This window comes from Tenrec ecaudatus, chromosome 7 (assembly GCF_050624435.1).
Source record: "Tenrec ecaudatus isolate mTenEca1 chromosome 7, mTenEca1.hap1, whole genome shotgun sequence".
In the NCBI taxonomy this organism is placed as follows: domain Eukaryota; kingdom Metazoa; phylum Chordata; class Mammalia; order Afrosoricida; family Tenrecidae; genus Tenrec; species Tenrec ecaudatus.
Window position 1 is genome coordinate 146,639,127 of NC_134536.1, and position 143,712 is coordinate 146,782,838.

General features: G+C 48.9%; 1 protein-coding gene and 1 pseudogene across 1 annotated transcript; both read right to left on the bottom strand.

Moving 5' to 3' along the window:
* Positions 1-10,614: 10,614 nt before the first annotated feature.
* Positions 10,615-43,084, bottom strand: LOC142452540 (cytosolic phospholipase A2 beta-like; annotated as a pseudogene).
* A 2,312-nt stretch (positions 43,085-45,396) lies between these two features.
* LOC142452541 (mitogen-activated protein kinase-binding protein 1-like) lies at positions 45,397-62,560 on the bottom strand. The gene is given in 21 exon segments (XM_075553815.1): positions 45,397-45,624; positions 46,119-46,204; positions 46,711-47,307; positions 47,491-47,619; positions 47,622-47,764; positions 47,947-48,031; positions 48,202-48,399; positions 48,488-48,633; positions 48,858-49,030; positions 49,365-49,597; positions 59,033-59,089; positions 59,251-59,387; positions 59,571-59,705; positions 59,952-60,015; positions 60,177-60,288; positions 60,403-60,478; positions 60,703-60,824; positions 60,915-60,985; positions 61,286-61,411; positions 61,686-61,777; positions 62,541-62,560. Coding segments are annotated over 21 exon segments (3,030 nt in total).
* Between the last annotated feature and the right edge of the window lie 81,152 nt (positions 62,561-143,712).

Genomic DNA, 143,712 nt, shown 5'->3' on the forward strand with positions numbered 1-143,712 from the left:
CGGGGAAAGGAAAAAAAATAATAATAACCCGTATATCTCCGATCTGCCTGCCTCTGTGCCTTTGCCTGTGCTCACCCTTTCTCTACTTGGCTCGGTCCTACACCTGTTCTTTTGTGTCTGGCTTATGTCATTACCAGCAGCCCTGCTGGCGTAGTGGTTACAAATTGGACTGTGATCTGCAAGACCGGCAGTTCAAATCCACCAGCTGCGCCTTGTGAGAAAGATGAAGCTTTCTACGTCTGTAAAAGAGTTACCATCCCCGGAACCCGTGGGGGCAGTTCCACTCTGCCCTTTAGGGTCACCATGTGTCAGAGTTGACTGGATGGCAGTGAGTTGGGAATTTTATTTATTTCATTCCCAGCATGTCTTTTCAAGTTTCATTTGTGACCTGACATTTATCCCCCTATTTTAATGAAAGGACACTATTCCGTTCTAGAACTCGAACTCACTGACTTGGTCCATCCATCTGTCCACGGACTCAAAGGCGGCTTCCACCTTTGGCTGTCGTAACTATAATGAAGTAATGTCCATAATTTAAAAGAAAACGTTTTGACATGATGTTTTTAGGGGACACAGTGAGACCAGAGCATTTGTCCCTGCCGGAGAAGGGACTGGAGGTCAATCCTTTTTTTTTTTCCTTCTTTTTTAAGTGTCTCTATTCCCATCTACAAAAGATGGGCCCCACTCAGGACTGTATATGGTTTCTCTCCTTGAAACAAAAGAATCCATTGTTGTGCCCATTAACATAGAGGGGGGAACGAAGCTTACAAGCTAGTGCCCAGAACCTACAGCCACAAGGCTGGTGGCTGGAGGAGGTCTGTGTGCCCACTGTGGCTGCAGGAGGGACAGAGGGGCCTGCAGGGGGGGGGGGGGCACTGGGCCTCAGAGACCGTCCAGGCGAGGCTACAGGAACTGCAGCAGCTCTGGGGCAAGCTGAGGGCCAACTGTAGGAGGAAGGAGGCCATGCTCCAGGAGGCCTGCAAGGTGGGGCTGTGCACGCCCTGGGCCAGGTTGGATGGGACCTCAGGTTGCCCAGTGCCCACTGCTCACCCCACGTCCTGCCCCAGGCCCTGCGTACGGGGGAGCATCTGGGAGCTGGAGAGCTGGCTGCATTCTGTGGAGGGGGAGCTGCGAATCCCTGGCAGTGGATAGGACCGTCCTGGGGTGGATGAGCTCCTGGGGGCACAGGCAGACGTGGAGGCAGCAGTGGCTGAGCATGCTCAAAGGGCACGGAGCCTGCTGGCCCGGGCCTGGGCCTTCATTCCTGAAGGGCTCAGCCTCAACGTGGAGGAGCCTGCCCGGCTGCTGCTTCAGAAGTAGATCTGCCTGTGCCCCCTCCTCCTTCCCTGCAGGAATCCCACCCCTGTCCCCAGCACACCCCCTCCCAGCGCTCCTGTGACCAGCATGAGGAGCTCACCTTAAGACTGTCAACCCTGCACCACCACCACCACCACACCCCGTATCCCCCCACCCCCACCCCTCACCCCCACCCCCCGCACTGACAGCAGGCTAGAGAGCCTGCGGGAGCCCTGAGGCCCGGAGCCTCCTTTCCCAGTTCTGTAGGGACACTGATGAGGAACTGGCCTGGGTGCAGGAAAAACTGGCCCTGGCCACAGCCCAGGACAACGGCCAGAGTCTGAGCGAGGTGCAGCACCTGCAGCAGCAGCACCAGGTGCCAGCCCACCCCAGGATCAGAGGGGAGGGTGTCTGCCCCAGCAGGGAGCGAGCACAGGGCCCTGTGTGACCACTGGAGACTACGAGAAGACACAATGTGGGGCCCAAGGAGGAGCTTCTGCCTCAGCATGGTTTGGGACATCCTGGGCTCTTTGCTGACCATGGAGACAGGGTCCATGTCTATGGGGCCCCATAAGGCTTCAAGGGAGTCCCCAAGGAATGGCCTGTTCACATAGCAGCCCTGGAGACCTTGCATACTCCACAGAACTTGGAGCAAGAGCTGCGCAGCTGGTCCTGGCCCGGGTGGTGGAGGACACAGGGCACAAGCAGCAGGCCGGCCCTTTGCCACCCAAGAGGTGGCAGCCGAGGTGCAGCAGCTGGAGAGCGCTATGCGCTGCCTGTGCGCAGAGGCAGAGCAGAGGAGGCTGAGGCTACAGCAGGCTCAGGAGGCCCAGCAGCTGCAGATAGATAGAGGTGAGGGGCACGAAAAGTGGGGGTCTGCCCGGTGTCCAGGGCTCAAGGGGACTCCTATGGGGGACCCAGACTCTCGATGTGCCTAGCAACTCCTCTAAGCGCTCTCTTGTTCCAAGGCCTCTCTTCCACACGTGTTCAGAGATGAGACCCACTGGGTCCTTTAGCTTTGCTTTCCTACTGTGGCAGAATGGACCCAATGGCAGTGGGTGTGGGGGTGTCTTCTAAGCCGGTGGCTCTTCTCAGTCGGTTATTGCATTCGAATGTCCTGGAACTTTGAAAAGATACAGACATGCAGCCTCCAATCCAGAAAAAATCTGAATCTACAGGGGTGGGGCCTAGGCAGAAGCACCTTTTAAAGCTCTCCTGCCAACCCCGCGGGGAGGAGGCAGCACACCCAGGTCCAGTGGGGAAACAGATAAGCCACTCTGGACAACCGTCTCGCCGGAACCACCGTGTTCTTGTGACATGGGAGAACTTCGTGGGAAAGGGAAAAGAAAAGGCCACAGGGCTGCAGGGGACCTCGGGGAAGGAGCTGTCTTGCTTCCTGAGAACCAAGACTGCCTTCACAGTAAAATGTGGGAAATAAAAAAGAAACAGGGGGCGGGCTTCTAAAGAGCAGCCAGGTGGGCCGGTGCACTCCTTCTAAAGGCTACAAACCCAGGCGGGAGGCCATGGCCCGCCCGGCTGTCACCCCAGCTCCTGGAGGCAGAATCCTGGCTGGCAGAGCAGGGCTGTGCCCTGGACGGCATGAACACGGGCCTCGTGCACTCTGATGCCATGGTTGGAGGCCACCCAGAGTGAGCTGAAAGGGTTCTGCGGACACCTGGAGGACTTGCAGAAATCAGACAGGTTGGCAGGGGGTGGGAAACCTAGGGAGCAGGGGGTGGGCAGACAGAGAGGAGAGGGCAGCAATCCCCTGTGACTTTCCTGATGCAGCCCCACAGTGCTGTCCAGTTGTGGGTGGTGAGGGAGGCCCACGCAGTACGACTATGGGCAGCGGAGACCCAGGGGTAGTGCCAACTGGAGGGAGAAGCCCTGCTCCTCCACGCCTGACTGTACAGCAAGGTGGCCACTGCCGAGTCCCAGGACTGTGGGCAGGACCTGGAGGGTGTGGAAGGGAGTCGTGCCGGGAAAGTGGATGGAGGAACGGAGGGTAGGGTAGATGCTGGGTGGGCTGAGGGGGCAGGAGATGCCCTGAGGAGTTCTAGAACCAGGGCTGAGGGATGTGGGAGCTGTTGGGGCCAGGTGGCCCTTTCGTGAGTTTTAGGAGCTGCCTGAACCCCATCCACATTGACCCTCTCCAGCCCCACCTTTGGCAGATGCTGGAAGAGAAGTTCAAGGTCTTCTGGGAGAAAGGGCAGAGTGTGGGGCTGCCAGGGTGCAAGCCCTGAGGGAGCTGGCAGGTGCCCTGGAACTCGCCTCCCCCAGCTCCATGGCCCAGAGTCAAGTCCACAGGAGCTGCGTTGATGCCACATGGGTGAGGCTGGACAAGGCAATGAAAGCCCGCACAGAGGTGGGTGCCCAGAGGGAAAGGCCAGCGACAGCCAAGGGGCTCGGGACACAGGGGCCTACCCAGATGTGTGTGCGTGTGTGTGTGTGCTCATGTGTAGGGGTGGGCATGTGGGTGTGTGCATGCGTACTTCTGTGTGTATTCTTGTGTGCGCATGTGTGTATTAAGGGGCATGGCAGCTCCCAGCACCCATCAGCCTTCCCCGTCCAACCACGCTCCTTCCTGCCCCCAGTTTGGAGTCCTTCAGCGCAGGTCACCCCTTGTGGCAGGAACACGAAGTGGACTCTCCCAATGCTCCCAGAGCACGGGCCGCAGTTTCGTTGGGGGCACAGGCCTTGTTGGTCTTCTTGCTGACCGCCACTCTTAGAGCTCCCTGCCTCCCCTCCCCACACCCTCCTTTCTCAGGATCTGGTGTCTCAGTGCACTGAGCACCTGACAGGTCCTGCAACCGAAATCCTGGGGCTGGGTGGCCCCGAGGCCAGCCCTCTCCTCACTGACTGTTGGAGGTGCTACAGGCAGACCTCCTGACAGGCAGCCCACTCGCTCCCTGAGCCGCCGTCCTCATGTGCTCAGGGCTCCCCATCGTTTTGCCTTCCTCCCAACATGCGTGTCAAGACCCTTTCCTCCCTCGGGCCCTGCCTGTGGCCCCCGGGCCTCATCAGGAACCTGCTGTGATCAGAGGAAACCATCCATCTTCTAACCACCGAAGGGCCAGAAGGCGCGAATGTACAGCGATGATAATAGGTAAAGGTCACGGTAAAGTCACAGAGGACAGGAAAGACAGGGGCGAGAGAAAACAATACAGAGTCAGACATGTTTTATTAGGCATGCTCACTTCAGCTCCTCTTGATGGACCACGTGGAACTGGGAGAAGTGGAACCTTTGCTATCTTGGGACGTGTATAGGGAGCCTGGAGACACACCTCTTCAGTAGTGACATGGGTCACAAGGTGGGCGGTATCTATCGTAAGGCCCCTGTACTTGAGCTCACCAAGGTGAGGAAAGCTAATACCTGCATTGCGGGAAGCTACAAGGGGGGCTGGGTGTCACGGTGGGAAGAGAGGGCAAAAGGATCATATCTGCTTCTACACAGAGATACAATCAGCCATGTGCTGACATTAAGGCAGCATAGCTGTTAGCCGAGAATACGTGGGAATGATTTTTAAAGCAGGATAATGTACTTGGACTTTACCTCTAACTTACCAAAGTAGAGGCTTTCCTACCGTGGAATACCAGCTTTCCAGATTCTCCCTGTTATAAGTTAGGGAATAGAGTCTTCGTCCTATTTCCCTCCGTGTTAAAGCCCCACAAATCCCCAAGCCACAGTCATTGCTCAAAAGGAGGTGGCCCTGTTCTCAGGGAGAAAGTTGCTGTCCCTCCTTCCCGCTGTGCCTCCACCTCCACAAGGCGGCGCTCGAGCTGTGGGGCCACATGCAGAAGGTGGTCCTGGAGGAGGGTGCTGTCCTTGGCCATGACCTGGCGTCTGTGGAGGGCCTCCAGCGCCAGCACCGCCTCCTGCAGGGGAGGGCCCCAGTCCCTCCCCCCCGCAAGAACGCCTCTTTTTAGGCAATGGATGGATGAGGAGCCCTCACCCCTAGGGGACCTCAGGCCGGACTGCAGCCTGCCCCTGCCCCCTCTGGGCTGGGGGGTGACGGGCCTGGGCTTGACCTAGGCTGGGGTACAGCCAGGATGGCCTGCAGAGTCCTGGGTGGAGGAGCATTCCGCCTGCTCTCTGCCAACTGCAGAGGGAGCTGGTGGCTGTGGACGAGGTGGTGGTTCAGATGGGGATGGAGGCCATCCAGGTACACCCTGCGGTCCAGGAGGGCCTTCCCGGGCAGCTGGCTGAGGTGCAGGAGGCCTGGGCCACCTGGACATGAAGGCCTGGGAGCAGGGCCAGCAGCTGGAGTGGGTAGCCCATGGCCACGCCTTCCTCAGGCACTGCCAGGAACTGCTGTATGTGCCATCTCACCTGGATGGGGGCTCGCTCTGTTCCATGCGGGTGGGGGCACCCAGCTCTTCCCTGCCTCCTCCCTGTTCTGCCCTCTGGCCCTGAGACCTGTTCCCATGCCCTGTCCCCCAACCAGCACTCGGGCTCAAGAGAAGCAGGCGCTAGTCTATATCCTCAGAAGGGCCAGCTGGGGCCAAGGAGACACTGGGGCAGGAGCTCTGCCTGAGAGCCCAGGCAGTGCGGCCGGCGGGGTAGCAGCTGCTGGACACCAGACACGTCATGGCCCCAAAGATGTGCACGCTGAGGGCTAGGGCCAGAGTGGTGCTTGGCCAGAGCTCCCTTTCCTGCTTCTCCCTGCTCCACGGTAACCCAGTCCTGCCCCACACAGGCGACACCCTGTGCCCCTCCCAACAGCCCTCTGCCCCCCAGGTCACAGTGTCTCCGGGAGCTGGACAGGCAGCTGCAGGAGCTCCGGACGGTCTGGGCCCTTCACCAGGAGCACTGCCTGGTGAGCCAGGACCAGGAGGAGCTGCGGGGAATGCTGGGTCAGGCCGAGGTCTGGCTGGCCTCCTGAGAGGACCTCCTGCTAGACCCTGACTGTGGGGTGAGCAGGGATCCGTCCCTTAGAGGGCCACATGCCTGGCACGAGGACTTGGAAAAGCAGCTGGCAGCCCAGGAGGAGAAGCTCACCCAGCTCCAAATGTAGGTGAGGGTGTGGAGGGCGGGACTGAGGAGGGGTTGATGGGCCTCCACCTGCGGTGGGGTCTCCAGAGCATTGATCTGCCCTGAGGGGCACCCCTTCGGGGAAACAACCGCAGGGTCCTGTCCTCCATGGGCAGTCTGGCTCTGTGGGGTCCATCACAGCTTCTTCTGCCCAACTGCTCCCTCCACTCCTCCTCCTGGTTTCCCCCTCTGAGAGCGCTGCCCCCAGAGCAAGCCCTGTGGGACACAGAGGGTCACTATGGGTGGAAACCAATCAATAATCTCATGGGTGCAGAGCACACTCTGAGGAACACAGGGGAGGTGACACTAGCTACAGAGAATCTGAGTGGAGCGAGGGTTTGTAATCCTTGTGTAGGCTGGGGGGGGGGGGGCTGATAGCGGGGGATTGATACCACAGGATCCTGTGGGACTGAAAGTGAGAACCTGAGGGTGGACGGGCAGAGGGAGTGCCCCATCCTCTGAGGCAGGAAGGTGGTCAGCTAGGGTGAGCACGGAGGCAGATGAGCAGGGGCTGCTGCAGTCACGCAAATGTCACGTAAGAATCTCACTTTAGTATAAAATGTTTGTCTCCATTGCAAAGCCACGTCTAGCAACTAGGATCCCCTCTCACCCCATCTGGAGCAGACGAGTGAAGAAAATCAAAAACTGAAGCAAAGCAGTCCAAAGGACTAACGGACCACCAACACCACAGCCCTCCATCCTTGTCCTGGAGACCAGGAGAGTTAGATGGTGCCCAGCCACCGCCTCAAACTGCTCTGGTTGAGCTCAAACTGGCAACTTGTGCACACCTTGAAAGCCAATGGAAGTTGACTTCATGAAGAGAGGGCATTACAAGTTTGACATGGACTGCTGGAACCCTGAGACCAGGGCCCTTCAAATCCAAAACAGAGCCCAGCTCCGGGAATCACCCCTGCCCAAGCAACAGTCGAGCTGATAAAGTGAACGCATGGCACCTGTGAGGCAAGTGCTTCCCAGAGCAAAGGGGAGCATTTGCCCTCAAAGTTCAGGAGGGAGGGAGGGGCCAGGGAGGAGGCAAGAAGAGTGCTGTGTTATATTATGAGTGCTGCAAACAAAATGTGTAGAAATTGTTAAACTGCTCTGCATGTTTCCACTTAAAACAAAAACCCTCTATATTAAAATTCATATATATGTGCATTATATGTGTGTATATATTTATATATTAGTCAAACCCAAGGTCAGAAAGGCATGCCCCGGGCTGCTGCTCGTGGCAAGGTCAGTGGTCTGAAACACATCAGAAAGACGCGACTCGGCTGTCTGCTCCTGTAGTGACAGCCTCAGAGAGCCGCAGGGGCCGTCCTGTGCTGTCCTACAGGGCCTCGATGATAGAAATCGACTCGATGCCAATGATTTGAGTGCTTGGAAGGTCAGAAACTGTAGACAGTGATCTATAAACGTCCTTCTCTCCTGTAAGGTGTCTGTAACACAATCAAAGGAAAACAATCGGTCTACTCTCCAGATCTTCAATGGGACCATTTCCAGGGAGCCTGGCCACACACTGCCAGGCTGTGCCTTCTCAGATCCGCTGGCACTGCTAGGAAGGTTGTGGGCCCTGCAGGGGTTGGGGACTCTCCAGCCTGCTCCCCAGCAATAGAGGCACTAGGCCAAGACTGGAAGAGCCCCGGCGGGGGGAGAGTGGGGAAGTTGAGGCAGTCACTGTGCCCTGCTTCTGACACTCTTCATGTGGCTGCTATGGTCACCCTTGACCTCAGGGAAGGCCAAGGGTCACCAGGGCAGAAAACACTTCCTTTTTACGGTGAGGGCCATATTGGGTCTCAACTCTACTGCTAATTAGCTGTGGTCTCTAGCAAGTAACCCAGCCTCTCGGTGCACCCAGTTTCCCCAGTGCTATCTGGAGTCCCCAGAAGGGCCAGGTACAGCCAGGCTGCTTGCAGCTGGGCCAGAACCAGCAGCTGCCCTCAACGTGCCCTGAAGCCAGAAGCCCAGAACTCAAAGGCTGAGCTTTGCTGAAGGTCGTCCGACATGGCCTCTCAGCTTAAGTAAGGGGTCCCAAGCTCCAGGCTGCACAAGTTGCTCCCTGGAACACATGGCCCGGGCCCCCAATATGGGCACACAGAAATCCAGTTCACCTCTCAGGACAGTGGTGGTGTGACTGGATATAGACATGCCCGCACCGCCCGCTCAGGGCTCCTGGAGCAGGGTCCCCATCTGCTCTGCACCTCCCCCACCAGACGCCCACTGCCCTGGGACCAAGAGAAGCCTCATCCCCACCCGCCAGGGCAACCCATGGTCCCCGGGCAGCTTCTGGACCACGTCACTCCCTTCCCCAGACTTGACGGCTGTCCCACCCACGGGCTCAGCCCTCTGCATTCATGCCTGTCCATGTATGCATGTGTGTGTGCGGGCGCACCTGTGATAGGTGTTCACGTGTTTTTGGTAGATGCGTATCCATCGATGTGGTGTGTGTTCATCCAGGTGTGTTTATGGTATACGTGCCTGTGGTATGTCCATCCATGTGTGTGTGTGTGTGTGTGGTGTGCGTCCATGGGCACACACACACATCTGCAGACCCGTGCGATCCTTCAGCTTCCTGCTGCTGGCTGGTCTGCGGAGAAGAGCAGGCCCTCTCGGAACGCCTTGCCTACTGGAGCAGCACGGGGTTAGGGCAGCCTCTCTTGGCATAGTCCCAGCAAGCTTGCCTGGACTTGGCCTCCTGCAACTGTGCCCTTTGGCCTGCCTTCTCCTCTTCCCTCTCCCAACCAACCTCGGCTCATGGGCAGCCTGCTGCCTCCCCGTCCCTTACTGTCACAGTCCCCTGCAGCTCTCCCAAGGCACAGGCCCTGTCGCCCTCCAAGGGGAGAAGAGAATCTAGTCAAGGGTCAGAAGGTGGAGGCAGAGAAAGCCAGGGCAGGCCAAGGCTCTCTCTCTCTCTCTCACATGTGCAAGCAGGAGCCCCTGTTCCCCTCTACTCCCACCCCCCAGAATGTGCAGCACCCCTGAGCCCACCACCCTCCACCAGTGGAGACATCCTGGGGCACCACCTCCACTGTAATTGCCCACCTCCACGCACTCTCCCATGGGGTCCAGTTCATGCATAGGATGAATGGCTGGGGTGAAGCCTCATCCTGGACACAGGGGTACTGAGCAGTCACTCCTGCCCTGATTCTCACTCTGTGCCCAACCTGGGAGTCACTCAGCCATGCATTGGGGGCAAGGGGGAGGGGGAGTGTCATGGGAATACACGTGGTTACCAATGCTAGAGGAACGTGGGGTATTGTCAGGGAGGTGGTGGTGGGGCAGGTGTGGCCCAGGGACCCAACATTCATTCAATGGGCCTCGCTGCTCCTCCACAGGGGTGGGTGGGGCCAGAAGTGACCCTGGGGTTGTAGGTGAGTGGGTGGGCCCAGAAGTGACCCTAGGGCTGTAGGTGAGGACGTGCTCCATCCAGGTCACCACACGGAACCAGCCACAGACTGCCCATGCAGGCTCGCCACAGTCTAGCCAGGCCACCACGCAGCACCCTGGGAATGGGCAGCTCCTGGTAAGAGGCAGCCCTTCCAAGGTCACACCTTCCTAGGCTCTTCCTCAAGGTGCTCTGACCCCCGCCCGGCAAAGAGGACAGCTACTGGCTGGAAGGGTGGGGCAGGGGTGCCCGAAGCAGACACCTCCTACGGGGCTTCCTGCTGGGAAAGGGTGGCACAGCACCAAGGCTGGCAACTCTTTGCGGGGCCAGGGAGATGTGTCCTTGTCTTGTTTCCTAAACCGGTCTTTGATGGTGGTACCAAAGGTCTCCCCACTCATAGCAGCAATGACATCCTCAGACCGTTGGTGGGACGAGTCCTATAATGTGTGCAGCCCCCGAGTCCCTGCGTACAGCATTCAGAGCAGCAGGGCGGGGGAGCCTGGGACCCTCCCCCCCAGTGCCAGCACTCTACACCGGGCCCAGCCACCCCGAACCCCAACCCCACCCCATTTGCACCCCGGCTGCCACAGCACCTCTGCACCCCACCTCTCCCGGTGCTTGGAGAAGAGGCCTACTGTGGCCTGCTCCAGAGGCCCTGGGCCCAGGACCAGAGCAGCTGCTGAGCTGTGGCAAGCCCTCAGTCACAGCTTCGGTTCACAGTGCAGATGACCCTCTGTGAGGTGCTGGCAGCTCCTGCCCCGTCTGGGGTACCAGGGCATACACCCAAGGCTAGGAGGGGTGCCGCTGGGGCCAACCAGGCCCTCCGAGGCCCCAGAACACTGGGGATGGCTCTCTGAGGCCGAGGCATGGCTGGGCAGAGCTGCAGCGCTGTCCCTCCATGGCATTACTCGGGGCCGGGCTGTCGGCGCTGCCTCCTCCTCCGCACGGCCTTGCGCAGGGCAGCCAGCAGCGGCTCCTGGTTGTTGCAGATGTTGTAGTGGGCCAGGCCCAGAAGCTTGTCCAAGTCCTCCTGGCTATAGGTCACTTTCGAGTAGTGGTAGGGGGAGTCAGACGGAGACAAGTTCACCCGGCCGGCCTCCTGCTCCTCGGGCGTCCTAGGGACCCCTGTGCAGAGAGAGCACATCATGGGCATGGAGGGGCAGGGTGCTGGGATGGAGGGCGGGTCTGCTGGGTCGGGGAGGCTGGAACACCAGGAAGGGGGTGGCGGAGAGCTGACTCACCAGGGGCCGAGTGGTCCCAAAAGGAGTCGTTGATCAGGGGGAAGTGCAGAATGACCGGGGCCTCAGGCCGGCCGGGGTCAGAGAACTTGTGGCACTCCCGAGGCTGGCGCTCCTCCTTGGGGCTGGGAGAGATGGGCGGGAACGGGATGCCCTGCTCTTGGCACATGCGGCCCACCAGCTGCAGCTGCTGCAGGGGCACAGAGGGCAGGAGAGGGCTAGCCTCAGGCTCCCTTGGTCCTGGACACTGACGTCACACAGGACCAAGCATCAGTCGGAGTGGACAGCCGTGCTGCAGCCCCTCAGAGCTCCACCAAACGGACTGTAGCCATCGCTGAGGCCAGCCATGAGAGGCACACACCTCTCATTAAATTAACACAGAAACTAAACGCTGGGGTGTCGACGGCCTGCAACCAGCCGGGGTGCAGGTGCAGCCAACCAGATTCACCATCACATCCTCTCCCCATTGCGGAGAAAGCCCCCTGAAGGAGCGTGAATGGAACCCCAGTTCTTTTCACAGGGAGCGCTGGTGGTGAAGCAGTTATGTGCTGGGCGAGGTTCTGCAGGGTCAGCACTGGGAAACCACCCGCTGCTCCGTGGAGAGAGGGCCGAGCACCACGTTCCTGAACTTGTGCCTCCACGTTGGTAGCCACAGACTCTCCCTTAACAGCCATGCTGCCTTCAAGTGAGCACATGGCTGGTCTGATCTCCCTACAGAGGCAGACATCCTCTGGCTCTCTCTTCCTGCTGTCGCCCAGCCCCCCTCTCAGCTTTCCCCAATGTAGCTGTTAGATTTCCTCACTTGTGAGCTCAGGACGTTACTGTCGATCCCACCCACCTTGTGGCGTATGTAACTACTGAATATGCATGTCTTAAGGCTACCTGTAACTACCCCAAGACAACACAGATGCTCTCTCTTCCCCCACTTCCACGTGGTCCATCAAGAGGAGCTGAGGTGAGCATGCTATCATAAAACGTGCCTGACTTCTTTATTGTACTCTCGCTCCCCTATCTCTCCTAGCCTCTATGACTTTACTAGACCTTTACTATTTTATCGTCATACAATTGTGCCTACTGACCCATTGGTTGTTAGAGGCTGGTTTCCTGTGACAAACTGCTCCGTGGGCATTTTTACTCCCGTAAGCAGTTCGATCTCGGAAACACACCAAGGGGGACCCGGTGAGTCAGCGTGGACTCCATGGTGGGGATCCTGGTTTGGTTCTTTTGACATGGTGTGGTGGTTAGATATTATGTCCACTTGGACCTGCGTGAAAGTGCAGGGGTGGAGTCCCACCTGTCACTCAGGTGGAAGCCTGGTGATCCCTCCTTGGAAGGAAGGGGAGATGCTATGAGCTTCTTCCTCCTCGCTGGGATTCTGTCTCCAGGGACGGCCCCATGGGGCCACCAGCCTGGAGAGCCGCCGGCTCGGCCATGTTCACGCCAGCCTGGGCATTATCTGCCTGCAGCTACACAGAGGCTGAGGAAGGTTCTGACTAGCATGGTCTTGAATCGCACTGGGCTGGGATGCCTTGCTGATCTAAAATGACTTCTTGATCTAAAGCTCTTTCTTTCTACACAGAGGAGTGTTGCTGCTTTTGTTTCTCTGGACAGCTCAGCCCATAGCATGTGGGTCCCTGTCTCGTAGGATTGGGAGGAAGCCAGCAAGGCACACACTGTGAAGCCGCCCTAGCATCCTCGGGTGCCACTCATCAGCTCCCCCACCTGAAAGGCGGCATTTATGTTGTAGTCCAGCGACAAGATGAGGTCCACGTCCCGGGTGGGCTGCAGGAGGGGCGGGCAGCTGGTGTTGACAAAGTAGCCCACGTCCAGCAGGCACAGGCTGGGCTCCCCAGGGGTCAGCTGGTTAGGGAGTCCATCCAGTTTGGTATCTGGAGAGGTGGGCGGGGTGGGAGGGCAGCCTTGAGCACGGGTGCTGAGGACACCACGCTTGCTCCCCTGGTCAGTGGCAGTCACTGGCTACTCCTGGAAAAAGACTCCGCCCTCAGGCCCCACCCACCTGGCCCCAGCCCTGAAGCAACCTCCAACCCCAGCTGAAGGAGAAGGCAGGAAACTCTACTTCCCACATCCTGTGGGGCCACACTTGGAAGGCCTGGAGCCAAGGGGTGGGGTGAGGGGCCCAGGAGGGGCCTGGAGCCAAGGCCCACAGCTCTGGGAAGACTTCAGGGGGCTGGGCCCCGGTGGGAGAAGCTACCTTTCCAGGAGGAGAAGTGAGGGTGCTGGAAATAGTCTTTGTGGAACTGGAGACCACGCAGAAGGTTGTGGGTGGCCTGGGCAAGCGGGCACCGCGTCAGGAGGCCAGAGAACAACTCCCTGATCCTCCCAGCCAGGCTGGGTGGCTCTTCCATCTTCAGCACAGGGACCTGCTCCTTGTCTGCACAGCCAGGGAGTGGGGCGTGGGTGCTAGCCCAGTCCGAGGGCAGTGACCCTGGAGAGGGAAAGAGCTGAGACCAGTGCCCCCACCACCACACACACACAGAGCTAGGAGTCACATGCCCACCCCCAGCACCAGCCCCGGAGCCTGGGCACCTACCCAAACTGGTCAGGGTCTGAGCCCAGCGATCCCAGAACGGACTGGGCTCCGAGGACCAGTATAAGCTGTCTTGGAGGCTGGCTGCATATAGATTGGTCCAGATACCTGGGAGCGCAGACACAAGGGGACGAGAGCCCCCATCCCTGTCACAGCCTGACCCTTCCCTGCTGCCCGCCTCAGTGATGGGGCTCCCCCAGAAACATCCTCCCCTCCACCATTCTCTCTCCAAGACCCCCTCACCTTCCAGGAAGCAGATGCGGGACTCAGGCATCCTCTTCATCAGCCGCCCCATGAAGAACTCGGAGCCGAAGGGCTCGGAGGGGATGAAGGCGCCTTACTTGGGGAAACCGACCTCATAGGGGGAGAACTCACACCACTCTGCGGTGGGAAGGGACCGCTGTTGGTCACCACCCTCCTGCCCACCCGAACCCATGCAGGGCAGCCACAAAGGACGGGGCGACTCCCCTCCAGTCCAAGTGACTCTGGGGTCATGGATGTCTGGATTCACTAGGGTCCCGGACCAGAGTGTAAGGAGGCGGGCATGAAAAACTGCCTCCCCACACCATCCCAACCACCCCTTCCCCGACCCCTGGCCGCCCGGGGCCTCAAACAGCTGCCTCGACCTGCCTCCAAATTCGTAGGTGGACAGGCCGTGCCCCTTAGTGTTGAGGGCACAGTACATGGGGAGAGGATTCTGGCCGTGTCTCAGGGCCTGTCGTTGCTCCAAGAGGTTGTGGTCATCAGGCTGTAGGGAGATACCTCCGTGTAAACCCATTGCTGCCTGGTCTCTGGAGATCTCCCCTCGCCCTGCTACCCAGCAGGGCTGCCTCCAGGTCAGGCCCATCCCCCATGCCCGTGGGCCGCCCTTCTGTACCCCATCATGTCCCATGGGGTGAAGCAGGCAGGGTGTCCCAGGCGAGCGCGTTCCTCCAGCTCCTGGTAGTACCATAGCAGCTGGCTGGGAGCCAACACACCCAGCTTGTTCTTGGTCACCTGCGACTTCAGCAGTACGATGGCGCCCCCCAGGTCCTTCTGCGACCACTCTGCATCCTTGTAGAGGTTTGCTAAGGTCCTAGGCAAAGCCAGAGGTCGGGGGCAGACAGGTTCCTCTATGAGTCCCCCGAGACCTCACACCCCTTCGGACCTTCTCTCCCAGGGCAGCAGCCCGCAGGTGCCTTCCAGCTCCATGGAGACAGCAGAAGCCCATGGGGCACCTTGGGCATATCGCACCTGCCACCTGCCTCCTCGCAGACCTTCCAATCTAGTCAGGGAGGCCAAGGGGGCACTGGAGAAGCCTTACCACAGGCACGCCTGCCTCTGCCCACTCACCCCCAGATCCCACACTCAGCCTGCTCACCAAGTGGAGCCCGAGGCCCCTGTGATGTAGGATACACAGTCCAAGAGGCCCAGCTCCCTGAGGCCGGTCAGCTGCCCATACAGGGAAGTCATTTCCCGGACCCCTCCACCAGTAGCCATGATTGCCACCACTGGGACCTGGAAGGGCAGAGTACAGCTGGGCTCAAGGGAGGCCCTGCGGGGACTTCCAGTTGGTGGAGGGGAGGTCAGGGAGCGTCGGGCAGTAAAAACCACAGGAGGAGAACACAGCAAGTCAAGTGGCCACTCAGTCCCCTGCCCCTGGCCCCACCACCAAGTTAGCGTAGGTCAGAGTCTGGTGGGGACCCAAGGAGCGGGTCTGAGAGCAGCTGAGGAGAGTCATGTCAGGATAACCTCCTTCAGCAGGGTGGGTCCTTTCGGGTTTTGAAAACTCCAGGGAGAGTACAGGCCACAGGCCTTATCTCCCCATCCCCAGCCTGGGGAGTATGGCGGTCACTTCTTAAAAGACGCAGGCTCACCTCAAACCCCCCCAAATCAGCGTCCCTCTCCCTTTGCAAGGAGCTCATTTCCTTAGGAGCCAGCCCAGCCAGCAGAGAGGCCTGGCCAGATGTCCACCAAGTTGTCTGAGAGGCCCAGTCTTAAAAGCAGCTCCAGGCCAAGGGCCAACGCCCAGAGAAGGGTAGCTACCCCTGGTGGGACCCGTGGTTCTGACACTGCTCGGCCGCATCGGGCCCAAGATAACATCAAGAGAGCTCCAGGAAGTACAAGGGGGGTAGGTGGGCAGACGAGAGGCAAACACAAGTCCGCCTTACAACCAACCCTGGTCGGGCAATGGAAGCGTGGAGGCCCACTCAGCTCAGCCCTCGGCCTGAGACCCCCACATTCCTGCCCAGCCCGACAGACCTCGTCCTCCTGCAGGTCTCCCTCCAGCTGCAGGACCTGCTGCAGGCCCTTGGCCACCACCTGCTTCCTCCTGCTCAGGAAGGCCTGCTCCTCAGCACACAGCTCGAAGCCCAGGCGCACGGCCAGCTCCCCTGGTCTGGGGGTGGGGTGGGGGGATGGACGGACAGTGAGGCAGTGCTCAACCTCGTCAGAAAAGAGGACACTGGGCCCATCTCCCTGCAAGATCCACGTCCATCTCTTCTCTCCCTTCAGCCTGCGTGCTGAAGCTTGGAGAGTGAGGGGGAGATGGTGGGCCCAGAGCCACACCAACACGCCCGGGATGACAGCAAGGCCAGCCGGCAGATGAGGGTGTCCCTGTGGCCAAAGGCTGCCCTGAGTCTCAGCTTCTCCCTCCCCTGCAACGCTGGACCAGGGTTACACTGGGGAGGGGGCACGGGGGCTGAGAAGGAACAAAGGTCTTTAAGTTGGGGCTGCTTATGCTCCTAGACACCGAGGGCCAGCAAAAGTTCTTGAAGGCCCAGCCACGTTGCTTCCACCCAAAAGGTTGCTTCCTTCTGGTCTTTGTGCTCCTCAAACCAGGCGTGTTACTCTCCTCAGCCCCCACCTCTCTCCCACCCGGTGAGGCCACACGCAGACTACAAGGCTGAGGAAGGACCCTCTTTGCTCTGAGCACCTTCCCAAGACTGGGAGCTCCCTGCTGCAGCCACCCACTTCCTTCCGGTCCTCCAGGCCACCCAGCTGCACGTAGCGCCCTCACTCCCCCGGCTTCTCTCCCCCAGCCCAGCCTCTCACCTGTCTTCTTTTCTCAGCTCCACCTTCATCAGAGGCTCCTGAAAACCAGCAACACACCACGCAGAAAGGCTGGCACCTCCACCCCAACTCCGGCCCTGGGATGCCCCAGCCATCTCCACAGGGATGCACCCCCACAGCCCAGCCCAGGGGCTTGGCCCAAAAGAAAAGGGAGAGAAGGGGTCATCCCCCGCCCCCACCCCCGCACTGGCCTGAGGCCCTGTCCCACCCCCACATCAAGGTCTCTTCCTCTGAGTAAAGAGTACCTGGGATGTAGGGAAGAACAGCCTCACGAGCTGGTCTGATGGCAGGGCCCTGAGTGGCACCTTCAGTTGCTCCTGGGGGGCGTTCTGCAAGGGGACCAAAACTGTACACTTACCCGAGTCTCAGAGCAGGGGTACCACCTGGCCCTGTGGACCTGAATTCCAGGGGGTCAGTGGGGGGGGGGGCACCCTACCTGCAGGTAGATACTCAGCTCCTGCTCCCAGCAGGTGGGGAAGTGGAAACGGAAGGAGTTGCTGCCTACGGAGGCCTCCTGAGGTCCTCCGTAGGACCCGGGGACCACAAGCTGAACTTTTCCCTGTGACTCTGGAGACAGGAACCGAGGTAGGGGTGGGAGGGGGTTCCATGCCCGTGAGGTGTCTCCCGCCCCTGTGGCCAGCAGGGGCTGGGAGGAGTTACCCCAGCCCAGCCCCCTCGGAGCAGGGTCATGGGAAAAGACCAAGTCCTGGTAAGCCCGGGCAGTTTCACCCCCAGCCCCTAGCCTTTGGAGGCTAAAGGTGGCTGGCAGCTTCTTCCATGATGGGCAGCTGAGGAAGGGGGAAGACATAGGCTGAGGGCCAGGGCTGTCCTGGTGACCTGGGAGATTCACCCTTCTGGTCCCCGGCCTCCTCCAGCTGCACATGCAAGCGGGAAAGCTCACAGGCCTGTGTTGGGAAGAGAAGATTCATATGCCGCCCCTCCCACGCAAGGATACCTCACCACTACCCTTTCCTCTGCAGCCCGCGGTTCCTGCTCCTCAGTCCCATGTCCTCTGGAAATCATAGCCCCTCCCACTTTGCTCTTTCCTGGTCCAGACAGACTTGCAGCCAGGAGGGCAGGTGAGCAGATGGCCTGAGGGAGGTTGTGTCACTCACCACTACAATCCCAAAACACTACTATGATCCCAAATCACTACTATGATCCTAAATCACTACTATGATCACAAAGCACTACTATGATCCCAAAGCACTACTATGATCCCAAAGCACTACTATGATCCTGAATCACTACCATGATCTCGAATTAGTACCATGATCCTAAGTCACCATTACCATCCCAAATCACCACTATGATCCCGAATCACTACTATGATCCTGAATCAATCACTACAATGATCTGACTCACCACTAGGACACCGTTGCTGGTGAGCTTCTCTGCACAGTCTGTCCTGGGAAAAGCCATGAGCGGGGGTCAGGTTCTTGCCCCCAAGGAAGCCTAGGCAGTCCTTCCAACCACAGAGGGTCCCCGGGGAAGGACACCAGCCCTGAGCGCACGAGGCTCTCTCCTTACAGAAGGGAGAGATTTGACCCAGAGCCCCTCTCCCTACCTCGCAACCCCCAACTCCCCTGACCCCCGCAACCCCCAACTCACACACTCTGCAGGCGGAATTCAACGTTGAACCGCTCCCCACCCTGAAGAAGCAAGTTATAAAGGTAAGACGTGTGCATGTATGTGGGCATGCATGTGAGTGGTTGTGTGCACATGTGAGTGCGTGTGCATGTGGATCCACATGGCTGTGCATGTATGAGTGTGACAGTGGTTGAGTGCGTGTGCTTGCGTGTGAGTGTACCTGTGTATGTGTGTGAGGATGCGTGTGGGTGTGAATGTGAGTGTGAGTGTGTGTGTCACTGTGGGTATGTGCAGATTCCAACCCAGATGCAAGCTAGGGGTGCCAATGCGGAGAGGGCTGCTGTCCATAACGTGGCCCCGAGGAGGGGGCCGCTCCTCGGGAAGCAGGTCCTGGTTGACAAGGGCCTCGGGCACCAGGGAAACCTGACCTCATGGTCTGTAAACAAGTTCTTTGAAGAGGGGCATTTAAGCAGCATCCCGTTGGTGGTACCGAGGGTGGCCGCCCATGTGGAGTCTTGCCTGCGGGCTCAGCAAGAAGCTCTGGCGCCGGAACTCCCCAGGCAGCAGAGTGCCCACGTCAAACAGCACGGGGTCGTCGCTGGTCAGCAGGTCCTGGTCAAAGACTTTCAGCTCCACCATGTTCTGGAAGGGGAGCAGCGGGACAGGGCCATAGGGTGGGGGGTGGGGTGGGGGTGGCGCTGGGGGTACGCATGGCTGGGCTGAGGCTGGCCCACCTTGATCTGGCTGTGCACCCCGAAGCGGAAGCTCTGGTTCCAGACAGGGTTTCTGCAGTTGTTGACCGTGCGCGTCTGGAGCCGGTGGTTGCAGGCCGTGGGCAGCCACAGGGTCACATAGAAGTCAGGGTGGGTCACTGGGAAGAGAAGAAATGAGGGCCAATTCTCCCCCAACCCAGCCACACAGAGTCCACCACCAGAGGGATCCCTGGGGACATACCGAGCCCCACCCTCCATCACCAGCCCTTGCCTGTCCCTCTTTGCAGCCCCTCCTCCCAGGACCTTGCAGGCCCAGCCCTCCTGCCACCTCCCACCGTCCCTGCTCTGCTCCAACTGCAACCTCAGTTCCCTTCTCCTCTCTCGGTCAACTCACCCAGGTCCCTGGCAGGCAGGCTGTGGGCCTGCAGCACATGAATGGTGAGCAGGCAGGTCCCGGGCAACTCGGCATGCAGAGCAGCGGGGAGGGGACAAGTTTGCTGTGGGGTGACATGACCAAAGGCCGCAGGCGATGGAAGGGAGGTTGGGGCACCTGTGAGGGCTCACCCTGCACCAACAGGGCCAAGGCCACCCAGAACCCTGAGTCTAGAAGAGACAGAGCACGTCCATAGGAACTTACACAATGCCCATGACAGGTCTGTCCCAAGGGCTATCCATACATTAACTCAGCCGACTACTACGCTGCCTCACGAGGAGGCGGAGGCACGGAGAGGTGACCCAGCAACTGGCCGGAGACCCAGAGGCAGGATCGCTGTGCTCTCCGCTTCCCTCTCCTGGAACCAGCAGGCTCCCATCTTGCCACCTGTCTGCCCCAGCCCATGCCCTCGCTTACAAAGCTCTGGGTGAGCACACAGAAGGGCATGGAGGGAGCGGCCTGCTAGGACTAAGCTCCTGCTTGCTCACTGGCTCCTCCCTGTGCATCCCACCCCTGGTCAGGGGGCAGTTCTGGAAGCCACCTCTGTGCTGGGGCAGGTGGGAGGTTACCAGGCCAGGCAGCCCATGGGCGCCAAGCTCTGTGCCCTCCAGGTTCTCCGAGGGTAGAGAAACAAGGGACCCCAGGACTCCATCCCAAACCACCCCGGGCTCTGGGCTGAAGCCCTGCCAGGTGTGCTGGGGCCAGGGAGCGTGTGTCAGCACACCCTTTCACTGGCCTACCAGATGCCGTTGGAAGTCCCAGCTGCATGCGCCCAGGGGTTCCTGGCAGAGGAAGAACCCGGGAAAGTCACCCATCTCATCAGTCTCAGGCCCCGACAGCCCAGGCAACTGACTCAGAGGGAGCAGGGGAGCAGCCAGGAGCCTCTCCCTGCCTAGAAGCTCTGTGGATCCCCAGCCCAACCATGCCCCTACCCAAAGCTGGCAAACACGCCCCCTACACCTGAAGACCACCGCAGCCACAGCCCTCCAGAGAAAGCATTAGCCAGGACTCAGGTGGGGAGCAAGGGTCAGAGTGGGCTTCAGCGCCACACCAGTCTTACCAGAGCCATGAGGCTGGGGGTCCCAGGCGGGGCTAGCAAAGGCACCAGTAGCCACTGGGCCGAGGACTGTTGGGTTTTAAGCCAAGATCCAAGTGTGTCCCAACTGGCCTCCCTAGCCCCTCCCACCTGCATCTTCTGCTCCACCCAAGCCCCACACCCTGCCCAAGAAATGAGGCACCTCAGCCTATACTGGGGCTACTGACACCCTCCCATGGGCTCAAGGTCCCCCACCCCTGCCGGGTTCTTGGAAAACCCACTTCCCCCAGCAGACACCACCTGGGCCTACCCAGCTGGGTCCTGCTTCCAGGACAGCTCACCAACCACCCGTGTGAGCAGGACAGGAAGGGGTGGCTTGGAGGGGCCACAGGTCTGGGCAGCAGCCAGAGGTAGGGCAAGGGCAGAGTCCCCACCAACAAGGCTTGTAGCAACATCCAGGTACCAGTAGGACAGGAATGTCCAGTCTCCACTGAAGCAGACCCGGAGGAGGGGTGTATCCGGAGCCTATCATCACAGCAGGGGAGTGGCTGTTACTAAAAACAGCTCTTCAAAGCCAGGGCTTGGGCTACCTGGGTCCCCAGAGATGGCCAGGACTGGAGCTCCAGGTGGGTACCCAGGGGAAGGGGGCTCATCTCCCCTTTTGTGGGGGCAGCATGAGAAAGCCAGTTCCTTCTGCAGAGGAGCAGCCCAGGGGTGGGGGGTGGGGGCAGTTTCTGTCCCCTGGTCCCTGTGCTGGTTAGGAGACACAGGCTCGTCCCCAGGCCACCAACCCCATCGCGAAGCAAACCAGAGTCCCAGTCAATGAGCCCTGGCAGAGAGTTACAACAGGGTTGGCCTGCCGGCCAGACCGGAGTACAAGCTGTGGTCCCTGGACAGACAGGGAGCTAGCTCCTCTCTCTGACGTTTCCATCTGAACCCTCCCCGCCCTCCCGGAGACACAGACAGCCACAAGGAGCAGGTGCCACATGGAGCCTCCCCGGCTTTATTGAGCATGTCCTTCGAGCGAGCGAGCGGGCCCTTACAGAAACCCTCTCCAGGCCCCAGGGCAGCCAGAAAGGTAGGGACCATCATTATCTCCACTTCACAGCTTTACAGAGGAGGGAGGACGCAGCAGCTGGCCTACACCCACGGGGCTGCCTCACCTGCGTGGCAGCTTTCTGGGAACCCTGACCTAGACACCTGCCTGGCACTTCCTGGTCCTCCTCCTATCACCCACGATAGTCTCCAGGGTTGGTCCCAACCCAAACGGGGTTCTGGGTCAGGCAGACTGCAGGGTGTCTCTGTGGGGGCCCGTCTGGGGAGGAGCCAAAGTGCCCCCTGAGCTGGGGGGGGGGGCACGTTCCCTGGGGGCTCCACTAGTCCAGGCCTGAGGCCTTGGTGAGGGTGTCGAGCAGTTGGAAGTAACTATACTTGAGGTCATACTCCATGTCGTACCAGAAGTTCACTGTGGGGAGAGCAAGCACATGAGTGGGTGGCCCCGCTCTGACCCAGAGCCTCCACAGCCCGCCCGCTGGCCGAGGCCGGCAGCTCCTCACCAGCAATGCAGCCCTGGGACTGCTGCACGTGGTGGAACCACAAGGCCGGCAGGTAGAGCATCTCGTCGGCCTGCACGGTGCAGCAGAGGGCCTGGGCCCCACGGTACTGTGGGTACCGGGACAAATCTGGTGCCAGGGAATCCAGTGGAAGCCAGGGCACCTGGGGACAGAGCAGGACCGGGGAACTTGGCCTATGGCCTTACCAACGGTAAGGGCCAAAGGTCCCCCTCCACTCCGCCCTGGGAAGCCAGCCCCAGAAGGCGGGACCTTACGGAGGAAGGGGCCACCTTCCCAGGACCTTTGGGGCCCGCTTGCTCCTCGGAGTCCAGAGGGTCCCCTCCCTGCCTGAGATGGATGAGCCCGCCCCTCCCTGAGGCCCAGGGCCAAGATGGACACCTTCTCCATGGCCTCTTCATCCACCACCTCAATGGTGCCCACCTCAGTGAGTCGGTAAGTTGCTGGGGTGTACAGCTCTGATGCCAGAGAAAAAGGGGGAGTTCAGCAAAGAGTGCTCCCAGCCCCTCACACCTCCTCCTAGCCTCTCCTGTTGGCTGCTTGGCCCCAGGGACACGGGCAGGGAAGCCTCGCTCCCCTTCCTCTGGTTTGGGGCCCATGCGTAAGGCAGGCCCCAGCCCTACCATAGGGGATGAAGGGTCGGTCGCTGGGCGGGTGTAACAGGAAATGTTTCTCTTCAGAGAGGACACAGTAGAGGTTTTTGTAGTGGTCCTTGTGCACTGCCAACACAAAGAAGGTCCTGGGCAGAGGTGGCGGAGCAGGGCACATGAGAGGCAGAACCTGCCCACCCAGAGCCTTGCGCCTCAAGACAGCCAGGGGTGTAAAAACGAGAAAGTCCTGCGAATAAAGATTTCAACCTTCCATCCAAAGTGTCCCCTGATGTCTCCTTTACGCCCAGTACTAGTTCAACTTAGCCAGTAAAGGATCTCCATCCCTCTGCCATGAGCATGGTGTTCTTTTAAACTCCATCCGGGCTCAGACTGAAAACAGCGTCTTCAAAGAACAGCCAGGATCCTGGAGGACAATGAATTTATAGGGGGGGAGGGGGAATCCCATTATTTTCTACACAGTTTCTGAAGCCCCCTCGTTTCCCTCAGGGAGAAGAACTCGGGAAGGGAGGGTGAGAACGTTTGAACCAACTAGAGGGACTGAATCAATGTCACTGAGCTGTCAGCGTAGAAGCTTGGTGTGTGCTTCTGCTCTGTGTATTCTCAACGACATAGTCAAACCAGACTCCAGGAGATGCCCAGGGGGGCTGGGGTGGAGGGCATTCCAGATCCCAGCCACCAGGGACTTGGCACTCACCAGGACCCCCATGCGGGTCATTGATCCAAAGAGGTAAATATCCACGCATAGGGTTCTCCCAAGTTCACCTCCGGGGCCAACATGCCCTCTGAGAGATGTCTAGTGTGCCCCCACACCAAAGTCATCCCACCCACCACGCTGCCACGCCGCTCCTCCTCCGTTCGCAGAATTGTAGACCGACCCTCCAGGCCAGCCTCCCACCCTTGGCCCCATCCTGGCTCCTCCCTGTCCCTGCATCCCAGAGACACCTACAGGACGTCACTGCAGCCACCTCCCCCAGCCAGAAGTTCACCGTGTCTGGCATCTTCCCTGCAGGACAGAGGAGGAGAGTTAGGAGCGGTTGTCCCCTACAGGTTGGGTCTGGGATAACACCCAAGGGGATGTGGGTGGGGGTGCTGCGTGCGAGTGAGGGGCATCCCAGGGAAAGGTGGCGAAGAGGCCATGGTTTGGAGGGCTTGGGGAGTAGCCCCAGCCCCCCACAGGCAAAAGTTAGAGCACTAGTCCTTTGCAGTCAGTCAACAGTCAAGGCTTCCAGGGCAGCAGGGCCTGACCCTGGCCATGGGGTGGCGGGTGTGGGCCAAGACAATCAATGTCACTGAACTGTCAGCGTAGAAGCTTGGTGTGTGCTTCTGCTGTGTAGTCTCAACGGCTGCCCTCTGCCCCAGTCGCCCCCTCTCACCCAGAGCCTCGGAGGCCCAGGGCACGTGGGGCTCCAAGTCGGGCAGCAGCTGGAGCAGCTCGGTAAGCAGGTTAGAGCACTGCTTCCGCATGTAGAGCATGCCAGGGTGCCAGGCCCTGCCCTCCAGGACGTCCAACACACCGCACAGGGGCAGCAGGCGCTCGGCTGGCATCACGAAGCGGTCTCCGCACACGGAATCAGCATAGCCATCTGGGGTCACCGCTACGCTCACCTCCGTGGCGCCCACCGTGGCCCTAGGGGAAGGGGCTCTCAGAGCATGCCCACATGCCACAAGGCAGCTCGCCCATCACCGTAGCCCAGCCCAGGGCTGCACCCACCTCAGATAGGGGAGCGACCACTTCTGCAGGGCATTGCGCACGATGCAGGGCCTGCTGGGGCAGACCCAGTCCCGGTAGAAGTGCAGTGGCGTCGGGGCCTCATCCAGGTAGGGCACGGTTGGAGGCACGCCAAGCTCTGAAGTGGGTTGGGAGGTAGATGTTGACATAAACAGCACCCAGCCACTTATGGATGAGATGCCCTCTCTGGGAAGGCCACAGGGTATCACTGGGCAGTGCTCTCTGGGGAGGGACCAAGAGAATCTGGACCACCAGAAATAGAAGGGGATTTTCAAGGAGGAGGCTGCCGCACGCCTACTCCAGGAGGGGCCACACGGCCCAAGAGCAGGAGAGCAACATACTCTGGTGTCAACTTGTGGAGGGGTGGAGTCTAAGCTGTCATTCAGGTTGCAGCTTGATGACCTCATTTGGAGGTGCCCACGGAAATCAATAGCTCCCTTCCTGTGAGACATTCCTGCTGACAAGACACACAGAGCTACACTAGAGCCCTGGAGCCGCAGGGGCCACTTGGAGACCCCTGCTAGCGCTGGTATGCCTCCACCGCCACTGGGTCCACAAGGCTTTCCACCCACTGGCCTGTGATCTTCCTGCATCAGCATCATTGCTTGTGTTTCGTGAGTAGGAAGAGGGATTTATAGACTGGTATCGGGCATATGGGCTAATATCAGACTTAAGGACTTGATCTGGACTGGGCTGGGATGTTTTCTTAATGTACAATTTTTCTTTGATATAAAGTTCTCTTTTAAAACACATATAAGTGTCTATGAATTTGTTTCTCTGGTCAACTGGGGCTAACACAGCAGGACTCCTGCTTGGCCCAAACCCCAGTCCTCCCTGGGGCCAGACCCTTGGTTAGCTTCCCTAGCTGCGGTGGCGGACCTCTAGCGAAGTATAGAAAAGCAGCCTCAGGCGCCACCCAGGGAGCTCCCCGTGGCTGGGGGCAGCAAGATGAAGGAAGAATGCCTTCCAACTGCGAATATTCACTGAATATTTTGGAATGTGCTCAGCACTTGGCTTGGCCAGTGTGAATGGGTCCTTTCAAGATGCTGACAACCTCATCAGGGAGACATGCCTATCACCTGAATGCCCTGGGTCTTCCATGATGGTACCGTGCTGTGTGCTGCCTGGGTGGCTTTCTCTAGCTGCCCTTCATCGCACTCTTCATAAACATCACTGACTCCCTGTTGTGCTCCTGGCTGGCTCCTCGTCTCACCGAGTCTACCTACAAACACTCCCAACCTCCCTCGCCCTCACCTTCTCCCTCTCCCATGCCACCTCCTTTGGGGCCCCTCTACTCACAAGTCACCCCAAGAGCCTTCCTTCCCCCAGCTGGCTATCCTTCTTCTTTAGGAACTTGTGAACCACACCACCCACCGCCCACCCCCGTCCACCCCCTCCCAGCCCCAGCCCACAACCATTTCTAGTAAACAAACAACAGTTGCCCTTGAGTCGACTCTGGTTCCTGGTGACCCAGGATGTCAGAGTGGACCTTTGCTCCACAGTTTGTGGCCCTGACTTTTCTGAAAAGGATCGCATTTCATTGGGGGTCCTTTAGGAGTAGGCAAAGTGCCCCGACCTTCCCATTAGTAAGACAAATGCTTAACCATGGACACCACCCCGGGGCTCTGAAAAACCCCTCGTTCCCTTCCTGCATGCTTGTCCACTTGAGCACCTGCACCGTCAAGCACACTATCTACGGGCCCTGGTGGTGGCACGGTGCTTAAGCACGTGGCTGCTAACCAGGAGGGGGGTGATCTCAGTCCACCAGGTGCCCCTCGGGAGAGAGACGTGGTGGCCGATCTGTTTCCTCAGACACAATACGGGGCAGTTCTACGACTCCAGTGACAGGTTTGCAAACAGGTTAATATACTATCTACTCAATTGATTTCCACTGGATAGCTGTCTCTGTCCCTCGGCTAGAATGTGATCTCCATGAGGGTGGGGGTGTGGGTTACGCCTTCCCAGGATAGAGCACAGTGCCTAGCACGCCCAAGATCCCCAGTACACACTGGCTTAATGACTGGATGAAAGGCTTACAATATATCCTGCCACAGTGAACTAACTGGTTCCCCTGGCTTAACTCCCCTCCTTCCAAAAGCATTTATCACCGCAGCTCCAGACATCTTCTTGAAAGGCAGCCTCATGTTGTCACTCTGAGCAAACCTCCTTTGATGACTTACCACTTGGAGAATAAAATCTGCCTGGCCTTGGTAATGGGACCCAACCCATTTTTCTCCTCTGATTAGCGTCTGCCTGGAGCCGGCCCTTTACCACACACCCTCCCTGCTCCCTGGCCCTGCAGCTCCCTCCATTCTTTCCCTTGGATAGAGCGGAAGGTCCCCCCTGTGCTTCAAGGCCACTGCCCTCCCCCTGAACCACAAGGTCGCGCGCCTCCGGTGAAGTCATCCGATTAGTCTCACGGTCAGTGGGAAAGTGGGGATGTCTTTAGCTAGATCAGAAATTGGAGCTGAATAGGAAGGTCCCAGGGGACCTGGGAAGGTGGAAAGGGAAGAGCTCATTGGTACTTGAAAGTCACTGACCAAGAGGCAAGAAGGATCCTGCCTAGTAGATACAGGAACCCGGAGGGGTGACACGTGGCCAAGCTGTGCCAGCCCACTGTAACAGGCACCCCGGAAGGTAACTCAGGCTCAGTAAACCCCTGAGATTCTCAAAGAAATTCTTAACAGAGGTGGTAACTGCTATTTTTAGCCCTTTTATGTTTTCTACTCTTCTTCCATTTTTATTTTCTTGCATTTGAATAGATTTCCTTTGGGGTATGGTCACTCTTCTATCCCAGGGCTTTAAAACGAGAGAATTTCAAAGGAGATCTAGACAATTCCTTTGACCCCATAATTCCTCTGCTAGGAATTTAACCAACCAAAATACACATGGGCAAAACGCTTCCCTCTCCCGAGCGCACCAACCTCCCTCCCACTCAGGGTGTTTGCCTTCCGTGAAATGCCCCTGCATGTGTCTGCACACTCCCTCCCTCCCCGCCCTTGAGTCTGTGCCCAAGTGCCACCTCCTCATTGAGGCCCGCTCTACTCACCCTATTGGACCTCCATCCCGGAGCCCCTCGTTCCACTTAACTGATTTCCCCACATTTATCTTCTAACCTACTGTCTCTTCATTAAGTGTGCCTACGGCTAACTGTAAGGAACCCCGGTAGCTGCTAACAGCAAGGTCAGTGGTTCAAACCCATCGGCCACTCCTCAGGAGAAAATAGAGGCTGTCTGCTCCCTTAAAGAATTTCAGCCTCACTAACCCACCCAAGGGGAGCGGGTATTGTTTTTATCTCCACAGGGAAAGAGGGACCAGACTTCAACCCAATGCTCCAAGATGTGAATGCAGCATGCCAGCATGCAGTAGGGAACCAGTGGAGAGGTTTGGGGGGCCGGCCCCAATCCCAACTACTAAATGGACACCTGCCCCTCCCCCCAGAAGAATTTATTTCAAAGGGCGGCATTGAATCTGAAGCTCCGGGAGAGGGACATATATGATCAGAGCACACGGGAGCAGAGGAAGGGGAACGAGGAGAGTGGATCACATCCTGGACCACCAGGCCATGAGGACAATATTTCCAATTAGAACAGCCAGTTCACAGAGAGGACCACATGGCCAGCCCCACTAGGAGACATGGCACCCCTCACTGACTCATAGCCCTACAGAGGACAACAATGGAGACACAGTGTGGGAATTGCACCCAATATGATCCTGCCACACTGAGGCAAAACAATAAAGGGGTGCAACAGCAAGGGATTGGAGTGGCGAGGTCCCCAGGGAATGCTGAAGGTGGACTTTGGAGCCAGCATGGTGCCCCAACAGACTGGACTGGAAAACACTCCTAAAGGCCAACAAACAATCCTTGAACTAACTACAAGCTTTTCTTTCTTACTGTGTTTTGTTTTGGTTTTTGTCATTGGTTTGTTGTTGTTTTGCTGTATATTGTTGCTTGGTTTTGCTCTGTCTTGTTTTTGTGCATGTTATTACCTCCTCAGGTCTGGCTAAATAAGATAGGCTGAATGAACAATCTGGAGGAGAAAACAATGGAACCAACAGTTCCGGGGGACATGGGAGAGGGGGAAGTGGGGGGAAAGGTAGTGGTGTTAACAAACCCAGGGACAAGGGAACAAGTGACCCAAATCGGAGGTGAGGAGGGTGTGGGAGGCTTGGTAGGGCATGATCAAGGGTAATGTAACCAAGAGGAATTGCTGAAACCCTGGTGGGGACTGAGCATGATAGTGGGAAAGGAGGAAAGTCAAAAAAGAAAATAGAGGAAAGAGCTGGGAGGCAAACGGCATTTATAGAGGTCTAGATAAAGACATGTACATAGGCAAATATGTTTATATATGAGGATGGGGAAATAGATCTGTTAGGCAGCTTAGCCTAGGTAATTGGGAAGTCCATTTACGCATGCCCAGGAGAACCAGCAAAGGACAAAGCTGGATTTTCCCGCCAGTGGGTGGAGATGGGTGTTACACCTGGAGCAGCCCACCTGGGCCAGGTTACTACAATTCAGCCAAAGGGATCGACCTGGGGTCGTTCACCACGACTCCCCCAGGAACCCTTAAGAAGGCAGGAACCGAGAGGGAGAGGGTCTTGCTTGGGTGGTCTGGTCATCTCCGTGGGAGTGGAGAGATCCTTGGGTGTCCCGGAGCAGTCTCTGCCAGGCCGCATGGTCAAAGGAATCCTATGGGTGCCGCATAAAACCTGATGCTTCTTTGAACTTTCATTAAATTCACTTGGATCACGAGCCTGACTTCAGCATAAAATCTTTCTCGCGCGGAGCCAAGGACCGAGGCTGAAATCTAGTCCCGGAGAGAGAGACCTTACAGATCTATGTGCATATATTTATAGGTTTAGTATTAAGGTAGCAGAAGGACTTTGGGCCTCCACTCAAGTACTCCCTCAATGCAAGAATACTTTCTTCTTTTAAATTGACACTCTATGAGACTCACCTTCCTGATACAACTGCTGAAAACAAAGCGGGTGAATAAGCAAATGTGGTGAAGAAAGCTGATGGTGCCCGGCTATCAAAAGATAATAGCGTCTGAGGTCTTAAAGGCTTAAAGGTAAACAAACGGCCATCTAGCTCAGAAGCAACAAAGCCCACATGGAAGAAGCACACCAACCTGTGTGATCAAGAGGTGCCGAAGCCATCACTTATCAGGCATCAAAGAACAAAAATTCATATCATTGTGTGCTCACCTCCCTGATTTGAATGCTGAAGACAAATGGGTGCATAAGCAAATGTGGTGAAGAAAGCTGATGGTGGTTGGCTATAAAGTCGGGGTCTTAAAGGTTTGAAGGTAAACAAGCAGCCATCTAGCTCAGAAGCAAAAAAAAGCCCACATGGACAAAGCACGCCAGCCTGTGCGATCACGAGGTGTTGAAGGGATCAGGTATCAGGCATCATCAGAACAAAAAATTATATCATAGTGAATGAGGGGTGGAGTGCAGAGTGGAGACCCAAAGTCCATTTGTGGGCCACTGGACAACACCCCCTTACAGAAGGGTCTCAGGGAGGAGATAAGCCAGTCAGGGTGCGATGTAGCAATGATGAAAAATACAACTTTCCTTAAGTTCCTAAATGCTTCCTCCTCCCCCACTATCATGATCCCAATTCTACCTTGCAAGTCTGCCTAGACCAGAGGATGTACACTGGTACAGATGGAAACTGGAAACACAGGGAATCAAGGACGGATGATCCCTTCAGGACCAGTGGTGTGAGTGGTGATGCTGGGAGGGTAGAGGGAGGATGGGTTGGAAACGGGGAACCGATTACAAGGATCTACATGTGACCTCCTCTCTGGGGGACGGACAACAGAGGGGTGGGTGAAGGGAGACATCGGACAGGGAAAGACATGGCAAAATAATAATTTATAAATTATCAAGGGTTCATGAGGGAGGGGGGAACAGGGAGGAAGGGAAAAAATGAGGACCTGATGCTAGGGGCTTAGGTGGAGAGCAAATGTTTTGAGAATGATGAGGGCAATGAATGTGCGGATGTGCTTTACATAATTGATGTGTATATGGATTGTGATGGGAGTTGTATGAGTCCCTAATAAAAAGATTCTTTAAAAATCTGTTGTGCTTCCATACACCAGCAGCAAACAATCGGAAAAGGAAAGAAAGAGAACAACTCCATTTCTAATACCATCTAAACAACTAAAGGACTGAGGAATAATTTTTTTAAATAAATCATTTTATTGGGGCTCATACAACTCTTATCAGAATCCATACATACATCAATTGAGTAAAGCACCCTTATACATTCGTTGTCCTCATCATTCTCAAAATTCGTCTTCCACTTGGGTTCCTGGAATCAGCTTTTTCCTTTTTTTCCCCTCCCCTCCCTCCCCGCTCCCCCTCCCCCTCCCCCATGAACCCTTAATAGTTTATAAATTATTATTTTATCTTATCTTACACTGCCCCGCGTCTCTCCTCACCCACCGTCCCATTGCCCATTTCTCAGAAAGGAGGTTACATGTAGATGGGACTGAGGAATAATTTAATGAGGGAGACAACACTAAAAATACTTCTGAGAGAATTTAAAGAAGACATAAACAAATTAGAAGGCTTAATATTGTTAAGATGACAATATGACCAAAGTAATCTGCAATCCCTATAAAAATTCCAACAGCTTTTATGTTCCTTTTAGGGGAACGGAAAGTCAATTCTCAAATTCACATGATTGCAAAGGGCCTCAAATAGTAAAAATGATCTTGAAAAAAAGAAGAACAAAATAGGAGGTTTCAAAATAAAATAAAAAATAAATTTTTAAAAATAGGAAGTTTCATCCTTTCCAATTTAAAAATGTACTGTAACGTTGTTAGGCAGACTAGCGCAGGGATGGGATGTCCCTTAAGCCATGCCCAGAGAGCCAGGCAAGGGAACAAAGAGCAGGGCACTACACATGCTCAGTGGCTCAGGTTTCCCACCAGTGGAATTGGGTGGGTGCTAAACCTGGATCGGCCCAGCTGAGCCAGGTGAATTCAATTCAGCCAATGGGGTGACCTGGGGTCGTCCACCATGCCTCCCCCTGAAATCCATGAAAAGGGAGGGGTGGCGGAAGGGGAGGGAGAGGGGGAGAAGGGAGAGAGAGAAAGAGAGAGATCTAACAGAGAGTCGCAGAGAAGGAGAGATCTTTGCATGACGCTGAGCAGCTTCAGCCTGGCTGCATGGTTGGGAGGAGTCCTATGGGTGCCGTGTAAAACCTGAATCTTCTTCTACCTCTCATCAAACTCACTTGGATCACGAACCAGGTCCCGCCGTGAATTCTTTCTAACGAGGTACAACTCGATCTCCCGAGAGATCTAACAAAGCCACAATCATCAAAATAGTGTGGTACTCCTAAGAGGGCAGGCCAAGGAGTAGAAATGAGAATCAAGAAATACACCCATACACCTATGGTAACTTGTGATTTGACAATTATGTGAATGGGGGAAGACTCACTTATTCAATACACAGTGCTATGACCACTGAGTCGCCACATGCAAAGGAATGAAGGCAAATGGACCGATACCTTACATCATGTATGTGGAATTATAAAGAGACTTCTCCCCAGCTTTGTCTCCCCAAAGACATGTCAAACACTAGAGCCTATTTGCCAGCATATGGTGGGAGGCCAGATGCTTGGAGACATCCTCCCTGAAGGCAGTCATTGGCCAGACAACTGTCTGCTCCCAGGGCAGGTAGAGGCCCCCCCTCCCTGCTGTTAAGGACAATGGGCTAGTTCTCCCTAAATGCTTGTGACCATTAGCTTGGTTCCCATAGGTAGAGTTTACACCCTACTGATAATGGTTTCTATGGAGACCCAGAAAACAGGTCAAACCAGCTCAGTGACATTCAAAGTTAGGCTACCATCCTGAATCTAGGATCCACCCTTGTCACATGTGTGCCCCCAATCCCTCCTCTTCCTATTGTGTATATCCCTAGATTGTCCCCCTCTCATTGCTGTATACCCTACAGTGCAACTCCTTCCTGTGATGTATGTCTTTACCTGTAATTACTGGTATTGCACATCCCCCAAAGATATATAGGCCTGGGTTAGCAATAAAGAGCTCTCTTCGGTTCCCTTCTTGGCCTCTCCTCAGTTCTCCCTTTCCTTCTCCCCTTTGCTGGCTCCCCTGTTCCCTTTCCCTTTGTCCTCCCCCCTCCCCCTATCTCCACATGGACCACCAAGTGTGGCTGAGGTGAGCATGCTACTATGAAATGTGTCTGACTCAATTATTTCAATCTGTCTTCTATCTCTCGTGTTCTCTAGGACTTTACTATAACCTTTATCTATTTTAACCGTACAATTGAATCTATCGAACCCACCATTAGTTGTGGGGGCTGGCCCTCCCCCCCACATGTATCAAATGGATCAATGACCTGAAGGTAAAACTAAAATCATATAACCTTAGAAGAAAGCAAAGCTAAAGCTTCAGATCTTATTCTGGACAATGAATTTTTACCTATGACATAAAAGTCATCTAAATCAGAATAGAACAAACATAATCTCCATTTGCATATGACATGAGCTTGTGTACACAGAAAATTCTGAAGAATTCATAACAGCTACTCCAAAAAATTGGATGAGAGGGGAAATATATATATATATATATATATATATATATATATATATATATATATATATATATCCATACACACGTAACAAGGAAGCAGGTGGACTTGGGTCTCTACTTGAATTTTGCTACAGTACAAGAACTGTTGGTTCTAATAATTTGGCACTTTATGATAGTCACCTTTCCAACATGATTGCTGAAGACGATGAGGGTACATAAGCTAATGGGGTGAAGAAAGCTGACGGTACCCAGCTATCAAAAGGCAGAGCGTCTGGGGTTTTAAAGGCTTGTAGTTAAACAAGCAGCCATCTAGCAGGAAAGCAATAAAGTCCATATGGGAAAAGCACACCAACCTGTGTGATCATAAGGTGTCAACAGCAAGAGGTATCAGAATTTCAAAAACATGCAACCATATTGATGTGAAGGGGGAATGGATGTAGAAGACCCCAAAATGCACCAAGAATTGGACAGGCTCTCTCAGAGGGACCACATGGAATGGAAGAGAAATCCAGAGAGCAGTGTGGCAATGATGAACCACATAACTATCCTCTAGTTAAGATTTTATCCCCTTGCTACTAAAGTTTTTATTTGTTTTACCTCATTAATTGTTATATTTGCATATATCCATTTGCATATTTAAGATTGTTCGGACATGGAAGTCAAGATAGATAACTCTTTAGAAACAGCTAATAGGAGTAACAAGTCCCTGAGTGTATGGGAAGGGGTGGGGAGGGAATGGGGAGCTGACAGCATTGATGATGGGGTTGAACCACAGAACTGTACATGAATGGATATACTGGATTGTGTAAGATGTCAATAAAACTATGGATAAAAAAATCCAAACTCACTATCATCCAAATGACAACTCAGAGCAATCCTATGGGACAAGGTAGAATTGCCCTGGGAAGTTTCGGAGACTGTAATTCTTTACAAGAGTAGAAAGCCCCATCTTTCTCCTGAGTGGCAGCTGATGGTTTTGAACTGCTAACCTTGCACTTTGCAGCCCACTCTTAACCATTACGCCACCAGGGATCCTTCAAAAACGCTGCCAGAGCTAATGAAATAATTGGGCAAAATTCCAAAATCACATAATTTTCAAAATACATAAGCTACTAGCCCAAATTTAAAATAAAAACAAACCCAGAAACAAGTGCTGGAGAGGACATGGAGAGATTGGACCTTGAGTGCACTGTTGGTGGACTTGTCAATACATACAGCTAATGGGGAAAATGATATAGAGATACTTAAAGCTACTGGGAATTGAAATCACAGGTGATCCAGCGATACCACTATTAGGCATATACCCTAAAGAAATACAGACACAACACGAGTGGATGAATGCTCCCCCATGTTCATTGCAGCACAGTTCACAATAGCAAGAAACTGGAAGTAGCCCAAATGCCCAACAGTGGAAGAATAGAGAAGCTATGGTACAGACACTCAATGGAATATTACACCCCCCTGAAAAACGGTGGTGGAAGCACGAAACACCACATGACATTGAAGGACCTGGAAACCATTGTGCTGAGTGAAGTAAGCCAATCACAAAAGGACAAGCATTGTATGAGTCCACTACTATAAGGAGAAACACCAACTAAACAAATCTTAGAAGCCAATTCCTGAGCAAAAGGGGAGAAACCTACCTACCGGCCACGAACCACACATCACCTCCCTTTCATGCACTTCCCAAGAGCCACCTGGAGGGAGGAGACCTCACATGGTCTGGGGTCGACCCCCTGAAGAGGGGGAATGGGAGATGGCCATCCACAGGAGGCTGTACAGCATCGAGACAAGGCTGGGGCAAACCAATGGGCCCCACAGGAGGGGAGGAGACTCCTGTCTGAAAAGCAAATGAAGACCAGGGGAGGGAGCATCTACATTTTGGAAGAGACCCTCATAGCTCTGTTGGTGAGTGTGGTGGGTGACTGGGGAGAAGTCAACTCACATTGGGAAGGGATGCTAAACAAAGATTGTAGGGAAGTTAGGGGGACAATGGACCTGATTTCCTGTTCCTGGGTAGACTCTACAAATACATTTCTACCCAACCCTCGGTGAACCACACCATGGACTAAACACCATGATGACCTTGGACGCCGACCGTGCAGGCAGCACGGCAGAACACAGAGGCTGCACCAGAGGGGCTTAACATAGAGGTCCTGCTGAATGAACTGAGCTCTGCCTCGAAGTTGCCTGCACCCTTGGACTAGGGATGAGGGTACTCTGGTGGGAGAGGAAGCGGAGAGGGGCTGCTCCTGGGCTGGGGAAGCACCAGTCATTAGACCTTGGGGGAAACCCCCAGCCTGGTGGATGTCCAATGGAAAAGGACACCACATATTTATTACCTCGATGCCTCCCTAACAGTGGCACGACAGGTTTGGATCTATTGTGTCGGGACCTGCACTTGGAAGAACTGATCAAGGAAGGCTGCCCCTAACACCAAGATGGAGGGTGAACTGCCAGGCAAGAACTCATGGCAGCTCAGAGTGGATCTGTTCTCCCACAGACTCCTCAAACCGACGGTGGGGGTCATTGGGAAAATTAATTAGTTGCCAGTTCAATCGCCTTACACCCCAGGGGCATGATTGACAATGTACTTTTTGTTTACTGGGGTTTTTGTTTTCCTGCCTTTAGCTTGAGTGTTTTTTGTTTCTTGTTTTGGGGATTTTTTTTTAAGTGTTCTGTTTTGTTTCCCCCTTTATTTGTTTTCTAGTGGATTTGCTGCTGTTGGTGTTTTGATTTTGTCATAAGACAACTGCCAAAATAAACCAGAGTCATGTATAACCAACCCATGGGGGGAGCACATGGATTCTGGGCTCCCATTGAACTCTTAGCCCCAATCCAAGAACAGTTAGTTCTGATCACATGACCCGGCAGGATACATGCCTTCAGGAAATGATCACTGAAGATAAGGGTGCTACAGCAAAGTGTGGTGAAGAAAGCAGATGGTGCCCAGCTATCGATCACAATAGTGTCTGGGGTCTTAAAGGCTTACATTCAAGCAAGCAGCCATCTAAGTGAGGAGTCAACTAGATCCACATGGAAGAAGCACACCAGCTGTGTGATCCAGAGATGACGAAGGGAAAATTATCAGAGCTAAAACTGTGAACACCCAATTTGTGGCAGGCTATGGAGGGCAGCGGGAACTCCAAACCCATCTGCAGAGTGTCTAGTCAGATTAAGTCCCTGGCAGATCCCCTCTAGCCACTGGCAAAGGTCTGGAACAGCCTTACTATCAAACATAGAACACTATAATGCTGATTGTGCTGGGTCAAACTTGATAGCTGGCTAGTTGACCTCCATCTAGAGAGTCTAGACCCAACCTAAATTTTGTTCTAGGTGCAAGGATCTCTTGCTTGTTGCATGACAAAAGTTTCTTCCGTGACCTTTAACATATTGGTGATGGTCTTTTCTTTCGTACCCATTGTTTGTATTTTTATCTTTACATTACTCTTGTTTTATCCTTACTAAATAAAAAAAATACAAAATGAGTTTTAAAATACATGTTAGATTTCATCAAAATTAAAGAAAAAAAGTTCATTAAGAAAGTAAAGAAATGGGTGTCAACTAAATCCACATGGAAAACACACCAGCCTGTGTGTTCCAAGGACTGTCAATAATAGAATTCACATCTAAAGAAGGGACTGGCATTAGAGCTTAAATTGTGAACACCTGGTTTGCAGAAGGCAATGGATGACGGTGAAAGCCCAAATTCCATCTGCAGGGTCCACACATAGATTAAGCTTCCAAAAACATCCTTCTGTCACCGTTAAGGGATATGATTAGCCCTATTATCAGACAGAGAGCATTATAAAGTCAGTTATGGCCAACGTACATAGGCTAAAATGTAAACTCTGATCATTTGATCCCCTGTCCACCATTTCAAAGCTACTTGTTTGTTTGCTATTTTTAAGTGAAGAGGAAATACATGTGGATGAAGCCCCTGAATAATCCCCTCTGAGCCTGCAACAGGGATGTGAGCAGCCTGCTGGCACGCAGGGTGCACTGGAAGGTGGACTGCTGCAGATGCAGTCGGGCTAAAATCTAGCACCCTATCATTTGATCTCCCTTATGATCCATGTAAATTCACTCTAGTTTTTAATATCTTCTGCTTTCTTTTCAATTGAGGTTCCTATCTTTTCTTTTCAAACCATTTTATTAAGAGCTAATCCAGACAACCATTCCGTAGTTCAGTCACATCAAGCAGTATTGTAAAATTGCTACCAAAATTAGTTTCAAAACATTTTCTTCCTTCTTGAACTCCTTGATATGAGCTCATCAATCCTGGCTTTTCATATACCGAAAAACAGTTAAAAACACAGAGCAAAGATTCAAGATTGCTACCCACAGTAACAAACTACAACAGAGATAAATCCCAATATGGGGGGAAAAACACCAGAAAATATTAAAAACCATCAAGCACAAAATATATCAGAGAGGGGATCAGGATCGAGTGACAAGGTTTGAACTGTTCGAATTGGATTTATCATTTTAATCTACTATAGTCGTTCCTCCAACACTCTCTGTCAGGTAACCAGGTCATCCCCCTGTCTCCATGGTGGTCAAGAGGGCAAGCACTGGAGGCTTAGTCCCTATTGTAGATCCTGCAAATGTTTCTGGGGCTTCCACTGCCATCCACAGCCTCCTGCAAGTCAGGGTCTCACCATTTCAATTCGGATACTACTCTCTTCTTCTTCGGATTTGGATTCGATAATTTACATTGCAAGGATCACACATGTTGGTGTGCTTCCTCCGGGTGGGCTTAGGAGATATCTCACTTAGATGGCTGTTTGCTTGGAAGACCACAGACACTGTTCTATCTGATACCGGGTACCATCACATTTCTGCACCACAGAAATTTTGCTATAGCACTCCTATCTTCAGTGTTTCCTTCATGAGGGTGAGTACTGAGCGGGGCCATTATGTAAGAACTAATTGCTCTTAGGTTGAAGCTATGATTAAGTGGGAACCCAAAATCCATTCATGATCTATGGTTTGCAATTGGCTCTGGCTCACCTTAGAGACATCCCTGTTAATTTACAATTGAGGTTTTTATCTGTTTTATAACTTTGTTATTGTTGTTAGCTTTTTTGATTTTTAATGTTTCTCTATATAAGAAATGTAGGATAGGTAAATCTAGAGATGGTAACTGGATTAATGGTTCCTGGGGGTATGGCAGGGGAGGGTGGTGGGAAATGGAGAGCTAATAAGGATGGGTACTACACTAAAGAAAATGCCCTAAACCTGTGGTGATAATTGTACAACTGTGATTGAACTTACTGCATTGTTTATGTGAGTAGATGCCAATAAAACTGTTAGGAAAAAAGTAAAGATTTCATCAACCTATAGAGCAGAAAGAAACCTAAACAACCTGTAGAACAGAAAGAAAACATTTGAAAATCTTGTATCCAATGATAAGGGTTTGATATCCAGAATAGATAAAGAATCCCTACAAATTCACAACAAAGACAATCCACCCACAGTCAAAATCGGCCAAAGACTCAAGCTGTGATTTCTACCAAGAGGCTATCTACACATGGCCAAGCAGCACGTGAAGAGCTGACCGACAGCATGAACCATGTATTCTTTATGTGTGCCACGGAGTCGAAGCAAACTGACGGCAACTCTAAGGAGCCCTGTTGATGTAGGGGGGTCACACGTTGGGCTGCTAACCTCAAGGTCAGCAGTTTGAAACCACCAGCCACTTGTTGGGAGAAAGGTGAGGCTTTGTACTCCAGTACAGATTCCAGGAACAGTTCTGTTCTGTCCGACAGGGTCTCCATGAGTCAGAAATGACTCCATGGCTGTGTTTGACTCTTTCTTTCTTTTTTCAGGAGCCCTAGTGGCTGTGGAATAGGCACTGGACTGCCAGCAAGTCAACAATTCAAACCCACCTCCTGTTCCAGGCGAGGATGAGGCTTCCAGGAAAGACTGACAGTCCTGACACCAAGGGCTCAAGTAGAAGGAAAATGTTTTGAGAATGATGACGGCAACGCATGTGTAAATGTGCTCAGCACAGTGGATGGATGGATTGTGATGAGAGGTGTATGAGCCCCCCAATAAAATGATTTTTAAAATAAAAATAATAAATTTTAAAAAGAAGAAAATCTTATAGGACTGAAATAAAAATAAATAAAGACCAGCAATCTTGGAGACCCCGCACTGGGTCGCCGGAGTGGGAGCTGCGGTGACAGCAGTGGGCTTGGGTGGGTATGGAACGAAGCAGAACTGCCCCGTCGGGTCTCCTCCACTGCCCTCTTTGGGGCAAGACAGCCTGGAAGCTAATGGGGAGGGAAGGTCAGCGGTTTGAAACAACCAGCTCTGAAACCGGACAAAGATGACATGGTGGCACGCATGTAGATTTCATCTTGGAAACCCTGTGGGCTTCAGGGGCTCTAAACCCCCATGGGAGCAGAGAGCTTCAAGTTTCTCCCTTGGATAGGCTTGTGGTTTTGAACCACTGAACAACTCGTAACTCACTATGCCACCATGGCTCTGGTCGCTAAGTCATTCATAAACACAAACATAGCAACCCTATCGCCCTATCGGACATTGTCGAATGGCCCCAAAGGGTTCTGAGACTGTAATTCTTTACTGGACTGGAAAGCCTCCGTTTTCTCCGGAGGAGCGGCTGGTGGGTTAGAAGCGTAACTTGCAGGTCACAGCCCAATGGCCTAACCCACTGCGACACGAGGGCTCCTTTATCAGTCATTAAGCGCAGTGACATCAAGTACATTCTGGCTCTGTGGGCTTCCATGACTGCAACCCTTTACAGGAGAGGAAAGCCTCATCTTTCTCCCACAGAGCTGCTGGTGATTTCAAACTGCTGACCCTGGCATTAGCAGCCCAATTCATAAACTCTTCAGTCACCAAGGTTCCTTCATTAGTCATTGCTGGGCTAGCCAGTCAGTCCCAACCCATAGCAACCCCGTGTTCCACAGAAAAAAACATTGCCCAGTCCGGTACCAGCCTCACAATTGTTCTCATGTCTGAACCCATGGTGGCAGCAATGGGGTCAACCCATCTGGTCACAGGTCTTCTCTTTCTCTGCCCCTCTACTTTCCCAAGCAGGGTGCCCTTCCCCAAGGACTAGTCTCTCCTGACGACATGGTCAAAGCTTCTCCATCCCTGAATCTAAGGAGCATTTGGGCTATACTTCCTTCAAGACATACTTATTTGCTCTTTTTGGCAGTCCATGGCACTTTCAATACGCTTGGCCAGCACCAAGTTCAAATGCAGATGCTTCTGGGGTCTTCCTCCTTTTCAGGGTCCTGCTTTCACATGGATAGGAGGCGACTGAAACATCTTGACTTGGGTCAGGCACACTTTAGTCCTCAAAGTTGCATGGGAGCCTTTCAATACTTTAACGAGATGCAGCACAGATTGACATTAGGGAAATTCAAATTAAAACCACAATGAGATATTGCATCACACCCACTAGGATAGATCTGGTCAGGAAAAAATGTCAACTATGTTTTGAGAATGATGATTGCAACAAATGTACATATGTTTCTGACACAATGGATGTATGTATGGATTGTGATAAGAATTGTACGAGCCCCCAATAAAATGATTTTTTAAAAAAGAAAGAAAAAATGTCAACTAACAAGCGTTGGTAAGGATATGGAGAAATTGAAACCCTTTTGTACTGCCGGTGGGAATGTAAAATGGGACAGCCTCTGTGTTCCTCAAAAGTTACATGGACCCAGCGAGTCCATTCCTAGGTATACAGCATAGCCTAGATACTTGAAAGTAAGGACTCAAACAGACACGTGTTGCCAATATTCCTGTCTTAGTATTAAGAAGCGCCAAAAGTACAGAGAGGAACCGGAAACACAGGGAATCCAAGAGAGATGATCCCTTCAGGACCAGTGGTGACAGTGGTGATACGGGGAGGGTAGAGGGAAGGTGGGGTAGAAAGTAGGTGGGGTAGAAAGGGGGAACTGATTATAAGGATCTACATATAACCCCCCACCCCAGGGGATGGACAACAGAAAAGTGGGTGAGGGGAGACGTTGGACAGTGTAAGATATGACAAAACAATAGTAATTTATACATTATCAAGGGTTCATGAGGGAGGGATGAGCGGGGATGGAGGGGGGAAATAAGGAGCTGATATCAAGGGCTTAAGTAGAAAGCAATGTTTTGAGACTGATGATGGCAACAAATGTACAAATGTGCTTGACACAATGGATGGATGTATGGATTGTGATAAGAATTGTATGAGCCCCCAATAAAATGATTAACAACAAAAAAAGAAAAGCCAAAATGCAAAAACAACTCAACTGTCCATTAAATGAATAAATATCTTGTCTATTCACTCATCCGCACATTCAGCCATAGAGAGAAGGGACATCCTGCTACATGCTATCACATGGATGAACTCTGAAAACATGCTAACTGACAAAGATGCTAGATGTTATTATATCACTTATCAAGACTAGGTAAATTCACAGAAACCGAAGTTCATTAATTGCTCTGTGGGAGAAAGAAGAGGCTGTCTGCTCCCGTCGTGAGTGCAAGTCTCGGAAACACAAAGGGGTGCTTGTCCTCCGTGCTCTGAAGAGAATAACAGCAGTGAATTAGTTTGGGGTTGTTTTCTTTATAAGTAAGGGAGGGAATCCGTTGAGGGGGGTACCAATTTTCTATTTTGAAATAACATAAAATTTAAATGAATAGTGGTGATAGCATAACCTGATGAATGTTGCTGTCACCAAACTGTATTCTTAAAAATGGCATTTTCGGTTATATATCTTTCACCATAATAAAATTTGTCAATATATTTTGGAAGACAGCTACTTGGTCAACTCATTCCAAAGAAAGGTGACCTAACAGAATGCTCAAGTTATAGAACAGTATCATTAATATCATAAGAAAGTAAAATTTTGCTGAATATTATTTACAGACTGTTGCAGCAGTACATTGTGACAGGAGGCTGTCAGAGGGTTAGGCCTTACTCAGAAGAGGACTTGGAACAAGGACGAGGAAAAGCGCAGATTCTCTGAAACAGACGAGTCCATTACCTGGTGTTTTATTGACTATGCCAAATGCATTTGACTGTGTGGATCATATAAAAGTATGGGTAGTCTGAAAATAAATTAAACTCCGAAAAGGTGTGTGTCAGCGTTGTATCCTCTCACCATACTTACACATTCTGTATGCCAAGCAAGTAATTAGAAATGCTGGATTACAAGAAGAAAACTGCATCGGGATTGGAAGAAGGCTTGTCAACAACCTGTGATATGCAGGGCACACAACCTTGCTTGCTGAAAGTGAGGAAGACCTGAATCCCTTGCTGATGAAGACCGAGGATTGTAGTGGTCAGGGTGGATTACTACTCAATGTAAAGATCAAAATCCTCACAAACTGAGCAATAGGTAACGTCATGATCAATGGAGAAAGGGTAGAAGAGGTCAAGGGTTCGCCTTGCTTGGACCCACAATCAATGCCCATGGAAGCAGCAGTCCAGAAATCAAATGATGCATTGCATTGATATATCTGCTACACAAGACCCCTCAAATGTTGAAAAGCAAGAATGTGACTTTGAGGACTGACGTGCACCTGACCCAAGCCGTGTTATTTTCAATCCCCTCGTGCGCAGGTGAAAGTTGGACACAGAACAGGGAGGCCTGTTCTAAGCAGCCTGGGTGTATCTGAATGATGGCCCGGGGTGGGCAGTGTTTCATGGAGGGTCATTAAGAGTCAGAACTGACTCAGAGGCACCGGACATGGTTTCAGGTCAGGAAAGGCCAGGAAAGGCAAGAACGACAGCAGGACAGAACCGGGCTCAAAACAGGCCCCAAGTCCCTCACAGCTCTGCTGTGCAGTGTGGTGGAAATTTCCTCCGAAACGGATAGTGGTGAAGGTCGCCTTGTGTAATGGATGTAATTAGCGTCACTGAGCACATACTGTTCAAGTAGAAAACGGTTTTGTGGTATTTTCACTACACACACGTCCACACCCCCGGAAATCACTGTGAACATGTGGGGCGGGAGGGAGAGCACACCCAAAAAGCGATGGGTGGGGCCACAAGCAGCCCGCGCAAGTGGCCAAGGGACCCGGGGAACCAGTGACTAGGCGGGCGTGGCCTGGGAGCTGAGGTCGCGGCAGGGACGCACCTGGTTCCAGCGCACAGTCCCCGCTAAGCCTAAGCCCACGCCCGCGGCCCGGAGCTGCTCCGGGGGCGAGGCGAGGACGTCGAACTCTCCGAAGAGTCTACTCACCGCTTGCCGCGGCCGGGAATTCCTGTAACTCCCTGCGCACGGCTTCCAAAGCCGCCTCCGCCATGACCCTGCCGTCATGAGTCCCGAAAGGCCCTCCCGAGTCCCCGCCCCGCCCCCACAAGGCCACGCCCCCAGATCACCGAGCTCCCGCCCACAGCGACATCCTGACCCAAGATCACCGAGGCCCCGGCCCACACCCAGACATCCCGCCCCCACATATCCCGCCCCTCAAGGCCACGCCCCCAGATCACCGAGCTCCCGCCCACAGCGACATCCAGCCCCAAGGCCCCGCCCCCGAGCCGCCCCGGGAGCGAGACCTCCTTCTACTTCACAGGCCCGCATCCCAAAGTAATAAAGGATTGTGTTTATTGACAATTCCATACATCAATACAAATGGACACGTTAAAAACAGCCCGCAGTCCATAAGAGCCCGAGGAGGAGGAAAGCGCCACGGCCAGGACAAAGGATAAGTTATAAATAAGGGCCCTCAATCCTGGGCGGGGCAAATCTGGAAGGGGTGGAGCTTGCCAGTGGCCTCAGACATTCAGAGGGGGATGGGCGCCAGCCTGACCCTAGCCAGCGGGGAGGGCCAGGCTAGAGCCATACTTTGGGTAGGATGTTGCTGCTGTGAGCTGAGGGATGACCAACCCTCACAGGGCTGCTGGCAGAGGCAGTCCTGCAGGGACCACCTTGGCCTTTATGAGGGCCCTAGGCCGTGGCCTCATTGCAGCTTACCCATGCAGGTGACTGGGGTGGTAGAAAGTGGGGTGACATAGGCTTTTATCTGTCAGGTGCAGAGCAGCTGATGTGACAGGGCCAGGCATCCTTCAGTGCCTGGTTCCCTTCCGCCTATGCAGTCAGCAGGGTCTGGAGGGCTATCCAAGCTGGTGGTGAGTGGCCTCTGCAGCCTGAAGCTGTGCTAAAGCTGCCCTGACCTTTCGGGGGCAGAGGGAAGCCACAGGGGCCAGAGACACACACTCTTCACCCAACTCTGACAACCAATGCTCATTACTTGGTCTCTCTCTGCTGCCTACCATACTTCACGTCTGTCCCCTCTTGATTCTAGTCACTGCCCCACCCATTCAATACTAATCTAGCCTCGCACCTCTGCCACTTACCTGGCCCACTTCCCACCTTTCCAGTGTGTCTCTTGGTCCCTAGGCCTCCTTATGCAACCTCCAGCACCTGGGGAGGCTCCTGCCTGCCAGACCAGGTTCCCCCGAAGCACCTCCCACTAGCTAGGCCGGGACACCAAGAATCCAGATTTGGGTTTAGTGTATCCCATCTCTTCTGTGCCAGTCGTTGAATTGTACACGAGCCAGGTGGTGAAGCTGGGGCAGGATGTGAGGCAGAATCAAGCACACAGCAGCCATTCAAGTACTCAAGCAAAGAACATGGAGCCACGTGCATGTGTGTGCGTGTGTGTGTGCACGTGTGCGTCTGCATGTAGGAAGGTTTCATCTCATAGCCAAGGTCCTTAGAAGGTGGCCTGTAAACCATAAGGAAATTCCCACACAAGCTTCTGACTGAGCCTCTCTCAGGATGCAGAGAGCAGGTACCCTCTAGACTACAGCAGCCTGGTGGGGACCAGGGTGGGAGAAGAGGGGGAGGCCTGAGGAAATGGGTCAGGCTGCTATGTTTGCCCAGCCAAGGGCTTACTGTCCTGCAGCAATGTCCACAGCTGGTTGCACCAGGGCTGGCTGAGGTGTGCGGGGGGAGGGGGGGCGGTGGACAGGTAACAGACAATGCTAGGGGTCTCTTAAGGGGGCATGGGAGTGGAATGTGGAGGCTCGGGCCCTGATACCAACCGGGGCCTCCTAAAGGCAAGGAATGCCCCGGAGGGTCAGTGGGCTGTGAAGAATTGGGGCGAACCCCTGGCCTGCTCTGCAGCCAGGCGAGTGCAGCTGGTTTGGGAAGGGAAGTGGAGGTAGAAGTGAAGCTCCCCTTTGCAGATGGGTACTGACGACCCTCCGACCTCTCACCTCTACCCCACAGAATACCCTGTGTATGCTCCACCCCAGGGAGCTAGCTGATCCCTGCAGTAATTTCAAATGGCTTCGAAAATGGGAGGGCCACCCTGCCCGTTCCCCCAGGTGGGAAGGCCGCTGCCCTCCCACCCCTCACTGCACCAAGATGACTAAGACCTACGACCGACCCCTGCCACGAGCCACGAGTCCTGGGCTGTGGAAGCAGGAGTTCCAAGTACGTGAGGCAACAGTCAGGGAAATAAATTAATAAATACAGGGGCCTCCGAGGAGCAGGCGGCCCTCTTGAGCGCTGGTCCCTGCGAGCCACTCCAGGCCTCCACGCCGCTCGCAGCTTTTGGTGAGTGGCGAAGGAGCCACATTCCGTCCACTTGGGAGAGGCTGCGGGAACTCAGAGTCTGCGTTCCATGCGTCGCTCCACGGCTCGAAGCAGCAGCTCCGAGTATTGCTCCAGCAGGGTCTGTGTCTGCTCAGCTCCCACTGCCCCTGGGCTGCCCCCTGGGCTGGCCAGCACGGCCCCAGCCAGGGCCGCAAGCTCCTGCCGCACAGAGGAGAAGGTGTCTCTGAGGAGTTGAGTGATGCGGCTCTGCTCCACCGAGGGGGTCTTTCAGCTGGCCACCTGCAACAGGGCCCCGGGGGAGCTGGAGAAACTGGGGAGGGCTCCTCGCTCCTGAAAAGTAACAAAGTACAAAGTCCACCTTCCCCGGCCCAAGCTCTGCAAGAAAGCCCACACCCACCCGGGGCCCAGGAGCTCCAGGGCTAGTCTGAGGTGGCTTCCATCAGCCCCTCACAGACTGCCACCTGCAGGAGGGTCAATACAAAGAGCCGCTCTGGACAACAGGTGCGTGACAGCAACAGGCACCCACTGGGCTCCTCCTGAGGAAACTAGGGCAGGTGAACTCTCAGGGTGGTCCTTGGTGACTGGAGCAAGTCTAGCTCTCTGCCAGAAGTGTCCAAATAGCACTGGATCAATAGCCCTGCCTAGGCTCTCATCCACTGCCCAGGACTGGCCCACCAGCAGAGGACAGACCGTATCATGACTGTCCGGGAATCTTAGCATCTCCAGCAGCTGGCACTACAGTCCGGCCGCCTCCTGCCAGGGGACACACTTACCACATGGTAGAGCCGCATGGCCCAGCGCATGTTGTCCTGGAGCTCCGCCACAATATGTTCACACTGTTCCAGGCTCACAGCTGTGTCTGGGGGAGACAAATGGAGCTTAGTGAGGCCCCCTCCCCAGGGTCTGTGCATCCAGGAGAGGCCTCCCCACAGCCAGGCACCCTTCTCCCCTGCCCTGTCCTCTTCGCCCAACACTAAACAGAAAACAAGATCTAGAGGAGAGGGTCTGTCCAGCCCTAGGGCCAGGAGCTTTGTCTTTTGCCAATACCCTCAGTACCACTTGGTCCTCTTTAGCACTTTCGGTTCTTGGTCCTATGCTACCTCTTGCTCGGTGTATTCCCTCTCTCCTCTTTTGATACTTCCTGCACAATTTGAATTATGGTTTGGGTGAAGACTATTGAAAGAACCATGGACTTGGTAGGAGGGTCGCACCATGAGGGGTGTGAGATATGGACCAAGACAGGAGCAAACAGGACGCAACACGCCAGAGGCTGTACACACAAAAATGGAAGGGAGCCAGAGAGCGGCCAACAGAGACGGGAGAGAGAGGATGGGACAAGAGATGAGAGCTGGGGGCCGTGCACACCTGAGTCCTGGCTCAGGGCTGCCCCTGGCCTGGTGCACTCCACGGGGCTAGGAGTCTTCTCAGTGGATGGCGGCTGCACGCTCTCAGGGCCGTGGAGGAGACTGCTGACTGGCAGTTGCTGGGCACAGGGGCAGGTGGGCCCAGGCTGAGCTGGGTCCTCAATCCTAGGCTTGGGAATAACACCCTCCCCGAAGCATGCCCGCCTGTCAGGTGTACTGTGAGCCCTCCCCAGGCCTGCTGGGGAGCCAGGCCGCTCTGCCTCTCCAGGGGCCCGACGTTTGGTGACAGGTGAGAACGTGGACAGGGTAGGGCGGTCAGGCAGTGGTTTGGGGATGTCTAGAACCAGGTGGGCACGACTAGGCAGGGCCAGCTTGCTGAGTGGTGAGACTCGGACTGGAGACGGAGCTTGCAGTTCAGCAGTCAGACCCAGGTTCTCCCCGACAGAGATGCTGCAGGCTATCTTGGCCTTGGAGCTGGTGGAAGGGTTCTAGTAGGTGTGGGGCAGCGGTGGACAGCCATTTGCCTGCATCAGGGAGCCCAGGGCCTCTGGGGCCTTGGTCTCCCTGGTGAGCAATGGGCCTGGTACAGACGCCTCATTTGCAGAGGAGACAGGCAGGGCAGGGGTTAAAGAAGGCTTTCAGGGCCCAGGAGTGCTACCTGAGGAGGGTCATCCCAGGTGAGGTGTGACACCGAAAGGCCACATTAAGTTTACCCTCCTTTTCTCATGCTCTTGCACCCCGCATCCCACCTCCACCCCGAGGAATCCACCAGGCTCCTCACCCTGCGGCCCCAGGCTGTGCACAGACTGGACTTCATGGATTCCACCTACACAGCCGGCTGTGGCTGCTATCTTGGGGTCCCAGCTGCTGTCGGGGCTCAAACGGCATCGTGGCAACAGCATGGGGGCAGTCCAGGGTTGCCGGGGGAAGGCTCTGCTTCTGGGGGAGCGCCTGGGGGGTTGGCATCACTGCCTCTCGGCTGCTCACCAGACACCTGTGGTGCTTGGACGGGTCTGGACTGTAGGGCTGGGCTGGAGGCTACTGGTGATGGTTCCCTGTGGGGTGAAATGTGGATGTAGGCCTGGACAAGGTTCAGTGCTCCACCAGGCCAAGGTGGCAGGAGGGAGGGCAGGCACAGCGCCAAGACAACTGTCGCCAACCGTCATGGACATGGCAGACAGATGCCCTTAAGGGAGGCAGGGTGGGCCCTGCCGGGAGCCCTAGGCAGTCTCCATACCTGATTGGGGGGATCTGCACCTGCTGCAGGAATCGTGAAGAGATGCTCCGAGACTCTGTCCTCTCCGGCACCCGGACTGGGCCCCCTGCCAGGGGGACAGACATCAAGAATGGAGACAGTGGGCGGGCCCCAGCTTTCTACCTCCCCTGCAGGGAAGCCCAGGGTGGGATTCTGCCCTTGGACCCTCCTGTTCAGCTAGGTCATGTGGGGAGAAGGGCCATCTGCACTGGCCAAGTGCTGAGCCCTAAGTCCCACCTGGAGCTGCCCCATTGGCCAGGGTATCAAAGTGCTGTTTGAGAAACTGCTCCTGGTCCGGGGTATGGGGGCTGCCTTCCTGCAGCCTGTAGGAGCCAGTGCCTCCCTCCTCCTCTTCTTCTTCTTCCTCGCCCTCGGCTGGCTCTTCAGGGTCTGACGAGATGCCATCCACACTCAGGGGCTCCGTGCTCTCAGAGTCTGGAGGTGGGGAGCGGGGGGTAGGTATCACACTGCCCTGCCCCCATCTGCCACCAGATCCCCCCCCCCTTCACTCTACTGGCCTCACCTTCATTGGGGTGCTCAGGGCTGGAAAGAAGGCTGCTGCTGTCATCCACTGAACATGCGCTGTCCGGGCTGTGCTTCTCTGAGCCCCTGTTGCCTGGGTACACCCTCCCCAGGGCCCCGTGAGCCGGGGCCTGCACCTGGAACTCACTGTGACAAGGCATGGAGAGGAAGTGCAGTGAGTAGACAGCGGCAGGCCACAGCCTCCTTCTCAAACTCTGCCTGTGAGCAGGCCAGAGGAGGGAGGGAAGAGGAGGCAGGCTAATCCTGAGAACCCTCCCTGAACAGCCTTCAGGGAGTAAAGAGTGCAAACCACTCCATAGGAAGGGGAAACTGGGGGCTGCCTGACCCCTCGAGGCTGGCCAGGGCAAGACCCTTGCCTGGTATCCAGGGTGGGGCTGTCACTCAGCTCTGGGTAGACAGTCCGATCTTCTATGGGAGCAGACTCCAGATCTTGGGCAAAGACCCCTTCCTCATGGGACAACAATCGAATAACGTGGGAGCAGGAACAGAGTTGGGAAACCTACGGCCAAAGGGGCTTTTCATTCTGGGAACACACAAAGGCACACTACTGCAGTGGCTGACGGGAGAAGGGACCCTGGTGAGCGACTGGGCGAGGACTTATGGAGGGGAGCTAAAAGCCAGCCTGGGCCCAGCTGGAGTTCTGAGATCAGTGCCCTGGGCTGCCAACGTCCAGCCACCAGGTACCACCAAGGGTCCTCCAGGTCGCCACACCCAAGACAAAGGCCACCTTTCCCTCTCCCCACTGCCCACCCCAAGCACCATCCGCTCACACACACCCCCACCCCCACCCACCCCTGCAGCTTGGGTTACCTTGTGCACTGCAGAACAGAGCCAGACCGAGGCTGCAACTTACTCACCTGGCTAGCGTGGGAGGCCTCAGAGGCTTGCTAACCAGACTTCCCAGGACCAGAGAGGGTCTTGGCCAGAGAGTGCTGGTTGGAGTCTTCAGAGCTCAGAACTAGCGTGTCCAGCTGCCGCAGGTCCAGCATGGAGCGAACACTCAGCGCCACCCCCGGCTGAGCCCAGCGGCCCTTTCTTCTGGGTCCATGGTTGGATGCAGGAGCTGGGCCCAGGAACCCGGTCTCCTGTGTGGGGAGCGGGGCAGCAGGAACACTAACAGACACTCAGATAGCACTTACTGCATGCTCTGTATGCCCTTAACATTAGCATTCACTAACGTTAAGTATTCACTCACTTCATCCTCACAATAACCTCTTATCCACTTCTGACAGGCGAGGAAATGGAAGCACAGGTTTGTGTACCTTGGCCAAGCCCACAGTCTACGTAAGTCTGGTTCCAGAGCTCTACCCTTGCCATCACCCAATATCCTCTCACCCTGCTCTTCGCCTGTGAGCCAGGTGTCTCTAAAAGTCCCCTGCGACTGGGGACAGCCTGCACAGGGCTCCAAAGTTCTTTCACTGCACCAAGGACCAAGGCAGGGCCCAAACTGGACATTGCAACCAGTCAGCATGCCCTGAAGACACCTCACCACCACCACCCCGAAAACTGCTGCTGCTGGCCCAGGAGCTGGGGTAGAGGAGATGTGGGACTGCCTGGTCCCTGCTCTCTACACATCGGTCCGTCCGTCCAGCTGCCTATCTGTGTTGTCTGGCAAGAGCCTTCTTCCACTAACACAGTGGTTCTCAACCTGTGGGTCAAGACTCCCTTGGGGGTCGAATGACCCTTTCACAGGTGTTGCCTAAGACCATCAGAAAACATATTTCCGGTGGTCTTGGGAACCGAGACACCGCTCCTCTATCCATCTCCAGGCGAGTCCACCCACATGCAGATACACCCACATGCATGGGCCTGGCATGAAGACTGTTACCTATGCTAAACCATGCTTCAAGACACATTTCAATTATTTGTCATTAGAAATAACTATTTCACAGTCTGAGCCAACAGATCCATGCCCTGCTGTCTTGACTTCCGGGAAGAGGGTGACTAAGTAACATATACCAGAGGGACTCCACAGAAATCAGCCGAGGAGAGTAACTAAGCAGGAAATTCAACACAGCTAGATCGCAGGAGGAGCATTATAAAGATAAGTAGGCGCAGACACACAGCGTTTTGAGGAGCTGGGGGCTTTTGGCTTACCACAGTGGAGGCCAGCTAGGGTTGGATCATTTGGAGCCAGAGCAGGAGCTTAATCTCAACACATCACAGCTTGCCTACACCAAGGGCAGGGATTAAACCCTTGCAGCCGCACAGGCAGGGATCAGGGCTCAGCTGCATTGTTACTCTTGTTTCCCTCTCTTCTCTCTAACCCCCCCTGTCTCAGCAGTCTTAGTTGTTTGTTTATTTTTTTCTCCTCTTTGTCTCTTCCCTGTTCTCTCACACACCACTGCTGATGTCCAAACCACTCGCCTCAGCCTAGGGCATCTCCGCCTGCGCCCCACCCAGTTAGGTGAGCTCCGCCCTGTGCAGCGTAGCCCGAGGATTGGGAAATCCCAGCCAACCTCCACCAGGAGATATCCCGCCCAACTTCTAACTGGAGAATTCCTGACTGTGAGGCTGGGGGAGCTCCTATTTTTCCTCTGTTGTCCCAAGTGACTGAGGGAACTTCCTCCCATTTCAAGATGCTGCAGGAACCTCTGCCCAACCTCCACAGTGATCTACCTAGCCAGAACAATTCCGCCCACCATTCTCCGTAGTCTACACCAAAGCAGGCAACAGACCATCGTTCAGGGGCACTCCCCTGAGAGATAAGCCACAGGAGGATAAAGCGGTAGGCTAATTCCATAGGGAAATTAGCTGTAGGCAGTTCAAGGCAGCATTCCTACAAGTCTCCCAGAGGAAGCCAGTGCTCTTAGACAACCTGGAAAATGACACCTGGCTCAGCTTAAACAAAGCAACGCAAACACCAATCAGTCCTAAGGACCTCATAGACACAAAAACAGGACAAAAAAGGCAATGGCAGAAGACATCCTGAACATAAGGACATGCATAGAAGAAGCAGACAATGAGCTGCCGCACAGAAAGAAATTTCCAAATGCTGCTTGGAGTCAATATGAGGGATATGAGGGAAACAATACAGAAAAAGGATGAAATGAAACAGGAGATAAAGTCCATACAACAAAGGGAAGCACAAGAGCTTAGGGAGGAGATAACAAAAAGCAATAGTAGACTAACAGACCTGAGAATGGACTGGGGGAAACAAAGAACTACATCAGTGACTTGGAGGACAGCCAAGCAGAGTTTAACAAATGCAAACAAAAATCTAATAAGATCATCACAGAAGCGGAAGAAAACCTAAGAGCTATGTCTGATGCTATGAAGCAGAACAACATTAGAATTATTGGCTTACGAGAGGAAGGTACAACAAAGAAGTCATCAGCAACCACAATGAGAGAATTCTTGGATGAAAACTTCCCCAGCTTAATGAATAAAAATCAGGCAACCATTTAGGAGTCTGAAAGAACACCACCTAGACTAAATCACAAGAACTCACCAAGGCACATAATAGTTGAACTATCCAACTTAGAGAAAAAGGAGAAAATCATGAGGGCAGCTAGGGAAAAACAAGCAATCACATATTAATGTTCCCAAATAAGAATATGCTCAGACCTATCAGCAGAAACTATAAAGAGGTGAGAGTGGAGTAACGTAGTCCAAAAATTGAAGGAAAACAATGAAAACCCAAGAACACTCTACTCAGCCAAATTATCAATCAAGATAGATGGACAAGTAAGAGTCTTCTCAGACAAGGAAAAACTCAAAGAATAAGTTATAAGAAACCCAGCCCTACAAAAGATCCTTGCCAACCCAGTATGGGCAGAAGAACAGCACTCACCAAGCATAAATAAGAGACCGCCACATAGAATAACCTCACCCAGAGGTCAACAAAGAGAAAATAGACCCCAAGATAGCATTGGCTTAAGGATGGAAAGAAGTCAAGAATGATACACACACACAAACATGCACAACACACTAATGAGAATTGAAAGTAGGCAAACACCCAACATAAAAGGTGTAAGATGACATCACAGAGTCCATAGATGGAGATAATAACCACGAATATCAGTGTCCTGAATTCAGGCATTAAAAGACTGAGGCTAGCAGACTGGCTTCGAAAACACAACGCACCAACCTGCTTCCTGCAGGAGACACATCTCAAAGCTACAGACAAAAATAGGCTGAGGCTCAAAGGCTGGAGAAAGGCATACCAAGCAAAGAGGAATTCATTTAAAAGCAAGGGTTGCAATCCTAATCTCAGATAAAATTGACCTCAAATTGCAAGCCATAAAAAGAGATAAGGAAGGAAACTATATAATGCTCAAAGGAATGGTATACTAAGAACCTCTAAGCAGTCTAAAGATATATTCCCCAAATGAGAGACCTGATGAATATGTCTACCAAACACTCCAAAAGTTGGAAAAAGAAATCACAGCCTCAACAATTGTAGTGGGGGACTTCAATGCACCTCACTGAGAAAGACAGATCACAGGGAAAGAAACTCAACAAGGAGGCTAGAGATGTAAACGTTACAATTAGACTATTTGACCTGATAGACATTTACAGAGCTATTCATCCAAATACAAAAAAATCACATGGCTTTCAAGCCCACATGGCAGAGACCACATGCTGGGACATCAGGCGAATCTACATAAATTTAAACACATTGATATCCTTACAGACCTCTCTCTCTCTCTGAACACTGTGCCATAGGGCTGAAAAGGAACAAAAGGAAGACAAAGAAAACAAGAGAAAACAATTGGAGGATCAATAACTCTCTACTGCAAAAAGAGTGCATACTGGCACAGATCAAAGATGAAATTGGGAAATTTCTAGAAACCAATGAGAATGAGAACACAATGTACCGAAACTTACAGGACAGAGCAAAGGCAGTTATCAGAGGAAGTTTCATAGCAATACATGCACACATGAAAGAGGTAGAGACTCATGATTGATATGCAGGCCAAAAAATTCACAACTAGACCACAGTCAGCAGGACAATCCCACTAATAGGAAAAGAAAAGAAATAATAAAAATTAGGGCTGAGATTCAAGAGTGAGAAAATAATAAAATTATGGAAATATTTAAAGCTGCTAAAAGTTGGTTCTTTGACAGGATAAACAGAATCAACAGACAGCTGGCAAACCTAACCAAAGAAAGGAAGGAACAAATTTCAACAGCAGGAATGAGGGATGAAAGAGAGGACATTACAACAGACCCTAATGAAATCAAACAGATAATTACACAGTACTAGGAAGGATTGTACGCCAATGAACTCAACAACTTGGAAGACATGGACACATTCTTGGAAAAACAATCCCTCCCTAGACTATCCCCAAAAGACGTCGAGAACCTCAACAGACCCATAGCAATAGGATAACTAGAACAGGTTATCAAGGGATTACCAACAAAAAAAATCCCGTGGACCAGATGGATTCACTGGAGAATTCTACCAAGCACTTAGGGAAGTACTAAGACCAATCCTACACAAACTCTTCAGGAACATAGAAGAAGACGGCAAACTCCCGAACTCCTTCTACGAAGCTAGTACACCTCTGCACAAATAATTCACCATGACCACGTGGGATTCTTACCAGGGATGCAGGGATAGTTCAACATACGAAAGATCACTAGTACCATTCGCCACATTGACATGAAAAACTAAGACCCACATGATAATATCGATAGATGCAGAAAAAGCATTCGACAATATCTAACAACAATTCCTGTTTAAGACACTTGAGACGATAGGAACAGAAGGAAACTTCCTCAAGATAATACAAGCTATACATGAAAAAAAAACAACAGCCAACATGGTAGTCAATGGAGAAAAGATGCACACAATCTCACTGAAAAGGGGGACCAGACAAGGATGCCCTTTGTCCCCTCTCTTATTTAACATTGTACTGGAGGTTATGGCTAACAGCATAAGGCAAAGAAAAGACATCAAAGGTATTCGTCTGGGGAAGGAAGAGGTGAAACTATCGTTATTTGCAGATGATTGATTTTATATATGGAAAGTCCCAAAAGCTCCACAATGGGAGTACTGGAAGCAACAGAGGAGTTTGGCAGAGTGGCAGGATACAAGATCAACAAACAGAAGTCCATCGGACTGTTATACACATCGGATAAGACCACAGAAGAGGAGATCAAAAAGGTGGTACCCTTCACAATAGCCAAGCACAAGTTCAAATATCTAGGGATATACCTGACTGAAAAAACAAAAGAGCTATATAAGGAAAATTACAAAACGCTATTACAAGAAATCCAGAGTGAGCTCAACAAATGGAAGAATATCCCATGCTCGTGGATTCGAAGACTCATTTTAGTAAAGATGTCAGTTCTGCCCGAGGCAATATATAAGTTTAATGCAATCCCGATACAATTACCCTCATCTTTCTTCAAAGAAATGGAAAAACTGATTACCAACTTCATATGGAGAGGAAAGAAGCCCAGAATTAGCAGAGACTCCTCAAGAAGGACACAGTGAGAGAGCTTGCTTTACTTGACTTTAGCACATACTATACAGCTACAGTTGTCAAAACCGCATGGTATTGGTGTGACAGATACTCAGACCAATGGAAAAGAACTGAAACCACAGAAATAAAATCATCAGCATACAGAAAACTGATCTTTGATAAGGGCCAAAAAATGTCCAGTGGGAAGCAGATGCCGCTTCAACAAGTGGTGCTGGAAAAATGTGATATCTACCTACAGGAAATGAAGCAAGACCCTTATCTCACTCCATGAACAAGAATAAACTCAAGGTGGATGACAGACCTTGAGGTAAAACCCCACACTATCAGGGCCATCAATGAGGGAATTGGGACTAACTTGAGTTCTTTGGCACAGGGAATACAGAGGCTATCAGAAATAGGGAAGGACACAAACACAGAGAAGGCACAAATTGACAAGTGGGATATACTGAAGATAAAACACCTGTGTATATTGAAAGAATTCACCAAGAGAGTCCATGGACTGGGAAAACATCTGTAGCAATGACACATCAGACAAAGGTCTTATTACTAAAATCTACAATACTCTGCTAGCTTCCAAAAAGAAAACAAATTTAATTTCCCGCAGAGGTGGGCAAAGGACCTGAACAGAAGTTTCAAAGAGTCTGAAAACCGAATGGCCAATAAACATATAAGAAACTGTTCCTTATCTTTAGCCATAAGAGAAATGCAAATTAAAACAACAATGAGGTATTACCTAACACTCTCAAAGGTAGCCCAATTCAAAAAATCAGAAAGCAAGAAGTGTTGGAGGGGCTGTGGGGAGACAGGAACTCTCATCCACTGCTGGTGGACCTGTAGGTATGTACAACCACTATGGAAATCAATGTGGTGATACCAAAAACAAATGGAAATTGAGCTACCAAATGACCCAGCAATCCCACTACTGGGCATATAACCAGAAGGAGCAAGAAACAAACCATGGCCAGACATCTGTGCTCCAATGTTCATCGCGGCACAGTTCACAATTGCAAGGAGTTGGAAACAAACCAAATTTCCAACTGATGAGTGGATTATAACACTGGTGCATACATACAATGGAGTACTACGCATCAGTAAAAAGCAGTGATGAACATATGAAGCCCATCGCCACATGGGAAGAAGTGGAGGAAATCATGCTAAGGGAAGTAAGCCAAGCACAAAAGGACAAGTACAACATGAGTCCGAGGTAAGCTTAAAAAAATGCAAAAGGGGCATGGGAAAAAGCTATTGTATACAAACATTCCTGGAGTTGAAGACCAGGTAGTATGGTAGTGACCAGACCAAATTCAGGGATATATATGGTAGCCAAATAAAAAGGAAGGGGGGAAAGGATAAAAATAAAAAAGAAATGGGTAGTTGGGGCCCAGGGCACTAACCCACCCAAGGGGAGGGTATTGTTTATATCTCCACAGGGAAAGAGGGACCAGATTTCAACCCGGTGCTCCAAGATGTAAATGCAACATGCCGGTATGGAGTAGGGAACCAGTGGAGAGGTCTGAGGGTCCGGCCCCAATCTCAACTATGTGGACAGCCGCCCCCCAGCCCCCCTGTGAAGAATCTATTTCAGAGGACAGCACTGAATCTACAGCTCAGGGAGAGGGGCATGTCTGATCAAAGCACATGGGAGCAAATGATGGGGGAGGAAGAGAGAGTGGAGCACATCCTGGCCCACCAAGCCTTGAGGACGATATTCCCGCTCAGAGCAGCCAATCCACAGAGAAGACCATATGGCCGACCCCACCACGAGACATGGCATCCCTCACTGACCCATAACCCTACAGGGGACAACAGTGGAGATAACAGTGTGGGAATTAAACCCGATCTGATCCCACCACATGGAGGCCAAACACTAAGGGTGTGGGAACAGAACAGCAAGGAGAACAGAGCAACGAAGTCCCCAGGGAATACCAAAACTAGCCTTTGGGGCCAGGGCTTGGCATCCCATTAGACTCGACCGGAAAACACTCCTAAAAGCCAACAAACAGTCCTTGAACGAACTACAAGCTTTTCTTTTTTGCTTGTTGTTGTTTTGTGTTTTGTTTTGTCATTGGCTTTTTGTTGTTGTTTTGTTGCTTGGTTTTGCTCTGTCTTTTTTGTGTGTGTGCCTCTTATTATCTCCGCAAGTCTGTCTAAATAAGACAGGCTGGATGAACAATCTGGAGGAGAAAACAACCAGACCGACAGTTCTGGGGGGACATGGGAGAGGGGGAGGTGGGGGGAAAGGTAGTGGTGTTAACAAACCCAGAGACCAGGGAACAAGTGATCCAAATCGGTGGTGACGAGGGTGTAAGAGGCCTTGTAGGGTTTGATCAAGGGTAATGTAACCAGAGGAATTACTGAAACCCAAATAAAGGCTGAGCATGACAGTGGGACAAGAGGAAAGTCAAAGGAAATAGAGGAAAGAGCTTGGGAGCAAAGGGCATTTATAGAGGTCTAAATAAAGGCATGTACATATGTAAATATATTTATATATGAGGATGGAAAAACAGATATAGGTGCATATATTTATAGGTTTAGTATTAAGGTAGCAGATGGACACTGGGCCTCCACTCAAGTACTCCCTCAATGCAAGAATACTTTGTTCTATTAAACTGGCATTCCATGATGCTCACCTTCCCAACACGATTGCTGAACACAAAATGTGTGATCATGAGGTGCCGAAGGGATCAAATATCAGGCATCAAAGAACAAAAAATTCTACCATTGTGTGCTCACCTTCCCGATATAATCACTGAAGAAAAATGGGTGCATAAGCAAATGTGGTGAAAAATGCTGATGCTGCCCCACTATCAAGAGATATAGCACCTGGATTTTTAAAGGCTTGAAGGTACACAAGCAGACGTCTAGCTCAGAAGCAACAAAGCCCACATGGAAGAAGCACACCAGCCTGTGTGATCACAAAGTGTCAAAGGGATGAGGTATCATGCATCAAAGAACCAAAAACCATATCATTGTGAACGAGGGGGAATGTGAAGTGGGAACCCAAAGCCCATCTGTAGGTAACTGGACATCCCCTTACAGAAGGGTCTCGGGGAAGAGACGAGGCAGTCAGGGCTGTGTAGCAACAATGAAATACACAACTTTCCTCTAGTTCCTAAATGCTTCCTCCCCACCCACTATCATGATCCCAATTCTACCTTACAAATCTGGCTAGACCAGAGGATGTACAGATAGGAACTGGAAACACAGGGAATCCAGGACGGATGATCCCTGCAGGACCAGCGGTGAGAGTGGAAATACCGAGAGGGTGGAGGGAGGGTGGTGTAGAAAAGGGGAACTGATTACAACGATCTACACATAGCCTCCTCCCTGGGGGATGGACAACAGAAAATTGGGTAAAGGGAGACGTCAGACAGTGTAAGATATGACAAATGAATAATTTTAAATTTTCAAGGGTTCATGAGGGAAGGGAGGGGGGGGAAGGAGGGGGAAAAATGAGGAGCTGGTGCCAGGGGCTTAAGTAGAGAGCAAATGTTTTGAGAGTGATGAGGGTAACGAATGTACAAATGTGCTTTATACAATTGATGTACGTATGGACTGTGATATTAGTATGAGCCCCAAATAAAATGATTTCAAAAAATATTTCACAGTATATAATTACATGTTGTTTTGTGAAGAATCACTGCGCTTTAAGTATGTTCAATTTGTAGCAATAAATACATCCTGCATATCAGATATTTACATGATGATTCATAACAGTAGCAAAACTACAGTGATGAAGTAGCAATGAAAATATCTTTCTGGTTGGGGTTCCCACCACATGAGGAACTGTGTGTAAAGGTCTCGGCATGAGGAAAGTGGAGAGCTACTGCTCTAACAAATGCTCGGGGTCCTGAGCTGGCCTCCTCAGGGCGCGCTCTCTGGATTGCTGCTCTTGGGACCTTCAATTTCCCGATTTCAGTTCTGTTTGGCCCGTGACATCCCCCTTCCAGTCCCAACCTCACCCTGGTCCTCTGACCTCGTGGAGCCCACGCAGGAAGTACCCGAGCTTCCCTGGGCCCTCACTAGGATCCGTAGTTGCTTTACCTCCTTCCACCCCAAGGCCCTCCCTTGGCCTTTAGGATGGTGACTTACCCGACTCATCTCCCAGTGGGACAGGCTTCATGGCAGGGCTGAACTAGGGACCGAGGCTAGACAAAAACAATCAGTCAAAGGGTGTGGCTCCTGCCCACCCATGCGCAGAGCCCCGCCCCCCACAGCACTGCCACAACCCCACAGTTCCAGGCAGCCCACATGTCGCTGCTCCATACGCAGAGGCCACCTGACTCCTTCAGACCTGAGCCCCACAGACCTGGTTCCTTCCTGATGCTCTTGACTGGAACAGGCAGAGCAGGGAGTTCTTCTTCTTCCGGCCCCTCCTCTACTCCCTCCTTGTCACTGTCTGACGAGAGAGCTGCTCCAGCAGAGAACACTAGGGGGACTTTGTGCCTGAGTCTGAGACAAGGAAGGGCAGAGGGAAAGGAGGCTGAGTCTGGGAAGAGGGCACCAGGTGGACTTCATGTGAGAAGATAGGTCTTGGGAGGAAGAAGTGGCTGGCTGACAGATCCTGGGCCCAGGAGGGCGGGCCAGAAAGACTGCAGCACACCATCTGGGCCCAGCTCCTCTTATTACCAGCTGGGCCCAGAAGCCCTTTGGGGTGATGATGGCCCTTGCTGCTTGATCCTTCGCTGATGCTTGCGCAGCTCAGCCAGTTGCTTCCGCATGCTGATGGTCATCTCTGAGCTCAGGCGCCACACAAATATACAGCTGGGACAGAAGCACAGAGTTGGGTCAGGGAGGGGAGGACAGCCTTTGGGAAGGGCAGTGTCATCAGTCCCTTCTCCCTGGGCAGCCGTCTACTGCCAGGTGCGGTTCAGCCCACAAGTATCCCTGTGCAGTCCCACATCCCAGAGACCACGGCCACCAAGCCCTGAGATGGAAGAGAGGAATAAGGCAGGAGACGTCCAGGGCCCAGACGAGACTCCATCCCCCAGGGAAGCTGCATCCGCTCACCTGTCCCCAGACACGGAGATGAGATGTTTGCAGTCATTACTGAATTTCATTCCAGTGACAATCTCTGGAAAGGAGCACAGAGCAGGGCCAGTGAGCCACCTTGAATTCTCACCCCAGGCTCAGCCAGCATCAGAGGCAGGTCTGCTCGTGAGCAGGGCCCATGCAGCTCTGCTGAGTCCCAAAAGAGGCCAAGTATCAGAGGTGGAGCACGGAGACTACACTCACCTGAGTACCCAAACATGGTGGCCACACACTCGCCTGAGGAGAAGTCAAAAATGGAGAGATTCTTGTCAGAACAGCTGGTGGCAATGTAGATCCCGGAGGGGTCTGTCTGCACCTGAGGAGAAAGCCACAGAGCTGGACAAGGACAGGCAGCCCTGGTCCTCTCTCTGTAGCCAGCACCCCTTTCTCCCAGGCCTGTGACCTCGTGTCCATCCCTCAGGGTCCGGACCTTGATGAGGGTGCCGTCCTCGCCCTGAGACCCTTTAAACAGCTTCTTCTGCTTCCCACTGCTGATGTTGAAGATGCTGAGGGAGAAGGTCTGCATTGTGCACCCAGGGGTGGCAGAAACACAGCCCTCCCTCCCAGCCCCACGTCCTTGGAGGGGAGCCACCGCCAACACCCAGGGAGCCACAACCTCCTGGGAATGGTAAGATTCTAAAGTGATATAAAATCCTAGGAAAAATGACAAAACGGGAACGTAATGTCTGGAGGCAGCCCCCCAGGGCATGAGGGAAGAAGGGGCACCCACGGAATATTTCGGTCCTGGCATCCAATGGCCGTGTACTTCCAGCTGGGCTCTACGTCCATGTCATAAAGGGTCGTCTTCCGAACCACGTGATGTGTCCGTGTAAACTGTACTCCATCTCCAGACTGCAGGGGGGACAGGTGGACAGACTCGAGAGCCCTGCTTTCATCTCCGTCACCTCCCCACCACCGACCTTGGGAAGCCCAGTGCCGTACCTTCTGTGCAGTGCGGAAGTAGATGCTCTTGTCTGCTCCACAACTGATCTTGCGGACTTGCCCATCGCTGGCTGTGAAGGAGGGGGCCCAGCTGTTTCCACGCTCTCAGCACAGGGGCTGCCGTTCCTTTGCCCTCCCCACCCACCCACCCACACAGTTCCGCTCTCACAGCTACTTTTCACCAGGACAGCCAACAAACAATGCCAGATGTGTCTTTCTGCCCTTAGCCCAGCCTGTCGGCTCAGCATGCCCTGGGCTGGGAGTCCATCACCTGTCGCCCCTATCCAGGCCAGCCTTCCCTTCTCATGGGGGTGGCAGGCAGGTGGCAGGGGTGGTAGGTGGCAGAGTGTGTCTAAGTGCTCTGCCCACACCTGCGAACTTGACAGCAGTGATGGAGGAGGAGTGCTCATCCAGCGTCTGCTGCAGGCTATACTCCCGCCCTGCGTCCAGCACATGGATCAGCCGGTCCCGGCTCAATGATGCCAGCAGCTTCATACCTGGGATGGGATGAACTCCGTCAGCTGATGAGTGCCCAGCACCCAGAGAAACTGAGCCCCACATCCTTAAGCCACATGAGCCATGGAGTCGGGCAGAGTTGAGATGCAGTCCTCCCCAAAGCCTTCAGAGACAACAAATGATCAAGAAGGATCACTAACTTTTTGGTAGCCAAAACAATGATCATCCCCATAGTCAAGAGGCAGGACAAGTATCAGTGGCTCTGGCCAGACTGGAGGGGCTCACTCAAGGTCATTCTAGGCCAGGGTCAGGTACCTGTGTCTGGCTTCGAGTACTCCAGGCACAGGATCTCTGACTCGTGGGCCTCTACCTTCAGCATTTCACTCAGGGACTGCAATTCGTGGACCCTGCAAAATGAGAAGAGAGGAGAGGCCGTTCAGTGCCAGGCAGCGGGGGAAAGAATCATCACCCGCCCCCTTCCACCTTTTCCTCTCCATCAAGAGCTGTTTTACTTTACCTTTTGGGTTGAACCTTTAGACTTAGAAAAATGAGTCAAGATATGTCACATTCAACTCTCTCACCTGGTCTCCCTTCGTATTAATGTTTTAGGTAATACAGTACACAGTGATAAGGACCACGGAGGTCACACTGGTACAACACTATTAGACTTTATTTAAATGTCACCAGCGGGGGTTGCTCTGAGCTGGAATCAACCCAATGCCAATGAGTTTGTTTGTTTATCCAGGATCCTAGGAGCCCCCACGGCACACGAGTGTCATCTGTCCCAGTCTGGAACGGCTTTCAGTCTTTGTTGTCTTTACTACCCTGACACCTGGGAGAGTGTGATAAGTTACTCTGGCTGGTGTACCTCAAATGGAGGTTCCCTGATGTTTCCTCATGACTATCCTAAGTTCCTTATACATTTAGGTCAAGAATACCAGACACAATGCTAGGAGGAGGCTGCATGGAAAAACAGAACTAAAAGAAACTTTCAATCAACGTTTGTTGTTCCACATTTTTCTGGGTCTTTGAACTGATATGAGCCAATTGAGTTGTGGGCTGATGAACTGAATGTGAAATTGACCTGTTTTCAAAAAGATTGAATGATCTGGAAGGCTAAATGGAATGGGGAAACGTGTGGTTTAAGTCCTTGAAAAGTGATATGGGGACCTTCCAGGAACCTGCTTCATGACGCCAATTTGCTTCCAACACTGTGGATAGTGACACACATTCAGTGAAGCAAGTGCTTGGCTGCCAATTTTGAACCGGCTCTATTATTGCCTACTCAGCCTATCCAGACATTTCCTTGCAAACTGGCATAATTTTTTTAGCCAAATAAGTTTCTAATGGCTTATTTTTTCAATTTACACAAACCACATTATTTAATAACAAATTTTTTTTAATCTCCACAAATGAAAAGGTGGTTATAAAGTATAAACACCAGGGTTATTGGGTAAAAGGGACTGCAGGACACAGGGTACTAGGAACTTCAGAAGCCTAGGGATTTGGGTGGAAACACTGATTGAGGCACACTAAGACACCGCTTGACGTGGAATAGCCCTCATGCGGACCTACGGAGTGTGATATCTAGGCAGTAAGCCCTCCTACTCAGTCACAATCACCGACTCATCAGAACTGTTTTAGAGTCAGGGGAGACTGCATATAAAGTCCCCAGAAAGGATCATTGTCCAGGCTTTTGTCTGAACGCATCAATATATTAAAGATACTTGCTTCTGTTTGCATCACTTTTATCCCTATCATTCTTCTCATGCAGCCAAAACTCAGTCACAGGCGGATGGCAACTACAGTAACCAGACTGTTCTGTCTGACTTCTACGTTAGGACACATATACCATCTGAATAAACCCTTTGATTCTGTGTCCCTCTCCTTCCCATAGACAAAACTGCAGCCAGCACCAGACCTTAAACCTGCAGAATAAGAGTTTGTCAAAAGTCTAGAAAGAGCAGTCAATAACCTGGAAACCTAGCCTGCAGAAGAGAAGACACAGAATCAAAAGCTACCACTGAAAAAACAAAAAAAAGCTCCAGGTGGGTGTCATTCAGACAACCGATTCCAATGAAAACACTTGAGCTTCTCACAGTGTAAAATTGATTTTACTTCCGTACTATTGTAATTCAAACAGTTTCCCCTATCTCACCTCCAAATGTAACTCCAGCAGATTCAACTATATTAAAGAAGAGGCAATTATTCTGGTGTTTCCCCTGCACCGATTATGGAGCCTCAAACAGTTTTACTATTCTCAGCTGATGCCTTAGATTTTCAAGTACTGGAATGTGAAGGAAATAATAAAATGCCGCGTTACACAGGCTGCCTTCAGTGTTGCCTTACCCACATTTACGTTTTTCATTTCTAGAGTGCCTCAACATGGGGTTTTTTGGGGGTCAAAAACCATTATCATTTCCATCATCAGTTGTTGATGGGAAATTTTACATCCTGCAGGTTCCGGTATACAATAATTACATTAAACAATGGAGCTTTTTGTACCTTCCTGTTTTTCACAACAGGTTATGCTCACAGATATTGTTAGCTTATCATGCCAAATGTCCAAGATGGACAGGGCAGAATGATTCATGCATTGGTTACTTTAGCTTTGCAAGTTCTCGAGTATCTTGATTTTGAAATTCTGTATAGTAGGATGATGCCTTAGCCAGTTAAATGCTACTGTTTCCAAGCCTCACGTACGCTCAGACATATCTGAGCAGAAGCCACATTATCTACGTGAAACAGCTTTGGGTGCTCCACAGCTATATGCAGATGCCCACCAAATATGAGATTATTTTGCTTTCTCTGTCTTGGCTTTTACTAGCAGTCAGCCTCATTTCATCTCTTTTATAGATGGTTGAAGACTGTGTGGATTCTGGGTGGCCTATGGGATAATGGTGGGGTTATGAGATTAAAAAGATCTTGTAGGGAAGTTTTCTTGATGTGCATTTAATATTTAATTACAACTCTCTTTTATACTCGTGTGTCTGTGGTTTTCAACATCTAAAGTGCACAGATTGAAACATTCCCATAACTGAGTGAACCTCCTTTCTGTCATGTCTATAAGTATTTCTCCTTCCGATGGGCAGCTGGACAGTAATTTATCTGGGGAACGTCTGGTAAACCAAGACAATGGTGCTTCCCCAGCTTTCTGTGATGAGGGGCCTGACCATTGGTTACCTTTATAAAAGACATCTGACACGTCCTAGTGATGTCTGTTCCTGGGATCATACAGGCTTCCTCTTCCTCGCTTGGTCCTCTTGGTAGGTGCTATCCAGTTGGTCTGCTTCAAAGCAACCCCAATGTACAGGACAAGGAAAGCCTTGCCAGTCCTGGGCTACACTCACATCTTTCTGATGTTTGAACCCATCTTTGCAGCCCCCATGTCCATGCATCTTGCAAACGGCCGGCTCTTTGTCACTGGCCCTCCCCTTTAATCTGACCAGAAGGGTTCGCCATCTGGCCCTCTCTCTGACAAAGTTCTGCTTTGGTTTACTAGTCCTCCACTACCTCACAGTGTTTCCATGATTAGCATAAGGTTTTCAGGGGTGTATTTCATCATCCTCAGTTTGTCCTTAGTCTAGAAACCCTGCTGCGCACTTTGCCCTTTACATGACATTGCTGGCATTGGAAATAGCAGTGACCTGCACTCTGACCTTCCTTTCTGTACCTAGATACAAATGGACAGATTTTAAACAGGTCACAGTTTATCATCGGCCCATGTACCACCTTTGGAGCAGCATTGGGGTAGATAATAAATCACGAGTAGTCCTGCACAAGGAGATTGAGCACTCGTTTCTGAGTGGTTACAAACACCAGCCGCTCCAGGCGCACAAAAGGTGCTTTTATTTCCAGTAAAGGGTTAACAACCTCAGAAACCCAGATGGGCAGTTCTTTCCACCTGCAGCCACCATCACTGCATGTGTTTGTTAAGTTGGAGGAGGACATTGTGGATTGGGGTGGGACATATGAGCCAATGTTGGACTTGTAGACTTGGGCGGCACTGGTTTGGGATTTTTTCTCCATGTGCATTTACCCTTTATCTAAAGCTCTCTTTTATACATTTCAGTTTCTGTGGATTTATTTCTCTAATGTAATCAGACTAACACAACTAATATAAGAAAAGGCGTTTACACAAGTAAGCACCCGTTTCCGCTTGGGAAAGACACTAAACAGTGAAAAGCTATTTTCCTCCATGCCATCTCTGGGTGGCACAAACAGTTAATTGCTCAATTCATAACTAAAACGATCATCTGAACCCATATGGTGGTACCTCAGAAGACAGACCTGGTGGTCTGCTTTTGAACCCTCACACAGCCTTGCAGCCCCTATCTCACACGGTTCACTTTGGCTCTGCACACCTGGTAGTTTCATGACTTGGAATCTACTCCACAGTAACTGTTTGGATGAAAGGTACTCAATCTGAGTTATGACCGGCCTCATCCCGACGATTCTGTCAAGAGGCAGTCCTGACCGAAGTAAAATACCTCATGATTCTAGCTTTTCTTTTCTTAATTTTTTCCACAGGTAGTTAAAAGACTTTATTAAGAAGGCTTTGAAGTCAAAAGTAACACTCTTAATAGAATTTTCTTTCATCCTTTAAGTTGGCTCTGCAAATATATAATCAGTGATTCAGCTGTAAGATCAAATATCCGTTAATTTATTAAAATAAAATATATTTTGGTTCTTTAAATTTATTTCATAAAGTACATATTTCCCTTTAAGTTCCCTACTTACACAAAAGAGGTAAAAAATAAAAACAAACACAAAATATAAAATCCCCAACAAAACAGTAACTGAGCATCTCGATACAGGGGACTGCACTGGAGACACAGTGTGGGAATTGCATCTGACCTGATCCCACCACACCGAGGCAAATCATTGAGGGAGTGCAGCAGAACAGCAAGGGAATGGAGTGGCAGGGTCCGCAGGGAATGTTGAAAGTGTACTTTGGGGCCAGGGCTTGGTGCCCCAACAGACTGGACTGGAAAACGCTCCTAAGGGCCAGCAAACGATCCTTGAACGAATTACAAGCCTTTCTTTTGTGAAGTGTTTTGTTTTGTTCTTTGTCATTGGTTTGTTTTTGTTGTTGTTTTATTGTCTGTTTGTATACTGTTGCTTTGTTTTCCTCTGTCTTGTTTTCGTGCATGTTAGTGACAGGCTGGTTGAACTATCTGGAGGAAAAACAATAGGACAGACAGTTCCGGGGGAAAGACAGATCCGGGTGGGGGAGGGGGAGGAGGGTAAGGTAGTGGTGTTAATAAACACAGGGACAAGGGAACAACATGGGACCCAAAATGGTAGTCAGGGGGGAGTGACAGGCATGATGGGGAACGATCAAGGGTAAGGTTGCGTAGAGAAGAGGTATAGCTGTAGCCCAGGTGGGGACGGAGCAGGGTGGTGGGGCAGGAGGAAAGTCAAGGGAGAGGGAGGAAGGAGCTGGGAGTCAAGGGGCCTTTATGGAGGTCTAGACAAAGACGTGTACATGCAAACATATATATGAGGATGGGGAAAGAGCTCTAATTGTCTACATTTATAGGTTTAATATTAAGGTGGCGGAAGGACCTTGAGCCTCTACTCAAGCAGTCCCTCAATGCATGAATACTTTCATTTATTAAATTGGTACTCTATGATGCTCACTCTCCCGACACAACTGCTGAAGCCAAAGTGGGTGAACAAGTAAATGTGGTGAAGAAAGCTGATGGTGCCCGGCTATCAAAAGAGATAGTGACTGGGGTCTTAAAGGCTTGAAGATAAACAAGCGGCCATCTAGCTCAGAAGCAACAAAGCCCACATGGAAGAACACACCAGCCTGAGTGAGCGAGTGATCCCAAAGGGATCAATTATCAGGCATCAAAGAACAAAAAATCATCATATCATTGGCTGCACACCTCCATGATAGGATCGCTGAAGACAAATGGGTGCATAAGCAAATGTGGCGAAGAAAGCTGATGGTGCCCGGCTATCAAAAGAGAGAGTGTCTGGGGTCTTAAAATAAACAAGCGGCCATCTAGCTCAGAAGCAAAAAAGTCCACATGGAAGAAGCACACCAGCCAGTGAGATCACGAGGTGCCAAAGGGACCAGGTATAAGGTATCATGCAAAAAAAAAAAAAGAATGTGTGTGTGTGTGTGTATGTGTGTGTGTGTGTGTATACCACATTGAATTAAGAGGGAAGTGCAGAGTGGAGACCCAAGGCCCAAGTGTCGGCCACTGGAGATACCTTCATAGAGGGGTTTAGGAGAGGATACGGGGCAGTCAGGGTGCAAGGTAGTACCAACAAGAGCACAGCTTTCCCCCAGATCCTGGATGCTTCCTCCCCCCAGCTACCATGATCCGAATTCTACCTTGTAGTGCTGGATAGGGCAGAGGTTGTACACTGGTAAATATGAGGGCTGGAGGCACAGGGAATCCAGGGTGGATGATATCTCCAGGAGCAAAGGTGTGAGGGGCGATGCTGGGAGAGTGTAGGTTGAGGAGAAAGGGGGGACTGATTACAGGGATCCACATGTGACCTCCTCCCTGGGAGAGGTACGGCAGAGAAGGGGGGGAACGGAGACACCGGATAGAGCAAGATATGACAAAATAACGATGTATAAATTACAAAGGGCACATGAGGGAGGGGGGAGCGGAGAGGGAGGGGAAAAAAAGAGGACCTGATGCAAAGGGCTTAAGTGGAGAGCAAATGCTTTGAGAATGATTGGGGCGGGGAATCTATGGATGTGCTTTATAAAATTGATGTATGTATATGTATGGATTGTGATAAGAGTTGTATGAGTCCCTAATAAAATGTAAAAAAAGAAAAGAAAAAAACAAGAAAAGAAAATGATTAGGGCAAAGAATGTACAGATGTGTTTTATACAATTGATGTATGTATATGTATGGACTGTGATAAGAGTTGTATGAGCCCCTAATAAAACGTTTAAAAAACCAAAAAAAACAAACAAACAAACATGAATCTCAGATATATTGTGATCGTGAAGGAAAACCAGGGAGCAGATGTACTTCCAATAATCCAACACTTAAACCTCAAACCTAAAACCTATCCTAAAACCAACCGTTATCCTAACCCTAACCTAGGTCAAAACCTAAACAGAGGTGTAACCCTAAGCCGAGGTCTAACTCTGTATACTCCTAACCCTAAACTTAACCCTAACCGAAGGCTCACCCTAAACCAAGCCCTAACCCTAACCGTATGTCTACCCTAAGGCTAACCATAATCCTAACCCCAAATTTGATGTGAACATGCAGCTCCTCCTACAACTAACCTTACTCCAAACGTCGCCTGAAACTAACTTAACTCTATCCCTCACCTTCAATCAAAGCCTCCATATCACCGTTAATGTAATCCAATCCCTTAAACTAGACAGAGAGCTAAACTTAACCACAACCAAAACGGATGTAACAAACAAGCCGGAAGCCTGACCCCAACTCTTAACCTCGCACACTTTCTAACCCTCACACAAATATTAACCCCAACCCATACCTAAACAGTCAAGTTTACCATAAGCCTAAATGAGACAATAGGTTCATTCATCCTTACGCACTAAACCCTACTCTTACCTTCAACCTCACACTCACCCTACATTTGATCCTCAACCTTACCATAACCCGAATCCTCACTCAGCCGTAACTCTAACCTCAACTCTAACCCTGTCCCTAAATATGCCCAAATGCCTGTACCTATGCCCGTCTAAAGTTAACCCTAAACCGAAATCTTCTGTGCCACGATTTTGCAGCACGTTAAAGAAGTACACTGGGAAAGATTTTTCTGCAAGAAAGAAACTGAAGGCAGCGTGGGCTGAACTGAGAAAATACATGCTGCACGAGCTCTTTGGCCTCAGATGCTAGAAGTGCCATGAGTGGGCACTATAAAGAAACGGGAGTTTACTTTCTCCGTGATCATCAACCTCTGTGGATTCTCTTTGTTCTAGACGCCTGAAATAAAGACAGTTGTCCTGAGTCACATAAACCTCCACAGAGTAGTCTTAGTGAGGCAAGGGAACATGCCGGAATCAGAGAATTATGAAGAAGGCTGAAAGTCCACAATTGAATGGTCATTGCCCAGAAATGAAGCGGCAGCCGGATCATCCTGGGAAACTTAAGCTTCCATTAGACAATGAAAATGTGACAATCTGGTACGTCCTCAATTCACGGTTTCCTTAGAACCATGAAATTCCGCGTTGAATTTTAGTCAGAAAATGAAACCTCTGCAGCCTGTGTTCAGCAGGCCCGGGTGTAGCTCCCAGAGACACACTGGTGCTCCTCTAGAATTTGGACGAAAAACATTTTCACGGGAATAAGGAACCTTGATCACGCCAGGTGGTTCTTGGAAAAACGAAATTGCTGCGTGTGCCCGGAATACTGACAAGCACCCATCTGTGCCAGTCCATGGCGCATTCAGCACAGGAATCTGCACCTATTGAGGCAAGACAAAGGAAAGTTTAGGGAGGCAGCACCCGTGTAGAAAAGCATTTGTATTTCAAAGAGGAGGCCAATATTCTGAAACGACATACCCATGGCAAATAGTTTTCATCATAGGCAGAATTTCACGGGGCAATATGCTGGGAGAGAAAAGGCACCACCTGAAGGAGGCACGCTCAACAAAATTACCTAGGGCAGGAGCTGGGTTGCCCCCAGGCACTAGGCGTGTCACGTCTCAGCATTGTAAGGAGAGTTCACTGAAGTCCCTGAGTGAAGTTTTCTCTGCTGTCGTACGTCTACGTTCCTAAAATTTACTCTGCCTTTTTCTGATGATCCTGGATTATGAACCGTCACCATTCACCATTCTCCTAACACTTGTGCGTCTCCATCGACCTTAAACGAACGAGAGGACACGCAACTGCTGGCAGCTAAATTCAGCAGAGTTGGTCTCAACACAAACGAGACAGCTCTGTGGTGACACGTATTCCATGGTAAAATGATTACGAGCGAATAAGAAATCTTCCCATCACAATGACAATCTGAGAGAATTGCCACCGATGGATTTGCCGCTGTGCCTACAAACATCTTCCTGAGACCGTACAGTAGTGAAGCACGGGAACCCAGGCGCTTCACCGTTTCCTTAGACCAGTGAAACTCAAAGAGGCACTATTGACCTGCGTGACATGACGTTGCTGGAAGCATCAGTGTATGGAGGCATGGGAACCTCAAAGAAGCTTCTTCCGTGTGAAAATAAAAACCAGGCTGAACATCATGGCAGGGTTCCAGATTCTCTGGAATTCCACGGGCTGTATTGATCTGACATAGAACCCACTGTTTGGGGCACACTTGAACTGAAAAATTTGCTGGACTCAGCTTTCCCAAAACCCAAGATTCTCAAAGAGCGAGCGTAAGTTTGACGGGAAAACAAACTGCCGGTGCGCCTACTTATCTTGAAACCGGCAAGAAGCAACATTTCCCTTAAACTATGAATCTCAGAAACCTTGTGATCGTGAAGGAAAACCAGGAAGAGCAGATGTATTTCCAATAATCCAACACTTAAAACTCAAACCTAATTCCTATCCTAAATCCAACCCTAATTCTAACCATAACCTAGGTCAAAACCTAACCCTAGGTCTAAACCTAAACAGAGGTGTAACCCTAAGCCGAGGTATAACTCTGTATACTCCTAACCCTAAACTTAACCCTAACCGATGGCTCACCCTAAACCAAGCCCTAACCCTAACCGTATGTCTACCCTAAGGCTAACCCTAATCCTAACCAAAATTTGATGTGAACATGCAGCTCCCCTTACAACTAACCTTACTCCTAACCGTCACCCTTCGCCTGAACCTAACTTAACTCTATCCCTCACCTTCAATCGAAGCCTCCATATCACCGTTAATTTAATCCAATCCCTTAAACTACACAGAGAGCTAAACTTAACCACAACCAAAACGAATGTAACACACAGCCTAAGCCTGACCCGATCTCTTAACCTCGCACACTTTCTAACCCTCACACAAATATTAACCCCAACCCATACCTAAACATTCGGTTACCATAAGCCTAAATGAGGCAATAGGTTCGCTTATCCTTAAGCACTAAACCCGACTCTTACCTTCAACCTCACACTCACCCGACATTTGATCCTCAACCTTACCATAACTCGAATCCTCACGCAGCCGTAACTCTAACCTGAACTCTAACCCTGTCCCTAAACATGCCCAAATGCCTGTACCTATGCCCGTCTAAAGTTAAACCTAAACCGAAATTTTCTGTGCCACGATTTTGAAGCAATTTAAAGAAGTACACTGGGAAAGATTTTTCTGCAAGAAAGAAACTGCAGGCTGCGTGCGTGCCTGATTTGAGAATATCATGCTGCACGAGCTCTTTGGCCTAAGATGCTAGAAGTGCCATGAGGGGGCAATATAAAGAAACGGGTGTTTACTTTCTCCTGATCATCAACGTCTGTGGATTCTCTTTCTTCTAGACGCCTGAAATAAAGACAGTTGTCCTGAGTCACATAAACCTCCACCGAGTGTTCTTATTAAAGAGCGGGAACATGCCGGTATAAGAGAATTCCTAAGAAGGCTGAACTTTCACAATTGAATGGTCATTGCCCAGAAATGAAGAGGCAGCCGGATCAGACTGGGAAACAATGAAGCTGTGAGAATCTGGTACGTCCACAATTCACGGTTTGCTTTAGATACATGAAATTCCGTGTTGAATTTTAGTAGGAAAATTAAAACTCCGGAGCCTCTGTACAGCAGGCCCGGGTGTAGCTCTCAGAGGCACACTGGTGCTCCTCTAGAATTTGGACGAAAAACGTTTTCACGGTAATAAGGAAACTTGACAAGCCAGGTGGGTTTTGGAAAAACTTGCTGCGTGGGCAAAAAATTGCTGTGTGGGCAAGGTACACTGACACGCACACACATGTGCCAGTCCTTGGTGCATTCAGCACAGGAATCTGCATCGATTGAGCCAAGACAAAGGAAAGCTCAGGAAGGCAGCACCCGTGTAGAAAAGCATTTGTACTTTAAGCAGTAGGCCACTATTGTGAAACGACATACCCATGGCAAATAGTTTTCATCATTGGCAGAATTTCACGGAGCAATATTGCTGGGAGAGAAAGGCACCACCTGAGGGAGGCACGCTCAACAAAACTACCTAGGGCAGGAGCCGGGTTTCCCCTAGGCACTAGGCTATGGGAAGATTCCTTATTCGCTAGGAATCATTTTACCATGGAAAGCGTGTCACCACAGAGCTGTCTCTTTTGTGTAGAAACAAACTCTGCTGAATGAAGCTGCCCGCAGTTGCATGTCTCCCCTTTCCTTTAACGCCGATGGAGATACATGAGTGTAAGGAGAACGGTGAATGTTGACCGTTCATAACGCAGGATCATCAGAAAACGCAGAGTAAATTTTAGGAACATAGACGTAGGACACCAGAGAAAACTTCACTTAGGGACTTCAGTGAACTCTCCTTACAATGCTGAGGCCTGACACGCCTAGTGCCTGGGGGCAACCCTGCTCCTGCCCTAGGTAGTTTTGTTGAGTGTGCCTCCCTCCGGTGGTTCCTTTTCTCTCCCAGCAATATTGCTTCATGAAATTTTGCCAATGATGCAAACTATTTGCCATGGTTGTGTCATTTCACAACATTGGCTTCCTCTTTGAAGTACAAATGCGTTTCTACACGGTTGCTGCCTCCCTGAGCTTTCCTTTGTCTTGGCTCAATCGATGCAGATTCCTGTGCTGAATACGCCAGGGACTGGCAAATGTGTGGGCTTGTCAGTATACTGGGCACCCGCAGCAATTTCTTTTTTCCAAGACCCACGCGGCTTCATCAATGTTCCTTATTCCCGTGAAAACGTTTTTCATCCAAATTCTAGAAGAGCACCCGTGTGCCTTTGGGAGCTACCACAGGGCCTGCTGAACAGAGGCTCCGGAGTTTTCATTTTCTGAATAATATTCATCACGGAATTTCATGGACCTAAGGAAACCGTGAATTTTGGACGTACCAGTTCTCACATTTTCATTTTCTAATGGAAACTTAAGTTTCCCAGTCTGATCCGGCTGCCACTTCATTTCTGGGCAATGACCATTCACTTGTGGACGTTCAGCCTTTTTCGGAATTCTCTGATTCCGGCATGTTCCATCGCCACACTAAGACCACTGGGTAGAGGTTTATGTGACTCAGGACAACTGTCTTTATTTCAGGTGTCTAGGAAAAAAAGAATCCACAGAGATAGATGTCACTTATTAAACTCCCGTTTCTTTATAGTGCCCACTAATGGCAATTCTAGCATCTGAGGGCAAAGAGCTCATGCAGCATGATATTCTCAGTTCAGGCACGCCGCCTGCAGTTTTTTTCTTGCAGAAAAATCTTTCCCAGTGTACTTCTTTAAAATGCTGCAAAATAGTGGCACAGATTTCGGTTTAGGGTTAACTTTAAACGGATATAGGTACAGGCATGTGGGAATGTTTATAGACAGGGTTAGAGTTGAGGTTAGAGTTACGGCTGTGTGATGATGCGGGCTATGGTAAGGATGTGGATAAAATGTAGGGTGAGTGTGAGCTTGAAGGTAAGAGTAGAGTTCATTGCTTAAGGATGAATGAATCTATTGTCTCATTTAGGCTTATGGTAAACTTGACTGTTTAGGTATGGTTTGGGGTTAATATTTGTGTGAGTGTTAGAAAGTGGGCAAGGTTAAGAGTGGGGGTCAGGCTTGCGGCTTGTGTGTTACATCCGTTTTGGTTGTGGTTAAGTTTACCTCTCTGTATAGTTTAAGGGATTGGATTACATTAACGGTGATATGGAGGCTTCGATTGAAGGTGATGGATAGAGTTAAGTTAGGTTCAGGGGAAAGGTGACGGTTAGGAGTAAGGTTAGTTGTAGGGGGAGCTGCATGTTGACATCACATTTGGGGTTAGGATTAGGCTTAGCGTTAGGGTAGACATACGGTTAGGGTTATGGCTTGGTTTGGGGTGAGCCTTAGGTTAGGTTAAGTTTAAGGTTAGGAGTATAAAGAGTTAGACCTAGGCTTAGGGTTACACCTCTTTTTGGGTTTAGAACTAGGGCTAGGTTTTGACCTAGGGTAGGGTTAGGATAGGGTTGGTTTTAGGATAGGATTTAGGTTTGAGGTTTAATTTAAGTGTTGGATTATTGGAAGTACATCTGCTCTCCCTGGTTTTCTTTCACGATCACAATGTTTCTGAGATTCATGGTTTAAGGAAAATATTGCTTCTTGCCCGTTTCAAGGCAAAAAGGTGCCACCGGCAGTTGGTTTTTCCGTCAAACTTACGTTCGCTCTTTGAGAATCTTGGGTCTTTGGGAGAGCCGTGAGCCCAGCAAGATTTTTCAGTTCAAGTGTGCCCCAAGCAGTGGGTTCTACCTCTGAGCAATACAGCCCCTGGAATTCCTGAGAATCTGGAACCTGCCATGAAGTTCAGCCTGCGTTTTATTCACACGGAAGAAGCTCCTTCGAGGTTCCCATGCCTCTGTACACTGATGCTTTCAGCAACGTCATGTCTCACAGGTCAGTAGTGCTTCTCTGAGTTTCACTGGTCTAGGGTAAAGGGTGAAGCGCCTGGGTTCCCGTGCTTCACTGCTGTATGGCCTCAAGATGATATTTGTAGGCACAGCGGCAAATCCATCGGTGGCAATTCTCTCATATTGTCATTGCAATGGGAAGATTCCTTATTCGCTAGGAAATGTTTTACCGTGGAAGACGGGTCACCACAGAGCTGTCTCTTTTGTGTTGAGACAATCTTTCCTGAATTTACCTGCCAGCAGTTGCGTGTCCTCCCTTTCTTTTAAGGTCGATGGAGACGCACGAGTGTAAGGAGAAAGGTTAATGGTGGCCGTTAATAACCCAGGATCATCAGAAACCGCAGAGTAAATTTTAGGAACGTAGACGTAGGACAGCAGAGAAAACTTCACTAAGGGACTTCAGTGAACTCTCCTTACAATGCTGAAGCCTGACACGCCTAGTGCCTGGGGGCAACCCGGCTCCTGCACTAGGTAGTTTTGTTCAGCATGCCTCCCTCAGGTGGTGCCTTTTCTCTCCCATCAATATTTTTCCGTGAAATTCTGCCAATGATGAAAACTATTTGCCATGGTTATGTCATTCCACATCATTGGCCTCCTCTTTGAAGTACAAATGCTTTTCTACACGGTTGCTGCCTCCCTGAACTTTCCTTTGTCTTGGCTCAATCGATGCAGATTCCTGTGCTAAATACGCCATGGACTGGCACAGGTGGGTGCTCGTCGGTATACCAGGAACAAGCAGCAATTTCGTTTGTCAAGATCCACCTGGCTTGATCAAGGTTCTTATTCCCGTGAAAACGATTTTTATCCAAATTCTAGAGGATCACCAATGTGCTTCTGGCAGCTACACCCAGGCCTGCTGAACAGAGGCTCCGGAATTTTCAGTTTCTGACTAAAATTCAACACGGAATTTCATGGATCTAAGGAAACCGTGAATTGTGGACCTACCAGATTCCCACATCTTCATTGTCTAAAGGAATGTTAAGTTTTCCAGTTTCATCCGGCTGCAACTTCATTTCTGGCAATGACCATTGAAAGGTGGATGATCAGACTTCTTCGGAATTCTCTTCTACCGGTATGTTCCCGCGCCACACTAAGACCACTCGGTGGAGGTTTATGTGACTCAGGACAACTCTTTATATCAGGCGTCTAGTACAAAGAAAATTCACAGAAGTTGATGATCACTTATTAAAATCCCATTTCTATATAGTGCCCACTGATGACACTTCTACATCTGAGGGCAAAGAGCTCGTGCAGCATGATATTCTCAATTCTACACGCCGCCTGCAATTTCTTTCTTGCAGAAAAATCTGTCCCAGTGTACTTCTTTAAATGCTGCAAAATAGTGGGACAGAAGATTTTGGTTTAGGGTTAACTTTAGATGGGCATAGGTACAGGCATGGGGGCATGTTTAGAGACAGTGTTAGAGGTCAGGTTAGAGTTACGGCTGCGTGAGGGTTCGGGTTATGGTAAGGTTGTGGATCAAATGTAGGGTGAGGGTGAAGTTGAAGGTAAGAGTATGGTTTATTGCTTTAGGATGAGCGAAACTATTGTCTCATTTAGGCTTATGGTAAACTTGACTGTTTAGGTATGGGTTGGGGTTAATATTTGTGTGAGTGTTAGAAAGTGGGCGAGGTTAAGAGTGGGAGTCAGGCTTGCAGCTTTTGTGTTACGTCCGTTTTGGTTGTGGTTATGTTTAGCTCTCTGTCTAGTTTAAGGGATTGGATTACATTAACGGTGATATGGAGGCTTTGATTGAAAGTGATGGATAGAGATAAGGTAGGTTCAGGGGAAAGGTGACGGTTAGGAGTAAGGTTAGTTGTAGGGGGAGCTGCATGTTGACATCACATTTGGGGTTAGGATTAGGCTTAGCCTTAGGGTAGACATACGGTTAGGGTTAGGGCTTGGTTTAGGGTGAATTTTAGGTTAGGTTAAGTTTAAGGTTAGGTGTATACAGAGTTAGACCTGTGCTTAGGGTTACACCTCTTTTTGGGTTTAGAACTAGGGCTAGGTTTTGACCTAGGTTAGGGTTAGGATAGGGTTGGTTGTAGGATAGGATTTAGGTTTGAGGTTTAATTTAAGTGTTGGATTATTGGAAGTACATCTGCTCTCCCTGGTTTTCTTCACGATCACAATGTTTCTGAGATTAATGGTTTAAGGAAAATCTTGCATCTTGCCGGTTTTAAGGCAAAAAGGCGCCACCGGCAGTTTGTTTTTCCGTCAAACTTACGCTCGCTCTTTGAGAATCCTGGGTCTTTGGGAAAGCCGTGAGCCCAGCAAGATTTTTCAGTTCAAGTGTGCCCCAAGCAGTGGGTTCTACCTCTGAGCAATACAGCCCCTGGAATTCCTGAGAATCTAGACCTTGCCATGAAGTTCAGCCTGCGTTTTATTCAAAATGAAGAAGCTCCTTCGAGGTTCCCATGCCTCTGTACACTGATGCTTCCAGCAACGTCATGTCTCACAGGTCAGTAGTGCTTCTCTGAGTTTCACTGGTCTAGGGTAAAGGGTGAAGCACCTGGGTTCCCGTGCTTCACTACTGTATGGCCTCAAGATGATGTTTGTAGGCACAGCGGCAAATCCATCGGTGGCAGTTCTCTCATATTGTCATTGCGATGGGAATATTCCGTATTCGCTAGGAAATGTTTTACCGTGGAAGACGGGTCACCACAGAGCTGTCTCTTTTTTTTTGAGACAATCTTTCCTGAATTTACCTGCCAGCAGTTGCGTGTCCTCCCTTTATTTTAAGGTCGATGGAGATGCACGAGTGTAAGGAGAACGGTGAATGGTGGCCGTTCATAACCCAGGATCATCAGAAACCTCAGAGTAAATTTTAGGAACATAGACATAGGACAGCGGAGAAAACTTCACTCAGGGACTTCTTCAGTGAACTCTCCTTACAATGCTGAGGCCTGACACGCCTAGTGCCTGGGGGCAACCCGGCTCCTGCCCTAGGCAGTTTTGTTCAGCTTACTTCCCTCAGGTGGTGCCTTTTCTGTCCAAGCAATATTGCTCTGAGAAATTCTGCCGGTGATGAAAACTATTTGCCATGGGTATGTCATTCCACATCATTGGCCTCCTCTTTGAAGTACAAATGCTTTTCTACACGGTTGCTGCCTCCCTGAGCTTTCCATTGTCTTGGCTCAATCGATGCCGATTCCTGTGCTGAATACGCCATGGACTGGCACAGGTGGGTGCTCTTCGGAATACCGGGCAGACGCTGCAATTTCGTTTGTCAAGACCCACCTGGCTTTATCAAGGTTTTTATTCCCGTGATAACGATTTTTATCCAAATTCTAGAGGAGCACCAATGTGCCTCTGGGATCTACACCCGGGACTGCTGAACAGAGGCTTCGGAGTTTTCAGTTTCTGACTAAAATTCAACACGGAATTTCATGGATCTAAGGAAACCGTGAATTGTGCACGTACCAGATTCTCACATCTTCATTGCCTAATGGAAGGTTAAGTTTCCCATTCTGATCCGGCTGCCACTTCATTTCTGGCAATGACCATTGAATGGTGGACGATCAGCCTTCTTCAGAATTCTCTTCTACCGGCATGTTCCCGCGCCACATTAAGACCACTCGGTGGAGGTTTATGTGACTCAGGACAACTCTTTATTTCAGGCGTCTAGAACAAAGAGAATTCACAGAAGTTAATGATCACTTATTAAACTCCCATTTCTTTATAGTGCCCACAGATCACACTTCTACATCTGAGGGCAAAGAGCTCGTGCAGCATGATATTCTCAATTCAGACACGATACCTGCAGTTTCTTTCTTGCAGAAAAATCTTTCCCAGTGTACTTCTTTAAATGCTGCAAAATAGTGGGATAGAATATTTTGGTTTAGGGTTAACTTTAGACGGGCATAGGGACAGGCATGGGGGCAAGTTTAGAGACAGTGTCAGAGTTCAGGTTAGAGTTACGGGTGCGTGAGGGTTCGGGTTATGGTAAGGTTGTGGATCAAATGTATGGTGAGGGTGAGGTTGAGGGTAAGAGTAGGGTTTATTGCTTTAGGATGAGCGAAACTATTGTCTCATTTAGGCTTATGGTAAACTTGACTGTTTAGGTATGGGTTGGGGTTAATATTTGTGTGAGTGTTAGAAAGTGGGCGAGGTTAAGAGTGGGGGTCAGGCTTGCGGCTTGTGTGTTACATCCGTTTTAGTTGTGGTTAAGTTTAGCTCACTGTCTAGTTTAAGGGATTGGATTACATTAACGGTGATATGGAGGCTTCGATTGAAGGTGGTGGATAGAGTTAAGGTAGGTTCAGGGGAAAGGTGACGGTTAGGAGTAAGGTTAGTTGTAGGGGGAGCTGCATGTTGACATCACATTTGGGGTTAGGATTAGGCTTAGCCTTAGGGTAGACATACGGTTAGGGTTAGGGCTTGGTTTAGGGTGAATTTTAGGTTAGGTTAAGTTTAAGGTTAGGTGTATACAGAGTTAGACCTATGCTTAGGGTTACACCACTTTTTGGGTTTAGACCTAGGGCTAGGTTTTGACCTAGTGTAGTTTTAGGATAGGGTTGGTTTTAGGATAGGATTTAGGTTTGAGGTTTAATTTACGTGTTGGATTATTGGAAGTACATCTGCTCTCCCTGGTTTTCTTCACGATCACAATGTTTCTGAGATTCATGGTTTAAGGAAAATCTTGCTTCTAGCCGGTTTCAAGGCAAAAAGGCGCCACCGGCAGTTTGTTTTTCCGTCAATCTTACGCTCCTCTTTGAGAATATTGGGTCTTTGGGAAAGCCGTGTGCCCAGCAAGATTTTTCAGTTCAAGAGTGCCCTAAGCAGTGGGTTCTACCTCTGAGCAATACAGCCCCTGGAATTCCTGAGAATCTAGAACTTGCAATGAATTTCAGCCTGCGTTTTATTCACACGGAAGAAGCTCCTTCGTGGTTCCCATGCCTCTGTACACTGATGCTTCCAGCAACGTCATGTCTCACAGGTCAGTAGTGCTTCTCTGAGTTTCACTGGTCTAGGGTAAAGGGTGAAGCGCCTGGGTTCCCGTGCTTCACTACTGTATGGGCTCAAGATGATGTTTGTAGGCACAGCGGCAAATCCATCGGTGGCAATTCTCTCATATTGTCATTGCGATGGGAAGATTCCTTATTCGCTAGGAAATATTTTACCGTGGAAGACGGGTCACCACAGAGCTGTCTCTTTTGTGTTCAGACAATCTTTCCTGAATTTACCTGCCAGCAGTTGCGTGTCCTCCCTTTCTTTTAAGGTCGATAGAGACGCACGAGTGTAAGGAGAACGCTGAATGGTGGCCGTTCATAACCCAGGATCATCAGAAACCACAGAGTAAATTTTAGGAACGTAGATGTAGGACAGCGGAGAAAACTCCACTCAGGGACTTCTTCAGTGAACTCTCCTTACAATGATGAGGCCTGACACGCCTAGTGCCTGGGGGCAACCCGGCTCCTGCCCTAGGTAGTTTTGTTCAGCGTGCCTCCCTCAGGTGGTGCCTTTTCTGTCCCAGCAATATTGCCCCGCGAAATTCTGCCGATGATGAAAACTATTTGCCATGCGTATGTCATTCCACATCATTGGCCTCCTCTTTGAAGTACAAATGCTTTTCTACACGGTTGCTGCCTCCCTGAGTTTTCCTTTGTCTTGGCTCAATCGATGCAGATTCCTGTGCTGATTACGCCATGGACTGGCACAGGTGGGTGCTCGTCGGTATACCGGGCACACGCAGCAATTTCGTTTGTCAAGACCCACCAGGCTTGATCAAGGTTCCTTATTCCCGTGAAAACGATTTTTATCCAAATTCTAGAGGAGCACCAATGTGCCTCTGGGATCTACACCCGGGCCTGCTGAACAGAGTCTCCGGAGTTTTCATTTTCTGACTAAAATTCAACACGGAATTTCATGGATCTAAGGAAACCGTGAATTGTGGACGTACCAGATTCTCACATCTTCATTGTCTAATGGAAGGTTAAGTCTCCCAGTCTGAATCGGCTGCCACTTCATTTCTGGCAATGACCATTGAAAGGTGGACGATCAGCCTTATTCGGAATTCTCTTCTACCGGCATGTTCCCGCGCCACACTAAGACCACTCGGTGGAGGTTTATGTGACTCAGGACAACTCTTTATTTCAGGCGTCTAAAACAAAGAGAATTCACAGAAGTTGATGATCACTTATTAAACTCCCATTTCTTTATAGTGCACACTGATGACACTTCTACATCTGAGGGCAAAGAGCTCGTGCAGCATGATATTCTCAATTCAGACACGCCGCCTGCAGTTTCTTTCTTGCAGAAAAATCTTTCCCAGTGTACTTCTTTAAATGCTGCAAAATAGTGGGACAGAAGATTTTGGTTTAGGGTTATCTTTAGACGGGCATAGGTACAGGCATGGGGGCAAGTTTAGAGACAGTGTCAGAGTTATGTTAGAGTTACGGGTGCGTGAGGGTTCGGGTTATGGTAAGGTTGTGGATCAAATGTAGGGTGAGGGTGAGGTTGAGGGTAAGAGTAGGGTTTATTGCTTTAGGATGAGCGAAACTATTGTCTCATTTAGGCTTATGGTAAACTTGACTGTTTAGGTATGGGTTGGGGTTAATATTTGTGTGAGTGTTAGAAAGTGGGCGAGGTTAAGAGTGGGGGTCAGGCTTGCGGCTTGTGTGTTACATCCGTTTTAGTTGTGGTTAAGTTTAGCTCACTGTCTAGTTTAAGGGATTGGATTACATTAACGGTGATATGGAGGCTTCGATTGAAGGTGGTGGATAGAGTTAAGGTAGGTTCAGGGGAAAGGTGACGGTTAGGAGTAAGGTTAGTTGTAGGGGGAGCTGCATGTTGACATCACATTTGGGGTTAGGATTAGGCTTAGCCTTAGGGTAGACATACGGTTAGGGTTAGGGCTTGGTTTAGGGTGAATTTTAGGTTAGGTTAAGTTTAAGGTTAGGTGTATACAGAGTTAGACCTATGCTTAGGGTTACACCACTTTTTGGGTTTAGACCTAGGGCTAGGTTTTGACCTAGTGTAGTTTTAGGATAGGGTTGGTTTTAGGATAGGATTTAGGTTTGAGGTTTAATTTACGTGTTGGATTATTGGAAGTACATCTGCTCTCCCTGGTTTTCTTCACGATCATAATGTTTCTGAGATTCATGGTTTAAGGAAAATCTTGCTTCTTGCCGGTTTCAAGGCAAAAAGGCGCCACCGGCAGTTTGTTTTTCCGTCAATCTTACGCTCCTCTTTGAGAATATTGGGTCTTTGGGAAAGCCGTGAGCCCAGCAAGATTTTTCAGTTCAAGAGTGCCCTAAGCAGTGGGTTCTACCTCTGAGCATTACAGCCCCTGGAATTCCTGAGAATCTAGAACTTGCAATGAATTTCAGCCTGCGTTTTATTCACACGGAAGAAGCTCCTTCGTGGTTCCCATGCCTCTGTACACTGATGCTTCCAGCAACGTCATGTCTCACAGGTCAGTAGTGCTTCTCTGAGTTTCACTGGTCTAGGGTAAAGGGTGAAGCGCCTGGGTTCCCGTGCTTCACTACTGTATGGGCTCAAGATGATGTTTGTAGGCACAGCGGCAAATCCATCGGTGGCAATTCTCTCATATTGTCATTGCGATGGGAAGATTCCTTATTCGCTAGGAAATATTTTACCGTGGAAGACGGGTCACCACAGAGCTGTCTCTTTTGTGTTCAGACAATCTTTCCTGAATTTACCTGCCAGCAGTTGCGTGTCCTCCCTTTCTTTTAAGGTCGATAGAGACGCACGAGTGTAAGGAGAACGCTGAATGGTGGCCGTTCATAACCCAGGATCATCAGAAACCACAGAGTAAATTTTAGGAACGTAGACGTAGGACAGCGGAGAAAACTTCACTCAGGGACTTCTTCAGTGAACTCTCCTTACAATGATGAGGCCTGACACGCCTAGTGCCTGGGGGCAACCCGGCTCCTGCCCTAGGTAGTTTTGTTCAGCATGCCTCCCTCAGGTGGTGCCTTTTCTGTCCCAGCAATATTGCCCCGCGAAATTCTGCCGATGATGAAAACTATTTGCCATGGGTATGTCATTCCACATCATTGGCCTCCTCTTTGAAGTACAAATGCTTTTCTACACGGTTGCTGCCTCCCTGAGTTTTCCTTTGTCCTGGCTCAATCGATGCAGTTTACTGTGCTGAATACGCCATGGACTGGCACAGTTGTGTGCTGGTCGGTATACCGGGCACACGCAGCAATTTCGTTTGTCAAGACCCACCTGGCTTGATCAAGGCTCTTATTCCCGTGAAAACGATTTTTATCCAAATTCTAGAGGAGCACCAATGTGCCTCTGGGAGCTACACCCGGGCCTGCTGAACAGAGTCTCCGGAGTTTTCATTTTCTGACTAAAATTCAACACGGAATTTCATTGATCTAAGGAAACCGTGAATTGTGGACGTACCAGATTCTCACATCTTCATTGTCTAATGGAAGGTTAAGTGTCCCAGTCGGATCCGACTGCCACTTCATTTCTGGCAATGACCATTGAAAGGTGGACGATCAGCCTTCTTCGGAATTCTCTTCTACCGGCATGTTCCCGCGCCACACTAAGACCACTCGGTGGAGGTTTATGTGACTCAGGACAACTCTTTATTTCAGGCGTCTAAAACAAAGAGAATTCACAGAAGTTGATGATCACTTATTAAACTCCCAATTCTTTATAGTGCACACTGATGACACTTCTACATCTGAGGGCAAAGAGCTCGTGCAGCATGATATTCTCAATTCAGACACGCCGCCTGCAGTTTCTTTCTTGCAGAAAAATCTGTCGCAGTGTATTTCTTTAAATGCTGCAAAATAGTGGGACAGAAGATTTTGATTTAGGGTTAACTTTAGACGGGCATAGGTACAGGCATGGGGGCAAGTTTAGAGACAGTGTCAGAGTTCAGGTTAGAGTTACGGGTGCGTGAGTGTTCGGGTTATGGTAAGGTTGTGGATCAAATGTAGGGTGAGGGTGAGGTTGAAGGTAAGAGTAGGGTTTATTGCTTTAGGATGAGCGAACCTATTGTCTCATTTAGGCTTATTTTAAACTTGACTGTTTAGGTATGGGTTGGGGTTAATATTTGTGTGAGGGTTAGAAAGTGTGCGAGGTTAAGAGTGGGGACAGGCTTGCGGCTTGTGTGTTACATCCGTTTTTGTTGTGGTTAAGATTAGCTCTCTGTCTAGTTTAAGGGATTGGATTACATTAACGGTGATATGAAGGCTTCGATTGAAGGTGATGGATAGAGTTAAGTTAGGTTCAGGGGAAGGGTGACGGTTAGGAGTAAGGTTAGTTGTAGGGGGAGCTGCATGTTGACATCACATTTGGGGTTAGGATTAGGCTTAGCCTTAGGGTAGACAGACGGTTAGGGTTAGGGCTTGGTTTAGGGTGAGCCTTAGGTTAGGTTCAGTTGAAGGTTAGGAGTATACAGAGTTAGACCTAGGCTTAGGGTTACACCTCTTTTTGGGTTTAGAACTAGGGCTAGGTTTTGACCTAGTGTAGGGTTAGGATAGGGTTGGTTGTAGGATAGGATTTAGGTTTGAGGTTTAATTTAAGTGTTGGGTTATTGGAAGTACATCTGCTCTCCCTGGTTTTCCTTCACGATCACAATGTTTCTGAGATTCATGGTTTAAGGAAAATCTTGCTTCTTGCCGGTTTCAAGGCAAAAAGGTGCCACCGGCAGTTTGTTTTTCCGTCAAACTTACGCTCGCTCTTTGAGAATCTTGGGTCTTTGGGAAAGCCCTGAGCCCAGCAAGATTTTTCAGTTCAAGTGTGCCCCAAGCAGTGGGTTCTACCTCTGAGCAATACAGCCCCTGGAATTCCTGAGAATCTGGAACCTGCCATGAAGTTCAGCCTGCGTTTTATTCACACGGAAGAAGCTCCTTCGAGGTTCCCATGCCTCTGTACACTGATGCTTCCAGCAACGTCATGTCTCACAGGTCAGTAGTGCTTCTCTGAATTTCACTGGTCTAGGGTAAAGGGTGAAGCGCCTGGGTTCCCGTGCTTCACTACTGTATGGCCTCAAGATGATGTTTGTAGGCACAGCGGCAAATCCATCGGTGGCAATTCTCTCATATTGTCATTGCGATGGGAAGATTCCTTATTCGCTAGGAAATGTTTTACCGTGGGAGACGGGTCACCACAGAGCTGTCTCCTTTGTGTTCAGACAATCTTTCCTGAATTTACCTGCCAGCAGTTGCGTGTCCTCCCTTTCTTTTAAGGTCGATGGAGAGGCACGAGTGTAAGGAATACGGTGAATGGTGACCTTAATCACCCACGATCATCAAAAACCGCAGAGTAAATTTTAGGAACGTAGACGTAGGACAGCGGAGAAAACTTCACTCAGGGACTTCTTCAGTGAACTCTCCTAACAATGCTGAGGCCTGACATGCCTAGTGCCTGGGGGCAACCCGGCTCCTGCGCTAGGTAGTTTTGTTGAGCGTGCCTCCCTCAGGTGGTGCCTTTTCTGTCCCAGCAATATTCCTCTGAGAAATTCTGCCGATGATGAAAACTATTTGCCATGGGTATGTCATTCCACATCATTGGCCTCCTCTTTGAAGTACAAATGCTTTTCTACACGGTTGCTGCCTCCCTGAGCTTTCCTTTGTCTTGGCTCAATCGATGCAGATTCCTGTGCTGAATACGCCATGGACTGGCACAGGTGGGTGCTCGTCGGTATACCGGGCACACGCAGCAATTTCGTTTGTCAAGACCCACCAGGCTTGATCAAGGTTCCTTATTCCCGTGAAAACGATTTTTATCCAAATTCTAGAGGAGGACCAATGTGCCTCTGGGTTCTACACCCGGGCCTGCTGAACAGAGTCTCCGGAGTTTTCATTTTCTGACTAAAATTCAACACGGAATTTCATGGATCTAAGGAAACCGTGAATTGTGGACGTACCAGATTCTCACATCTTCATTGTCTAATGGAAGGTTAAGTCTCCCAGTCTGATCCGGCTGCCACTTCATTTCTGGCAATGACCATTGAAAGGTGGACGATCAGCCTTCTTCGGAATTCTCTTCTACCGGCATGTTCCCGCGCCACACTAAGACCACTCGGTGGAGGTTTATGTGACTCAGGACAACTCTTTATTTCAGGCGTCTAAAACAAAGAGAATTCACAGAAGTTGATGATCACTTATGAAACTCTCATTTCTTTATAGTGCACACTGATGACACTTCTACATCTGAGGGCAAAGAGCTCGTGCAGCATGATATTCTCAATTCAGACACGCCGCCTGCAGTTTCTTTCTTGCAGAAAAATCTGTCGCAGTGTACTTCTTTAAATGCTGCAAAATAGTGGGACAGAAGATTTTGGTTTAGGGTTATCTTTAGACGGGCATAGGTACAGGCATGGGGGCAAGTTTAGAGACAGTGTCAGAGTTATTTTAGAGTTACGGGTGCGTGAATGTTCGGGTTATGGTAAGGTTGTGGATCAAATGTAGGGTGAGGGTGAGGTTGAAGGTAAGAGTAGGGTTTATTGCTTTAGGATGAGCGAACCTATTGTCTCATTTAGGCTTATGGTAAACTTGACTGTTTAGGTATGGGTTGGGGTTAATATTTGTGTGAGGGTTAGAAAGTGTGCGAGGTTAAGAGTGGGGGTCAGGCTTGCGGCTTGTGTGTTACATCCGTTTTGGTTGTGGTTAAAATTAGCTCTCTGTCTAGTTTAAGGAATTGGATTACATTAACGGTGATATGAAGGCTTCGATTGAAGGTGATGGATAGAGTTAAGTTAGGTTCAGGGGAAGGGTGACGGTTAGGAGTAAGGTTAGTTGTAGGGGGAGCTGCATGTTGACATCACATTTGGGTTAGGATTAGGCTTAGCCTTAGGGTAGGCATACGGTTAGTGTTAGGGCTTGGTTTAGGGTGAGCCTTAGGTTAGGTTCAGTTGAAGGTTAGGAGTATACAGAGTTAGACCTAGGCTTAGGGTTACACCTCTTTTTGGGTTTAGACCTAGGGCTAGGTTTTGACCTAGTGTAGGGTTAGGATAGGGTTGGTTGTAGGATAGGATTTAGGTTTGAGGTTTAATTTAAGTGTTGGGTTATTGGAAGTACATCTGCTCTCCCTGGTTTACCTTCACGATCACAATGTTTCTGAGATTCATGGTTTAAGGAAAATCTTGCTTCTTGCCGGTTTCAAGGCAAAAAGGTGCCACCGGCAGTTTGTTTTTCCTTCAAACTTACGCTCGCTCTTTGAGAATCTTGGGTCTTTGGGAAAGCCGTGAGCCCAGCAAGATTTTTCAGTTCAAGAGTGCCCCAAGCAGTGGGTTCTACCTCTGAGCAATACAGCCCCTGGAATTCCTGAGAATCTGGAACCTGCCATGAAGTTCAGCCTGAGTTTTATTCACACGGAAGAAGCTCCTTCGTGGTTCCCATGCCTCTGTACACTGATGCTTCCAGCAACGTCATGTCTCACAGGTCAGTAGTGCTTCTCTGAATTTCACAGGTCTAGGGTAAAGGGTGAAGCGCCTGGGTTCCCGTGCTTCACTACTGTATGGCCTCAAGATGATGTTTGTAGGCACAGCGGCAAATCCATCGGTGGCAATTCTCTCATATTGTCATTGTGATGGGAAGATTCCTTATTCGCTAGGAAATGTTTTACCGTGGGAGACGGGTCACCACAGAGCTGTCTCCTTTGTGTTCAGACAATCTTTCCTGAATTTACCTGCCAGCAGTTGCGTGTCCTCCCTTTCTTTTAAGGTCGATGGAGAGGCACGAGTGTAAGGAATACGGTGAATGGTGACCTTAATCACCCACGATCATCAAAAACCGCAGAGTAAATTTTAGGAACGTAGACGTAGGACAGCGGAGAAAACTTCACTCAGGGACTTCTTCAGTGAACTCTCCTAACAATGCTGAGGCCTGACATGCCTAGTGCCTGGGGGCAACCCGGCTCCTGCCCTAGGTAGTTTTGTTGAGCGTGCCTCCCTCAGGTGGTGCCTTTTCTGTCCCAGCAATATTCCTCCGAGAAATTCTGCGGATGATGAAAACTATTTGCCATGGGTATGTCATTCCACATCATTGGCCTCCTCTTTGAAGTACAAATGCTTTTCTACACGGTTGCTGCCTCCCTGAGCTTTCCTTTGTCTTGGCTCAATCGATGCAGATTCCTGTGCTGATTACGCCATGGACTGGCACAGGTGGGTGCTCGTCGGTATACCGGGCACACGCAGCAATTTCGTTTGTCAAGACCCACCAGGCTTGATCAAGGTTCCTTATTCCCGTGAAAACGATTTTTATCCAAATTCTAGAGGAGCACCAATGTGCCTCTGGGATCTACACCCGGGCCTGCTGAACAGAGTCTCCGGAGTTTTCATTTTCTGACTAAAATTCAACACGGAATTTCATGGATCTAAGGAAACCGTGAATTGTGGACGTACCAGATTCTCACATCTTCATTGTCTAATGGAAGGTTAAGTCTCCCAGTCTGAATCGGCTGCCACTTCATTTCTGGCAATGACCATTGAAAGGTGGACGATCAGCCTTATTCGGAATTCTCTTCTACCGGCATGTTCCCGCGCCACACTAAGACCACTCGGTGGAGGTTTATGTGACTCAGGACAACTCTTTATTTCAGGCGTCTAAAACAAAGAGAATTCACAGAAGTTGATGATCACTTATTAAACTCCCATTTCTTTATAGTGCACACTGATGACACTTCTACATCTGAGGGCAAAGAGCTCGTGCAGCATGATATTCTCAATTCAGACACGCCGCCTGCAGTTTCTTTCTTGCAGAAAAATCTTTCCCAGTGTACTTCTTTAAATGCTGCAAAATAGTGGGACAGAAGATTTTGGTTTAGGGTTATCTTTAGACGGGCATAGGTACAGGCATGGGGGCAAGTTTAGAGACAGTGTCAGAGTTATGTTAGAGTTACGGGTGCGTGAGGGTTCGGGTTATGGTAAGGTTGTGGATCAAATGTAGGGTGAGGGTGAGGTTGAAGGTAAGAGTAGGGTTTATTGCTTTAGGATGAGCGAACCTATTGTCTCATTTAGGCTTATTTTAAACTTGACTGTTTAGGTATGGGTTGGGGTTAATATTTGTGTGAGGGTTAGATAGTGTGCGAGGTTAAGAGTGGGGGTCAGGCTTGCAGCTTGTGTGTTACATCCGTTTTGGTTGTGGTTAAGATTAGCTCTCTGTCTAGTTTAAGGGATTGGATTACATTAACGGTGATATGAAGGCTTCGATTGAAGGTGATGGATAGAGTTAAGTTAGGTTCAGGGGAAGGGTGACGGTTAGGAGTAAGGTTAGTTGTAGGGGGAGCTGCATGTTGACATCACATTTGGGGTTAGGATTAGGCTTAGTCTTAGGGTAGACATACGGTTAGGGTTAGGGCTTGGTTTAGGGTGAGCCTTAGGTTAGGTTAAGTTGAAGGTTAGGAGTATACAGAGTTAGACCTAGGTTAGGGTTACACCTCTTTTTGGGTTTAGACCTAGGGCTAGGTTTTGACCTAGTGTAGGGTTAGGATAGGGTTGGTTGTAAGATAGGATTTAGGTTTGAGGTTTAATTTAAGTGTTGGATTATTGGAAGTACATCTGCTCTCCCTGGTTTCCTTCACGATCACAATGTTTCTGAGATTCATGGTTTAAGGAAAATCTTGCTTCTTGCCGGTTTCAAGGCAAAAAGGTGCCACCGGCAGTTTGTTTTTCCGTCAAACTTACGCTCGCTCTTTGAGAATCTTGGGTCTTTGGGAAAGCCGTGAGCCCAGCAAGATTTTTCAGTTCAAGTGTGCCCCAAGCAGTGGGTTCTACCTCTGAGCAATACAGCCCCTGGAATTCCTGAGAATCTGGAACCTGCCATGAAGTTCAGCCTGCGTTTTATTCACACGGAAGAAGCTCCTTCGAGGTTCCCATGCCTCTGTACACTGATGCTTCCAGCAACGTCATGTCTCACAGGTCAGTAGTGCTTCTCTGAGTTTCACTGGTCTAGGGTAAAGGGTGAAGCGCCTGGGTTCCCGTGCTTCACTACTGTATGGCCTCAAGATGATGTTTGTAGGCACAGCGGCAAATCCATCGGTGGCAATTCTCTCATATTGTCATTGCGATGGGAAGATTCCTTATTCGCTAGGAAATGTTTTACCGTGGAAGACGGGTCACCACAGAGCTGTCTCTTTTGTGTTCAGACAATCTTTCCTGAATTTACCTGCCAGCGGTTGCGTGTCCTCCCTTTCTTTTAAGGTCGATGGAGACGCACGAGTGTAAGGAGTACTGTGAATGGTGACCTTCATAACCCAGGATCATCAAAAACCGCAGAGTAAATTTTAGGAACGTAGACGTAGGACAGCGGAGAAAACTTCACTCAGGGACTTCTTCAGTGAACTCTCCTTATAATGCTGAGGCCTGACCCGCCTAGTGCCTGGGGGCAACCCGGCTCCTACCCTAGGTAGTTTTGTTGAGCGTGCCTCCCTCAGGTGATGCCTTTTCTGTCCCAGCAATATTCCTCCGAGAAATTCTGCTGATGATGAAAACTATTTGCCATGGGTATGTCATTCCACATCATTGGCCTCCTCTTTGAAGTACAAATGCTTTTCTACACGGTTGCTGCCTCCCTGAGCTTTCCTTTGTCTTGGCTCAATCGATGCAGATTCCTGTGCTGAATACGCCATGGACTGGCACAGGTGGGTGCTCATCTGTATACCGGGCACACGCAGCAATTTCGTTTGTCAAGACCCACCTGGCTTGATCAAGGTTCCTTATTCCCGTGAAAACGATTTTTATCCAAATTCTAGAGGAGCACCAATGTGCCTCTGGGAGCTACACCCGGGCCTGCTGAACAGAGTCTCCAGAGTTTTCATTTTCTGACTAAAATTCAACACGGAATTTCATGGATCTAAGGAAACCGTGAATTGTGGACGTACCAGATTCTCTCATCTTCATTGTCTAATGGAAGGTTAAGTCTCCCAGTCTGATCCGGCTGCCACTTCATTTCTGGCAATGACCATTGAAAGGTGGACGATCAGCCTTCTTCGGAATTCTCTTCTACCGGCATGTTCCCGCGCCACACTAAGACCATTCGGTGGAGGTTTATGTGACTCAGTACAACTCTTTATTTCAGGCGTCTAAAACAAAGAGAATTCACAGAAGTTGATGATCACTTATTAAACTCCCAATTCTTTATAGTGCACACTGATGACACTTCTACATCTGAGGGCAAAGAGCTCGTGCAGCATGATATTCTCAATTCAGACACGCCGCCTGCAGTTTCTTTCTTGCAGAAAAATCTATCGCAGTGTACTTCTTTAAATGCTGCAAAATAGTGGGACAGAAGATTTTGGTTTAGGGTTAACTTTAGACGGGCATAGGTACAGGCATGGGGGTAAGTTTAGAGACAGTGTCAGAGGTCAGGTTAGAGTTACGGGTGCGTGAGGGTTCGGGTTATGGTAAGGTTGTGGATCAAATGTAGTGTGAGGGTGAGGTTGAAGGTAAGAGTAGGGTTTATTGCTTTAGGATGAGCGAACCTATTGTCTCATTTAGGCTTATGGTAAACTTGACTGTTTAGGTATGGGTTGGGGTTAATATTTGTGTGAGGGTTAGAAAGTGTGCGAGGTTAAGAGTGGGGGTCAGGCTTGCGGCTTGTGTGTTACATCCGTTTTGGTTGTGGTTAAAATTAGCTCTCTGTCTAGTTTAAGGAATTGGATTACATTAACGGTGATATGAAGGCTTCGATTGAAGGTGATGGATAGAGTTAAGTTAGGTTCAGGGGAAGGGTGACGGTTAGGAGTAAGGTTAGTTGTAGGGGGAGCTGCATGTTGACATCACATTTGGGTTAGGATTAGGCTTAGCCTTAGGGTAGGCATACGGTTAGGGTTAGGGCTTGGTTTAGGGTGAGCCTTAGGTTAGGTTCAGTTGAAGGTTAGGAGTATACAGAGTTAGACCTAGGCTGAGGGTTACACCGCTTTTTGGGTTTAGACCTAGGGCTAGGTTTTGACCTAGTGTAGGGTTAGGATAGGGTTGGTTGTAGGATAGGATTTAGGTGTGAGGTTTAATTTAAGTTTTGGGTTATTGGAAGTACATCTGCTCTCCCTGGTTTTCCTTCACGATCACAATGTTTCTGAGATTCATGGTTTAAGGAAAATCTTGCTTCTTGCCGGTTTCAAGGCAAAAAGGTGCCACCGGCAGTTTGTTTTTCCTTCAAACTTACGCTCGCTCTTTGAGAATCTTAGGTCTTTGGGAAAGCCGTGAGCCCAGCAAGATTTTTCAGTTCAAGAGTGCCCCAAACAGTGGGTTCTACCTCTGAGCAATACAGCCCCTGGAATTCCTGAGAATCTGGAACCTGCCATGAAGTTCAGCCTGCGTTTTATTCACACGGAAGAAGCTCCTTCGAGGTTCCCATGCCTCTGTACACTGATGCTTCCAGCAACGTCATGTCTCACAGGTCAGTATTGCTTCTCTGAGTTTCACTGGTCTAGGGTAAAGGGTGAAGCGCCTGGGTTCCCGTGCTTCACTACTGTATGGCCTCAAGATGATGTTTGTAGGCACAGCGGCAAATCCATCGGTGGCAATTCTCTCATATTGTTATTGCGATGGGAAGATTCCTTATTCGCTAGGAAATGTTTTACCGTGGAAGACGGGTCACCACAGAGCTGTCTCTTTTGTGTTCAGACAATCTTTCCTGAATTTACCTGCCAGCAGTTGCGTGTCCTCCCTTTCTTTTAAGGTCGATGGAGACGCATGAGTGTAAGGAGTACTGTGAATGGTGACCTTCATAACCCAGGATCATCAAAAACCGCAGAGTAAATTTTAGGAACGTAGACATAGGACAGCGGAGAAAACTTCACTCAGGGACTTCTTCAGTGAACTCTCCTTACAATGATGAGGCCTGACACGCCTAGTGCCTGGGGGCAACCCGGCTCCTGCCCTAGGTAGTTTTGTTGAGCATGCCTCCCCAGGTGGTGCCTTTTCTGTCCCAGCAATATTCCTCCAAGAAATTCTGCCGATGATGAAAACTATTTGCCATGGGTATGTCATTCCACATCATTGGCCTCCTCTTTGAAGTACAAATGCTTTTCTACACGGTTGCTGCCTCCCTGAGCTTTCCTTTGTCTTGGCTCAATCGATGCAGATTCCTGCGCTGAATACGCCATGGACTGGCACAGGTGGGTGCTCGTCGGTATACCAGGCACAAGCAGCAATTTCGTTTGTCAAGATCCACCTGGCTTGATCAAGGTTCTTATTCCCGTGAAAACGATTTTTATCCAAATTCTAGAGGATCACAATGTGCCTCTGGCAGCTACACCCGGACCTGCTGAACAGAGGCTCCGGAGTTTTCAGTTTCTGACTAAAATTCAACACGGAATTTCATGGATCTAAGGAAACCGTGAATTGTGGACGTACCAGATCCTCACATCTTCATTGTCTAATGGAAGGTTAAGTTTCCCAGTCTGATCCGGCTGCCACTTCATTTTTGGCAATGACCATTGAAAGGTGGACGATCAGCCTTCTTCGGAATTCTCTTCTACTGGCAGGTTCCCGCGCCACATTAAGACCACTCGGTGGAGGTTTATGTGACTCAGGACAACTCTTTATTTCAGGCGTCTAGAACAAAGAGAATTCACAGAAGTTGATGATCACTTATTAAACTCCCATTTCTTTATAGTGCCCACTGATGACACTTCTACATCTGAGGGCAAAGAGCTCGTGCAGCATGATATTCTCAATTCAGACACGCCGCCTGCAGTTTCTTTCTTGCAGAAAAATCTTTCCCAGTGTACTTCTTTAAATGCTGCAAAATAGTGGGACAGAAGATTTTGGTTTAGGGTTAACTTTAGACGGGCATAGGTACAGGCAATGGGGCAAGTTTAGAGACAGTGTCAGAGTTCAGGTTAGAGTTACGGGTGCGTGAGGGTTCGGGTTATGGTAAGGTTGTGGATCAAATGTAGGGTGAGGGTGAGGTTGAAGGTAAGAGTAGGGTTTATTGCTTTAGGATGAGCGAACCTATTGTCTCATTTAGGCTTATGGTAAACTTGACTGTTTAGGTATGGGTTGGGGTTAATATTTGTGTGAGTGTTAGAAAGTGTGCGAGGTTAAGAGTGGGGGTCAGGCTTGCGGCTTGTGTGTTACATCCGTTTGGTTGTGGTTAAGATTAGCTCTCTGTCTAGTTTAAGGGATTGGATTACATTAACGGTGATATGGAGGCTTCGATTGAAGGTGGTGGATAGAGTTAAGGTAGGTTCAGGGGAAAGGAGACGGTTAGGAGTAAGGTTAGTTGTAGGGGGAGCTGCATGTTGACATCACATTTGGGGTTAGGATTAGGCTTAGCCTTAGGGTAGACATAGGGTTAGGGTTAGGGCTTGGTTTAGGGTGAATTTTAGGTTAGGTTAAGTTTAAGGTTAGGTGTATACAGATTTAGACCTATGCTTAGGTTTACAACACTTTTTGGGTTTAGACCTAGGGCTAGGTTTTGACATAGTGTAGCTTTAGGATAGGGTTGGTTTTAGGATAGGGTTTAGGTTTGAGGTTTAATTTAAGTGTTGGATTATTGGAAGTACATCTGCTCTCCCTGGATTTCCTTCACGATCACAATGTTTCTGAGATTCATGGTTTAAGGAAAATCTTGCTTCTTGCCGGTTTCAAGGCAAAAAGGCGCCACCGGCAGTTTGTTTTTCCGTCAAACTTACGCTCACACTTTGAGAATCGTGGGTCTTTGGGAAAGCCGTGAGCCCAGCAAGATTTTTCAGTGCAAGAGTGCCCCAAGCAGTGGGTTCTACCTCTGAGCAATACAGCCCCTGGAATTCCTGAGAATCTAGAACTTGCAATGAATTTCAGCCTGCGTTTTATTCACACGGAAGAAGCTCCTTCGTGGTTCCCATGCCTCTGTACACTGATGCTTCCAGCAACATCATGTCTCACAGGTCAGTAGTGCTTCTCTGAGTCACTGGCCTAGGGTAAAGGGTGAAGCGCCTGGGTTCCCGTGCTTCACTACTGTATGGCCTCAAGATGATGTTTGTAGGCACAGCGGCAAATCCATCAGTGGCAATTCTCTCATATTGTCATTGCGATGGAAAGATTCCTTATTCGCTAGGAAATGTTTTACCGTGGAAGACGGGTCACCACAGAGCTGTCTCTTTTGTGTTCAGACAATCTTTCCTGAATTTACCTGCCAGCAGTTGCGTGTCCTCCCTTTCTTTTAAGGTCGATAGAGACGCACGAGTGTAAGGAGAACGCTGAATGGTGGCCGTTCATAACCCAGGATCATCAGAAACCGCAGAGTAAATTTTAGGAACGTAGACGTAGGACAGCGGAGAAAACTTCACTCAGGTACTTCTTCAGTGAACTCTCCTTACAATGCTGAGGCCTGACACGCCTAGTGCCTGGGGGCAACACGGCTCCTGCCCTAGGTAGTTTTGTTGCGCGTGCCTCCCTCAGGTGGTGCCTTTTCTGTCCCAGCAATATTCCTCCGAGAAATTCTGCCGATGATGAAAACTATTTGCCATGGGCATGTCATTCCACATCATTGGCCTCCTCTTTGAAGTACAAATGCTTTTCTACACGGTTACTGCCTCCCTGAACTTTCCTTTGTCTTGGCTCAATCGATGAAGATTCCTGTGCTGAATACGCCATGGACTGGCACAGGTGTGTGCTGGTCGGTATACCGGGCACACGCAGCAATTTCGTTTGTCAAGACCCACCTGGCTTGATCAAGGTTCCTTATTCCCGTGAAAACGATTTTTATCCAAATTCTAGAGGAGCACCAATGTGCCTCTGGGAGCTACACCCGGGCCTGTGAACAGAGTCTCCGGAGTTTTCATTTTCTGACTAAAATTCAACACGGAATTTCATGGATCTAAGGAAACCGTGAATTGTGGACGTACCAGATTCTCACATCTTCATTGTCTAATGGAAGGTTAAGTTTCCCAGTCTGATCCGGCTGCCACTTCATTTCTGGCAATGACCATTGAAAGGTGGACTATCAGTCTTCTTCGGAATTCTCTTCTACCGGCATGTTCCCGCGCCACACTAAGACCACTCGGTGGAGGTTTATGTGACTCAGGACAACTCTTTATTTCAGGCGTCTAAAACAAAGAGAATTCACAGAAGTTGATGATTACTTATTAAACTCCCATTTCTTTATAGTGCACACTGATGACACTTCTACATCTGAGGGCAAAGAGCTCGTGCAGCATGATATTCCCAATTCAGACACGCCGCCTGCAGTTTCTTTCTTGCAGAAAAATCGGTCCCAGTGTACTTCTTTAAATGCTGCAAAATAGTGGGACAGAAGATTTGGTTTAGGGTTATCTTTAGACGGGCATAGGTACAGGCATGGGGGCAAGTTTAGAGACAGTGTCAGAGTTATGTTAGAGTTACGGGTGCGTGAGGGTTCGGGTTATGGTAAGGTTGTGGATCAAATGTAGGGTGAGGGTGAGGTTGAAGGTAAGAGTAGGGTTTATTGCTTTAGGATGAGCGAACCTATTGTCTCATTTAGGCTTATGGTAAACTTGACTGTTTAGGTATGGGTTGGGGTTAATATTTGTGTGAGGGTTAGAAAGTGTGCGAGGTTAAGAGTGGGGGTCAGGCTTGTGGCTTGTGTGTTACAACCGTTTTGGTTGTGGTTAAGATTAGCTCTCTGTGTAGTTTAAGGGATTGGATTACATTAACGGTGATATGAAGGCTTCGATTGAAGGTGATGGATAGAGTTAAGTTAGGTTCAGGGAAAGGGTGACGGTTAGGATAAAGGTTAGTTGTAGGGGGAGCTGCATGTTGATATCACATTTGGGGTTAGGATTAGGCTTAGCCTTAGGGTAGACATACGGGTAGGGTTAGGGCTTGGTTTAGGGTGAATTTTAGGTTAGGTTAAGTTTAAGGTTAGGTGTATACAGAGTTAGACCTATGCTTAGGGTTACACCACTTTTTGGGTTTAGACCTAGGGCTAGGTTTTGACCTAGTGTAGGGTTAGTATAGGGTTGGTTGTAGGATAGGATTTAGGTTTGAGGTTTAATTTAAGTGTTGGATTATTGGAAGTACATCTGCTTTCCATGGTTTTCCTTCACGATCACAATGTTTCTGAGATTCATGGTTTAAGGAAAATCTTGCTTCTTGCCGGTTTCAAGGCAAAAAGGTGCCACCGGCAGTTTGTTTTTACGTCAAACTTACGCTCGCTCTTTGAGAATCTTGGGTCTTTGGGAAAGCCGTGAGCCCAGCAAGATTTTTCAGTTCAAGTGTGCCCCAAGCAGTGGGTTCTACCTCTGAGCAATACAGCCCCTGGAATTCCTGAGAATCTGGAATCTGCCATGAAGTTCAGCCTGCGTTTTATTCACACGGAAGAAGCTCCTTCGAGGTTCCCATGCCTCTGTATACTGATGCTTCCAGCAACGTCATGTCTCACAGGTCAGTAGTGCTTCTCTGAGTTTCACTGGTCTAGGGTAAAGGGTGAAGCGCCTGGGTTCCCGTGCTTCACTACTGTATGGCCTCAAGATGATGTTTGTAGGCACAGCGGCAAATCCATCGGTGGCAATTCTCTCATATTGTCATTGCGATGGGAAGATTCCTTATTCGCTAGGAAATGTTTTACCGTGGAAGACGGGTCACCACAGAGCTGTCTCTTTTGTGTTCAGACAATCTTTCCTGAATTTACCTGCCAGCAGTTGCATGTCCTCCCTTTCTTTTAAGGTCGATAGAGACGCACGAGTGTAAGGAGTACTGTGAATGGTAGCCGTTCATAACCCACGATCATCAAAAACCGCAGAGTAAATTTTAGGAACGTAGACGTAGGACAGCGGAGAAAACTTCACTCAGGGACTTCTTCAGTGAACTCTCCTTACACTGATGAGGCCTGACACGCCTAGTGCCTGGGGGCAACCCGGCTCCTGCCCTAGGTAGTTTTGTTGAGCATGCCTCCCTCAGGTGGTGCCTTTTCTGTCCCAGCAATATTCCTCTGAGAAATTCTGCCGATGATGAAAACTATTTGCCATGGGTATGTCATTCCACATCATTGGCCTCCTCTTTGAAGTACAAATGCTTTTCTACACGGTTGCTGCCTCCCTGAGCTTTCCTTTGTCTTGGCTCAATCAATGCAGATTCCTGTGCTGAATACGCCATGGACTGGCACAGGTGGGTGCTCGTCGGTATACCGGGCACACGCAGCAATTTCGTTTGTCAGGACCCACCTTGCTTGATCAAGTTTCCTTAATCCCGTGAAAACGATTTTTATCCAAATTCTAGAGGCGCACCAATGTGCCTCTGGGAGCTACACCCGGGCCTGCTGAACAGAGTCTCCGGAGTTTTCATTTTCTGACTAAAATTCAACACGGAATTTCATGGATCTAAGGAAACCGTGAATTGTGGACGTACCAGATTCTCACATCTTCATTGCCTAATGGAAGGTTAAGTTTCCCAGTCTGATCCGGCGCCACTTCATTTCTGGCAATGATCATTGAATGGTGGACAATCAGCCTTCTTCGTAATTCTCTTCTACCGGCATGTTCCCGCGCCACATTAAGACCACTTGGTGGAGGTTTATGTGACTCAGGACAACTCTTTATTTCAGGAGTCTAGAACAAAGAGAATTCACAGAAGTTGAAGATCACTTATTAAACTCCCATTTCTTTATAGTGCACACTGATGACACTTCTACATCTGAGGGCAAAGAGCTCGTGCAGCATGATATTCTCAATTCAGACACGCCGCCTGCAGTTTCTTTCTTGCAGAAAAATCTGTCCCAGTGTACTTCTTTAAATGCTGCAAAATAGTGGGACAGAAGATTTTGGTTTATGGTTAACTTTAGACGGGCATAGGTACAGGCATGGGGGCAAGTTTAGAGACAGTGTCAGAGTTCAGGTTAGAGTTACGGGTGCGTGAGGGTTCGGGTTATGGTAAGGTTGTGGATCAAATGTAGGGTGAGGGTGAGGTTGAAGGTAAGAGTAGGGTTCATTGCTTTAGGATGAGCGAACCTATTGTCTCATTTAGGCTTATGGTAAACTTGACTGTTTAGGTATGGGTTGGGGTTAATATTTGTGTGAGGGTTAGAAAGTGTGCGAGGTTAAGAGTGGGGGTCAGGCTTACGGCTTGTGTGTTACATCCGTTTGGTTGTGGTTAAGATTAGCTGTCTGTCTAGTTTAAGGGATTGGATTACATTAACGGTGATATGAAGGCTTCGATTGAAGGTGATGGATAGAGTTAAGTTAGGTTCAGGGGAAGGGTGACGGTTAGGAGTAAGGTTAGTTGTAGGGGGAGCTGCATGTTGACATCACATTTGGGGTTAGGATTAGGCTTAGCCTTAGGGTAGACATACGGTTAGGGTTAGGGCTTGGTTTAGGGTGAGCCTTAGGTTAGGTTAAGTTGAAGGTTAGGAGTATACAGGGTTAGACCTAGGCTTAGGGTTACACCTCTTTTTGGGTTTAGACCTAGGGCTAGGTTTTGACCTAGTGTAGGGTTAGGATAGGGTTGGTTGAAGGATAGGATTTAGGTTTGAGGTTTAATTTAAGTGTTGGATTATTGGAAGTACATCTGCTCTCCCTGGTTTTCCTTCACGATCACAATGTTTCTGAGATTCATGGTTTAAGGAAAATCTTGCTTCTTGCCGGTTTCAAGGCAAAAAGGCGCCACCAGCAGTTTGTTTTTCCGTCAAACTTACGCTCGCTCTTTGAAAATCTTGGGTCTTTGGGAAAGCCGTGAGCCCAGCAAAATTTTTCAGTTCAAGTGTGCCCCAAGCAGTGGGTTCTACCTCTGAGCAATACAGCCCCTGGAATTCCTGAGAATCTGGAACCGGCCATGAAGTTCAGCCTGCGTTTTATTCACACGGAAGAAGCTCCTTCGAGGTTCCCATGCCTCTGTACACTGATGCTTCCAGCAACGTCATGTCTCACAGGTCAGTAGTGCTTCTCTGAGTTTCACTGGTCTAGGGTAAAGGGTGAAGCGCCTGGGTTCCCGTGCTTCACTACTGTATGGCCTCAAGATGATGTTTGTAGGCACAGCGGCAAATCCATCGGTGGCAATTCTCTCATATTGTCATTGCGATGGGAAGATTCCTTATTCGCTAGGAAATGTTTTACCGTGGAAGACGGGTCACCACAGAGCTGTCTCTTCTGTGTTCAGACAATCTTTCCTGAATTTACCTGCCAGCAGTTGCGTGTCCTCCCTTTCTTTTAAGGTCGATAGAGACGCACGAGTGTAAGGAGTACTGTGAATGGTGGCCGTTCATAACCCACGATCATCAAAAACCGCAGAGTAAATTTTAGGAACGTAGACGTAGGACAGCGGAGAAAACTTCACTCAGGGACTTCTTCAGTGAACTCTCCTTACACTGATGAGGCCTGACTCGCCAAGTGCCTGGGGGCAACCCGGCTCCTGCCCTAGGTAGTTTTGTTGAGCATGCCTCCCTCAGGTGGTGCCTTTTCTGTCCCAGCAATATTCCTCTGAGAAATTCTGCCGATGATGAAAACTATTTGCCATGGGTATGTCATTCCACATCATTGGCCTCCTCTTTGAAGTACAAATGCTTTTCTACACGGTTGCTGCCTCCCTGAGCTTTCCTTTGTCTTGGCTCAATCGATGCAGATTCCTGTGCTGAATACGCCATGGAAAGGCACAGGTGAGTGCTCGTCGGTATACCGGGCACACGCAGCAATTTCGTTTGTCAAGACCCACCTGGCTTGATCAAGGTTCCTTATTCCCATGAAAACGATTTTTATCCAAATTCTAGAGGAGCACCAATGTGCCTCTGGGAGCTACACCCGGGCCTGCTGAACAGAGTCTCCGGAGTTTTGATTTTCTGACTAAAATTCAACACGGAATTTCATGGATCTAAGGAAACCGTGAATCGTGGACGTACCAGATTCTCACATCTTCATTGTCTAATGGAAGGTTAAGTCTCCCAGTCTGATCCGGCTGCCACTTCATTTCTGGCAATGACCATTGAAAGGTGGACGATTAGCCTTCTTTGGAATTCTCTTCTACCGGCATGTTCCCGCGCCACACTAAGACCACTCGGTGGAGGTTTATGTGACTCAGGACAACTCTTTATTTCAAGCGTCTAAAACAAAGAGAATTCACAGAAGTTGATGATCACTTATTAAACTCCCATTTCTTTATAGTGCACACTGATGACACTTCTACATGTGAGGGCAAAGAGCTCGTGCAGCATGATATTCTCAATTCAGACACGCCGCCTGCAGTTTCTTTCTTGCAGAAAAATCTGTCCCAGTGTACTTCTTTAAATGCTGCAAAATAGTGGGACAGAAGATTTTGGTTTAGGGTTAACTTTAGACGGGCATAGGTACAGGCATGGGGGCAAGTTTAGAGACAGTGTCAGAGTTCAGGTTAGAGTTACGGGTGCGTGAGGGTTCGGGTTATGGTAAGGTTGTGGATCAAATGTAGGGTGAGGGTGAGGTTGAAGGTAAGAGTAGGGTTTATTGCTTTAGGATGAGCGAACCTATTGTCTCATTTAGGCTTATGGTAAACTTGACTGTTTAGGTATGGGTTGGGGTTAATATTTGTGTGAGGGTTAGAAAGTGTGCGAGGTTAAGAGTGGGGGTCAGGCTTGCGGTTTGTGTGTTACATCCGTTTTTGTTGTGGTTAAGATTAGCTCTCTGTCTAGTTTAAGGAATTGGATTACATTAACGGTGATATGAAGGCTTCGATTGAAGGTGATGGGTAGAGTTAAGTTAGGTTCAGGGGAAGGGTGACGGTTAGGAGTAAGGTTAGTTGTAGGGGGAGCTGCATGTTGACATCACATTTGGGGTTAGGATTAGGCTTAGCCTTAGGGTAGACATACGGTTAGGGTTAGGGCTTGGTTTAGGGTGAGCCTTAGGTTAGGTTAAGTTGAAGGTTAGGAGTATACAGAGTTAGACCTAGGCTTAGGGTTACACCTCTTTTTGGGTTTAGACCTAGGGCTAGGTTTTGACCTAGTGTAGGGTTAGGATAGGGTTGGTTGTAGGATAGGATTTAGGTTTGAGGTTTAATTTAAGTGTTGGATTATTGGAAGTACATCTGCTCTCCCTGGTTTTCCTTCACGATCACAATGTTTCTGAGATTCATGGTTTAAGGAAAATCTTGCTTATTGCCGGTTTCAAGGCAAAAAGGCGCCACCAGCAGTTTGTTTTTCCGTCAAACTTACGCTCGCTCTTTGAAAATCTTGGGTCTTTGGGAAAGCCGTGAGCCCAGCAAAATTTTTCAGTTCAAGTGTGCCCCAAGCAGTGGGTTCTACCTCTGAGCAATACAGCCCCTGGAATTCCTGAGAATCTGGAACCTGCCATGAAGTTCAGCCTGCGTTTTATTCACACGGAAGAAGCTCCTTCGAGGTTCCCATGCCTCTGTACACTGATGCTTCCAGCAACGTCATGTCTCACAGGTCAGTAGTGCTTCTCTGAGTTTCACTGGTCTAGGGTAAAGGGTGAAGTGCCTGGGTTCCCGTGCTTCACTACTGTATGGCCTCAAGATGATGTTTGTAGGCACAGCGGCAAATCCATCGGTGGCAATTCTCTCATATTGTCATTGCGATGGGAAGATTCCTTATTCGCTAGGAAATGTTTTACCGTGGAAGACGGGTCACCACAGAGCTGTCTCTTCTGTGTTCAGACAATCTTTCCTGAATTTACCTGCCAGCAGTTGCGTGTCCTCCCTTTCTTTTAAGGTCGATAGAGACGCACGAGTGTAAGGAGTACTGTGAATGGTGGCCGTTCATAACCCACGATCATCAAAAACCGCAGAGTAAATTTTAGGAACGTAGACGTAGGACAGCGGAGAAAACTTCACTCAGGGACTTCTTCAGTGAACTCTCCTTACACTGATGAGGCCTGACTCGCCAAGTGCCTGGGGGCAACCCGGCTCCTGCCCTAGGTAGTTTTGTTGAGCATGCCTCCCTCAGGTGGTGCCTTTTCTGTCCCAGCAATATTCCTCTGAGAAATTCTGCCGATGATGAAAACTATTTGCCATGGGTATGTCATTCCACATCATTGGCCTCCTCTTTGAAGTACAAATGCTTTTCTACACGGTTGCTGCCTCCCTGAGCTTTCCTTTGTCTTGGCTCAATCGATGCAGATTCCTGTGCTGAATACGCCATGGAAAGGCACAGGTGGGTGCTCGTCGGTATACCGGGCACACGCAGCAATTTCGTTTGTCAAGACCCACCTGGCTTGATCAAGGTTCCTTATTCCCATGAAAACGATTTTTATCCAAATTCTAGAGGAGCACCAATGTGCCTCTGGGAGCTACACCCGGGCCTGCTGAACAGAGTCTCCGGAGTTTTCATTTTCTGACTAAAATTCAACACGGAATTTCATGGATCTAAGGAAACCGTGAATCGTGGACGTACCAGATTCTCACATCTTCATTGTCTAATGGAAGGTTAAGTCTCCCAGTCTGATCCGGCTGCCACTTCATTTCTGGCAATGACCATTGAAAGGTGGACGATTAGCCTTCTTCGGAATTCTCTTCTACCGGCATGTTCCCGCGCCACACTAAGACCACTCGGTGGAGGTTTATGTGACTCAGGACAACTCTTTATTTCAGGCGTCTAAAACAAAGAGAATTCACAGAAGTTGATGATCACTTATTAAACTCCCATTTCTTTATAGTGCACACTGATGACACTTCTACATCTGAGGGCAAAGAGCTCGTGCAGCATGATATTCTCAATTCAGACACGCCGCCTGCAGTTTCTTTCTTGCAGAAAAATCTGTCCCAGTGTACTTCTTTAAATGCTGCAAAATAGTGGGACAGAAGATTTTGGTTTAGGGTTATCTTTAGACGGGCATAGGTACAGGCATGGGGGCAAGTTTAGAGACAGTGTCAGAGTTCAGGTTAGAGTTACGGGTGCGTGAGGGTTCGGGTTATGGTAAGGTTGTGGATCAAATGTAGGGTGAGGGTGACGTTGAAGGTAAGAGTAGGGTTTATTGCTTTAGGATGAGCGAACCTATTGTCTCATTTAGGCTTATGGTAAACTTGACTGTTTAGGTATGGGTTGGGGTTAATATTTGTGTGAGGGTTAGAAAGTGTGCGAGGTTAAGAGTGGGGGTCAGGCTTGCGGTTTGTGTGTTACATCCGTTTTTGTTGTGGTTAAGATTAGCTCTCTGTCTAGTTTAAGGAATTGGATTACATTAACGGTGATATGAAGGCTTCGATTGAAGGTGATGGGTAGAGTTAAGTTAGGTTCAGGGGAAGGGTGACGGTTAGGAGTAAGGTTAGTTGTAGGGGGAGCTGCATGTTGACATCACATTTGGGGTTAGGATTAGGCTTAGCCTTAGGGTAGACATACGGTTAGGGTTAGGGCTTGGTTTAGGGTGATCCTTAGGTTAGGTTAAGTTGAAGGTTAGGAGTATACAGAGTTAGACCTAGGCTTAGGGTTACACCTCTTTTTGGGTTTAGACCTAGGGCTAGGTTTTGACCTAGTGTAGGGTTAGGATAGGGTTGGTTGTAGGATAGGATTTAGGTTTGAGGTTTAATTTAAGTGTTGGATTATTGGAAGTACATCTGCTCTCCCTGGTTTTCCTTCACGATCACAATGTTTCTGAGATTAATGGTTTAAGGAAAATCTTGCTTCTTGCCGGTTTCAAGGCAAAAAGGCGCCACCGGCATTTTGTTTTTCCGTCAAACTTACGCACGCTCTTTGAGAATCTTGGGTCTTTGGGAAAGCCGTGAGCCCAGCAAGATTTTTCAGTTCAAGTGTGCCCCAAGCAGTGGGTTCTACCTCTGAGCAATACAGCCCCTGGAATTCCTGAGAATCTGGAACCTGCCATGAAGTTCAGCCTGTGTTTTATTCACACGGAAGAAGCTCCTTCGAGGTTCCCATGCCTCTGTACACTGATGCTTCCAGCAACGTCATGTCTCACAGGTCAGTAGTGCTTCTCTGAGTTTCACTGGTCTAGGGTAAAGGGTGAAGCGCCTGGGTTCCCGTGCTTCACTACTGTATGGCCTCAAGATGATGTTTGTAGGCACAGCGGCAAATCCATCGGTGGCAATTCTCTCATATTGTCATTGCGATGGGAAGATTCCTTATTCGCTAGGAAATGTTTTACCGTGGAAGACGGGTCACCACAGAGCTGTCTCTTCTGTGTTCAGACAATCTTTCCTGAATTTACCTGCCAGCAGTTGCGTGTCCTGCCTTTCTTTTAAGGTCGATGGAGATGCACGAGTGTAAGGAGAACGCTGAATGGTGGCCGTTCATAACCCAGGATCATCAGAAACCGCAGAGTAAATTTTAGGAACGTAGACGTAGGACAGTGGAGAAAACTTCACTCAGGGACTTCTTCAGTGAACTCTCCTTACAATGCTGAGGCCTGACACGCCTAGTGCGTGGGGGCAACCCGGCTCCTGCCCTAGGTAGTTTTGTTGAGCGTGCCTCCCTCAGGTGGTGCCTTTTCTGTCCCAGCAATATTCCTCTGAGAAATTCTGCCGATGATGAAAACTATTTGCCATGGGTATGTCATTCCACATCATTGGCCTCCTCTTTGAAGTACAAATGCTTTTCTACACGGTTGCTGCCTCCCTGAGCTTTCCTTTGTCTTGGCTCAATCGATGCAGATTCCTGTGCTGAATACGCCATGGACTGGCACAGGTGGGTGCTCGTCGGTATACCGGGCACACGCAGCAATTTCGTTTGTCAGGACCCACCTTGCTTGATCAAGTTTCCTTAATCCCGTGAAAACGACTTTTATCCAAATTCTAGATGCGCACCAATGTGCCTCTGGGAGCTACACCCGGGCCTGCTGAACAGAGTCTCCGGAGTTTTCATTTTCTGACTAAAATTCAACACGGAATTTCATGGATCTAAGGAAACCGTGAATTGTGGACGTACCAGATTCTCACATCTTCATTGCCTAATGGAAGGTTAAGTTTCCCAGTCTGATCCGGCGCCACTTCATTTCTGGCAATGATCATTGAATGGTGGACAATCAGCCTTCTTCGTAATTCTCTTCTACCGGCATGTTCCCGCGCCACATTAAGACCACTTGGTGGAGGTTTATGTGACTCAGGACAACTGTTTATTTCAGGCGTCTAGAACAAAGAGAATTCACAGAAGTTGAAGATCACTTATTAAACTCTCATTTCTTTATAGTGCACACTGATGACACTTCTACATCTGAGGGCAAAGAGCTCGTGCAGCATGATATTCTCAATTCAGACACGCCGCCTGCAGTTTCTTTCTTGCAGAAAAAATGTCCCAGTGTACTTCTTTAAATGCTGCAAAATAGTGGGACAGAAGATTTTGGTTTATGGTTAACTTTAGACGGGCATAGGTACAGGCATGGGGGCAAGTTTAGAGACAGTGTCAGAGTTCAGGTTAGAGTTACGGGTGCGTGAGGGTTCGGGTTATGGTAAGGTTGTGGATCAAATGTAGGGTGAGGGTGAGGTTGAAGGTAAGAGTAGGGTTTATTGCTTTAGGATGAGCGAACCTATTGTCTCATTTAGGCTTATGGTAAACTTGACTGTTTAGGTATGGGTTGGGGTTAATATTTGTGTGAGGGTTAGAAAGTGTGCGAGGTTAAGAGTGGGGGTCAGGCTTGCGGCTTGTGTGTTACATCCGTTTGGTTGTGGTTAAGATTAGCTGTCTGTCTAGTTTAAGGGATTGGATTACATTAACGGTGATATGAAGGCTTCGATTGAAGGTGATGGATAGAGTTAAGTTAGGTTCAGGGGAAGGGTGACGGTTAGGAGTAAGGTTAGTTGTAGGGGGAGCTGCATGTTGACATCACATTTGGGGTTAGGATTAGGCTTAGCCTTAGGGTAGACATACGGTTAGGGTTAGGGCTTGGTTTAGGGTGACCCTTAGGTTAGGTTAAGTTGAAGGTTAGGAGTATACAGGGTTAGACCTAGGCTTAGGGTTACACCTCTTTTTGGGTTTAGACCTAGGGCTAGGTTTTGACCTAGTGTAGGGTTAGGATAGGGTTGGTTGAAGGATAGGATTTAGGTTTGAGGTTTAATTTAAGTGTTGGATTATTGGAAGTACATCTGCTCTCCCTGGTTTTCCTTCACGATCACAATGTTTCTGAGATTCATGGTTTAAGGAAAATCTTGCTTCTTGCCGGTTTCAAGGCAAAAAGGCGCCACCAGCAGTTTGTTTTTCCGTCAAACTTACGCTCGCTCTTTGAGAATCTTGGGTCTTTGGGAAAGCCGTGAGCCCAGCAAAATTTTTCAGTTCAAGTGTGCCCCAAGCAGTGGGTTCTACCTCTGAGCAATACAGCCCCTGGAATTCCTGAGAATCTGGAACCTGCCATGAAGTTCAGCCTGCGTTTTATTCACACGGAAGAAGCTCCTTCGAGGTTCCCATGCCTCTGTACACTGATGCTTCCAGCAACGTCATGTCTCACAGGTCAGTAGTGCTTCTCTGAGTTTCACTGGTCTAGGGTAAAGGGTGAAGCGCCTGGGTTCCCGTGCTTCACTACTGTATGGCCTCAAGATGATGTTTGTAGGCACAGCGGCAAATCCATCGGTGGCAATTCTCTCATATTGTCATTGCGATGGGAAGATTCCTTATTCGCTAGGAAATGTTTTACCGTGGAAGACGGGTCACCACAGAGCTGTCTCTTCTGTGTTCAGACAATCTTTCCTGAATTTACCTGCCAGCAGTTGCGTGTCCTCCCTTTCTTTTAAGGTCGATAGAGACGCACGAGTGTAAGGAGTACTGTGAATGGTGGCCGTTCATAACCCATGATCATCAAAAACCGCAGAGTAAATTTTAGGAACGTAGACGTAGGACAGCGGAGAAAACTTCACTCAGGGACTTCTTCAGTGAACTCTCCTTACACTGATGAGGCCTGACTCGCCAAGTGCCTGGGGGCAACCCCGCTCTTGCCCTAGGTAGTTTTGTTGAGCATGCCTCCCTCAGGTGGTGCCTTTTCTGTCCCAGCAATATTCCTCTGAGAAATTCTGCCGATGATGAAAAATATTTGCCATGGGTATGTCATTCCACATCATTGGCCTCCTCTTTGAAGTACAAATGCTTTTCTACACGGTTGCTGCCTCCCTGAGCTTTCCTTTGTCTTGGCTCAATCGATGCAGATTCCTGTGCTGAATACGCCATGGAAAGGCACAGGTGGGTGCTCGTCGGTATACCGGGCACACGCAGCAATTTCGTTTGTCAAGACCCACCTGGCTTGATCAAGGTTCCTTATTCCCATGAAAACGATTTTTATCCAATTTCTAGAGAAGCACCAATGTGCCTCTGGGAGCTACACCCGGGCCTGCTGAACAGAGTCTCCGGAGTTTTCATTTTCTGACTAAAATTCAACACGGAATTTCATGGATCTAAGGAAACCGTGAATCGTGGACGTACCAGATTCTCACATCTTCATTGTCTAATGGAAGGTTAAGTCTCCCAGTCTGATCCGGCTGCCACTTCATTTCTGGCAATGACCATTGAAAGGTGGACGATTAGCCTTCTTCGGAATTCTCTTCTACCGGCATGTTCCCGCGCCACACTAAGACCACTCGGTGGAGGTTTTTGTGACTCAGGACAACTCTTTATTTCAGGCGTCTAAAACAAAGAGAATTCACAGAAGTTGATGATCACTTATTAAACTCCCATTTCTTTATAGTGCACACTGATGACACTTCTACATCTGAGGGCAAAGAGCTCGTGCAGCATGATATTCTCAATTCAGACACGCCGCCTGCAGTTTCTTTCTTGCAGAAAAATCTGTCCCAGTGTACTTCTTTAAATGCTGCAAAATAGTGGGACAGAAGATTTTGGTTTAGGATTAACTTTAGACGGGCATAGGTACAGGCATGGGGGCAAGTTTAGAGACAGTGTCAGAGTTCAGGTTAGAGTTACGGGTGCGTGAGGGTTCGGGTTATGGTAAGGTTGTGGATCAAATGTAGGGTGAGGGTGAGGTTGAAGGTAAGAGTAGGGTTTATTGCTTTAGGATGAGCGAACCTATTGTCTCATTTAGGATTATGGTAAACTTGACTGTTTAGGTATGGGTTGGGGTTAATATTTGTGTGAGGGTTAGAAAGTGTGCGAGGTTAAGAGTGGGGGTCAGGCTTGCGGTTTGTGTGTTACATCCGTTTTTGTTGTGGTTAAGATTAGCTCTCTGTCTAGTTTAAGGAATTGGATTACATTAACGGTGATATGAAGGCTTCGATTGAAGGTGATGGATAGAGTTAAGTTAGGTTCAGGGGAAGGGTGACGGTTAGGAGTAAGGTTAGTTGTAGGGGGAGCTGCATGTTGACATCACATTTGGGGTTAGGATTAGGCTTAGCCTTAGGGTAGACATACGGTTAGGGTTAGGGCTTGGTTTAGGGTGAGCCTTAGGTTAGGTTAAGTTGAAGGTTAGGAGTATACAGAGTTAGACCTAGGCTTAGGGTTACACCTCTTTTTGGGTTTAGACCTAGGGCTAGGTTTTGACCTAGTGTAGGGTTAGGATAGGGTTGGTTGTAGGATAGGATTTAGGTTTGAGGTTTAATTTAAGTGTTGGATTTTGGAAGTACATCTGCTCTCCCTGGTTTTCCTTCACGATCACAATGTTTCTGAGATTCATGGTTTAAGGAAAATCTTGCTTCTTGCCGGTTTCAAGGCAAAAAGGCGCCACCGGCATTTTGTTTTTCCGTCAAACTTACGCACGCTCTTTGAGAATCTTGGGTCTTTGGGAAAGCCGTGAGCCCAGCAAGATTTTTCAGTTCAAGTGTGCCCCAAGCAGTGGGTTCTACCTCTGAGCAATACAGCCCCTGGAATTCCTGAGAATCTGGAACCTGCCATGAAGTTCAGCCTGCGTTTTATTCACACGGAAGAAGCTCCTTCGAGGTTCCCATGCCTCTGTACACTGATGCTTACAGCAACATCATGTCTCACAGGTCAGTAGTGCTTCTCTGAGTTTCACTGGTCTAGGGTAAAGGGTGAAGCGCCTGGGTTCCCGTGCTTCACTACTGTATGGCCTCAAGATGATGTTTGTAGGCACAGCGGCAAATCCATCGGTGGCAATTCTCTCATATTGTCATTGCGATGGGAAGATTCCTTATTCGCTAGGAAATGTTTTACCGTGGAAGACGGGTCACCACAGAGCTGTCTCTTCTGTGTTCAGACAATCTTTCCTGAATTTACCTGCCAGCAGTTGCGTGTCCTCCCTTTCTTTTAAGGTCGATGGAGACGCACGAGTGTAAGGAGAACGCTGAATGGTGGCCGTTCATAACCCAGGATCATCAGAAACCGCAGAGTAAATTTTAGGAACGTAGACGTAGGACAGTGGAGAAAACTTCACTCAGGGACTTCTTCAGTGAACTCTCCTTACAATGCTGAGGCCTGACACGCCTAGTGCGTGGGGGCAACCCGGCTCCTGCCCTAGGTAGTTTTGTTGAGCGTGCCTCCCTCAGGTGGTGCCTTTTCTGTCCCAGCAATATTCCTCTGAGAAATTCTGCCGATGATGAAAACTATTTGCCATGGGTATGTCATTCCACATCATTGGCCTCCTTTTTGAAGTACAAATGTGTTTCTACATGGTTGCTGCCTCCCTGAGCTTTCCTTTGTCTTGGCTCAATCGATGCAGATTCCTGTGCTGAATACGCCATGGACTGGCACAGGTGGGTGCTCGTCGGTATACCGGGCACACGCAGCAATTTCGTTTGTCAAGACCCACCTTGCTTGATCAAGTTTCCTTATTCCCGTGAAAATGATTTTTATCCAAATTCTAGAGGAGCACCAATGTGCCTCTGGGAGCTACACCCGGGCCTGCTGAACAGTCTCCGGAGTTTTCATTTTCTGACTAAAATTCAACACGGAATTTCATGGATCTAAGGTAACCGTGAATTGTGGGCGTACCAGATTCTCATATCTTCATTGCCTAATGGAAGGTTAAGTTTCCCAGTCTGATCCGGCGCCACTTCATTTCTGGCAATGTCCATTGAAAGGTGGACGATCAGCCTTCTTCGGAATTCTCTTCTACCGGCATGTTCCCGCGCCACACTAAGACCACTCGGTGGAGGTTTATGTGACTCCGGACAACTCTTTATTTCAGGCGTCTAAAACAAAGAGAATTCACAGAAGTGGATGATCACTTATTAAACTCCCATTTCTTTATAGTGCACACTGATGACACTTCTACATCTGAGGGCAAAGAGCTCATGCAGCATGATATTCTCAATTCAGACACGCCGCCTGCAGTTTCTTTCTTGCAGAAAAATCTGTCCCAGTGTACTTCTTTAAATGCTGCAAAATAGTGGGACAGAAGATTTTGGTTTAGGGTTAACTTTAGACGGGCATAGGTACAGGCATGGGGGCAAGTTTAGAGACAGTGTCAGAGTTCAGGTTAGAGTTACGGGTGCGTGAGGGTTCGGGTTATGGTAAGGTTGTGGATCAAATGTAGGGTGAGGGTGAGGTTGAAGGTAAGAGTAGGGTTTATTGCTTTAGGATGAGCGAACCTATTGTCTCATTTAGGCTTATGGTAAACTTGACTGTTTAGGTATGGGTTGGGGTTAATATTTGTGTGAGGGTTAGAAAGTGTGCGAGGTTAAGAGTGGGGGTCAGGCTTGCGGCTTGTGTGTTACATCCGTTTGGTTGTGGTTAAGATTAGCTGTCTGTCTAGTTTAAGGGATTGGATTACATTAACGGTGATATGAAGGCTTCGATTGAAGGTGATGGATAGAGTTAAGTTAGGTTCAGGAGAAGGGTGACGGTTAGGAGTAAGGTTAGTTGTAGGGGGAGCTGCATGTTGACATCACATTTGGGGTTAGGATTAGGCTTAGCCTTAGGGTAGACATACGGTTAGGGTTAGGGCTTGGTTTAGGGTGACCCTTAGGTAAGGTTAAGTTGAAGGTTAGGAGTATACAGGGTTAGACCTAGGCTTAGGGTTACACCTCTTTTTGGGTTTAGACCTAGGGCTAGGTTTTGACCTAGTGTAGGGTTAGGATAGGGTTGGTTGTAGGATAGGATTTAGGTTTGAGGTTTAATTTAAGTGTTGGATTATTGGAAGTACATCTGCTCTCCCTGGTTTTCCTTCACGATCACAATATTTCTGAGATTCATGGTTTAAGGAAAATCTTGCTTCTTGCCGGTTTCAAGGCAAAAAGGCGCCACCGGCAGTTTGTTTTTCCGTCAAACTTACACTCGCTCTTTGAAAATCTTGGGTCTTTGGGAAAGCCGTGAGCCCAGCAAGATTTTTCAGTTCAAGTATGCCCCAAGCAGTGGGTTCTACCTCTGAGCAATACAGCCCCTGGAATTCCTGAGAATCTGGAACCTGCCATGAAGTTCAGCCTGCGTTTTATTCACACGGAAGAAGCTCCTTCGAGGTTCCCATGCCTCTGTACACTGATGCTTCCAGCAACGTCATGTCTCACAGGTCAGTAGTGCTTCTCTGAGTTTCACTGGTCTAGGGTAAAGGGTGAAGCGCCTGGGTTCCCATGCTTCACTACTGTATGGCCTCAAGATGATGTTTGTAGGCACAGCGGCAAATCCATCGGTGGCAATTCTCTCATATTGTCATTGCGATGGGAAGATTCCTTATTCGCTAGGAAATGTTTTACCGTGGAAGACGGGTCACCACAGAGCTGTCTCTTCTGTGTTCAGATAATCTTTCCTGAATTTACCTGCCAGCAGTTGCGTGTCCTCCCTTTCTTTTAAGGTCGATGGAGACGCACGAGTGTAAGGAGAACGCTGAATGGTGGCCGTACATAACCCAGGATCATCAGAAACCGCAGAGTAAATTTTAGGAACGTAGACGTAGGACAGCGGAGAAAACTTCACTCAGGGACTTCTTCAGTGAACTCTCCTTACAATGCTGAGGCCTGACACGCCTAGTGCGTGGGGGCAACCCGGCTCCTGCCCTAGGTAGTTTTGTTGAGCGTGCCTCCCTCAGGTGGTGCCTTTTCTGTCCCAGCAATATTCCTCTAGAAATTCTGCCGATGATGAAAACTATTTGCCATGGGTATGTCATTCCACATCATTGGCCTCCTCTTTGAAGTACAAATGCGTTTCTACACGGTTGCTGCCTCCCTGAGCTTTCCTTTGTCTTGGCTCAATCGATGCAGATTCCTGTGCTGAATCCGCCATGGACTGGCACAGGTCGGTGCTCGTCGGTATACCGGGCACACGTAGCAATTTCGTTTGTCAAGACCCACCTTGCTTGATCAAGTTTCCTAAATCCCGTGAAAACGATTTTTATCCAAATTCTAGAGGCGCACCAATGTGCCTCTGGGAGCTACACCCGGGCCTGCTGAACAGAGTCTCCGGAGTTTTCATTTTCTGACTAAAATTCAACACGGAATATCATGGATGTAAGGTAACCGTGAATTGTGGGCGGACCAGATTCTCACATCTTCATTGCCTAATGGAAGGTTAAGTTTCCCAGTCTGATGCGGCGCCACTTCATTTCTGGCAATGTCCATTGAAAGGTGGACGATCAGCCTTCTTCGGAATTCTCTTCTACCGGCATGTTCCCGCGCCACACTAAGACCACTTGGTGGAGGTTTATGTGACTCAGGACAACTCTTTATTTCAGGCGTCTAGAACAAAGAGAATTCACAGAAGTTGATGATCACTTATTAAACTCCCATTACTTTATAGCCAACACTGAAGACACTTCTACAACTGAGGACAAAGAGCTCGTGCAGCATGATATTCTCAATTCAGACACGCCGCCTGCAGTTTCTTTCTTGCAGAAAAATCTGTCCCAGTGTACTTCTTTAAATGCTGCAAAATAGTGGGACAGAAGATTTTGGTTTAGGGTTAACTTTAGACGGGCATAGGTACAGGCATGGGGGCAAGTTTAGAGACAGTGTCAGAGTTCAAGTTAGAGTTACGGGTGCGTGAGGGTTCGGGTTATGGTAAGGTTGTGGATCAAATGTAGGGTGAGGGTGAGGTTGAAGGTAAGAGTAGGGTTTATTGCTTTAGGATGAGCGAACCTATTGTCTCATTTAGGCTTATGGTAAACTTGACTGTTTAGGTATGGGTTGGGGTTAATATTTGTGTGAGGGTTAGAAAGTGTGCGAGGTTAAGAGTGGGGGTCAGGCTTGCGGCTTGTGTGTTACATCCGTTTTGGTTGTGGTTAAGTTTAGCTCTCTGTGTAGTTTAAGGGATTGGATTACATTAACGGTGATATGGAGGCTTCGATTGAAGGTGATGGATAGAGTTAAGTTAGATACAGGGGAAAGGTGACGGTTAGGAGTAAAGTTAGTTTAGGGGGAGCTGCATGTTGACATCACATTTGGGGTTAGGATTAGGCTTAGCCTTAGGGTAGACATACGGTTAGGGTTAGGGCTTGGTTTAGGGTGAATTTTAGGTTAGGTTAAGTTTAAGGTTAGGTGTATACAGAGTTAGACCTATGCTTAGGGTTACACCACTTTTTGGGTTTAGACCTAGGGCTAGGTTTTGACCTAGTGTAGGGTTAGGATAGGGTTGGTTGTAGGATAGGATTTAGGTTTGAGGTTTAATTTAAGTGTTGCATTATAGGAAGTACATCTGCTTTCCCTGGTTTTCCTTCACGATCACAATGTTTCTGAGATTCATGGTTTAAGGAAAATCTTGCTTCTTGCCGGTTTCAAGGCAAAAAGGTGCCACCGGCAGTTTGTTTTTCCGTCAAACTTACGCTCGCTCTTTGAGAATCTTGGGTCTTTGGGAAAGCCGTGAGTCCAGCAAGATTTTTCAGTTCAAGTGTGCCCCAAGCAGTGGGTTCTACCTCTGAGCAATACAGCCCCTGGAATTCCTGAGAATCTGGAACCTGCCATGAAGTTCAGCCTGCGTTTTATTCACACGGAAGAAGCTCCTTCGAGGTTCCCATGCCTCTGTACACTGATGCTTCCAGCAACGTCATGTCTCACAGGTCAGTAGTGCTTCTCTGAGTTTCACTGGTCTAGGGTAAAGGGTGAAGCGCCTGGGTTCCCGTGCTTCATTACTGTATGGCCTCAAGATGATGTTTGTAGGCACAGCGGCAAATCCATCGGTGGCAATTCTCTCATATTGTCATTGCGATGGGAAGATTCCTTATTCGCTAGGAAATGTTTTACCGTGGAAGACGGGTCACCACAGAGCTGTCTCTTTTGTGTTCAGACAATCTTTCCTGAATTTGCCTGCCAGCAGTTGCGTGTCCTCCCTTTCTTTTAAGGTCGATGGAGACGCACGAGTGTAAGGAGTACTGTGAATGGTGACCTTCATAACCCAGGATCATCAAAAACCGCAGAGTAAATTTTAGGAACGTAGACGTAGGACAGCGGAGAAAACTTCACTCAGGGACTTCTTCAGTGAACTCTCCTTACAATGCTGAGGCCTGACACGCCTAGTGCGTGGGGGCAACCCGGCTCCTGCCCTAGGTAGTTGTGTTGAGCGTGCCTCCCTCAGGTGGTGCCTTTTCTGTCCCAGCAATATTCCTCTAAGAAATTCTGCCGATGATGAAAACTATTTGCCATGGGTATGTCATTCCACATCATTGGCCTCCTCTTTGAAGTACAAATGCGTTTCTACACGGTTGCTGCCTCCCTGAGCTTTCCTTTGTCTTGGCTCAATCGATGCAGATTCCTGTGCTGAATCCGCCATGGACTGGCACAGGTCGGTGCTAGTCGGTATACCGGGCACACGCAGCAATTTCGTTTGTCAAGACCCACCTTGCTTGATCAAGTTTCCTTAATCCCGTGAAAACGATTTTTATCCAAATTCTAGAGGCGCACCAATGTGCCTCTGGGAGCTACACCCGGGCCTGCTGAACAGAGTCTCCGGAGTTTTCATTTTCTGACTAAAATTCAACACGGAATTTCATGGATGTAAGGTAACCGTGAATTTTGGGCGTACCAGATTCTCACATCTTCATTGCCTAATGGAAGGTTAAGTTTCCCAGTCTGATCCGGCGCCACTTCATTTCTGGCAATGTCCATTGAAAGGTGGACGATCAGCCTTCTTCGGAATTCTCTTCTACCGGCATGTTCCAGCGCCACACTAAGACCACTCGGTGGAGGTTTATGTGACTCAGGACAACTCTTTATTTCAGGCGTCTAGAACAAAGAGAATTCACAGAAGTTGATGATCACTTATTAAACTCCCATTACTTTATAGCCAACACTGAAGACACTTCTACATCTGAGGGCAAAGAGCTCGTGCAGCATGATATTCTCAATTCAGACACGCCGCCTGCAGTTTCTTTCTTGCAGAAAAATCTGTCCCAGTGTACTTCTTTAAATGCTGCAAAATAGTGGGACAGAAGATTTTGGTTTAGGGTTAACTTTAGACGGGCATAGGTACAGGCATGGGGGCAAGTTTAGAGACAGTGTCAGAGTTCAAGTTAGAGTTACGGGTGCGTGAGGGTTCGGGTTATGGTAAGGTTGTGGATCAAATGTAGGGTGAGGGTGAGGTTGAAGGTAAGAGTAGGGTTTATTGCTTTAGGATGAGCGAACCTATTGTCTCATTTAGGCTTATGGTAAACTTGACTGTTTAGGTATGGGTTGGGGTTAATATTTGTGTGAGGGTTAGAAAGTGTGCGAGGTTAAGAGTGGGGGTCAGGCTTGCGGCTTGTGTGTTACATCCGTTTTGGTTGTGGTTAAATTTAGCTCTCTGTGTAGTTTAAGGGATTGGATTACATTAACGGTGATATGGAGGCTTCGATTGAAGGTGATGGATAGAGTTAAGTTAGATTCAGGGGAAAGGTGACGGTTAGGAGTAAAGTTAGTTTAGGGGGAGCTGCATGTTGACATCACATTTGGGGTTAGGATTAGGCTTAGTCTTAGGGTAGACATACGGTTAGGGTTAGGGCTTGGTTTAGGGTGAATTTTAGGTTAGGTTAAGTTTAAGGTTAGGTGTATACAGAGTTAGACCTATGCTTAGGGTTACACCACTTTTTGGGTTTAGACCTAGGGCTAGGTTTTGACCTAGTGTAGGGTTAGGATAGGGTTGGTTGTAGGATAGGATTTAGGTTTGAGGTTTAATTTAAGTGTTGCATTATTGGAAGTACATCTGCTTTCCCTGGTTTTCCTTCACGATCACAATGTTTCTGAGATTCATGGTTTAAGGAAAATCTTGCTTCTTGCCGGTTTCAAGGCAAAAAGGTGCCACCGGCAGTTTGTTTCTCCGTCAAACTTACGCTCGCTCTTTGAGAATCTTGGGTCTTTGGGAAAGCCGTGAGTCCAGCAAGATTTTTCAGTTCAAGTGTGCCCCAAGCAGTGGGTTCTACCTCTGAGCAATACAGCCCCTGGAATTCCTGAGAATCTGGAACCTGCCATGAAGTTCAGCCTGCGTTTTATTCACACGGAAGAAGCTCCTTCGAGGTTCCCATGCCTCTGTACACTGATGCTTCCAGCAACGTCATGTCTCACAGGTCAGTAGTGCTTCTCTGAGTTTCACTGGTCTAGGGTAAAGGGTGAAGCGCCTGGGTTCCCGTGCTTCATTACTGTATGGCCTCAAGATGATGTTTGTAGGCACAGCGGCAAATCCATCGGTGGCAATTCTCTCATATTGTCATTGCGATGGGAAGATTCCTTATTCGCTAGGAAATGTTTTACCGTGGAAGACGGGTCACCACAGAGCTGTCTCTTCTGTGTTCAGACAATCTTTCCTGAATTTACCTGCCAGCAGTTGCGTGTCCTCCCTTTCTTTTAAGGTCGATGGAGACGCACGAGTGTAAGGAGTACTGTGAATGGTGACCTTCATAACCCAGGATCATCAAAAACCGCAGAGTAAATTTTAGGAACGTAGACGTAGGACAGCGGAGAAAACTTCACTCAGGGACTTCTTCAGTGAACTCTCCTTACAATGCTGAGGCCTGACACGCCTAGTGCGTGGGGGCAACCCGGCTCCTGCCCTAGGTAGTTTTGTTGAGCGTGCCTCCCTCAGGTGGTGCCTTTTCTGTCCCAGCAATATTCCTCTAAGAAATTCTGCCGATGATGAAAACTATTTGCCATGGGTATGTCATTCCACATCATTGGCCTCCTCTTTGAAGTACAAATGCGTTTCTACACGGTTGCTGCCTCCCTGAGCTTTCCTTTGTCTTGGCTCAATCGATGCAGATTCCTGTGCTGAATCCGCCATGGACTGGCACAGGTCGGTGCTAGTCGGTATACCGGGCACACGCAGCAATTTCGTTTGTCAAGACCCACCTTGCTTGATCAAGTTTCCTTAATCCCGTGAAAACGATTTTTATCCAAATTCTAGAGGCGCACCAATGTGCCTCTGGGAGCTACACCCGGGCCTGCTGAACAGAGTCTCCGGAGTTTTCATTTTCTGACTAAAATTCAACACGGAATTTCATGGATGTAAGGTAACCGTGAATTTTGGGCGTACCAGATTCTCACATCTTCATTGCCTAATGGAAGGTTAAGTTTCCCAGTCTGATCCGGCGCCACTTCATTTCTGGCAATGTCCATTGAAAGGTGGACGATCAGCCTTCTTCGGAATTCTCTTCTACCGGCATGTTCCCGCGCCACACTAAGACCACTCGGTGGAGGTTTATGTGACTCAGGACAACTCTTTATTTCAGGCGTCTAGAACAAAGAGAATTCACAGAAGTTGATGATCACTTATTAAACTCCCATTTCTTTATAGTGCACACTGATGACACTTCTACATCTGAGGGCAAAGAGCTCGTGCAGCATGATATTCTCAATTCAGACACGCCGCCTGCAGTTTCTTTCTTGCAGAAAAATCTGTCGCAGTGTACTTCTTTAAATGCTGCAAAATAGTGGGACAGAAGATTTTGGTTTAGGGTTAACTTTAGACGGGCATAGGTACAGGCATGGGGGCAAGTTTAGAGACAGTGTCAGAGTTCAGGTTAGAGTTACGGGTGCGTGAGGGTTCGGGTTATGGTAAGGTTGTGGATCAAATGTAGGGTGAGGGTGAGGTTGAAGGTAAGAGTAGGGTTTATTGCTTTAGGATGAGCGAACCTATTGTCTCATTTAGGCTTATGGTAAACTTGACTGTTTAGGTATGGGTTGGGGTTAATATTTGTGTGAGGGTTAGAAAGTGTGCGAGGTTAAGAGTGGGGGTCAGGCTTGCGGCTTGTGTGTTACATCCGTTTTGGTTGTGGTTAAGTTTAGCTCTCTGTGTAGTTTAAGGGATTGGATTACATTAACGGTGATATGGAGGCTGCGATTGAAAGTGATGGATAGAGTTAAGTTAGATTCAGGGGAAAGGTGACGGTTAGGAGTAAAGTTAGTTTAGGGGGAGCTGCATGTTGACATCACATTTGGGGTTAGGATTAGGCTTAGCCTTAGGGTAGACATACGGTTAGGGTTAGGGCTTGGTTTAGGGTGAATTTTAGGTTAGGTTAAGTTTAAGGTTAGGTGTATACAGAGTTAGACCTATGCTTAGGGTTATACCACTTTTTGGGTTTAGACCTAGGGCTAGGTTTTGACCTAGTGTTGGGTTAGGATAAGGTTGGTTGTAGGATAGGATTTAGGTTTGAGGTTTAATTTAAGTGTTGCATTATTGGAAGTACATCTGCTTTCCCTGGTTTTCCTTCACGATCACAATGTTTCTGAGATTCATGGTTTAAGGAAAATCTTGCTTCTTGCCGGTTTCAAGGCAAAAAGGTGCCACCGGCAGTTTGTTTTTCCGTCAAACTTACGCTTGCTCTTTGAGAATCTTGGGTCTTTGGGAAAGCCGTGAGCCCAGCAAGATTTTTCAGTTCAAGTGTGCCCCAAGCAGTGGGTTCTACCTCTGAGCAATACAGCCCCTGGAATTCCTGAGAATCTGGAACCTGCCATGAAGTTCAGCCTGTGTTTTATTCACACGGAAGAAGCTCCTTCGAGGTTCCCATGCCTCTGTACACTGATGCTTCCAGCAACATCATGTCTCACAGGTCAGTAGTGCTTCTCTGAGTTTCACTGGTCTAGGGTAAAGGGTGAAGCGCCTGGGTTCCCGTGCTTCACTACTGTATGGCCTCAAGATGATGTTTGTAGGCACAGCGGCAAATCCATCGGTGGCAATTCTCTCATATTGTCATTGCGATGGGAAGATTCCTTATTCGCTAGGAAATGTTTTACCGTGGAAGACGGGTCACCACAGAGCTGTCTCTTTTGTGTTCAGACAATCTTTCCTGAATTTACCTGCCAGCAGTTGCGTGTCCTCCCTTTCTTTTAAGGTCGATGGAGACGCACGAGTGTAAGGAGTACTGTGAATGGTGACCTTCATAACCCAGGATCATCAAAAACCGCAGAGTAAATTTTAGGAACGTAGACATAGGACAGTGGAGAAAACTTCACTCAGGGACTTCTTCAGTGAACTCTCCTTACAATACTGAGGCCTGACACGCCTAGTGCCTGGGGGCAACCCGGTTCCTGCCCTAGGTAGTTTTGTTGAGCGTGCCTCCCTCAGGTGGTGCCTTTTCTGTCCCAGCAATATTCCTCCGAGAAATTCTGCCGATGATGAAAACTATTTGCCATGGGTATGTCATTCCACATCATTGGCCTCCTCTTTGAAGTACAAATGCTTTTCTACACGTTTGCTGCCTCCCTGAGCTTTCCTTTGTCTTGGCTCAATCGATGCAGATTCCTGTGCTGAATACGCCATGGACTGGCACAGGTGGGTGCTCGTAGGTATACCGTGCACACGCAGCATTTTCGTTTGTTAAGACCCACCTGGCTTGATCAAGGTTCCTTATTCCCATGAAAACGATTTTTATCGAAATTCTAGAGGAGCACCAATGTGCCTCTGGGAGCTACACCCGGGCCTGCTGAACAGAGTCGCCGGAGTTTTCATTTTCTGACTAAAATTCAACACGGAATTTCATGGATCTAAGGAAACCGTGAATTGTGGACGTACCAGATTCTCACATCTTCATTGCCTAATGGAAGGTTAAGTTTCCCAGTCTGATCCGGCGCAACTTCATTTCTGGCAATGATCATTGAATGGTGGACAATCAGCCTTCTTCGTAATTCTCTTCTACCGGCATGTTCCCGCGCCACATTAAGACCACTTGGTGGAGGTTTATGTGACTCAGGACAACTCTTTATTTCAGGCGTCTAGAACAAAGAGAATTCACAGAAGTTGATGATCACTTATTAAACTCCCATTTCTTTATAGTGCACACTGATGACACTTCTACATCTGAGGGCAAAGAGCTCGTGCAGCATGATATTCTCAATTCAGACACGCCGCCTGCAGTTTCTTTCTTGCAGAAAAATCTGTCGCAGTGTACTTCTTTAAATGCTGCAAAATAGTGGGACAGAAGATTTTGGTTTAGGGTTAACTTTAGACGGGCATAGGTACAGGCATAGGGGCAAGTTTAGAGACAGTGTCAGAGTTAGGTTAGAGTTACGGGTGCGTGAGGGTTCGGGTTATGGTAAGGTTGTGGATCAAATGTAGGGTGAGGGTGAGGTTGAAGGTAAGAGTAGGGTTTATTACTTTAGGATGAGCGAACCTATTGTCTCATTTAGGCTTATGGTAAACTTGACTGTTTAGGTATGGGTTGGGGTTAATATTTGTGTGAGGGTTAGAAAGTGTGCGAGGTTAAGAGTGGGGGTCAGGCTTGCGGCTTGTGTGTTACATCCGTTTTGGTTGTGGTTAAGTTTAGCTCTCTGTGTAGTTTAAGGGATTGGATTACATTAACGGTGATATGGAGGCTTCGATTGAAGGTGATGGATAGAGTTAAGTTAGATTCAGGGGAAAGGTGACGGTTAGGAGTAAAGTTAGTTTAGGGGGAGCTGCATGTTGACATCACATTTGGGGTTAGGATTAGGCTTAGCCTTAGGGTAGACATACGGTTAGGGTTAGGGCTTGGTTTAGGGTGAATTTTAGGTTAGGTTAAGTTTAAGGTTAGGTGTATACAGAGTTAGACCTATGCTTAGGGTTACACCACTTTTTGGGTTTAGACCTAGGGCTAGGTTTTGACCTAGTGTTGGGTTAGGATAAGGTTGGTTGTAGGATAGGATTTAGGTTTGAGGTTTAATTTAAGTGTTGCATTATTGGAAGTACATCTGCTTTCCCTGGTTTTCCTTCACGATCACAATGTTTCTGAGATTCATGGTTTAAGGAAAATCTTGCTTCTTGCCGGTTTCAAGGCAAAAAGGTGCCACCGGCAGTTTGTTTTTCCGTCAAACTTACGCTTGCTCTTTGAGAATCTTGGGTCTTTGGGAAAGCCGTGAGCCCAGCAAGATTTTTCAGTTCAAGTGTGCCCCAAGCAGTGGGTTCTACCTCTGAGCAATACAGCCCCTGGAATTCCTGAGAATCTGGAACCGGCCATGAAGTTCAGCCTGCGTTTTATTCACACGGAAGAAGCTCCTTCGAGGTTCCCATGCCTCTGTACACTGATGCTTCCAGCAACGTCATGTCTCACAGGTCAGTAGTGCTTCTCTGAGTTTCACTGGTCTAGGGTAAAGGGTGAAGCGCCTGGGTTCCCGTGCTTCATTACTGTATGGCCTCAAGATGATGTTTGTAGGCACAGCGGCAAATCCATCGGTGGCAATTCTCTCATATTGTCATTGCGATGGGAAGATTCCTTATTCGCTAGGAAATGTTTTACCGTGGAAGACGGGTCACCACAGAGCTGTCTCTTTTGTGTTCAGACAATCTTTCCTGAATTTACCTGCCAGCAGTTGCGTGTCCTCCCTTTCTTTTAAGGTCGATGGAGACGCACGAGTGTAAGGAGTACTGTGAATGGTGACCTTCATAACCCAGGATCATCAAAAACCGCAGAGTAAATTTTAGGAACGTAGACGTAGGACAGCGGAGAAAACTTCACTCAGGGACTTCTTCAGTGAACTCTCCTTACAATGCTGAAGCCTGACACGCCTAGTGAGTGGGGGCAACCCGGCTCCTGCCCTAGGTAGTTTTGTTGAGCGTGCCTCCCTCAGGTGGTGCCTTTTCTGTCCCAGCAATATTCCTCTAAGAAATTCTGCCGATGATGAAAACTATTTGCCATGGGTATGTCATTCCACATCATTGGCCTCCTCTTTGAAGTACAAATGCGTTTCTACACGGTTGCTGCCTCCCTTAGCTTTCCTTTGTCTTGGCTCAATCGATGCAGATTCCTGTGCTGAATACGCCATGGACTGGCACAGGTCGGTGCTCGTCGGTATACCGGGCACACGCAGCAATTTCGTTTGTCAAGACCCACCTTGCTTGATCAAGTTTCCTTATTCCCGTGAAAACGATTTTTATCCAAATTCTAGAGGAGCACCAATGTGCCTCTGGGAGCTACACCCGGGCCTGCTGAACAGAGTCTCCGGAGTTTTCATTTTCTGACTAAAATTCAACACGGAATTTCATGGATGTAAGGTAACCGTGAATTGTGGGCGTACCAGATTCTCACATCTTCATTGCCTAATGGAAGGTTAAGTTTCCCAGTCTGATCCGGCGCCACTTCATTTCTGGCAATGTCCATTGAAAGGTGGACGATCAGCCTTCTTCGGAATTCTCTTCTACCGGCATGTTCCCGTGCCACACTAAGACCACTCGGAGGAGGTTTATGTGACTCAGGACAACTCTTTATTTCAGGCGTCTAGAACAAAGAGAATTCACAGAAGTTGATGATCACTTATTAAACTCCCATTTCTTTATAGTGCACACTGATGACACTTCTACATCTGAGGGCAAAGAGCTCGTGCAGCATGATATTCTCAATTCAGACACGCCGCCTGCAGTTTCTTTCTTGCAGAAAAATCTTTCCCAGTGTACTTCTTTAAATGCTGCAAAATAGTGGGACAGAAGATTTTGGTTTAGGGTTAACTTTAGACGGGCATAGGTACAGGCATGGGGGCAAGTTTAGAGACAGTGTCAGAGTTCAGGTTAGAGTTACGGGTGCGTGAGGGTTCGGGTTATGGTAAGGTTGTGGATCAAATGTAGGGTGAGGGTGAGGTTGAAGGTAAGAGTAGGGTTTATTGCTTTAGGATGAGCGAACCTATTGTCTCATTTAGGCTTATGGTAAACTTGACTGTTTAGGTATGGGTTGGGGTTAATATTTGTGTGAGGGTTAGAAAGTGTGCGAGGTTAAGAGTGGGGGTCAGGCTTGTGGCTTGTGTGTTACATCCGTTTTGGTTGTGGTTAAATTTAGCTCTCTGTGTAGTTTAAGGGATTGGATTACATTAACGGTGATATGGAGGCTTCGATTGAAGGTGATGGATAGAGTTAAGTTAGATTCAGGGGAAAGGTGACGGTTAGGAGTAAAGTTAGTTTAGGGGGAGCTGCATGTTGACATCACATTTGGGGTTAGGATTAGGCTTAGTCTTAGGGTAGACATACGGTTAGGGTTAGGGCTTGGTTTAGGGTGAATTTTAGGTTAGGTTAAGTTTAAGGTTAGGTGTATACAGAGTTAGACCTATGCTTAGGGTTACACCACTTTTTGGGTTTAGACCTAGGGCTAGGTTTTGACCTAGTGTAGGGTTAGGATAGGGTTGGTTGTAGGATAGGATTTAGGTTTGAGGTTTAATTTAAGTGTTGCATTATTGGAAGTACATCTGCTTTCCCTGGTTTTCCTTCACGATCACAATGTTTCTGAGATTCATGGTTTAAGGAAAATCTTGCTTCTTGCCGGTTTCAAGGCAAAAAGGTGCCACCGGCAGTTTGTTTCTCCGTCAAACTTACGCTCGCTCTTTGAGAATCTTGGGTCTTTGGGAAAGCCGTGAGTCCAGCAAGATTTTTCAGTTCAAGTGTGCCCCAAGCAGTGGGTTCTACCTCTGAGCAATACAGCCCCTGGAATTCCTGAGAATCTGGAACCTGCCATGAAGTTCAGCCTGCGTTTTATTCACACGGAAGAAGCTCCTTCGAGGTTCCCATGCCTCTGTACACTGATGCTTCCAGCAACGTCATGTCTCACAGGTCAGTAGTGCTTCTCTGAGTTTCACTGGTCTAGGGTAAAGGGTGAAGCGCCTGGGTTCCCGTGCTTCATTACTGTATGGCCTCAAGATGATGTTTGTAGGCACAGCGGCAAATCCATCGGTGGCAATTCTCTCATATTGTCATTGCGATGGGAAGATTCCTTATTCGCTAGGAAATGTTTTACCGTGGAAGACGGGTCACCACAGAGCTGTCTCTTTTGTGTTCAGACAATCTTTCCTGAATTTACCTGCCAGCAGTTGCGTGTCCTCCCTTTCTTTTAAGGTCGATGGAGACGCACGAGTGTAAGGAGTACTGTGAATGGTGACCTTCATAACCCAGGATCATCAAAAACCGCAGAGTAAATTTTAGGAACGTAGACGTAGGACAGCGGAGAAAACTTCACTCAGGGACTTCTTCAGTGAACTCTCCTTACAATGCTGAGGCCTGACACGCCTAGTGCGTGGGGGCAACCCGGCTCCTGCCCTAGGTAGTTTTGTTGAGCGTGCCTCCCTCAGGTGGTGCCTTTTCTGTCCCAGCAATATTCCTCTAAGAAATTCTGCCGATGATGAAAACTATTTGCCATGGGTATGTCATTCCACATCATTGGCCTCCTCTTTGAAGTACAAATGCGTTTCTACACGGTTGCTGCCTCCCTGAGCTTTCCTTTGTCTTGGCTCAATCGATGCAGATTCCTGTGCTGAATCCGCCATGGACTGGCACAGGTCGGTGCTAGTCGGTATACCGGGCACACGCAGCAATTTCGTTTGTCAAGACCCACCTTGCTTGATCAAGTTTCCTTAATCCCGTGAAAACGATTTTTATCCAAATTCTAGAGGCGCACCAATGTGCCTCTGGGAGCTACACCCGGGCCTGCTGAACAGAGTCTCCGGAGTTTTCATTTTCTGACTAAAATTCAACACGGAATTTCATGGATGTAAGGTAACCGTGAATTTTGGGCGTACCAGATTCTCACATCTTCATTGCCTAATGGAAGGTTAAGTTTCCCAGTCTGATCCGGCGCCACTTCATTTCTGGCAATGTCCATTGAAAGGTGGACGATCAGCCTTCTTCGGAATTCTCTTCTACCGGCATGTTCCCGCGCCACACTAAGACCACTCGGTGGAGGTTTATGTGACTCAGGACAACTCTTTATTTCAGGCGTCTAGAACAAAGAGAATTCACAGAAGTTGATGATCACTTATTAAACTCCCATTTCTTTATAGTGCACACTGATGACACTTCTACATCTGAGGGCAAAGAGCTCGTGCAGCATGATATTCTCAATTCAGACACGCCGCCTGCAGTTTCTTTCTTGCAGAAAAATCTGTCGCAGTGTACTTCTTTAAATGCTGCAAAATAGTGGGACAGAAGATTTTGGTTTAGGGTTAACTTTAGACGGGCATAGGTACAGGCATGGGGGCAAGTTTAGAGACAGTGTCAGAGTTCAGGTTAGAGTTACGGGTGCGTGAGGGTTCGGGTTATGGTAAGGTTGTGGATCAAATGTAGGGTGAGGGTGAGGTTGAAGGTAAGAGTAGGGTTTATTGCTTTAGGATGAGCGAACCTATTGTCTCATTTAGGCTTATGGTAAACTTGACTGTTTAGGTATGGGTTGGGGTTAATATTTGTGTGAGGGTTAGAAAGTGTGCGAGGTTAAGAGTGGGGGTCAGGCTTGCGGCTTGTGTGTTACATCCGTTTTGGTTGTGGTTAAGTTTAGCTCTCTGTGTAGTTTAAGGGATTGGATTACATTAACGGTGATATGGAGGCTGCGATTGAAAGTGATGGATAGAGTTAAGTTAGATTCAGGGGAAAGGTGACGGTTAGGAGTAAAGTTAGTTTAGGGGGAGCTGCATGTTGACATCACATTTGGGGTTAGGATTAGGCTTAGCCTTAGGGTAGACATACGGTTAGGGTTAGGGCTTGGTTTAGGGTGAATTTTAGGTTAGGTTAAGTTTAAGGTTAGGTGTATACAGAGTTAGACCTATGCTTAGGGTTATACCACTTTTTGGGTTTAGACCTAGGGCTAGGTTTTGACCTAGTGTTGGGTTAGGATAAGGTTGGTTGTAGGATAGGATTTAGGTTTGAGGTTTAATTTAAGTGTTGCATTATTGGAAGTACATCTGCTTTCCCTGGTTTTCCTTCACGATCACAATGTTTCTGAGATTCATGGTTTAAGGAAAATCTTGCTTCTTGCCGGTTTCAAGGCAAAAAGGTGCCACCGGCAGTTTGTTTTTCCGTCAAACTTACGCTTGCTCTTTGAGAATCTTGGGTCTTTGGGAAAGCCGTGAGCCCAGCAAGATTTTTCAGTTCAAGTGTGCCCCAAGCAGTGGGTTCTTCCTCTGAGCAATACAGCCCCTGGAATTCCTGAGAATCTGGAACCTGCCATGAAGTTCAGCCTGTGTTTTATTCACACGGAAGAAGCTCCTTCGAGGTTCCCATGCCTCTGTACACTGATGCTTCCAGCAACATCATGTCTCACAGGTCAGTAGTGCTTCTCTGAGTTTCACTGGTCTAGGGTAAAGGGTGAAGCGCCTGGGTTCCCGTGCTTCACTACTGTATGGCCTCAAGATGATGTTTGTAGGCACAGCGGCAAATCCATCGGTGGCAATTCTCTCATATTGTCATTGCGATGGGAAGATTCCTTATTCGCTAGGAAATGTTTTACCGTGGAAGACGGGTCACCACAGAGCTGTCTCTTTTGTGTTCAGACAATCTTTCCTGAATTTACCTGCCAGCAGTTGCGTGTCCTCCCTTTTTTTAAGGTCGATGGAGACGCACGAGTGTAAGGAGTACTGTGAATGGTGACCTTCATAACCCAGGATCATCAAAAACCGCAGAGTAAATTTTAGGAACGTAGACATAGGACAGCGGAGAAAACTTCACTCAGGGACTTCTTCAGTGAACTCTCCTTACAATGCTGAGGCCTGACACGCCTAGTGCCTGGGGGCAACCCGGTTCCTGCCCTAGGTAGTTTTGTTGAGCGTGCCTCCCTCAGGTGGTGCCTTTTCTGTCCCAGCAATATTCCTCCGAGAAATTCTGCCGATGATGAAAACTATTTGCCATGGGTATGTCATTCCACATCATTGGCCTCCTCTTTGAAGTACAAATGCTTTTCTACACGTTTGCTGCCTCCCTGAGCTTTCCTTTGTCTTGGCTCAATCGATGCAGATTCCTGTGCTGAATACGCCATGGACTGGCACAGGTGGGTGCTCGTAGGTATACCGTGCACACGCAGCATTTTCGTTTGTTAAGACCCACCTGGCTTGATCAAGGTTCCTTATTCCCATGAAAACGATTTTTATCGAAATTCTAGAGGAGCACCAATGTGCCTCTGGGAGCTACACCCGGGCCTGCTGAACAGAGTCGCCGGAGTTTTCATTTTCTGACTAAAATTCAACACGGAATTTCATGGATCTAAGGAAACCGTGAATTGTGGACGTACCAGATTCTCACATCTTCATTGCCTAATGGAAGGTTAAGTTTCCCAGTCTGATCCGGCGCAACTTCATTTCTGGCAATGATCATTGAATGGTGGACAATCAGCCTTCTTCGTAATTCTCTTCTACCGGCATGTTCCCGCGCCACATTAAGACCACTTGGTGGAGGTTTATGTGACTCAGGACAACTCTTTATTTCAGGCGTCTAGAACAAAGAGAATTCACAGAAGTTGATGATCACTTATTAAACTCCCATTTCTTTATAGTGCACACTGATGACACTTCTACATCTGAGGGCAAAGAGCTCGTGCAGCATGATATTCTCAATTCAGACACGCCGCCTGCAGTTTCTTTCTTGCAGAAAAATCTGTCGCAGTGTACTTCTTTAAATGCTGCAAAATAGTGGGACAGAAGATTTTGGTTTAGGGTTAACTTTAGACGGGCATAGGTACAGGCATAGGGGCAAGTTTAGAGACAGTGTCAGAGTTAGGTTAGAGTTACGGGTGCGTGAGGGTTCGGGTTATGGTAAGGTTGTGGATCAAATGTAGGGTGAGGGTGAGGTTGAAGGTAAGAGTAGGGTTTATTACTTTAGGATGAGCGAACCTATTGTCTCATTTAGGCTTATGGTAAACTTGACTGTTTAGGTATGGGTTGGGGTTAATATTTGTGTGAGGGTTAGAAAGTGTGCGAGGTTAAGAGTGGGGGTCAGGCTTGCGGCTTGTGTGTTACATCCGTTTTGGTTGTGGTTAAGTTTAGCTCTCTGTGTAGTTTAAGGGATTGGATTACATTAACGGTGATATGGAGGCTTCGATTGAAGGTGATGGATAGAGTTAAGTTAGATTCAGGGGAAAGGTGACGGTTAGGAGTAAAGTTAGTTTAGGGGGAGCTGCATGTTGACATCACATTTGGGGTTAGGATTAGGCTTAGCCTTAGGGTAGACATACGGTTAGGGTTAGGGCTTGGTTTAGGGTGAATTTTAGGTTAGGTTAAGTTTAAGGTTAGGTGTATACAGAGTTAGACCTATGCTTAGGGTTACACCACTTTTTGGGTTTAGACCTAGGGCTAGGTTTTGACCTAGTGTTGGGTTAGGATAAGGTTGGTTGTAGGATAGGATTTAGGTTTGAGGTTTAATTTAAGTGTTGCATTATTGGAAGTACATCTGCTTTCCCTGGTTTTCCTTCACGATCACAATGTTTCTGAGATTCATGGTTTAAGGAAAATCTTGCTTCTTGCCGGTTTCAAGGCAAAAAGGTGCCACCGGCAGTTTGTTTTTCCGTCAAACTTACGCTTGCTCTTTGAGAATCTTGGGTCTTTGGGAAAGCCGTGAGCCCAGCAAGATTTTTCAGTTCAAGTGTGCCCCAAGCAGTGGGTTCTACCTCTGAGCAATACAGCCCCTGGAATTCCTGAGAATCTGGAACCGGCCATGAAGTTCAGCCTGCGTTTTATTCACACGGAAGAAGCTCCTTCGAGGTTCCCATGCCTCTGTACACTGATGCTTCCAGCAACGTCATGTCTCACAGGTCAGTAGTGCTTCTCTGAGTTTCACTGGTCTAGGGTAAAGGGTGAAGCGCCTGGGTTCCCGTGCTTCATTACTGTATGGCCTCAAGATGATGTTTGTAGGCACAGCGGCAAATCCATCGGTGGCAATTCTCTCATATTGTCATTGCGATGGGAAGATTCCTTATTCGCTAGGAAATGTTTTACCGTGGAAGACGGGTCACCACAGAGCTGTCTCTTTTGTGTTCAGACAATCTTTCCTGAATTTACCTGCCAGCAGTTGCGTGTCCTCCCTTTCTTTTAAGGTCGATGGAGACGCACGAGTGTAAGGAGTACTGTGAATGGTGACCTTCATAACCCAGGATCATCAAAAACCGCAGAGTAAATTTTAGGAACGTAGACGTAGGACAGCGGAGAAAACTTCACTCAGGGACTTCTTCAGTGAACTCTCCTTACAATGCTGAAGCCTGACACGCCTAGTGAGTGGGGGCAACCCGGCTCCTGCCCTAGGTAGTTTTGTTGAGCGTGCCTCCCTCAGGTGGTGCCTTTTCTGTCCCAGCAATATTCCTCTAAGAAATTCTGCCGATGATGAAAACTATTTGCCATGGGTATGTCATTCCACATCATTGGCCTCCTCTTTGAAGTACAAATGCGTTTCTACACGGTTGCTGCCTCCCTTAGCTTTCCTTTGTCTTGGCTCAATCGATGCAGATTCCTGTGCTGAATACGCCATGGACTGGCACAGGTCGGTGCTCGTCGGTATACCGGGCACACGCAGCAATTTCGTTTGTCAAGACCCACCTTGCTTGATCAAGTTTCCTTATTCCCGTGAAAACGATTTTTATCCAAATTCTAGAGGAGCACCAATGTGCCTCTGGGAGCTACACCCGGGCCTGCTGAACAGAGTCTCCGGAGTTTTCATTTTCTGACTAAAATTCAACACGGAATTTCATGGATGTAAGGTAACCGTGAATTGTGGGCGTACCAGATTCTCACATCTTCATTGCCTAATGGAAGGTTAAGTTTCCCAGTCTGATCCGGCGCGACTTCATTTCTGGCAATGTCCATTGAAAGGTGGACGATCAGCCTTCTTCGGAATTCTCTTCTACCGGCATGTTCCCGTGCCACACTAAGACCACTCGGTGGAGGTTTATGTGACTCAGGACAACTCTTTATTTCAGGCGTCTAGAACAAAGAGAATTCACAGAAGTTGATGATCACTTATTAAACTCCCATTTCTTTATAGTGCACACTGATGACACTTCTACATCTGAGGGCAAAGAGCTCGTGCAGCATGATATTCTCAATTCAGACACGCCGCCTGCAGTTTCTTTCTTGCAGAAAAATCTGTCGCAGTGTACTTCTTTAAATGCTGCAAAATAGTGGGACAGAAGATTTTGGTTTAGGGTTAACTTTAGACGGGCATAGGTACAGGCATGGGGGCAAGTTTAGAGACAGTGTCAGAGTTCAGGTTAGAGTTACGGGTGCGTGAGGGTTCGGGTTATGGTAAGGTTGTGGATCAAATGTAGGGTGAGGGTGAGGTTGAAGGTAAGAGTAGGGTTTATTGCTTTAGGATGAGCGAACCTATTGTCTCATTTAGGCTTATGGTAAACTTGACTGTTTAGGTATGGGTTGGGGTTAATATTTGTGTGAGGGTTAGAAAGTGTGCGAGGTTAAGAGTGGGGGTCAGGCTTGCGGCTTGTGTGTTACATCCGTTTTGGTTGTGGTTAAGTTTAGCTCTCTGTGTAGTTTAAGGGATTGGATTACATTAACGGTGATATGGAGGCTGCGATTGAAAGTGATGGATAGAGTTAAGTTAGATTCAGGGGAAAGGTGACGGTTAGGAGTAAAGTTAGTTTAGGGGGAGCTGCATGTTGACATCACATTTGGGGTTAGGATTAGGCTTAGCCTTAGGGTAGACATACGGTTAGTGTTAGGGCTTGGTTTAGGGTGAATTTTAGGTTAGGTTAAGTTTAAGGTTAGGTGTATACAGAGTTAGACCTATGCTTAGGGTTATACCATTTTTTGGGTTTAGACCTAGGGCTAGGTTTTGACCTAGTGTTGGGTTAGGATAAGGTTGGTTGTAGGATAGGATTTAGGTTTGAGGTTTAATTTAAGTGTTGCATTATTGGAAGTACATCTGCTTTCCCTGGTTTTCCTTCACGATCACAATGTTTCTGAGATTCATGGTTTAAGGAAAATCTTGCTTCTTGCCGGTTTCAAGGCAAAAAGGTGCCACCGGCAGTTTGTTTTTCCGTCAAACTTACGCTTGCTCTTTGAGAATCTTGGGTCTTTGGGAAAGCCGTGAGCCCAGCAAGATTTTTCAGTTCAAGTGTGCCCCAAGCAGTGGGTTCTACCTCTGAGCAATACAGCCCCTGGAATTCCTGAGAATCTGGAACCGGCCATGAAGTTCAGCCTGCGTTTTATTCACACGGAAGAAGCTCCTTCGAGGTTCCCATGCCTCTGTACACTGATGCTTCCAGCAACGTCATGTCTCACAGGTCAGTAGTGCTTCTCTGAGTTTCACTGGTCTAGGGTAAAGGGTGAAGCGCCTGGGTTCCCGTGCTTCATTACTGTATGGCCTCAAGATGATGTTTGTAGGCACAGCGGCAAATCCATCGGTGGCAATTCTCTCATATTGTCATTGCGATGGGAAGATTCCTTATTCGCTAGGAAATGTTTTACCGTGGAAGACGGGTCACCACAGAGCTGTCTCTTTTGTGTTCAGACAATCTTTCCTGAATTTACCTGCCAGCAGTTGCGTGTCCTCCCTTTTTTTAAGGTCGATGGAGACGCATGAGTGTAAGGAGTACTGTGAATGGTGACCTTCATAACCCAGGATCATCAAAAACCGCAGAGTAAATTTTAGGAACGTAGACATAGGACAGCGGAGAAAACTTCACTCAGGGACTTCTTCAGTGAACTCTCCTTACAATGCTGAGGCCTGACACGCCTAGTGCCTGGGGGCAACCCGGTTCCTGCCCTAGGTAGTTTTGTTGAGCGTGCCTCCCTCAGGTGGTGCCTTTTCTGTCCCAGCAATATTCCTCCGAGAAATTCTGCCGATGATGAAAACTATTTGCCATGGGTATGTCATTCCACATCATTGGCCTCCTCTTTGAAGTACAAATGCTTTTCTACACGTTTGCTGCCTCCCTGAGTCCTTTGTCTTGGCTCAATCGATGCAGATTCCTGTGCTGAATACGCCATGGACTGGCACAGGTGGGTGCTCGTAGGTATACCGTGCACACGCAGCATTTTCGTTTGTTAAGACCCACCTGGCTTGATCAAGGTTCCTTATTCCCATGAAAACGATTTTTATCGAAATTCTATAGGAGCACCAATGTGCCTCTGGGAGCTACACCCGGGCCTGCTGAACAGAGTCTCCGGAGTTTTCATTTTCTGACTAAAATTCAACACGGAATTTCATGGATCTAAGGAAACCGTGAATTGTGGACATACCAGATTCTCACATCTTCATTGCCTAATGGAAGGTTAAGTTTCCCAGTCTGATCCAGCGCAACTTCATTTCTGGCAATGATCATTGAATGGTAGACAATCAGCCTTCTTCGTAATTCTCTTCTACCGGCATGTTCCTGCGCCACATTAAGACCACTTGGTGGAGGTTTATGTGACTCAGGACAACTCTTTATTTCAGGCGTCTAGAACAAAGAGAATTCACAGAAGTTGATGATCACTTATTAAACTCCCATTTCTTTATAGTGCACACTGATGACACTTCTACATCTGAGGGCAAAGAGCTCGTGCAGCATGATATTCTCAATTCAGACACGCCGCCTGCAGTTTCTTTCTTGCAGAAAAATCTGTCGCAGTGTACTTCTTTAAATGCTGCAAAATAGTGGGACAGAAGATTTTGGTTTAGGGTTAACTTTAGACGGGCATAGGTACAGGCATGGGGGCAAGTTTAGAGACAGTGTCAGAGTTCAGGTTAGAGTTACGGGTGCGTAAGGGTTCGGGTTATGGTAAGGTTGTGGATCAAATGTAGGGTGAGGGTGAGGTTGAAGGTAAGAGTAGGGTTTATTGCTTTAGGATGAGCGAACCTATTGTCTCATTTAGGCTTATGGTAAACTTGACTGTTTAGGTATGGGTTGGGGTTAATATTTGTGTGAGGGTTAGAAAGTGTGCGAGGTTAAGAGTGGGGGTCAGGCTTGCGGCTTGTGTGTTACATCCGTTTTGGTTGTGGTTAAGATTAGCTCTCTGTCTAGTTTAAGGGATTGGATTACATTAACGGTGATATGAAGGCTTCGATTGAAGGTGATGGATAGAGTTAAGTTAGGTTCAGGGGAAGGGTGACGGTTAGGAGTAAGGTTAGTTGTAGGGGGAGCTGCATGTTGACATCACATTTGGGGTTAGGATTAGGCTTAGCCTTAGGGTAGACATACGGTTAGGGTTAGGGCTTGGTTTAGGGTGATCCTTAGGTTAGGTTAAGTTGAAGGTTAGGAGTATACAGAGTTAGACCTAGGCTTAGGGTTACACCATTTTTTGGGTTTAGACCTAGGGCTAGGTTTTGACCTAGTGTAGGGTTAGGATAGGGTTGGTTGTAGGATAGGATTTAGGTTTGAGGTTTAATTTAAGTGTTGGATTATTGGAAGTACATCTGCTCTCCCTGGTTTTCCTTCACGATCACAATGTTTCTGAGATTCATGGTTTAAGGAAAATCTTGCTTCTTGCCGGTTTCAAGGCAAAAAGGCGCCACCGGCATTTTGTTTTTCCGTCAAACTTACGCACGCTCTTTGAGAATCTTGGGTCTTTGGGAAAGCCGTGAGCCCAGCAAGATTTTTCAGTTCAAGTGTGCCCCAAGCAGTGGGTTCTACCTCTGAGCAATACAGCCCCTGGAATTCCTGAGAATCTGGAACCTGCCATGAAGTTCAGCCTGCGTTTTATTCACACGGAAGAAGCTCCTTCGAGGTTCCCATGCCTCTGTACACTGATGCTTACAGCAACATCATGTCTCACAGGTCAGTAGTGCTTCTCTGAGTTTCACTGGTCTAGGGTAAAGGGTGAAGCGCCTGGGTTCCCGTGCTTCACTACTGTATGGCCTCAAGATGATGTTTGTAGGCACAGCGGCAAATCCATCGGTGGCAATTCTCTCATATTGTCATTGCGATGGGAAGATTCCTTTTTCACTAGGAAATGTTTTACCATGGAAGACGGGTCACCACAGAGCTGTCTCTTCTGTGTTCAGACAATCATTCCTGAATTTACCTGCCAGCAGTTGCGTGTCCTCCCTTTCTTTTAAGGTCGATGGAGACGCACGAGTGTAAGGAGAACGCTGAATGGTGGCCGTTCATAACCCAGGATCATCAGAAATCGCAGAGTAAATTTTAGGAACGTAGACGTAGGACAGTGGAGAAAACTTCACTCAGGGACTTCTTCAGTGAACTCTCCTTACAATGCTGAGGCCTGACACGCCTAGTGCGTGGGGGCAACCCGGCTCCTGCCCTAGGTAGTTTTGTTGAGCGTGCCTCCCTCAGGTGGTGCCTTTTCTGTCCCAGCAATATTCCTCTGAGAAATTCTGCCGATGATGAAAACTATTTGCCATGGGTATGTCATTCCACATCATTGGCCTCCTCTTTGAAATACAAATGCTTTTCTACACGGTTACTGCCTCCCTGAGCTTTCCTTTGTCTTGGCTCAATCGATGCAGATTCCTGTCCTGAATACGCCATGGACTGGCACAGGTGGGTGCTCATCGGTATACCGGGCACAGGCAGCAATTTCGTTTGTCAAGACCCACCTGGCTTGATCAAGGTTCCTTATTCCCGTGAAAACGATTTTTTCCAAATTCTAGAGGAGCACCAATGTGCCTCTGGGAGCTACACCCGGGCCTGCTGAACAGAGTCTCCGGAGTTTTCATTTTCTGACTAAAATTCAACACGGAATTTCATGGATATAAGGAAACCGTCAATCGTGGACGTACCAGATTCTCACATCTTCATTGTCTAATGGAAGGTTAAGTCTCCCAGTCTGATCCGGCTGCCACATCATTTCTGGCAATGTCCATTCAAAGGTGGACGATCAGCCTTCTTCGGAATTCTCTTCTACCGGCATGTTCCCGCGCCACACTAAGACAACTCGGTGGAGGTTTATGTGACTCAGGACAACTCTTTATTTCAGGCGTCTAAAACAAAGAGAATTCACAGAAGTTGATGATCACTTATTAAACTCCCATTTCTTTATAGTGCACACTGATGACACTTCTACATCTGAGGGCAAAGAGCTCGTGCAGCATGATATTCTCAATTCAGACACGCCGCCTGCAGTTTCTTTCTTGCAGAAAAATCTGTCGCAGTGTACTTCTTTAAATGCTGCAAAATAGTGGGACAGAAGATTTTGGTTTAGGGTTAACTTTAGACGGGCATAGGTACAGGCATGGGGGCAAGTTTAGAGACAGTGTCAGAGTTCAGGTTAGAGTTACGGGTGCGTGAGGGTTCGGGTTATGGTAAGGTTGTGGATCAAATGTAGGGTGAGGGTGAGGTTGAAGGTAAGAGTAGGGTTTATTGCTTTAGGATGAGCGAACCTATTGTCTCATTTAGGCTTATGGTAAACTTGACTGTTTAGGTATGGGTTGGGGTTAATATTTGTGTGAGTGTTAGAAAGTGTGCGAGGTTAAGAGTGGGGGTCAGGCTTGCGGCTTGTGTGTTACATCCGTTTGGTTGTGGTTAAGATTAGGTCTCTGTCTAGTTTAAGGGATTGGATTACATTAACGGTGATATGAAGGCTTCGGTTGAAGGTGATGGATAGAGTTAAGTTAGGTTCAGGGGAAGGGTGACGGTTAGGAGTAAGGTTAGTTGTAGGGGGAGCTGCATGTTGACATCACATTTGGGGTTAGGATTAGGCTTAGCCTTAGGGTAGACATACGGTTAGGGTTAGGGCTTGGTTTAGGGTGAGCCTTAGGTTAGGTTAAGTTGAAGGTTAGGAGTATACAGGGTTAGACCTAGGCTTAGGGTTACACCTCTTTTTGGGTTTAGACCTAGGGCTAGGTTTTGACCTAGTGTAGGGTTAGGATAGGGTTGGTTGTAGGATAGGATTTAGGTTTGAGGTTAAATTTAAGTGTTGGATTATTGGAAGTACATCTGCTCTCCCTTGTTTTCCTTCACGATCACAATGTTTCTGAGATTCATGGTTTAAGGAAAATCTTGCTTCTTGCCGGTTTCAAGGCAAAAAGGCGCCACCGGCAGTTTGTTTTTCCGTCAAACTTACGCTCGCTCTTTGAGAATCTTGGGTCTTTGGGAAAGCCGTGAGCCCAGCAAGATTTTTCAGTTCAAGTGTGCCCCAAGCAGTGGGTTCTACCTCTGAGCAATACAGCCCCTGGAATTCCTGAGAATCTGGAACCTGCCATGAAGTTCAGCCTGCGTTTTATTCACACGGAAGAAGCTCCCTCGAGGTTCCCATGCCTCTGTACACTGATGCTTCCAGCAACGTCATGTCTCACAGGTCAGTAGTGCTTCTCTGAGTTTCACTGGTCTAGGGTAAAGGGTGAAGCGCCTGGGTTCCCGTGCTTCACTACTGTATGGCCTCAAGATGATGTTTGTAGGCACAGCGGCAAATCCATCGGTGGCAATTCTCTCATATTGTCATTGCGATGGGAAGATTCCTTATTCGCTAGGAAATGTTTTACCGTGGAAGACGGGTCACCACAGAGCTGTCTCTTCTGTGTTCAGACAATCTTTCCTGAATTTACCTGCCAGCAGTTGCGTGTCCTCCCTTTCTTTTAAGGTCGATGGAGACGCACGAGTGTAAGGAGAACGCTGAATGGTGGCCGTTCATAACCCAGGATCATCAGAAACCGCAGAGTAAATTTTAGGAACGTAGACGTAGGACAATGGAGAAAACTTCACTCAGGGACTTCTTCAGTGAACTCTCCTTACAATGCTGAGGCCTGACACGCCTAGTGCGTGGGGGCAACCCGGCTCCTGCCCTAGGTAGTTTTGTTGAGCGTGCCTCCCTCAGGTGGTGCCTTTCCTGTCCCAGCAATATTCCTCTGAGAAATTCTGCCGATGATGAAAACTATTTGCCATGGGTATGTCATTCCACATCATTGGCCTCCTCTTTGAAGTACAAATGTGTTTCTACACGGTTGCTGCCTCCCTGAGCTTTCCTTTGTCTTGGCTCAATCGATGCAGATTCCTGTGCTGAATACGCCATGGACGGGCACAGGTCGGTGCTCGTCGGTATACCGGGCACACGCAGCAATTTCGTTTGTCAAGACCCACCTTGCTTGATCAAGTTTCCTTTTTCCCGTGAAAACGATTTTTATCCAAATTCTAGAGGAGCACCAATGTGCCTCTGGGAGCTACACCCGGGCCTGCTGAACAGAGTCTCCGGAGTTTTCATTTTCTGACTAAAATTCAACACGGAATTTCATGGATCTAAGGTAACCGTGAATTGTGGCCGTACCAGATTCTCACATCTTCATTGCCTAATGGAAGGTTAAGTTTCCCAGTCTGATCCGGCGCCACTTCATTTCTGGCAATGTCCATTGAAAGGTGGACGATCAGCCTTCTTCGGAATTCTCTTCTACCGGCATGTTCCCGCGCCACACTAAGACCACTCGGTGGAGGTTTATGTGACTCAGGACAACTCTTTATTTCAGGCGTCTAAAACAAAGAGAATTCACAGAATTTGATGATCACTTATTAAACTCCCATTTCTTTATAGTGCACACTGATGACACTTCTACATCTGAGGGCAAAGAGCTCGTGCAGCATGATATTCTCAATTCAGACACGCCGCCTGCAGTTTCTTTCTTGCAGAAAAATCTTTCCCAGTGTACTTCTTTAAATGCTGCAAAATAGTGGGACAGAAGATTTTGGTTTAGGGTTAACTTTAGATGGGCATAGGTACAGGCATGGGGGCAAGTTTAGAGACAGTGTCAGAGTTCAGGTTAGAGTTACGGGTGCGTGAGGGTTCGGGTTATGGTAAGGTTGTGGATCAAATGTAGGGTGAGGGTGAGGTTGAAGGTAAGAGTAGGGTTTATTGCTTTAGGATGAGCGAACCTATTGTCTCATTTAGGCTTATGGTAAACTTGACTGTTTAGGTATGGGTTGGGGTTAATATTTGTGTGAGTGTTAGAAAGTGTGCGAGGTTAAGAGTGGGGGTCAGGCTTGCGGCTTGTGTGTTACATCCGTTTGGTTGTGGTTAAGATTAGCTCTCTGTCTAGTTTAAGGGATTGGATTACATTAACGGTGATATGAAGGCTTCGGTTGAAGGTGATGGATAGAGTTAAGTTAGGTTCAGGACTAAGGGTGACGGTTAGGAGTAAGGTTAGTTGTAGGGGGAGCTGCATGTTGACATCACATTTGGGGTTAGGATTAGGCTTAGCCTTAGGGTAGACATACGGTTAGGTTTAGGGCTTGGTTTAGGTTGACCCTTAGGTTAGGTTAAGTTGAAGGTTAGGAGTATACAGGGTTAGACCTAGGCTTAGGGTTACACCTCTTTTTGGGTTTAGACCTAGGGCTAGGTTTTGACCTAGTGTAGGGTTAGGATAGGGTTGGTTGTAGGATAGGATTTAGGTTTGAGGTTTAATTTAAGTGTTGGATTATTGGAAGTACATCTGCTCTCCCTGGTTTTCCTTCACGATCACAATATTTCTGAGATTCATGGTTTAAGGAAAATCTTGCTTCTTGCCGGTTTCAAGGCAAAAAGGCGCCACCGGCAGTTTGTTTTTCCGTCAAACTTACGCTCGCTCTTTGAAAATCTTGGGTCTTTGGGAAAGCCGTGAGCCCAGCAAGATTTTTCAGTTCAAGTGTGCCCCAAGCAGTGGGTTCTACCTCTGAGCAATACAGCCCCTGGAATTCCTGAGAATATGGAACCTGCCATGAAGTTCAGCCTGCGTTTTATTCACACGGAAGAAGCTCCTTCGAGGTTCCCATGCCTCTGTACACTGATGCTTCCAGCAACGTCATGTCTCACAGGTCAGTAGTGCTTCTCTGAGTTTCACTGGTCTAGGGTAAAGGGTGAAGCGCCTGGGTTCCCGTGCTTCACTACTGTATGGCCTCAAGATGATGTTTGTAGGCACAGCGGCAAATCCATCGGTGGCAATTCTCTCATATTGTCATTGCGAAGGGAAGATTCCTTATTCGCTAGGAAATGTTTTACCGTGGAAGACGGGTCACCACAGAGCTGTCTCTTCTGTGTTCAGACAATCTTTCCTGAATTTACCTGCCAGCAGTTGCGTGTCCTCCCTTTCTTTTAAGGTCGATGGAGACGCACGAGTGTAAGGAGAACGCTGAATGGTGGCCGTTCATAACCCAGGATCTTCAGAAACCGCAGAGTAAATTTTAGGAACGTAGACGTAGGACAATGGAGAAAACTTCACTCAGGGACTTCTTCAGTGAACTCTCCTTACAATGCTGAGGCCTGACACGCCTAGTGCGTGGGGGCAACCCGGCTCCTGCCCTAGGTAGTTTTGTTGAGCGTGCCTCCCTCAGGTGGTGCCTTTTCTGTCCCAGCAATATTCCTCTGAGAAATTCTGCCGATGATGAAAACTATTTGCCATGGGTATGTCATTCCACATCATTGGCCTCCTCTTTGAAGTACAAATGTGTTTCTACACGGTTGCTGCCTCCCTGAGCTTTCCTTTGTCTTGGCTCAATCGATGCAGATTCCTGTGCTGAATACGCCATGGACTGGCACAGGTGGGTGCTCGTCGGTATACCGGGCACACGCAGCAATTTCGTTTGTCAAGACCCACCTTGCTTGATCAAGTTTCCTTTTTCCCGTGAAAACGATTTTTATCCAAATTCTAGAGGAGCACCAATGTGCCTCTGGGAGCTACACCCGGGCCTGCTGAACAGAGTCTCCGGAGTTTTCATTTTCTGACTAAAATTCAACACGGAATTTCATGGATCTAAGGTAACCGTGAATTGTGGCCGTACCAGATTCTCACATCTTCATTGCCTAATGGAAGGTTAAGTTTCCCAGTCTGATCCGGCGCCACTTCATTTCTGGCAATGTCCATTGAAAGGTGGACGATCAGCCTTCTTCGGAATTCTCTTCTACCGGCATGTTCCCGCGCCACACTAAGACCACTCGGTGGAGGTTTATGTGACTCAGGACAACTCTTTATTTCAGGCGTCTAAAACAAAGAGAATTCACAGAAGTTGATGATCACTTATTAAACTCCCATTTCTTTATAGTGCACACTGATGACACTTCTACATCTGAGGGCAAAGAGCTCGTGCAGCATGATATTCTCAATTCAGACACGCCGCCTGCAGTTTCTTTCTTGCAGAAAAATCTTTCCCAGTGTACTTCTTTAAATGCTGCAAAATAGTGGGACAGAAGATTTTGGTTTAGGGTTAACTTTAGACGGGCATAGGTACAGGCATGGGGGCAAGTTTAGAGACAGTGTCAGAGTTCAGGTTAGAGTTACGGGTGCGTGAGGGTTCGGGTTATGGTAAGGTTGTGGATCAAATGTAGGGTGAGGGTGAGGTTGAAGGTAAGAGTAGGGTTTATTGCTTTAGGATGAGCGAACCTATTGTCTCATTTAGGCTTATGGTAAACTTGACTGTTTAGGTATGGGTTGGGGTTAATATTTGTGTGAGTGTTAGAAAGTGTGCGAGGTTAAGAGTGGGGGTCAGGCTTGCGGCTTGTGTGTTACATCCGTTTGGTTGTGGTTAAGATTAGCTCTCTGTCTAGTTTAAGGGATTGGATTACATTAACGGTGATATGAAGGCTTCGGTTGAAGGTGATGGATAGAGTTAAGTTAGGTTCAGGACTAAGGGTGACGGTTAGGAGTAAGGTTAGTTGTAGGGGGAGCTGCATGTTGACATCACATTTGGGGTTAGGATTAGGCTTAGCCTTAGGGTAGACATACGGTTAGGGTTAGGGCTTGGTTTAGGTTGACCCTTAGGTTAGGTTAAGTTGAAGGTTAGGAGTATACAGGGTTAGACCTAGGCTTAGGGTTACACCTCTTTTTGGGTTTAGACCTAGGGCTAGGTTTTGACCTAGTGTAGGGTTAGGATAGGGTTGGTTGTAGGATAGGATTTAGGTTTGAGGTTTAATTTAAGTGTTGGATTATTGGAAGTACATCTGCTCTCCCTGGTTTTCCTTCACGATCACAATATTTCTGAGATTCATGGTTTAAGGAAAATCTTGCTTCTTGCCGGTTTGAAGGCAAAAAGGCGCCACCGGCAGTTTGTTTTTCCGTCAAACTTACGCACGCTCTTTGAAAATCTTGGGTCTTTGGGAAAGCCATGAGCCCAGCAAGATTTTTCAGTTCAAGTGTGCCCCAAGCAGTGGGTTCTACCTCTGAGCAATACAGCCCCTGGAATTCCTGAGAATATGGAACCTGCCATGAAGTTCAGCCTGCGTTTTATTCACACGGAAGAAGCTCCTTCGAGGTTCCCATGCCTCTGTACACTGATGCTTCCAGCAACGTCATGTCTCACAGGTCAGTAGTGCTTCTCTGAGTTTCACTGGTCTAGGGTAAAGGGTGAAGCGCCTGGGTTCCCGTGTTTCACTACTGTATGGCCTCAAGATGATGTTTGTAGGCACAGCGGCAAATCCATCGGTGGCAATTCTCTCATATTGTCATTGCGAAGGGAAGATTCCTTATTCGCTAGGAAATGTTTTACCGTGGAAGACGGGTCACCACAGAGCTGTCTCTTCTGTGTTCAGACAATCTTTCCTGAATTTACCTGCCAGCAGTTGCGTGTCCTCCCTTTCTTTTAAGGTCGATGGAGACGCACGAGTGTAAGGAGAACGCTGAATGGTGGCCGTTCATAACCCAGGATCATCAGAAACCGCAGAGTAAATTTTAGGAACGTAGACGTAGGACAGGGAGAAAACTGCACTCAGGGACTTCTTCAGTGAACTCTCCTTACAATGCTGAGGCCTGACACGCCTAGTGCGTGGGGGCAACCCGGCTCCTGCCCTAGGTAGTTTTGTTGAGCGTGCCTCCCTCAGGTGGTGCCTTTTCTGTCCCAGCAATATTCCTCTGAGAAATTCTGCCGATGATGAAAACTATTTGCCATGGGTATGTCATTCCACATCATTGGCCTCCTCTTTGAAGTACAAATGTGTTTCTACACGGTTGCTGCCTCCCTGAGCTTTCCTTTGTCTTGGCTCAATCGATGCAGATTCCTGTGCTGAATACGCCATGGACTGGCACAGGTGGGTGCTCGTCGGTATACCGGGCACACGCAGCAATTTCGTTTGTCAAGACCCACCTTGCTTGATCAAGTTTCCTTTTTCCCGTGAAAACGATTTTTATCCAAATTCTAGAGGAGCACCAATGTGCCTCTGGGAGCTACACCCGGGCCTGCTGAACAGAGTCTCCGGAGTTTTCATTTTCTGACTAAAATTCAACACGGAATTTCATGGATCTAAGGTAACCGTGAATTGTGGCCGTACCAGATTCTCACATCTTCATTGCCTAATGGAAGGTTAAGTTTCCCAGTCTGATCCGGCGCCACTTCATTTCTGGCAATGTCCATTGAAAGGTGGACGATCAGCCTTCTTCGGAATTCTCTTCTACCGGCATGTTCCCGCGCCACACTAAGACCACTCGGTGGAGGTTTATGTGACTCAGGACAACTCTTTATTTCAGGCGTCTAAAACAAAGAGAATTCACAGAAGTTGATGATCACTTATTAAACTCCCATTTCTTTATAGTGCACACTGATGACACTTCTACATCTGAGGGCAAAGAGCTCGTGCAGCATGATATTCTCAATTCAGACACGCCGCCTGCAGTTTCTTTCTTGCAGAAAAATCTTTCCCAGTGTACTTCTTTAAATGCTGCAAAATAGTGGGACAGAAGATTTTGGTTTAGGGTTAACTTTAGACGGGCATAGGTACAGGCATGGGGGCAAGTTTAGAGACAGTGTCAGAGTTCAGGTTAGAGTTACGGGTGCGTGAGGGTTCGGGTTATGGTAAGGTTGTGGATCAAATGTAGGGTGAGGGTGAGGTTGAAGGTAAGAGTAGGGTTTATTGCTTTAGGATGAGCGAACCTATTGTCTCATTTAGGCTTATGGTAAACTTGACTGTTTAGGTATGGGTTGGGGTTAATATTTGTGTGAGTGTTAGAAAGTGTGCGAGGTTAAGAGTGGGGGTCAGGCTTGCGGCTTGTGTGTTACATCCGTTTGGTTGTGGTTAAGATTAGCTCTCTGTCTAGTTTAAGGGATTGGATTACATTAACGGTGATATGAAGGCTTCGGTTGAAGGTGATGGATAGAGTTAAGTTAGGTTCAGGACTAAGGGTGACGGTTAGGAGTAAGGTTAGTTGTAGGGGGAGCTGCATGTTGACATCACATTTGGGGTTAGGATTAGGCTTAGCCTTAGGGTAGACATACGGTTAGGTTTAGGGCTTGGTTTAGGTTGACCCTTAGGTTAGGTTAAGTTGAAGGTTAGGAGTATACAGGGT